A 144,179-nucleotide genomic window follows, 5' to 3' on the forward strand; every position below is an offset into this window, starting at 1 on the left:
ATAGAGGAAAGTTGCTGCTGATGAGCCTGATTTCCTGAAACCTGACCTGATAGAATGGAGGACGCAAGGAATATGGAACATTAATGGTTTTCTGATGATGTTCTGTATTAATCTCGGGAGAAAACCTCCTTTGGAGAATGTTTCCAGCAGATAGCCTGGGACACTCTGGAGTAAGCATTTTAGTAAGAAGCAGCAAGCTTTGTGTTATCAACCCTCCTGAAGCTGCAGCAGCAGTAGTATATTAATATAAATTAGCATGAACTGTCACAAACAGGCTGAAGTGAAGGGCTAAAACTGTCAGCCACCACAGAAGGGCTTTTACATTCCTCCTGGCCTCCTTAACGGGACTGACAGTCTATACTTCAACATACAGTGGAAAATTAGAGAGTAAGCCACAAAGATCCAGGGAAAAAAAAATCTGGAATCACATAAATGTCAGATTGACCAAGGAACTGCTTTTCTTGCATTTATGAGTGAGATTTCACTCCTGCAAATACAGTAAATAATTCTGTCCCAGTTTAAATGAGACACAGGCGTTTTGCTGAGGATGAATTATGAGAAAAAGACCCAAACTCCTCCCTCTAAGCAATTATAAATCTGAAATTAGGAGGCTCCAATTGAGGGAAAAAAATTATGGAAAAGGGAAAAATAACAGCCCTTTATTAAGAGGTATGTTTGTATTGGCAGAAACAAGGAAAGAAAACAAGTAAAACAACCAAACAATGCTCCTATACCCACAAATAATCCCCTTCAAAACACACCAATAAACAAGCAAAGAAAAAAAAGGTAAACAGTTCAGTTTGTACCCTTTGGTGCAATTCTAACCACAGTCAACAGGGGGCACTGTTGGGTCATGGGGATGTAGAGCTTGTAGTGTCCTGTGCCAGTCACCAGGTGGCGCTGTTGGATCACTGGAGATGCAGAGCCTGCAGTTCTTTATGCCGGCCAGCAGGGGGTGCTGTGGAATCACTGGTCATTGCCATATGGGGGTAACACCCTCCAGGGTGTGCTGGAGAAACCAAAAAAAAATGGGTTTCCCTCCTCTCCCCCACACACTGGGAAAGGGGAGAGAGAGAGGGGAGAGAGTAAAGGGGGAGAGAAACAACAAAAAAAGTCCTCCCCAATGGGAAAAAACCCCAAAACCTCACTCTGTTCGGCTGGTCGAATCGTGTGGCACAATCCTCTCTCTCACCCTGATGTACACAAGGACCACCGCCAGGAAAGAAACAAATGGGAATGGGGAAGGGGAAAAAACCCTCCAGAAAACAGCTCCTCTCTGATGAAAAATCCAAGCAGGATCTACAGCAGGCAAGCAGGCTGAGAACAGAAAGAACCACCGAGCTTCCACTCTGACCCCCTTCCAGCCTCCGCAGCAAGCCCAAAACTCCTCCCCTCATTTCCCAGGAGATGAGAGAAAAAAGTAAAGAGGAGCTCATCCTCCCCGTTTCCTAGGAGATGAGATTCTGAGCAATTAGCCAGAAAGCCATTTCTTTTGTGTCCTTTAAGTGCCCACTTATCAACCCTGCACAAAGTGGGCAGAGGGAAGGGAAAAAATTCCTGCCCAGTTTCCAAGAACCAGCAAAACCATGACAAATTCAAAATCCTTCTTGTGCCTGAGAAGGAGGGGAGTCTTTTCCTTTACTGACAGAGGTGTATTTCTGCTGGCCCTTTCTATTAGTGAATATGTTTTCAAGTGGTACCCATGCAGCATAAGTAACTGGGGGAAGTGAGTGACTTCTAGTTTTTACACCAGTTGAATTTTTGAGAGTAATCCAGTAGTATGTTTTCAAAATCATAGGTGAATAAGAGGAAGCTGAGCCTTTGGTTAAATGGAGGGAACAATAGGGCAGCAATTAACTTTGAAAAGTCAACAGTGAGTAAATTAGGCATACAATTCAGAACAAATAAACATGGGAATATTCTGCTATTTCTCTGAAGTGGTTTTCAGGCTACCCTCATGGGGAGTGTTGATCACTGGATCAATTCCACTCAATGGAAAAAGTTTCTATACAGCTTTGACTGTCTTTCCATTTTACCTGATGGTGGTTTTTCATCCAGTGGGTAAAGAAGTGGCACTTGCAATGGCCAGACTTACAATATTCCATCTGATGTTTCTGGTTACACTTTTCCTGAACTTGCTGTTGCTGTTTATATATTATGTCTCTGTGCAGAGCCTGCTTCCTCTGCACCATTCTCACTCAGAAAGAAATAGGAGGTTGTTAGGAATCATATCGCTTTATTCAAGTATCACTGACCATAATCAGTAGGCAAGAAAGAGCACCTTCACTGTCTGCTAAAATGGAGTCAGTGGGGTTTAGCTCAAAGCACAGTGCAGCAGCAAACTTGATAACTATTACTCCTTTTAATTTTATCTCAGCCTATTCTTAAATCTCTAGCAAGTGTACATACATTTTTTGAGGATCTTTACTAAAAATAGACCAAGCGTGCTAATTTGGCTGTAAACATAATACATCTGGCATCTTTGAAGTAAGATGTTTCATGATTTCACTGAAATCAAAACAGCTTACTAAACTGTTAATTAAGCATCCTCATCTGGTGGGCCACAGCCTATAGAAATAAAATTGTGAATAGTAAAATGAAGGAAACATAAAAGGAGTTTCTTTTGATCTGGAGGTTTTCCCCATCAGAATGAGATCACGAATGCTTCATTATGTTTTATAGACTGACGGAAGTTCAAAGCTAACACTAGACAGAAATTGGTTGTCATTACTTAATTAAATATAGATCATTCAATCAGATATGGTTGTTGGTTATGGTAATTCCTGCAAGACTGCATCCATGAATAACAACAGCAACAATGGGAATCATACAGGGTCACAAAAATGTTTAGTCTCTCCTTGGAGCACCATTTCTACTGATGGAAATAAACTTAAGCATTTTACTATGGAATGCCAGAAATAAAATAGGAAATAAGATGATGGGGACATTGAAAAAGATGCAAGTTTCATCTAATATGGAGCTGTCCCCAGCTGATTGCCAAAGGACCAAGGATGTGCCTCTACTGACCGGGGGTAGCAACAAAAGCCCATTATTGACTACCTTCAGTCAAACATCTCTGCAAAATCTGCCTACAGAAAGGAGCTGGGGATTCAGGAGCAAAGCAAAGCACCTCTACAGAGCTTGATAAGAGGAATTCACTCACTCCAAGTGCAAAAACCATCCATGGCCCAGGTCCTGCTGTCACACTGCTCAAACTCTGAGATCTGGGAAAATGAGTAAATAATAAAGAACTGGTCAGGACTACAATTTCCAATGAATTTGGTGTAAAAATACATAATTCATTGCTCACATATATCTTCAAAAACTGGGTGCTGCTGAAAATGCCTGCCAGTTTTGTAGAAAGAAATTGGTTAAAACTCTTGAAAATATAAAATGTATGCAAGCACTTGCTTTGAATACCAATCATAAATGAAGACCCTACTTCTTCAGGAACTCCTTGACATAGTTGTATTCTCTGGACTTCTTGGGAGGATTTTTTCACATCAATACATCCTTTGTTTTATGTCGGGGAAAAAAGTGAAAGAGCTCTGAATATATACATACATATATATATGTATGTAACTGCATATGATGGTTAAAGGAAATTTATAGGAAACTATGTTAAGCAAATAATTTTTTAAAATTAACATCTGGTATAAGTGAATATGACACAAATCACATCTAGCTGGAGTGAGCTTTTACTTACTATAGGAAAGGTATTGATATATAGTGTAATACAGAATGGAGAATAACCAGACTTTTTCCATTTGCCTCAAGACCTTTCCATTGATGTTACAGCTTCCATCTTTCATCTAAGAGTTGTTATGGCCATTTTTGATATCACTGTTATAAAAAATCATTAATAATATGAAACTACAATTATTTAATTGGATGCTGTGATACAGTAGCCTGGAGAGTTTAATTATGATACCCATATGAGAGCAATTGCATTCAGAAATTTGAACAGGATCAATCTGATTTGAGAATTAAATCAGCTAAAAGAAATAATAATGTGCTCTTTCATTTCCTCCCCCATTTCCAGTGCTAGTACTCAAACAATACCTCCAAGAATATTCCTGCATAAGCCTCCCTTTGGAGGTATTTTGCTGTCATACTTCTATGGGAAGTTGGTTGCTTTCATTACTCCTCCTGGGAATACAGGCTATTAGCACCTCTAAAGTAATTCTGCCCCTGCAAATATTTCTGGAGGAGAAATGACTGCGGATGAGGCAGACTGTCGATCTGTGTAGAAAGCAGTAGCTTTAATGAGCAAATCCATGACAAACAAGACATTTGGGGATGAGAGTAACAAACAAGCAGCCACAGTAGGTTCATTCCTAGTCTGCTGTATTTCTGCTTTTGGATGGGTAGAGGTACATTTTGAGAGAACTACTGGCACAAACACACAGCTGAAGAAAGCATAGAAATCATTCCCAAGGTTGTACTGAATGACAATACTTTTTTTTGAAAGAAAAGTTATACCAACGTTTTCCAAGCTATAAACTGGATCTTGTATATGTGCATTAAATGTCCACTGAGCACCTAACACATGGCTGTGATTGAAGAACGTAAAAATTCCTCAAAATTTGGGTTTTCTTGCAGATGGGAAGGAAGAAATCAAGGTTCTAGGTTTAGCCAAGTGCTTGGTATTTATTTTTGAGGTCTGATTCCTGGCCTTACTGACTGCAAGGAACTCCTTGTCAACAAAACAGCACAGAGATACATCTGCTTTACCCGGTTTGGTTCACAAGGTCTCCAGCTCTGAAAGTCTATTTGAAACTGTGAGGAAGGCAAAGAAGCTTTTCAGATTCAAGCAAACTGTCCTTTCTTGAGGAAAACTTCCCAACCACCACTGATGATGCAAGGGACAGAATATCCTGTGCTAAATAAAAGCAAAGGGCTGCTCAGATTGTTCCAGCTCTACTCGATCCTCAGGGCAGGAAGAAAGATTGGGGGTTTTGTCCCTGTGCCTGGGACAGCCAGGCAGGACAGTTTTGTGGGGCAGGACAGTTTCTCAAGGGTGAAACAGAGTTCACCAGGAATATGAGTGTTCATATCTCTCACCAGCACTTTTACTGGACTTACTTCAGTAGTTTGACAAGAGGGCATTTGGTCCTCTGCAGGATTTTCTGTTCTTTTTGCATCATTGCAGTCCCTTTTTTTCCAATTTGATGCTCTGGTAGGAAAAACACAGGAGATGACATGTGCCTGAGCTGCTAACATTGAAATGTGCATTAGGTGAAATTTTACAAAAATTAGGGTCTGTTCACTGCAAGCACAGTTTTACAAGAGTTTCTTTGTCCAACATATGAACCATAAATAGTCTCAAAGCAAATAGAGGCAAATGAGCAGTCTGATGTACAGTGAGTATTTAGGAACAATAAAGTAGAATAAAAAAAGGTAATTTCCTCCAGGGTATTGCCCTTGAATCTGGGATTTTCTGGGTGCCTCACATAAAGTTTTACTGTTTGACACAGGAGTAAAACTTCCATCTAATTTTACTAATTTCAATCATTATCTCCTTTCTTTTATAAGATTAGTATGCTCAATAAGAATGGTTTCAGCTAATGTGGGTAATTTAATTGAAAGGCTATTCAACAACCTATTTCTTGAGCAAATGTTCCAAAGAGTCTTTCCCAACTTATTATTTGGTTTCACAGAGTTTAAGGTTATGTTAAGAACTACAAACCCCCTGATTATTTATTTAAAGGAATCCAAATATAGTTTCTTCTAATGCTTTTGTACCTAGAGAATAAAACAGCTGTCAGCAATCTGTTCTTCTGAGAGGCGTTCATGTGAACACTAAGTCTGTTGTTTCTAATTTCAAAAATACAACCACAGTCAACAGTCAACCGTAGACAGGTGTGCAGTCCAAATATAAATTTTGTATTTGCCAGCACATATGCACATTAAGTATGAAGATGGTAATACTGAATTTTACCCAGTGGAACAGTAAGAGCTCTAAAATTAATATCAAATGCCTTGACACTGTCAGATGGTTACCAGGTGCCTTACACCATGAATTTCACACTGTTAGGGGCATGATTTCTGGTACAATATGTCACTGAAATTGCCAAATTCAGGTGTTGAATTATGTAGGGTAAAATTTCTTATGCTGGACAGATTTAAGTGGTTTCATGCATGGAAGTTATTTTTGTCCCATGGGCTCTGTGAGCACTTAATATAGACATTTTGAAGTGGACAAGCTAAGGATCATTGAACAAGGTCACCTGCTAAAGTGCTGCAATCCCCCTTTTTATGGCCAGGTTGAATAGATCCACAATTTTTCTGAATAAAACAAGGTTTTATTCTATAGTTCTGAATAAAATAAAGTCCCAGCTTCAGACTTTTACTTTTCATACAGTAAGTAGAAAAGTATATGATAAGGGCCTGGCCATGTTGATATCAACGGCAAAATTCGTATGGAATTTTAAACTCTGGCCACTGACTCTAAATGGTACTATTATAATATCAAAAAATGAATTAGATAGAGACTGAGCATAGAAGTAGGAGTTGCTTCATTTAGTATAACACATTGTGTGAATTAAAACTTACTTTTTGTCTTTGTTTCTTCTCAGCTAAGAACAGCAACATGTCTGAGCATGTGTGGAAGAACTTGTGTGGAACCTCAAAGTGCATATTGAAGTTCCCGTGGAGTTTCTTTTTCCATGAAACAATGTGCAAACATTCTTTTTAAAAAAGGGAGGGGAAGTTGAGGAATGAAACCAAGCATTCTAAGGTATTCCTGTATGAGAGTCTTATTTCATTTAGCCAGAAATAGGGGGCATGCTGGACAAAAGGAGCATATTTTGACATGAGGGCACATTCGCTGCAACCATGAACATTCACACTCTCACTTTGCTCACAACTCCCTTTTTTCCCAAGTTTGTGTGCATGCCTGGAATGTGTTACATGTCCACACATTTCTTATACAAGTGTGGGACTGGAAATTGCCACCATGTGTGCCTCCATCTCTAAGCATGGGAACACACTCTCTGCTGCAGTGGCTGGGAGCATTTTCGATGAACAACCAGGACACCATCAAAAGCCATTGAAGCGGCAGAATAAACAGAGCACTTTACTGATAGCATTTTATTGCTTTGAAGGAAATGTCTGAGACTGCTAGTGATCCAGAGAGTCTCTTTAATTGGCCTATGGCTTTTTATTTAATAAAGTTTTGATAAGTCCAAGTTGATCTTGAGTAATGTGTTGGTATGGAAACAATCTAGTTCAAAGGATGATTAATCCGTTCCAGTGTGATAAAGTGTTAAGCAGGGATAATTAATTCCAGATTTTTAGATTCAAGAACTTGAGCTTCTGCATGGTTAATCAAACACATAATATAATGTGTAAGATAATGCAGAAAGTCTGATCACATCTCACATGTCCCGCCAGAAGCCTCATCTATCAAAAAAGAAATAATCTCATTCTTGAAGCAACTTGACAGTGCAATCAGACACTGCACCAGAAACTATTCATTTCACATCTAGCCATCCATCCAAAACATAGTGGTTGAGCATTCATCTTGCAAGGATTTCTGTAACCCACATGCTCTTTCACACGACTTTCCCAGTATATATGAGCCTTCATTTTGATCTCCTGTTGGAAGTCCTCAATTTATATCATTCTAGATCAAAGTGAATGTCAAATCACTAAAATCTGGAATCAAATCTGGCAACCTTGAACATACCTTTAAATAATTTGACCAGATGTAGTGTACAGTTCTCAGATGCATCCCCATATTTTGGGAAGTGAACTCTGACATGCAAAATGAAGTATGAGATTCACTACTAGAAATCGATATTTATCCAGGAGGTAATAGTTACAATAAAACACACTTTCCCCCTATTTAAGTAAAGGATACTGTGAGACAAATAAGGCTTCAAAACATAAGATTTTGTCAAAAAGAAAGGAAAACCCAGTAAATTTAGGATGTTTCTGAATAAGTAAGGATATTGGTAGAGAAGAAATTGTAGGGGACAGTTGCTGTTGTAGTCTTCCTGTAAGATTTGGGCTACTTATGCTAGAGGCAGAGAGGAAAATTGTCACCAGAGAATAATTACAGAGTTCACACTGACATCTTTTTGGCATAATTGCCTTGTTTCCTGTACTTGATTGGCCAAATTACAGCTGTCACTGCAATATGTCATTTTTGAAAAAAATGAAATGGTTATTCAAGACAAGGTCTTCGCTGTTGAGTTGTATAATCCTCATGAAGTACATCATTTGGAGTTTCTGAAAATTCCACAGCTAATGTAAATACTAAGATATAAAGCAAAGACAAAATGGAAAGGAGCAACAAGTCTTGGGGCTAAATTACATCTTCACTTGGACTGTTGCAGCTGCAGTGAATAGAAAAGTCAGGCATTAGACTCTAATGTGTGCAAATGTATCTCCAATGTAATTACGATCTGACTTCCAAAATAGGTTTTAGAAAATTATAAAAAAGCTATGCTTCTTTCTGCCTGGAAAAAAGTTTGAAGGAAAGAAGTCACTTCAGGAGTTTCAATGTTGTTCAAAGAAACGACAACCACATCACCAAGGTGTCCTTTAGAAACTGTGGAGTGTGATTGGACCAAGTAACGTGAGTTCACCAAAAAGCATAATAAGATAGAATGCTTAGAGGGTTTGTGAGAAATCATGCTTGGGCACTTGAAAATTTTCTACTTTTTCTGACTGTTCAAAAGACACCTTCACAGAAAGAGACACAATTTTTCATTATGGGATACTGAAAAGTGCTCCAAAATGGGCAGAATTGGATGGATGGAAAAAAGTTCGTATTTTAACACAGAATTGTAGTTCATTAAAGACAGTGAGGAGGCAGAAGAGAAATTAAAAACTTGACATTCACCATTTAAAGCCAGATATAATGCCAGGAACTGAGAAATTTATTAGATTACTAGAAAGAAACAAGACTAATTGTATAAAATTTTCCCTATTTCAGGACATTAGCTTGCTAACTGAGGCCAGAAGAACTGAAACCTAGCAAGCAGTATTTTATAAAAAATAGGAACTGCAGCTGATACCACTGTTCCCAATACCCCTAGCAGATGTGAGTTCCTTAAACACACTAAGTTTGGGAGTTTGGAACCATGCCAAGAATGCCATCAATAAGCAGCCCCTAGCAGGATTCAAAGGATATCTTCTGCTACATAGCAGCATGGAGGTTTTGTTTCTGTTAGTGTGATTTATTTCATTCTGTAGAGCTTCTTTTTGATTCCGATGTTTGGATGACGGGTCTACTAGAAACATGTCATCAGAAGACAACCACATTTCCCCTCCATTATTATATGTGCAAAAGAGAATCAGCAAGACTGCCACCTCTGAATGCTCCTGGTTGGGGAAATCTCCAGGGAAATACAAGCATAGGAAGAAATATTTAAATGTCTATTTCTGCATCACATGGGCTTCAGAATATGTCAGAGCCTGAGTATAACTGCATTGAGTTACTAAGGGTTGGAATAACACCAGTAAATGTCAAACAATAATTGAACACTCAGAGAACTTGAGCTCCATTTTTGTCTATGGAGACATTATAAGATTATATCTCTTCATAAATATCCATGTGAAATTTCTCCTAAACCACAATCTTAATTAAACAAGACTTAATAAAAGTAGGAAATTTATTTTAAATGGAAAAAACCCTATTTTTTTATTTTTTGCACTCCGGCAAAGGATTTGCACAAATGCTTAGAAGTTCCTAGGTTTGTTTCTTTCTTCATATTTCTCCAGATTTTTTCCTCTAGAAAGAGAATGAAATGTTAATACAAAACAGTTCAGGGTTTGCATCATATTAATATACTGATTTTCTCAAGAGAAGAGGAAATCTTATTGTGGAGGAACAGGCAATGTCCTGAGGACAACCTGAAATGCCAACTTAGCATTTTTGCGCTTCAAAAATATCTTTGACGTTTATAAACATCCATGATGGTAAAATTGAGGCTGTTAAAAATATATGGTTTACTTCAGTAGTTTATAATTCACAGTGGTATTTAGTGGGTGGAGTTGTAAATTAGTAAGTGGACTGCTGCCACAGCAGAGTAGGCTGCTGGTCTGCAAAGGAGAATCGTTGCTAAGAATAGGAATGTGGTCATGATGGTAATGAACAAGGGCTCGGCCTGCCTGAAACGTTGATGGGAGATCAGGAGATGTTTGTTGGATGTGTAACAGCTGCTCTAGAAATTAGATGTTATCAAAGATTTGTTTGAAAGATTGAATTGGATGAAAGGCATGCAAAGCTTAACCAGAAAGACCTGGTTTCAATTTTTAGCAGCACCACCTAAAGGCAGGGCAGCAAATGAAATATTTATGTTGTCGATAAATTGTAAGGTACAATTTTACAGCCAACAAAATCCTATATTTATTCTGCTGCAAGAGGGAGGTAAGATTGCAGCAGTCTCTACACATGAAAGCATCTTTCTTCCTTTTGCTTGTAAATGAAGTAGATTGATCTGCCATGAAAGCATTATAATATGTTAATCAGCTATTTGATCTGGTATGTCAAAGGCTTAAACAAAAAAGTCAGCTACTCCCTGGAAACAATACTAATGTCCTCAATAAATTCAGCATTTTAAAGACACTAGATTTTCTGGAGCAGGGAGGGGGATGAAGACAGGGAATACATACTTATCACTAACCCTTTGGACTATTAGTAGCTGTAAAAAGCCTTATCCCAAGGTTGCAAGCCAACAGCATTATATCAGAAATCCTGAGTGAAGGGTGCAGATAGACAGATGTAGATGGCAAGGTAAAAACCATGCCACCTTCAAACTTTTTGACACTTCATTTACTGAGTGACAGCTGCTATGGGATTGCTGTTCAGCCAGTCATAGTCAAGAAAATATTCTGAACCCAAATGCATAACAGACTGACCTGTGTGACTGCAATAATTTCATGTTTTTGACTGCTTGAATTCCCAATCAGCAGACACCAACACAGTGCTCTCACTTTTCTGGCCTTAAGAACCATACTTGCGCTATGTCAGCCTCAAAGTGATCCACAGGAAACTTTCACTGAAAAGAAAACAAAACAAAAAAAATCTGTATGAAATCATTGTGTCTCCTTCACACCCTGCACAGCCCTTTCCTATGGGGCCCTGCTTTGATCCCTGTTTGTGCTGGCCAGCTCTCAGCCCCCCAGTGCAGTAAGGGTTGCACACAGATGTTACACTGCTTAACAGTTTGTCAGCAGAGTAAAACAGGTCCCTTATTCTATAGAAAAATTAACAACTAAGTGATTTGGTTACAAAAAGTCTAATCTGGCTCTTTTTTGAGTCAGGACATCAGACAGGATTCTAGTAGAAAACATTTTGAGCTGCATGATAACAGTCCCTCCTTAAACTTTTCCCAGATATCCAAGTGTTGATTTCATTCACCATTAAATAGACAACTTCTTGAAAGGCATGGTGTGCTAGTAACCAATCACACTCCACTGAGGACTCATCCATATGGTGCTCAGTGATTGCTGTGTGTCTCCTATAAAGATATCCCTTAAGATGGCACATGTCTAGCCCAAAATTATTGAGTATTTGTGCTCTTACTGGAAAGACTCCTTCTTACAGTAGAATTTATAGCAGTTTTTGTGTCATAGGTAGGAAACAGAAAAAGTTCTTCTATCAACCTTAAGCCACTAATAAGCTTCTTGGCAGACAGGATTAAATAGGGTAGGGTCCCAAGTAGCCCTAACACTTACGCTTCTTGGTTTAAATTCTGTGTTGCCATGCCTTAACACATCTAAAGCATATTGCAGACTGCAGTAGGGAGTGGAGAGCCCAAGTCAGCTCTTTAAGATCTGCCAGTTTCAGGACTCTACGTGCCCACAATTTAACCTAATTAAAGCTCTGAAACTGTAATTTTTTAATAATAAAACATTTATTATTTTAAAAGAAGTTTCATAGAAATAAAATAAAGAACACGGAAATAAACATCATCTTTTTTCTCTAAATGAGTTAGAGATCTTTAAAATGCAAACACCATCATCAGCTAACACCAGTTCAAGAAGAAACTGAGAAAAATCAAGTGATGTTTGTGACTAGCAGCCCTATTTCTACCATGCAACCATCCCCCAAACAAACAAACAAACAAACAAAAGGGTAATGGAGAGCCATAAAAGCCAGACAGAACAAACTAAAAAGGAAAAAACTATCTAATTTCCTGGATAGCAAAAGATAGGCTGAAATCAAGTCACTGTACATCACTGTATCATGTAGCAATGAAAAGTGTTCAGTTTTTCATGACAACCTTTTAAAAACCGTTCATGGACTGAACCACTTATTTCCAAAATCTTTCCTTCATGTATGATGACTTTCAGAAATGTTTTGATATTTCATAAGTAGCACAAGCAGAACTAAATGAATACAAATATTTCTAAGAGTGTGTCTGTAATGCAACCCTCCTCTCCACATTTAACAGAAATATTTGTTACTAGCATGTCATATATAATAAATTATAATTTTATTTTTAAAAAGTGCTCACAAGCAGATCATTAACACATTAGTATTTGCTGGGATAGATAAGCTTTTGCCAAAAAAAAAAAAAAGAAAAGAAAAAACATCAATATTCAACACATTACTAATAACTAAAAATGAAACAGAACAGGTATTGTCCATGCATGAACTAACTTTTGTTTTCTATCAAAAAATACATATTATTAATGACACGTTGTAAATTACATATATTTAACTGAATGCACTACTTTTCCAAAAATATATCACAGCATACATCTATAAAACCAAGTAGAATTTAGAATTAAAACCAAAATCAGAACTGTTTTTTGTATTATACCTGTATCAGTTGAATATTCACATGTGTTTAACCTGAGGCACAAATCAGTCTCACTCAACAGCAGCTCTTGAGCTCCAACACAAACAATTAAATATCTGTCTTACTGGACCTGTGTCACCTTGAAAGGTGGCACATTCAAAGCTTAAATTATATATGCATCTAAAATACTTTCCTACTTATATTTATAAAATATTACTTTAGTATATTCCTGAGCATTATGGAATGTAGGGTAAAAAAGGCTGGATGGGACAGCCTTGTGGTGGCAACCCTCCCATGCAGTGCAGCAGTTCATGATATATTGGTGCTACACTACAAGGCAAAGAAAGGAAGGGAACCTAATGCTCTAAATTTTTGCTTGTCTTAATAGCTTAGATATCATTTTCTCAGGCAACTAGGTTTCTACAGTAACAGAAGTGCAATGACTGATAAACACTATATAATTCTGGATATTTAAAATATGCAAATTACTATTCAACCAGCCCATGGGTGTTTTCTTCCTCCATGTGATTTGAAAGATAGCCTGTGATCACTGCATTTACTGTGGACTAAAAGGACACATGGAAGGTTTTACAGCACAGGACCTAACAAAGGTAGTCAATTCACAGACCAATTTACAACTTTGTGTGCCTACCCCACACTTACACTCCTGCCACTGCTGTCATGCAGTCTGCCTTTTCACTTCTGTGCCATGAATAATATAATTGTTTATATCAGTAATACCAGGTCCTCTTCCTATATGACCAGCCAGTAGGATATAAAGAAATGACTGACCTGCTTCTTCCTGCCCACAACAGATATTTTGCTAGGGAAGAACTAACATTGGAGTACTCAATCCTGAAAAATACTACAAGAACTATAAGAACTCAACAGCTTTTTCTCCAGCTTTTCCTTAGAGCCAAATCTTGAAAAGTTTCTTCACTTTAAAATAGGTTAAAGAGTTCAGCCAAACATTGTTACATATGCAGCTTTCAAAAACTGCACATAATTCTGGATGCTCTGGTTCCTGTTCTCTGATTTCTGCAGGCTGTTCTCCAGCTCTTTCAAACATACTTCATGGTGCTTTTCATTCTGGTAAAAAAAGATAAATGCAAAGCAACTTAAAAATACTGTGTAAATTAATCAACATAATTATCTAAGACAACTGGTACCTAATTTTTATAGCCTTACTTACTTGTAAAATTTTTCAGAGGCTCCACAAAACCAAAGGTGATAAAAAAGGTCTCAAAAATATTGAAACTTTTAGTTATGTTAAGTAAGGATCAAACTGAACATGTTTAAATAGGTTTATAGTCCAAAAAGGCCTTGGAACATAAAAACCAACTTCCTGAATTTTTATCATGAAAGATTCCTGGCATCTCAAAACTATTATGGACAACTGTTAAGTCAATGGGAAATGTCAATGTACAAAGTATGTTTTCAAGTTGAATTAATTTGCTGCTCTGAAAAGAGTGTATCAATTGTATTAGTAGTGTGCTTTCGGTTAAAGGAACTTTTTCTGTAAATGGTGATGTGGTAAGTAATCTCTTAAATCACAAACAGTATTATTTACTCACATGGTGAAATATGCAGAGGAGTTGGTTTTTTTCTTCTTTCCCCTCTCTCACTTCAGATTCAAGAACTAGCAGTTTTATCTGAAAGGCTTGTTCTCTGTATGACATTTTTTCCTGTTCTTCAGCTACCTATAAAAGTAAGGAGAGAGAAATTATGTATGTTTACTCTTTCTTAAAGCCCAAATTAAATTATTTTCTTATATAACATTAATAGCTCTATTTCATACTCTTTCATCTAATACTTTATTTCTTTCCCATGCACAGAAATGAAAAAAACCTGAGAAACATTCTGGATAAATTTGAAAGATATTTCAATTTGAAAAAAAAATGTAATATTATTGGGAGTGGAACCCTTTTTTAACTCATTTTTTAATTAAGCCAAACTTGTAATTTTTTCAAAACCAAATAAATATCCTCAGAGAGTACTGAAAAAAATCAGATAATTTATTTCAACATGATTAATCTGAAATTACAATTTCATACATATTTTCTGACTAAACTAATACAATTACTACAATCTAAATTTCTACACTTCCTCTTGCATTTGATTTACTGTTTGCATCTTTTCTACCAATGACAAAATTGAACTTAATATTGAAAGCATGTAAATTTTTCCTTTAAAAAGAGAAGGATTTCAATATCAAAGTTCTTTGGGGCTTCCTATTCCAAAGAAAATAAAAGGCAAGACTAAGCTTATCTTGTACCATCATTTTTTCTCGAACACATTTGTTTTGAATGCTGTTTTTAACTAGAAAGTGACAAACAAGACTGAGAGATGTATTAAATCACCAATACCATTTTTCTCCCTTTCTCCAAAGCAGATTCAAGTTGTCTGGTTAATACATTATATTCTGCAATTTTCTCTTCAAGCTTCAATTTACTGTACTGAAGACTCTGATCTTGTGTTCTGAGCTGACAAGCAAGTTCTTCATTCTGAAATTCCATCTTTCCTAATTGCCTTTACACAAAAGAGACAATGCATTATAATCCACTATAGCAGAAAAGTGTAGGAATTAATTTCAATCAGATTTTTTAAAGGTTACCTTTTAAGATCTTCATATTTCCTCTGAATGTTGCAGTTCTCTTCTTCTAAGGAAAGACTGCCCATAGAAGTTACACTATTGTCATCCTGTGAAAAGGATAATTTGTTTCTAGTTGAAGAGACCTATATGCAGTATCTTGCTAGACTAAAGTAAGCTTGCCTATTAAAATCCAATCAAACAATTTAACTGTAATTTCAGATAAATGTTATACTATATTCAGATAAATGACATATTTAATTCAAGTAAATGTTATCTTGTATTTAAAACAAATAAAATACAGCCAAAGAAGCAGTCTAAAAGTTTGTGTGAACACTTTAAGATTGAAAATCTGTTATGTAACAAAATGAAGTCCTAAAAAACTTCACATGCTGCTCATGCAGCCTTATGTATTAGAGCTGGTCAGGTCTACCTCCCAGCAAAAATAAGCTCCCTCACACTAGAGTCACAGAAAGCATAAAAATAACACTGCATACATATATGTGGTTATTGCAGATAAACAATGCAGCACAGACAAAGAATTTTGGAAAGAAGTGATTATCAAAAAAGAAAACCGGCTTCATGAAAAGAGGTGTATCAGCAGTGGAAGCTGAAGAAAGCAAGAAGTCAAACTATTTCCTCTTGCCCAGCAGCCAGATGGTTCAACTTTTACGTGTTTTCTTTTAAATCTCAGAACATCTCATCAGTGATGAGATTATTGCGCTTGCTACCCCTCATCAACAGCAGATTAGCAATAAAGAGCCACATCAAGAGCCTTCTGGCACCATTATTTAAAGGGACAGCCACCATCATTCACTGGACTACCTCAAGCAGTCCCATCCAGCAACTTGAGCTAGTCTGCCTGATTTTGGTTGTGTGAATCACAGGCTGCTCAGCTGGCAGACTGGTAGGAGCAGAAACTAGTCCACCTGAAACCCAGAAGAGGATTTCTGTACATGTGCAATTGCTTCGAAAGGAATTTTGCCAAATTCTGGTCACAGGCTCAAGGGTCAGAATCTCTAAAGGACATCACCAAGACCTAATGCTGAAATCTAATTATGGTTCCACAAGACTAGTGATTTTATGCCCAATTACTTCACTATACTTAAGAGGTTCTTTTGCACTTTTTCAGGAAAACGTTGTTAGACTGAAATGACATACATCATTTTACATGATGTACTAACTTTGCACCCCAAAATTACCTGTTGCCTAAGTACTTCACTAAGCAGTGATGGATTTATAAGTTTATGAGCATTCCTGGAAGAATGATTTAAAATGAGGCAAACAAGCACCAAAGTTGATGTTATAAAGATCATCTTGACATGAAATTTAAAACAAAATCAAGAGCTGTGATTTTTATAAACATATAAAGTCTATGGGAGTCCAGAGCCTCGCTGTGCTTCAGCTGAAGCTTTTCCAGGAACACAGGAAAAGGGTTAAGCTCTTTTCCCACCCTACCGATCCAAAAACCTTTGTTATTTGTGTTAGCAGGGTATCCTCGTCTAACTCAAAAGTTCATTTAAAAAAAAAAATCACACAGAAGAGAATAAGAAAAAACCTTAAACTTACCCTGCCATTGAAATTGATGTCACAGAAAAAAAAGGCTGAAGAAAATTCATACTCAGACTTCAGAGAAAATACAAGTACTAGTGTTAAATACAGTCAAAAATCGAAATTATCCTATTAAAATATTTTTTTAAAATATTTAATCAACTAAGATAATGTAATGAATAAAATACTCTACTTCAAGAATGTAATTTATTGGATCAAATATTGTATGGTTTATAAATTAGTCATTAAAAACTAAGGTAGAATTAAATTATTTCACTATAAACAAACAATAATGAGACCTGCACATTTATTTACAAGGAAGAATTCCTCAATGCATCTCAGGACATAAGTACTCAAAAAGATCAAGAATATGCTTACTCTGAAAATAACTACTCTTGTGACATAATGAATTCACATGAATACAGTTGGCAACAGTTTTATTTGCATTGTGCTATTTCTACAGAAGAAGCTTTTGATTTATGAAGCGAATAACAAAGGAAACCGAAAACTGTCACACATGCTAATAGGAAAAAAATGTCCCCGAGACTTTTTTCCACATAATTTTCTCATTTATCTTTAAAAATCAGCATGTTCTAACCACCTGAACCTGCAGCTTCCTAAGGGCTTTGCATTTCTGTGCACGGATCCTTTCCCAGAACATAAGTGTTTGCTTTTCCTCAGCTGCTTTCAGCAAGTCACAAACATGTTCTAACTCCTTTAACTCTGCCTCTGTTCTGTCCCTCACCTGCATGGTAGCATCACAGGAGAAAAATGTAAGTGTAAAACCATAAATTAATTGTTGTAGTACTTTATGGATGTCCATGTGAGTAATAAAGCTGAAATTCTATGCAAGTTGCATAATATTACCTGTTTATAAAATACTGACAGAGATACAAGTTAACCCTTGGAGAAATTCCCATCTCTGACAACATTTCATTAAAGACTCGGTAACACAGTGAACAAAATTATGCAAATCTTAGCAGTTCATCATGCAATACCCAAACTTGGGCGATACATTTTGTGAGAAGGCATACAGACACACTAAGTAGCTTACAGAAAAAATTCTGACCATACAACTATTGTAGTATTTGAAAAGAAAGCAGCACCTCATGCCATCTGAAGCCACATACAATACTGTGTAAATATTATTTGTGAGATGAGAAAATATTTTTCTGCATTCTAAATATCCATCATGGAAAGATAAAGTCAGTATGAAATAAAAAGAACACCTAAGATGCTTCTCTGCGAGGACTAATTTTGTTCTCTGAAATAGAACATTGCAGGCAAAACCTGTCCCTGTCTCAGCTTTATTGTTTAAAAAGTAAGTCTTTTGATGAGTCGTGGAACTGGGGAAAGTGATTTTGATTCTAACCTCATATCTTTTTCGGATGCTTAAGAATGTACCAACTGTGCTCCAGTATTTAGCTCCATCTGCTGAAAAACTTAAAAATCACCTCTGTATGTATTCTCAGTTTTAACTGCCAGCTTAAAAAAAAAAAAAAAAAAAAAAGAACAAAGGAAAAGGCAGCCTTACATTTGCTTCCATACAGAGCTTTCACAGCTGCTCTGTTGAGAAGTCTAGTTTCAAAATCACCAGCAACAAATCACATTTTTGAAAGCGATAAAAGAATCCTGGAATTCTGAAATAGCAGCCCAGCTACTTAGTCACTGCTCTAGGAACCATTTCTCCCCTATTTGCAATTGTGTGGTATCCAAAAAACCACCAGCTCTGGAGAGGAGTCAGTAAAACTCTCATTTAAAAACAAGAGACAGTACCTTGTGACTTCTAATAAGTGCATCCCAATAATGCAGGAAAGATCAGTGTCCTACAGAATTGTTTGGAAACATGCTTTATTACTGCAAAACTTACCTTAGCTTCTTCCAAGCATTTGTTTTCTGTTATTTTTTTGTTTTCATTTAAGACTCTTTCATACCTGGATTTCAATTCTTCTACTTCTATTTGTAGTTTTTGTACCTAGGACAACATATATTTTTCACATATATTTGCAAGGTCCTTCTTTTAAATATAGAAAAGATAGAATCATTAGTATTCAGCATAAAGGAAAACCTTTTATTTCTAAATAGTATCTTAATATTTGTCATTAGTTGAAGTTATTTATTTTCATTATCCTACTCACCACAGTAAGTATAAATGGATAACCAGGTAAAGAGCAGTTGAAAAAAAAAAATTTGATAAAAAGCCCATTTTAAGTTTTGTTTGTTTTGCTGGTATTTTCAATGTGTATTTACCTATTTAAATAAAAAGGCTCACATGAGAATGTATATTTCTTGAATGAACTTGAATTTCTTGAACTTAATTGAATATTTGTATACTGTTCTTAGAAATACAGAAATAAATATATGACCCAGTAGAGGTAAAATAGCATTGGATATGTCCACTGAAGACATCAGATTCAAACTTAGCTTTTTAAATATACAGTTTACTGGGTTGCTAACCTGCTTTTTGGAAGCAGATCTTCTCTAAGCAGTATGCAATCAGCTCTTTTTGCTTAAATGAGCTTTAACTGGGCTTCACACAGTTCAGTAAGGATTATGTATACTAGTGACAGTGTGGAGACTACTCTTTGATGTGGTTTGTAATAGCACTCTCTTCTGTCATGCTCAATATTACAACAATATTAAGATCACCATGACAACAAATCTGATCTATTACAAACAAAACCTTTATAATTTCCTCGAAACTGCTAACAAATTAAAAAAAAACATATTTGAAGATTTAAAACAACTTGAAAGATTTCAGAACACCTCATTTTTATGCTGTTCAACGAGATTTTCCTGCAGCTTTTCCTTTTCCTGCAGATGCAGCAGCTCATGTTCAACAGAAACAGCACTTTTCTCTAATGTAGCAATGGAAGCCTTGATTAAAACATAGAAAATATAAAAATTGCAATAGTGTTATTAAAATAACACATTCTACAATATGATTTTACTAACAAGTGACCTGCAGGCATTAGAAAGAGTGACACTGTTATTTAACCTGTCAAACAAAAATGATAGTCCACAGTTCATTTGTCAGCTAACAAGAACATTTACCTTGGAGAATAAATTCAATGCAAAACCTGTAAATTCTTTAGAAGTTGAAATAAATAATTAAGGTAAACTCAGTTCTTTCAGTTTGAAAGAAATTTTTACAAACATGAAAGTACAATTTCTAATTAAGCAATTGTGTAGCTACTGAAAGTAAAATAAATAGCATCCTGGTTATGCAGATGGATCATCAGACAACCCTGTTCCTAGCTTTGCCATAGATTACCACTGAAATATTTTCAATGTCTCATTTACACTTACAATAAAAAATTAATGGCAAAATTTATTCTACAGGTTTGTGATCTCTAAACAGAAAAATTAACATGGTTCATTATGTATCAGAAATGTAGAGCAATAACAACTATCACTGGGAAGGGAATTAACATGGTTCATTATGAATCAGAAATGTAGAGCAATTCAACAATGATTTATAATGGTCTCACCTTTAATTTTTCATTTTCATAGTAAATCTTTTCATTTTCAGAGTTACCATAATTTAGCTTTGCAAGAATTTCCTCCTCTGAGTTTCTTCTCCATTCCTTCCTTCTTTCCAATTCTTCCAACAGGCTTGTGATCTGACTTGTTAGACAGGTAAGAACTTCTATATAATATACAATGTTTCCAAAGCTCTCACTATGAAAATCAACTGGAACCATAACACATTCTCCTTCATTGCTCTTGTTATATATATTATAAATATATAACATATATATATAACATATCTATTAAAAATAAATATATATACATATGTAAGGTAGAATGCATTTAAGTATCCAAAGAAAGGACTATCTACTGAAATAAGATACTCCCCAAAGGAGGACAGTTTCTACTCCAAGGAAGTCATTCTAGTTCAATTACAAATTAATTCATTACCTCATGGGGAAGCTCCAGAGTGGCTGTCCATCCAAAGAGCAGTCTGGGAGCACACCCACACCATGCCCTCTGGAATCCCTAGCCCAGCCTCTGACTGGCTACACCACCCCTCACTCCAGCCTGGAGCCCCAGAGTGGCCAGTGAGCTGGAAGTCCCACCTGGCAGGGGGGTGGTCACAGAGGCCAGAACACATAAATACAGCAGCACATGATCATTTCTGTTTCCTAGGACTGACTTCCACCATGTGAAGACTTCCATAGGACTCTCTGGCAGTAGCTATTTTTCCTCTTAATCTCTTTTCTCTCTCTGTCTTTCTTTCTTTACTGCTTTCTTAATATTTTGGGTAACTTAAAACCAGTGGGTTGGATTTTGCTAGGTTGTGTGGGGTAGAACATGCTAAGCCATAGCTTTGCTAGAATGCTTTGATTTGGTTGTATGTTACCCCTTTTAAACTTTTGCCAAGATCTGTATTTTCATCCATATTTATCAGTAAAAGTGTCTCCTGAAAAAATGTGTGCAATATTTTCTCTTTGTGCCATTTCAAGGTGTTAAAGAACTGAAGGCTCTGCAAAAGTGCAGTGAGTGTTCTTTGGAGACTTATGAATATTTTAAAAAGTAAAGCTCCTGTTTGAGCTTGTCGTTCCATGGCTGGGGTCTTACAGCCTCACTCTTTGCTTTTCATGTTAATAAAGTTAACAAAATTTGTTTTACTGTCAGTCATACACTGCTTAGTAGAACAGGTCTTGTTCAAATGGTGCATTTCAAGCAAAGACTTATATTTTCAGCTGAAATAAAACCAGCAAAAAACCAGCTGGAAGCAGAATGAGTATTTGAGGGAAGTATCATAAATGCTTCCCTTTTCTTGTTCTTTCCTAGATGCTGTCTTACACACTGAACCAACAGTGGGCTAGACAGATTTCTAGACTGATGTCATGTACCTGCCCTTCTCTTAAATATTTGAGCATGGATCAAGTTCTTTGTAAAATAAACATTGTCTGAGACTTAGAATAAAGGCACCTCCCAGTTCCTTTGGCTGATTTGAATTATAGTCCATATTTCTACCAACAGAAAAGGTAAAAAAAAGAACTCTGAAGAAAATTGTGTATCCTTCATATGAGTACATTAAGATTTGACTGCATAGTTTGAATAAGGTTTAATAACTTTGTGCTGCTTTTCCTTACATGAATAAACTGTTCAAATGGGCACCTGAGAGGAAACCTTCTCTATCCTTTGGTGAGGTGAGACATTAGTGGAATTGAAATAATTTTGCCATCATCAATGTGAAGTAGAAACTAGAACCCCAAGAACATTCTTCTATACTGTAGTATAAGGGGTTAACACTCAAGCTGTTGAATCAGTTATTAAATCAGTGGTTATGCAGAGGCAGTTTAGTAGCTACTAGCAAGTTCAAGCTAATAAGAAGTATGCAGGAATATTCCCCTTTATCAGTAAGTAACATAAAGCTTTAAAAGAAGGGAAATGCTGCAGAGAGAGGTCTAAAAATCTTAAATTTGTTCTTATTTCCAATTTCTAAATCCTACTAAGAATTTTAGAATATTGATAAATTCATTTACATTGTCAACACTGAGTACTGCACTAATAAATATCAACACTGTGTGACCACAGAAACAAAAAGAAAATACATCAACAGTCCAACTTACTTCTTGAGATCTTCTGTCTGAACTTCTAACGTTGTCTTTTCTTCAATCATTCTATCATGCTGGTTTTTCCAGACATCAGCAGTGGACCATATCTCACACAGTTTGGCTTCCTAGAGAATGTAGAAGTTATAAATTATGTAACAAAAGAATGCCACTGAAGAATGCCATTTAATTCTACAAGTTTTTCTGAACACAAGAGCTATTTAATATAAGACGCCTTTATTGGATCTCCCTTGTACGAAGCAAAGTAAATTTTGTCTTGTCTCAAAGTAAAATAAATAAAACTGCTTTATTCTCTGAGTTAGTTGGTGCTTATCCATAAATGACTAACAGGAAGATCAGGAGAGGTTTAACCAAAAGTTGATGAGACTCCTCTTACTACAGTTTGAAGTGTACAACCTCATGACTTAAGACAGTCATAAATTTTAACAAAACAAAGGTAGGGAATAATAACTGTCTGCATTTCACTTATAGCGACCCTTTCCTTAACCAATGAACAACAAAATTAAAGAGATACAAGGACAGCATGACCAAACAACTTCTTCTGTTTTCCACAGGTGAAAGTCTTCCAACTGTTCAATTTAAAACAGTACAGCACAACATTGCTCACAGCAGAGTCACTCACATGTTCTCTTATTTTGGAGGTTAAATTTTTTGCAGCTTCTTCAAAGAATTGAGCTCTTTGTATCTGAGACCTCATTGCTTTTTTCAGAGCAATCTTGTTTTGTTCACTTGTTTCCTTTAAGGTTGACTTCTGGCGTTTGTATTCACCAGCTTGATGTTTCCACTCTGTTATTTTCTTTTCTAGAGTCTGCAACAGAATTAGACATCAACTCTTCAAATTCTAAACCCCACAGACATTTTTGTGATATAACCAAGAATAGCAGTTACATATATAATCTGTTTCCATGATATCTTTGTATCTCAAATGGGGTGGTTGATACGAGTAGCTAGCTGAGATACATACAGCAGTAGACAAGAGAAAATACATATTGGGAAACTCGTTACAAAGGTCTGGAGAAGAGGCTGAGAAGGTGCAGAAGCAGACACGAGTAAGGGGAAAGATGGCAATCTAAACATTGTTGTGTCTCTTGGAAATTAATGCAGAATTTCATTGTAGAAGGCATGACATGGATGTTAAACCCATTTATGAGGGGGAAAGTAGCATGGTTTCATCATCCCTAGAGACTGAGATCTGTAAAGAATATTACCTTAATGATGCTACCAGTGATATGCACTGATGTGTTAGAGCGTGTGCTCTGAGTCTATAGGGACACACACATTACAGGTCTGCAGATAGGCTGTATGACTGTACATGAAATTCTAATATGAAAGCTATTGTCTTGTATTTGCTTTTTTTAAGTCAAGAAGGTAGGATAGGCTGGGGTCTTTTCTAGAATATATTTATTATGATATGTTCGGATTAGATGACAATACCACCTTCTTGCAAGACTGAATTTTTTTCCATGCACAAAATGGCCCCACTCTATCAATAAAACAGATTTGCTTAGTGAAGAAATTATTTCTTAGTGAAGCAGAAAATGCAAAAAGAATAGATTTAGCACTGTCTTGCCTACAGCAGACAGTTGTTTAAAGATAATTAAAAGAGGCTATCATAAAGCTTGACCACAGTGGTAAATTACACATATTAAGGGTAACTTCTAAATATCATTTCCTGAGTGCTTGATTTTGTAGCACTCAGGAAATAAAATACATTCACATTAAATGTATTTTAAAGCCTTTAATTATCAAACATGTACAAAGTAGTCAAGATGAGAGCTGGGTTCTACAACTGCCATCATACTATCTTCTCTATTGCTGTTATTATTTCTGACTAATAAATTTTTATATCACTGATGAAAGCAATATACTGGTCCCATTCATTGCAGGAAGGTGACCTCTAACTTCATGACTTTTGTATTTTTCATCTACATATCACATACATATGAATGGAAAAAACCATTGGACATTAGAACACTACATGATGATGTACAATAAAAGCAACACCAGATGCTGCACCAAGCTACTTTAATAAAGACAAGTGTAAATCCCATTCATATCACTTATTATTCTTCCACCAGTGTAAATAAATTCCTCAAATCAGTGATAAATATCCTAATTGTAAAAATGATTACTGCATTTTTTTCCTTCATTGTAGTCTAGGTCTGACACTAAATTATGTTCTATAAGAATAAAGACCTACTACTTAGATACTGACTATGTTAATGTGCCAGCCTTATTCAAGATACACTTTGCCAGTTGCAGTAAAATATGCATATTATGCACAAGAGGATATCTCTCAGCATAGGTCCTGCTAACGGCCTCGAAACTTTTACACAGTCAATGCAAAATGTATGTGGGTTTCCAAGTAAAAGATGGTCTCAGGTACTGGCATTCACCAAACAGTAGAAGTACTACTTCAAATATAAAATTATAAAACCCCCCTCAAACATGCAGGAATTAGTTTTCCTATATAAATACTTACAGGGCGTTTAATAAACAAAGATGTGGTTTGATGGGGTGCCAGATGAACACCCTCAATAAATGCAGCACATAGAAAATCTGAGTCTATGTATGGATTTCTTTAACTGTTGGTATAAGTAAACAAATGTTATCCCCTGTTATGACCACAGGGGGTCACAATCACCCTAAGAATAAGTGCTTTGGGCATTAGTCAGTGACTGCGGTAAATTTAAATTGAGAACTGATTTCCGAAGGGTAATGCTAAGCTTTTGCAAGCTTTGTCTAGATATTAATAAAATCATCACCAGGATTAAAGCTAGCCACTGACTTCAGCAGTTTCTGAAAGCAAACAAAACCTTTAAATAACGATTGAATGAAAATACAGTTGTATATCCATTAACTTTAATGTAAATATCGTTGGAATTCTATAACTGTATTAGGTGGAACAAGAAAGCAATTTTTTTTTAGAAGAAAATTAGGTATTTATGCAGAAATAGGCATATGTGGCTTGAGTTGATATAGGTTGCTTAACAACTTCAAATGATACAATTCATAGGAGATATATGGTAGTAAAAAGTTTGGAAATTAGAAATACATTATTTTTAGACAGTGTTTTCTCATTCATGCCTATGTTCTTGACAGGTTTCAAATACTGAAATCTGAGGCCACATACAACTCTAGCCTCTCACATATGACCTCTTTCTTGTCTTCTCCTAAAGCTAGCAACTGATTCAAATGCCCAAATTTAACTCTTGTTTTCTAGAATAGAAAATGGAAATTATTTAACCTACTTTAAGCAAAGAGAGATTAGGCACTAGTCTTAAGTGTTTCACTCTTAGTCAATATTAAGAGATTTATTGATTCCTTTATAGACAAGGAGAAACAGGGTGTGTTCATCACCCCTATATTAGAACAGAAACAGAACTTGCCTATCTTTCTCTTGACTATACTGAGACTGTCTCTAGATAGCACAGTTAAGTGAGTGCAAACACTTCTATATTTGTTAAACTTTGCTTCACCAGAGATACTTATGTGCACAAGTTGAGAAAATAATTTAAAAAAACCCCTAAAACAACCTTGCAATTAAGATAGCGTGGTCAGGCAGACCGTGCAAAATACAAATACATATGATTTTTACTGTTTGGGATTTTTCTTTTACCAAGAATTTGATTTCAAATCTGAAATAGTTTTGCTTTTTTTTCCCAGTAAACTGGAACACAAGTAAAAATCTTCTGACCTGTATTTTTACTTTTAATTCATCATTTTTCACTTCTTTTCTTTGAATCTGACACTGCAGGTGAGCTTGTACCTCCTTTACTGATCTTGACAGGTGGTTTCCTTTCTGTGTATTGAGCTAAGAAAGAGAAATAAACACAAATCTATTGGTCTATGGAGATACACTGTATGATGCTCTCTATATTGCTTCTACTTTGCCATATTTTCTAACTGACATTTGAATGTCCTCAAAAGCTGGAAAAGATAAAACATGCTCTACAAGTATATTTACAAGCAGTAGCTTGCTACTAGTAGTATTAATATTAATCAGAAATCAGAAACTTGAAACACTATATGTATAATTGATGCCTCATATTTAATCTGACTATAAGTAGTATGAATATGGCCTGGAAGCATGAACACAGAAATCTAGCTAGCAGGATGACTAAAATTAAACTACACTGATTAACTGTACTCTGATTAATTAGACCTGAACTGATCTTCATTAAATTCCAAAGACCATCATCTGCTATTAAAAGTATTGATCCATTTAATTCAAACTGTAATTTTGGAGAAATACATATACTATAACAGAAGAGGCAATTTATGCCATCAGAACTCGGGTCAGATGATTCTATGAAATTTCTTCCAAATTGATTCCTTTAGCTCATTCTAAACAAGAAGCAATCAGGTAGAAAATCGTCATATTATCAGTATAGACCAGAAAAAAACATTGAATGTACCCTTGCGAGTGTTTATTATAGATACCAGTAAGAAAGGTAGACTCAGACTCAATCAAGTATTGATGAAAATACCATTTATTGAAGATAACATAAGAAGGAGCATAGAAAATAATTTATCCCCTCAGATGCTGGATACCCTAAATTGTTCAACATTAGGTAGATCTGTAGTCAGAGCAGGGCATGCTACACAGATTCCACCAGCACTAAGGTCTGCTAGCATTGTGGTCTTCAGAATCTTTATAGGCTTTTCTGTTCAACATTTCTATTTTAAAACAAAAAGATGTTTCTATGAAAATGTGCTCCTTCACTTCAAGATAAGACAAGGACATGCCTAACTGTGAACAACGTCTGTTTAGTTTACCCCATGATGTTTCCTTATAAGTGCCTTTTTTACAGAATTATTGCAAATCAGTATATGAGAGGTCAAAAGTCACTAGTCTGGATGTGTGCCCTTCCCTGAACCTTGGGACATTAGTGTTAAGGATAACCTGCATCCTTAGTAGGATTGGATTCAGTCTTGATGGTCTTATGATATTTCTGTAGGAAACATTTTTCAGGATTTTACTTTTTTCATAGATCTTTGAAATAATTACTTTTCTCAAAATTTAAATTTTTAATTAAGAATCTAGTACATTGGAAGGAAACACTCATTTCGACAGAACTGGTCACTCACTTTTTCGCACTGAAGCATGGATGAAAGTTCTTTAATCTGTTTCTCCCTTTCAAGTATTTTTTTCCTGAGATTCTTCATGGAAAAAAAAGTAACAAAGAAGGTATTTTAACCTCTGTACACAATAATAATAATAAAATGCAGCAATAAAGCACACTGATGAACATTTCAGTTGTAAAACTAAGATTTCATTTTGTGATGATAAACCACAAATATTCCCTCTTTGCCACTGTTACTGGAAATAGTATGACCCTGTGATGTGGTCAATTTCAGATAGATTAAAAAATAACATTTTAATTTACTTACTGTATTTTGGGTTTCATTTTCACTTAGCTTCTGTATCAAAGTGTCAATGATTTCACTGTTTAACTGCAACACAGGAAACATTAAAAATTACCTCTGATAATTACCTCTGATAATAACTAATTTAACATTTTTTCAATGGTTTCAAATTGGTTACATGTCACTTGCTGCATTTTCAGATCTGGTACATATGAATATAAAAGCTCAAATACTCACAAGCTACTTGGTGGTTTAAACCTTAAAGATTCAATTTAATTTGTGCATAGAACTTTGTAGCTGAAGGAAACAAACTAGGTTTATTCCACACACCTACTTCTTTCTTAATTTTAGCCAAAAGGGCTCTAAATGTCATAAATAAGTGTTATTTAAGCACATAATCAAATGATAAAAGTATGTAGAACTTGCAATGTTTCAAAGACTAATAGTAAGTACTAAAGCCTTTCAGGAACCTCAGTTGGATAGGAGAATTTGAAGATTGAACCAGAAAGCATAGGATGAAAGATCACAAAAATCAATCTACATTAGCTCTTACTAGAAATTCAAAAGATATTGTGATATTGTCAACTAAACTTGTCATTTTAAATTGTCCAACTGTGTGTGTGTGTGCATGTAGTTTCCTATTTAAAAGAAATAGACTTGTGTGACTTTCAGATTGTAAATTCCATTTCAATTTCACTAATGGGAAGATAGCAACTTACTCAAGCTGGAAACATCAGAATCAAAAGTTTTACCACAACTCCTTCATTTTATCCTATCCTGCATGTAATTTCTTATAACTTTCTGTAATCTCAATCCCATGCCTATCTGTAAAGTCAGTCCATGGACCTCAATTCTGCATCCAGATTTCAACCTCTGCATGCACTGCAAAATTATAAATATTGTATTCAGTACCAGTCCTAACCTTTCCTGACTAAAGTGAGTCAGATTTGCTATGAGCAAAAAAAATAATATATAAACAGGAATGGTGTTTTTGACCCCACAGTAATTTATCAGCAAAAATTGAAGTACTTAGAAGACTTCACAGAACTGAGAAGTGACCAGAAACCTAAATTACTCATACCGTCTTTCCATTCTTAGGAGAGTGTCTTCCCCACAGTTTGTTCTTTGTCAACTTTCTTTTTGTTGAATGATCAACAAAAAGCCTCATGCTGTAAGAAAACTAGTACTGTTTATGAAAACCTGAAACCCAAAAATATTATCTTCAAAATTAAAAAATTGTGTTCAGAATAAACATCCATCTTCATTAGCTTCTGAGAGTTAAGAAAGTCAGCAATGACAAATCACATTTAATTTTAAAAGAAATCCACATTCTTCACTCCATTGAGTTCTGTATGACTCCTCTGTTATACAGGAATTCAATATGATCCACCTCCTGTTTTAACATACATAGTTTGCCAAAATCCTTCTAAATATTTAGGAACTTTCTTAGTGCCGAGGACATAACAAAAAAAAAAAAAATCTTCCCAATACATCTATTAAAGAAAATGACAAGACTAAATGCTTTTTTCACACTTGTGTAAGAAACATACATTTGCATTGATTCTATGTTTATGTCTTATATATTTTCCTAGGTGGTGTTCTAGACTGTCAGATTCTTTACTTTAATCAGTAAAGTATTTTTCATCTTGCAAGGCTTTTGTAGTTCTATGATAACCTTTTATATGGCTGAATCAGTGAACAGAGCTTTCCTCTTTCTCCTGGTGGTACATATGGTTTTCCCTGAAATGGCATTCATAATTACATAGCATTTAATTTCATTCACAGTTAGGTCACTGATCTTGCTAATTCAAGCATAGCAACATAAAACAAGTCAGTTCTTCAGGAGATCTTTCAGGAGAAATTTTAAAGTTCAAAGAATCATTTAGGACTTCCAAGAAGGGTAAAGGCCTGTGATATCACAGGATGTACCCTCAAACTTTGCTCACAGAACACACCTCATCTACAAGGCAAAGGCAAACAGTTTACCTCCCGTGAAGGTGAAGGCCGAGACCTGCTCAGACACCAATGTTATTTTTCACAGCAGACTTCTTCCAGTTTGGAGGTGGCAATGGGTTTCCTCTTTTCCCAGTTTGGCCCAGGCAGGGCCACTCAGGAAAATTATGATGCTCATGTCATGGCAAGACCAAAGCCATGTATCAGGCCTACTACCTAAATGCATCCCGTTACCCCCCTTCCTTATCAAGGACTCTCAGTCCTTCTCCAAACACCTCTCTCCCGCCTCCCCCTCACACTCCAGCACAACTGATGCTCTCACCAAGCACAAAGTTATCTGTGTACTCAGTGCTCCACTGACTAATCATTATTTTTTCAGAAGTGGATTACATTGCCTTCTCCACCCATCATTTCTCCTGTGTTCAGCCTGTGCCAGGTGCATCTCCATCAAAAGAATTCGTCAGAGTAAGGGTTTATATTCTTACCTCCATATTCTCCTTCACATAATTGAGAAAATGAATAACAGAATTTGGGGAGTTCCCAACTAAAATGATCACTTCTCACAAAATCAGAATGCAGACCACTCTGCTTCCAACTGTTGTCTTCAGGCAAATAAGTACACTCCAAGCATCTTTTTTATTTTATATAGGTATGTGTGTGTGTGTGTCTTGTTTTATTACAGGCTTACATTTCCCAGCAGACCTCAACTTGTGCAACACAGTGCAACTCTGTAGCTTTTTCTTGGATATATAAACAAAACTAAGTTCTTGAATTTAATTACTTCCTGTGAAAACAGCATCTTGGAGGATTAAACAACATGCTTCATTTATCATAGCCCATCTGTGTAAGCAGAAAAGAACAAATAAGAATTTTATACATAGTTTCAGTATACTGTTGCTGTGTCCAGCACTGCCACCCATTTTTTGAAATATCACCTACTTCCCATCTAAAGCTAGGAAGTATATTTTGAATATTAACAAAGTAAATAGAATTTAAAATATCAAGCCTAACAGGAACAGAATGAACTTGCCTCAGTAGCATGAGGAAGAATAAACTTTTCCTGAGGATCAAAGTCCGCTAAAGGAGCAGTACAGTCATGTACAGGTAAAGACGAGGATGATTGTGATGACGATGACATTTTGTTTTAATGCTGTATAACAAGACAATGTATGTTAACATATATTGGTGTTCTGTGAATCAGTAACTAAAACATGATTTGCATCCCATGTTGTTCCAACTACAGTGGTACCACTGTACCAGACCAAGTAAACCCCATACACATTAGAGATACAACGCAGCTAATGCAACTGAAATCTTGCACACATATTCATACTTTGCAATCGCTTAGACAGTACTGAATTCACAGACTTGGTACACAGAAATCAAATCCCTCCACGGCAGAAAACTGAACAGAGGAAGGAGGTAGTAAAACTGGCAGCTGTGATTTCCCACTTCCACGGATCCCGGCACAGAGGGCGAGGCACAGGGGCACAGGACACCCAACGCCAGCCGGAGCCCAGAGCTCAGCCTGGAGGTCTCTCTCCTCGCCAAACGCCCTGTACCCACCGCCTGCGGCTCCCGCTCCTGGGGTGTCCCAGGGTGACCCCCTTCAGCACCCCTCCTGCGGGACAGCCTTCCCAGCCCCTTCCCAGCCTTCCCGCGGGTTACCCCCGCCTCAGCACCCCTCCCTCTGAGTAGTGCCCCCTCAGCACCTCCCCCGCGGGACAGTGCCCCTCGGCACGACTCCTGTGGGGCAGTGAACCCTCAGTGCCCCTCCTGTGGGGCAGTGAGCCCTCAGCACGACTCCTGTGGGGCAGTGCCCCTCAGTGCCCCTTCTGTGGGGCAGTGAGCCCTCAGCGCCCGTCCCGCGGGTCACTCCGTGTCCCCGGCGTCCCCACCTGCGCCCGCCGCCCCTCACTGCCGCCCCTCACGGCCGCCCCTCACCGCGGCCGCCCGCCGGGAGCCGTTGCCGCAGTAACGCGCCGCGCCGCTGCCGCTGCCGTTGCAGTGCCAGCCCCTCTCGGGCGGGAGGCGCTGGGGCACTCCCCGAGCCGGCCTTGCCCGACGCTCCCCGAGAAGCACCCACTGCTCCCGCTTAGGGACGGCGACCTCCGCGGGCCTGGGGAGGCGGTATCGCCTCTTCCCCGAGAGAAGGCGGTGGTGCGGCTGGCATCCACAGGTGCCTCGGGAAGCGGCTGTGCCGTCATCGGCTGGTGACGGTGTCCCAGTGCACCCAGGAGGTTACTCTAAAACCCAGCTGGGCAAGAAACGTGGAGACCTCTGGGGAGCTTTGGATCCTCTAGTTCACTTCTTTCCGGGTATTTCCACTGTTTGTTGTTGTTTTGTTTTGTTTTATTTTTTTCTGAGGCTAAACACCAATCATTCATGTAACCTCACTGTATGTGAAGCTGTTTTGAGCACACATTGGCAAATATAAAAAAGCCATGTATTTTTAAATAACCACATTCTGCTGAAGAATGAACCAACTACTCTTGCATCACATCACAGGGGAAAGCACTATTGACACTTGAGGTGGCACCAGTGAATATCGGAGACACTGCAATAGATGTATGGAAAGATCACCTTCAGATAATGAAGTGTGCAAAACAGAATGATCATGCAATATAAATATGACCACTTGTACAGATGCATATGTAGATGCATATGTAGATATATATAGACGTACATAGGCACATATGACCAGACGTGATTATAATTTGCAAGTTTTGTTTAGAAAAAATCATACTGAGAGAAATGTTACTTTTTAATGGGCCAAGTAAATATCAGCATTAGCAACATATATTAAGAAAAAGCGTAAGAGAAATAATCAAAATAAAACATATTGTTTGGCATCATTTTTAAATGTGCCAGTGTCTTTGTATTTTCTTCTATTGCTGGCAATGGAATTTCAGAGAGCAGTTATTCACTTTATACAGTCTTTGGAGAACATTATCTAGTCATGTGTGCCCAGTAATAAAAAAATCAAATGCTAAATTTTTTAATACCAGTAGACATAAAATCACTCCATCATCCATTCTAGATTGAGTGTCTGGTTGTACCTGAATTCCAAGGAAGATTTTGTCTTTGCATATGCAAGAGGCCTAATGCTTTGGTTTCTATAGGACCCAGAGCCTTGAACTGAGAATTCACCATCTCCAAAACACCTTTGCTTTGGCACTGCAATATGAGCTGTGGCTTTGGTATCTTATAGTCACCTCAGACAGAACTTGCTATAAGATTGACTTATTTTTAAAAGAAAAGAATAAACTGTTGCAATTTTCTAAAAATTTGGTAATTGCTTATAAAATAAAGCAAGAACTATCCATCACTGAGGGCTAATTAGCATGATAAGTAGCATTGCAGTCTGTATATGGCAAACAAAGAACGAATTACAGGTTTCAGTTCTCAAAACCACATTTTAATGACAGTGGAATAATCCACAGAGTGGAAAATCTTTAGAGTAAATATGACACATACTTCCACAATGACATAATTACAGGCCTTACTGAAAGAGATATGGTGGATAGAAGCTTCTTTAGATACCACAAGAATGCTGCTCAGTGTTTGTCACAGCTCATGATTTCATCTGCTCTAAAGGTATAACTGAACCTTTCATTTCCATGTCAGAAATTCAAGACTCCAATGCCTTTCTTTGTTCCTTGGTTAATTTTGGCAGTAGCCCGCTATTGCAAAAGCTGCAGATTTGCTGTGATCCTGTTAATACACTCCTCCTTTCTCATCCCTGTATGCACTGCTTGGTGCAATACTGACCACAATTTATTTCTCCCAGCAGTTCTTAGACACTTGCTGCCTTACACAGAAATATGTATCCTTCAAAGGCAGTGATGGCAACACTTCTGCAGTAGTCTATTGTGTGGTGGCAGTGACATCTAGTGGGCTCCAACAACACTTCCAGTTTTCCCAGATGTTCCAAAAATCGGTCAAAGCATCTCTTTTCAGGATGCCCTGACCTTGTTATAAAGGCATATTTAAAAGTACAATCAAATATGAATAGTCGGAGGTTGAATTTAGTAATTAAGGCTGACTTTTACTTTCGGAGCATGTAGAAGTTTTATTTTAATTAGGAGCTCAGGTTTATGGAGCTCTCTTGATACTAAACGCTCTGAAGAAGTCAGTTCAAGTAGTGCAGGATTCAGCACTCCCCCAGACCCCTCTGGAAAAGAGAGAAAAACTTTGCTCTGTCGTGCTCCCTGAAAAGCAAGTGCAAAATGACAGGGTAAGACTGTTGGATTTCCATGACTGTTTATATGAACAGTATATCTGTTTAAAGGCTACATAGGCTGTAGTCCCAGTGGTTGACACAAGTGCCACATGCCAGTTCAAACTAGATAGAAAAAACCTGAGAGCTGATGTTAAAACCATATAAGCTATGTTTCTCAATGTCTTCCCAATATTCTTAAAATAATTTCAGCTTCCAGCTTCCTACACAGACTTGATGACGTTCCATGAAGAAGATAAGTTTAATTATTCCTATGCCACACGTGGAGAAATTGTAGTACCTTGTATAAAATTACTTTCTCAAAGTAATTATTAGGGAAGTGGTAAAGCTGCAAATATACCTCCAGTCATTAATCTACTATTGCACAGTAAAAGTTTAAAAGTTTATTTCAGTTTCCACAGAGGCCAGTTTCTCCAAGTATCAGATAGACAGCTGCGATGTGGGACCAAATTATTATCTTCCTGCTCCAGGAAGTATGATATTGAAAGGACAAGGATCATAAAAACAACACATGATTTACCTAGACCAGTTCCCTGAAATTTCAGGACTTTTGCCTACTAAATGTTTTGCCAGTTGTTGTGTGCAGTCCTAGTACAACTCCAGTTTGAGTGTTTAGGGGAAGCACAGCAACAGCTGCCACGAGGACCACTGAAAGAGTGCACTAATGTGAAAAGAAGCATTAATTCTCACTCAGCTGTAGTTTCTGAGCGGAAGTGTGCTGTTGAGAACAGCTGCTTTCTGGTTCTGTCAAACCAGTAACCAGATTTTTCATGAAAGCCTAATTGTACACAGGCCAGGCAGCTGGAACAACTGATTTTATAATCTTTGCCTGGTTATTATCAAGCTAAGCTCACAGTTGTTAATGTTGGCAAAGAATCTGTAGACTCACACACAAATAAATGTCCTTACCTATTCTAGTAAAACAGTTTTTGGTTATTAAAAAGAGGTAAAATTTAATAAGTTTATTTAAAATTGACTGTTCTGCTCCTTTTATTTTTATATATCTTTCCCATACATTAATAAATGTTAAATCAAATTTACACACATTTATCTTGAAAATCTGGCTCCAGGATTCCTATTATTCTTCAAAGTATTAGGTGGAGTTCTGCAGAGTTGTGACTGGTAATACATTGCCAGAATTCTTAACTTCCCACTGTTATACTGTTTAAAAGATTATATAAATACATAAATGTTAATAAAACATTTGTTTTATGAAAATATATGCTGCAGTTACATATTCATGAGTGGGAAGAGAAGTAGTGTATACACACAGAGTGACACGAGACCCATAAACCTCAGTGCATTATAGAACTAAATAAGTATGAATTCCAACATGGGCACTACATTATTGGGATTAGACATGCAACCAAAATGTGTTTGTTTCATTTAAAGTGTTTTCACAGGATATAAACTGGCTTAAGAAGGCATTTCTGGGATTGCCTTTTACAAATCTTTGACTCCAAAGCCTTTGGTTTAAACGCCACCTTCCCATACAGTCAGAAAACAGGACTGGGATTCAACTGAGAATCATTTCAGTTATAAGGTATTATTTTTTATATAAAAATATTTTATTTTAATTATACTATAAACCTTTATATTAATATAATTTTGGTTCGTTGGTTGGTTTGGCTTTTCTATATGAATTCGATTTCTAGTCATAGGAAAGTCATGTTTCAAGGTCTGTTTATATCCAACAGCACAATGCTGTAAAAGGTTATTTCTTCTTTTTGGACATGTTATAAGCAAGGCTGAAGATCACACAGTAAGCAAAATGTGGTGTTCACCACACCTGCTGGTGCATTGGTCTCTTCTTAATTGTCAGAGATCAGGGACATGATATGCTTCAATTTCTTTTTTGGCCTGAGACAATTTTTCAGCCTGACAACCTTATGGCACCTGTACTTTTACAAATGACCATCCCTGCTGTCTACCCTGCACTTCTGAGGGCAGCTACTGTTCGATAGTGTTACTGCAGCACAGCTCCTCAGTCCTTGCAGCTTATCACAGTGAGTTTGGGCATCTCTACACACTGTGCATTCTTTGAATACACCTTCAGCAATCTCCATGTCAGTATCTGCCTTGTAACTAAGCCTGTGTGCTAGGTATGGCTTTCCTTACCTGAGCCAGGTATATCAGTTTATCCTAAGCCAAATCCCCGGCAATCATGCTTTTGGCTCTGAATAGCAGCTGTAGAGAGGGACTGCATTTCCTATTAGAACCAGGTATTGAAGCTTCCAACAGACAGGGCAGACAGCCTGCATTTGGTAATATCCTAAAATGGTGACAGCAATCTGCAAGATTCAGCTGTTAACACCTGAATGCCTGTTCCTTCTAGGACGCCAAAAAGAAATCCCAGAGTTTGTCCTGAACAGTATGTAACAGGCCTCCAGCATGCAGAGAATGTCAAGAAAGGGAGTAATTCAGTAGTTTTTTTAGAGCAGTAGGACACCATGGAATTCAGGAAGCACAGAGTTCTAGACTGTGATCCAATAACTGAATTTATTTTTACATTACAGGATAAAATAGGGAAAAAATTATCCAAACTAGAGTTTTATATGAAATATGAAAACATGCAGATCTTTCTCTTGAATAAGTGCAGCAATCATTAGTCTGAAGAGTAATTTTATCCCTCTCACTCACATTCTGACTGCTTAGCATTCATAAAAACAGGAAGGATGTTAAAAGTGAGAACTGAAAAACCAGATCCAGTGCTGCTCATATGCCAAGCAGCCCATTTGCTAACAGTGGAAGTACTGGCTACCAAGGCATTTTCCTAAGGAGTAGTACCATTTTCTTTGGGGCTTCTCAAGAAAGCAGCAATTAAAAGTAAGTATTGCAAATCCTGCAAGAGCACTCTAACCCATGGGGGCTTAAAGGATGGGAGCCTTCTTCCTCTTCCATCCAGGCTGGGTTAGAAAAAAGAGGTATTTAATAATTTTCTGAAGGAAAAGCAGAGTGTTAAGGATGTCAGTCAACGTAACACAGAAAGCAGCACCTTCCTCCCTGGCAGGTGAGGCTCACAGGATGCAATTTTCAGGGAAAAACTAGCAGTGTTTTGATTTGGGAAAAGCTAGACCATGTTGGTGGCTGACCAGCCTGAATATATCACTCTCCCAAGGGTGCATCTCACCTGAGGTGGTGCTTCTCTCTTATGGTCAGGCACCACTGCTTTCTGTATTTTAGCATCTGTTTTTGTGGAACTCCACCCACTGCTGAAACTTAGTGCCAATGGAAGCTATGAAGTGAAATAATTGCATCTGTACATCCAAATTTAAAATCTTTGATGTTGTTGTCTTTTAACATATGCTTAATTGATACCACAAGGAATCATAATCAGTTCTTATATCACTGTAATCAGCTCTCATCAGACCATATAGTACTGAGCATTGAAAGGGAGATTTGTGTGACTTCTATATACTAGTAACACTAATTTTAAGAAATGGAAACAAACTTGCCATATAGGTTTTATATGCAAACACTTATACCCATGTATAAATAATGGCCAGTCTTCGCGAGCGAAGATCCGGGGAAGGTCTTTCCACCTTCCAGCCTGCGCATTGGATTTTTTAGGTGAGACACAGCGTGCGCGGAACTGAGCCCACCCTTTAATCCTAAGGTTCATCTGCCGGGGCCAAGCGAGCTTGGACGGTGGCAGCGAGGTCCTTAGGACGTAGGTGGGTTGCCTTTAAGGGCTAACGAGCTCCACCTGCCCGGGAGTGGCCCTGACCGGGAATCGAACCCGGGTCTCCGCGGTGATAGCGCGGCGCCTTTACCCCCTAGACCACCAGGGGCTCCTACCCATGTATAAGTGAGACAATAAAAGCTGAAAAAGGTAAAATGATTGAAGAAAAGGAAACACATGCACACAATACCTTTTAAGCCCTGTTCTTACCATAATAAAAGGTACAATGGGAACTTTGTGCAGCCTGGGTTTTGTTTTGGTTTTAATTCCTGGAATTTGACCGGCATGTAAGCAAGATTGCTCTGATTGTTAGTTATTTCCCTTTTCTGGAATTCACTTCTTGTCATAATGCCATAGGATTTCCTCTGACTTTATCAAATTCAGCCAAACATTACTTCTATTGGGATTATGAAGTAAAATACTTTCTTGAATGACCAGGATAATTTTCAAGCTGGGTATATTAAGTTGCTGCCAATGATGTGACAGTGTAAATCTAAGTCCTAGCCCATGTCAAAGGTACTTTCTTTTATTCTTGGACATTCAGAAATCATGATGAGAGATGTTAAAATAATGGAAATTACTAAAACTAGAGATCATATTCTCCTAATTTGCTTGATTACTTTTATTAAGTTATGCTACTCTACTCAAGGTTTTCAAATACTCCCTTTGTGATATTGATCCCCAGCTTTCATTTTCACAGTCTATCCGAAAACTATTTTTCGTGAAGACAAGGTTTCACTTACAAAAGTCAGGACTCAATAAACGGGACCAGGGTCAGGACTCATCCTCCCAGGGCCGGGTCCGGGGGTGCCAGTACCCGGGACAGGCCGGGTCGCAGACCCGGGAGTGGCGGGACTTCCCCGCGTGGGGTGGCGGACAGACGTGCCGGGGGGTCACCTCCGCCTGCATGAGGGGACCCTGCTTGTGCCGCCCGCCCCGCCAGTGAGTCCTTACGGTAAAGGCCGCGACCGGCTTCGAGAGCCTCCCTCCCCCGGGGCTGGCGGGCAGCCGCACTCGCCCCAGAGCAGCCACAGCCTCGGGGCCGACGATACCGCCTGGAACTCCCCAGGCCGAGGACACTGCAGGGGGATCCCCCCGCGGCCGGACACACCACCCGCCCCATCCTGCCCCGCCCACCGTCCCCTCACGACAGCGCGGGACGGAACGGACCGAGGCCGGCGCGGGGTCGCAGTCCCGGCCGGGCCGGGGCGGAGCGGGGCCGGGGCGGGGTCAGGCCTGGGGCGGAGCGGGGCCGGGGCAGGGTCAGGCCCGGGGCGGGGCGGGCACCGCCGCCGCTCCCCGGCCGATCCGGGCCCTGGGCTGACGCCGCGGCCCCGCCAATCCGCTGTGCCCGGGCCGGGCCCGGCACCGCCCCCGGCGGCGCCCACAGGGACGGGCCGGAGCGGCCGGCGCTGCGGGTGCCCGGGCTGAGTCAGCGCCCCCGCCCCCGCCCCCGCCGAAGATGAACATCATGGACTTCAATGTGAAGAAGCTGGCGGCCGACGCGGGCACCTTCCTGAGCCGCGCCGTGCAGGTACGGACCGCCCGGCCCTGCCGGGGCCTCGCCGGGACGGGGCTCCGCTGGGTGGCCCAAGCCGGGGCCGGGGCCGAGGCCGCGGGTGTCTCCGCGGGGCCGCCGCTGCCGCTTGTCCCAGCGCGGGGCGCGGGGCTCCGCCCCGGGGCCGGGAGGGGCCCGGCTGGGTGCGGGGCCCGCCGCGGGCTCCGGCTCGGGGGAGCGCCAGGCCGGGCTGCACCGACGGGGCGAGGCCGGAGCCGTGGCCGGGCCGGCCGGCGATGGGCGGCTCCGAGCGGCCTCCTCAGGCCGGTCCTGCGGGCGGGGCGGGCCCGGTGTTCTCCGGGCGGAGCGCACGACAGCAGCCTCGGGGGGCTGAGACTGTCCAAGGTCAGACAGGCAAGAGGGGAGAAGGCAGCCAGGGCTGGGGAGACGGGGTACGCAGGCATCAGCTGCCGGGAGACACGACCGGACTTTGTGCGTGCAAAGGACAAAGGTGTGTCTCGCCTGAAATAAGCTGCGGGTTTTACTGGCTGGTGGAAATGTATCCATCCCGCTACCTGCTCGGTTAAAGTCGAGCTCTGATGCTGCACATAAAAGCCCAGTATGAGTCTGCTTAGGCGTTTTGTTTGGTTAGAGCTTTAGTATCGTTTTTAGGCTTGTTTGATAGCCTATTGTTTCCGAATCGGTCTTCCCCTTTCTTTTCTATAAGGACACTATAATTGGCTTTTGTTCCTTAGCGCTTGTCTTGAGCCATAATCCCTTTTCTTTATATAATCAAACTTGAACATACAGATTTCCTGTAGGGAGGTGGACATCCAAGCAGTGCATAGTAATCCACTTTGGTGTCTCATGAGTTCTCACTGGGTCACAGTCAGGTTTGGAGCGTGATTAACGTTATCTCGTGTGATCGGTCTAATGTATTGCCCTAAACCTCAATATTCAAGGAGAACCAATGATCAGCACCACAGCAGAGCTCTGAAAAACGTCAAAAAACGTTGTTCAAATTTAAATGAACTTAAAGCAGTCATTGTAGCTTGTCTTTATGATGGAGGTATTTCCCTGCTTCCGCCCCCTACCCCGGCTTCTTCCAGGTTTACCTGTATCCCAGACCTATCCCAGACTGACTCTTCCTTTCCAATCTCCACTTTCCCTTTTCTTGTTGGACAAGGGAAAAAAGGAGATGGAGTTTCACCATTGTAAGATCGTGTGATAGGGCCTTGTGATTTCATCACTTTATCTTGGCTTTTTCCGTTCCAATCAATTGACTGCTTTAAATCTAATGTAGATTTTTGCAGTCTGTCATGGTTTAAAGGTGGTGTGAACTGGGGTTTTCTCCATTATGCCCTGTCAGTATTGTTGGTTTACATCTGAATAGCTACATTAGTTATCTGTTTAATCAAAACAAAAATTCCGTGGTTATGTGGAAGCAATAATTTTACTCTACCAGCTACCACTTCCCCCTAAACCAAGAAATTTAATGAAGCCATTGAAGGGAACAAATCCCTAAGATCCCTGTGGTCTGAGTAACTCATGTTCTGTGCATAACTGTTGCTTCCCCTGTTGTTTTGGGACTTTTTTGAGGTTTTTTGTTTGTTTGTTTGTTTGGGTTTTTGAAGTGCTATGTAAGGCCTACAGATATTATGAACAGGTAAATAACTTCATATATTTTAAAAAATATCATATGGGTCCAGATTTTGAATCCTTGAATAAAAATTACAGTTCTGTATGTTGAGTGTAATTCTTACATTGAGGCATTGCTGGATGATGTTACCTGACACTAGTCACTTTGGGATATTAAAAACAAACTCCGCTCCCGCCCCCACAAGCCCTATGAAACAGTTCAGCAGCATGAAGTGGCATGTAGGAAAATCACTTAAAATTTCCATTTCAACTTAGAAGATGGTGACTGTCTCGTAAGTGTTTCACAGGCATATCAGACTTGTTTACAAGGGGGTTGGGGCTATTTTACCCACAACCAATGATACTTGTTCCAAGAAACCTGTTCCTTCTGTGGATGAGATTATACTGTGTTCAGACTGCCACATTCTAGTTAGTAATCTGCAGAAAAATCAAGCTGAATGGCCATCTTCAATCAAAACCTACCCTTCCTTCTGGCAGACAGATGATGCTTGAAGGAGTCTGTCTTGCAGTAGTTGCAATTTGTGGAATAAAGTAGCAAATGGTTATAGTTAGTGGTATTTGAGGTGAAATAAGTACTGCCATTGAGTGTAGCAATAGGAATGCGAGTCTCTCCTCCTGCCAGGCTGGGTAATTGACAGGATGCCTGTGCAGCAGTTGGGAGCGAGTTGGGCTTTTACTCTTTGGTAGCAGAAGCACTTTTATTGTCCATGACTTCAGGTAAAAGTTAGAGGCTTGTCTTACTGTAATTTCCCCTTCTAGTGATTTTGCAGTAGATTTGCAGTGGTGATGGGGCTGTGATAACCCAGTTGTGTACAATCCAGTACGATTTCCATGTGCGTGAACTGTCAGAGTCAGGCAGCTTGTGTGTATATTTTGAATTTAATACAGACGGATGTATATGGTCTAGGTGGCTTACTGATATGATTTGTTCCAGCAAGTGCTTACATTAGGTATCTCTTTGTGACCTGTCCTAAGCTTTAACAAAAAGAAAATTAAAACTTTTAGAACTCCAATCAAAGTAGAAAATAATTAGTCTTTGTAGTTTTTCTAAGCAGAAATAAAATTGTTGACTCATAGGACCACCTTCCTTATTCTTATCTTCAAGAGATGGAGTAATATCTGAAAAAGGACATAAACCAGAAAGATGAGTTCATATTTAGGTTTTGGAGTAAGTGAGATGGGAAATCAGAGTGGCAGCATTGTTGCTTTACACTGATGCTGGAAACAATACTTCTGTCAAACTACTGTTGAACACATTGCCTGGTATTGCCAGGATTAAGCTTTTCCTTAAAGTGTATATGTGTGAAATCTAACATGGTGGTCTTCACCAAGCAATCTTCACACTGCTGAGAAGATTTATGGAAATGTTAATAGGAAAGCCCATTTTATATACAAATATTCTTCTCTGTAATTAGTAAAAAATAATTCCAAAACCATTTTTACGGTATTATAATGAATCTATATGAAGTTTCTGAGAACAACCTACAGTACCTGACATATTTTTAAAAGCCTTTAAACAATAGTAGTAATACATTAATGAATAAATTCCATTCTTCCCTATACTGCAACTCAGTTTTCTCACAAATGCAATTTTCTTTTATGTGGAACTGCAAATGCCACAGCATTTATCTAGACTTTAGATGTGCATACTGTCAAAGTTGGGTTTATTCTACATGTGATGAAAATTCAGATGAACTTGAACAATGCAATTTACTTGTATTGTATTGTTTCTTACTGCCCACCAAAGAACTTGTTAAGAATGAAGTTTGACAGTCAGAATGCTTCCAGTCCTGTTATGTTCTTAATTGGTAAGCTTGTTAGAGACTTAATCATAAGCCAAATTCTCCTGAAAATGCCTGACTTTGAACAACAGGCTGTCAAGTGATGAGATCATCATCATGAGGAACTGCTGCTCTGAAGGGAGGCAGCTAAACCCTCAGTTCCGGTTTTGCTCGGTGCCCTGATGTGAAACGTGTTGCTTTCCCCTCTCCCAGAGAACACTGATTGAAGTCCAAACTGTTCACAGACTAATAAGACTTGGCGTGAATGTTGTATGAAGTGAAATGAATTGCCTGATGTGTTTATTTAGCTAAATGGAGTTAGATTGTATTTCACTGTCACTGAAATCACAGCTTGGATGAGAACAGCAGAGGTTGTGTTACTGTTTCTGTAAGGCGTAACAGGATCAGTGATATCTAAACAGTTTATCAAACATTTGTTTGTCCTATTCTAAAAAGCAAAACACCTCCCACCCCAGAGATATTTATTTCACAGCTTCCCAAGGAAGTTTTCTTTAGCTTTTAATCCTTGTCTTTAGAAGCTTTCTCTAATGTGTAATTTTAATTTAAATCTTGATGCTGAAATTTAAACTCACTATTTTTATCCTTGTTACTGTAGACAGGACATGTTTTTCAATACATCCAAGGTAACTGCAATGGGAATCTGTTTTGTCTTTAGGTTTTACTATGGAAGAGTTGCCAAACAACTTCAAAATATACAAGACTGAAGTAATCTTTTAATTTTCTTCATTACCTCTGGCCTTTCATTTTGGCCCATGTTTTAAAGTACACTCCAAAACTGGACAAAATGCATCTCATGCTTCACATGAGCAGTACCATGTTGAGCAGAAGATTTCTTCATAATCTTGTAAATTACCTTCCTCATCTTGATCTGATTAACATCCTCACACCCTCTTTTTTTTCTGATAGTGAAGGTGTGTTGTTGAACTTCACAACTTCTAAATTTGTTGTTAGGTTTTTATTGATGACTGGATAATGGTTTTATCTTTTAAAACATGATCTTCAAAGTAATATAAGTGACTGTTTTAAATTTGTCCTGGAAAATTATTTCTGTGAACTAACAGTATTTTCAACCTCACTAACTTGCAGTTCACGGAAGAAAAGCTTGGTCAGGCGGAGAAGACTGAACTGGATGCCCACCTGGAGAACCTTCTCAGCAAAGCAGAATGCACTAAATTGTGGACAGAAAAAATAATGAAACAAACAGAAGTATTATTGCAGCCAAATCCAAGTAAGGAGCCCTTTAGGTTTTTGTTTTCAACTTTTGAAGGAATAGATTTGCCAATGTAAAGGTTTATTGCAATAGCTATTTCTTAAGTTATGACTAATGCAACGACTAATTGTAGCAGTTTTAAATTTTTAAGTGTTATGGTGTTATGGAAAGCATATTTTGAAGAGCTAGTGAGAACTGGAGACACTGTACCAATTGCTGGTGTGTCCTTAACCCTTCACATGGGAAAAACTTTAGACAGCTCTTCAAACTGTAGTATTGGTTCCATACTCTGGTCAGTCTCAGGCTGACAGGTTTTTTAGTTGTTTCCTGTTTAATTGAATTTCCCACTCTGATTCCAGGTATCTTGGGTAGCCATAAGAACTCTGAAGTTCTTCATGGGGTAGATATGATGGCTCAAGAAACTTCATTACTAATTCATTACTTTAAACTCTGCACAGTGCAATTCAGCTTGAAGCAGGCAGGATGAACTGAAATACCTGTCTTTAACAATTCCATTACTAAAGAATGATTACATTGATGCACCCTGCTTAGACAATACAGAAAAGTGTCAAATATGATTTTTTCACTGTTGAATCTCTTACTGTAATAGTAACAGAAAAAAATGTGTAAAGGAAACGCAGTTTTGTGGTGTGTTAATTTTGTTTCTAAACCTGCTGCTGTGTGTGGTAATCTTGATGAGAGCAGTCTCAGACTCATCCTACAGTTGTACCAGAGTTGGGAGCTATAGGAATTTGCTTAATATATAGATCTAGATTTCAAGTCAAGACCTGGTCTCTGGTCACTGGGTGAACTACTTTACTGAAAAATCTAAACCTCCTTTAGGTTTGCTCAAATGATAAAATTATAATAGTGCTACTACCTCTGCACTGAAAACATAAATATTCTTATAGTGACATACTTGGATTTATTTGTAAAGGTAAATCATACACTGCTAGCACTTCTCTAATGCCAGGTAGGTAAATTCTTTATAATGCTGATATTTGAAGTATTACTTTGGAAGTCTACTGCATCTTTTAGTTCCATAAAAACAGTATTTAAAAAACAAACCAACTAACCCTGTGGGAAGAATGCAGGTAGAACTTGCAGAATATTCTAACTCAAATTTCTATGTTTGTCTAGGTCAGAGGAAATAGTTGTCTTTTTCACTGAATTCAGTACTTGCAATATCTATTGGACTTTTTCAGAAAATTGTAAGCTTAGAATATTGAAGCACTAACTGGAAGCTAGTGGAACTGGTGAAGAAGTTTCAGTAGAAGGATAATATATGGTAGTGTCTGAGTTATGCTGACCAGTCCATTTTCTGATGGCTAAAAATACTCAGTGCTGAGCAATAGTCTTCGTCTGTGAGTGTAACTTCAGCTGTTTGGTGGCCTGCTGGGGAGAAGGATCACACACTGCAGAGCTGCTTCTGGTGGTTGTTCAATGGAGTGACCCTGTCTCAGGGAGGAAAAATCACTTTCAATCTAATTTTTAATTGTATTGTTAAGTCAGACCAATGTAATATTCCAATAATTTTAGATCACTTTTCAGTTCTTTTGTGATTTAGCCAAAAATAAATATTCTGGTTTCAGCAAAGAAAACAAGTTTTTATTATTTTTAGTTCACCCTTGGTGCCAGAGAATGCACTGGTACCTGTGTTTGTCTGTGTCAGGTTAATTTTTGTGACCTTCATGAGAGATTAGTTATTTGTTCCAGTGGTGTTGAAAGTTGTCTAACAGGTATTATTTTGGTTGCATCAGAATGGCAGGTTTGTTCATTGGAAAGCTTCTTTGTGGTTGTCTGTACTATGGCAGGCTGAAATTAATTCATACCGACTGTATAAATAAAGCCAGCTAGATGGGAGATCAGAGCAAGTGGTCAGAGAAATCAGGTATTGTATCTGAGGAGTTTGATTTTGTAATTAACAGGATCCCTGTTCATGTGTGTGAGATTTTTTTCACCTAAGAAAGGCACTGTGGCATAATATTATGATAAATGGATATTCATGTTCATACAGTCTCAGCAAGTTTTTCTGATAATTTTACTGTTCAAACTAAGAAAAATGGGAATAAAACACTTTCTTATAGCTTTGATGGTTTCTTTCAGAGTGTTTCAAGGGAGCAGGGTGAGTTGGAAAGAGTCTATAATTTCCAGGGCTATCAAACTTTCATAGCATCTTAATAGGGAACCTACAGTAGTTGTTGAACTTAATTCCTACCCTGTTAATTTTAGTGAACAATTTTGGCAATTTTTTTTTCTGAAGGGGGAACAAAAGCCTTTTTTTTTTTTTTTTTAAAGGCGAAACATTCCATTATGCTCTTGCAATGAAGACTTCTGATCAAAAAAGCTGAAAAGGGAGAGGAAAAGTATAATTTTTCACTTTCACAGGTGGCTCTAAGAAACACCTGAACAGAGCATGGCAAACATGGAACAGGGTTGCTTTCCAAGAAGAGTATCTTCAGCTTAACATTGTTCACTTAATGTTGAGTTCAGTGACTGGATTTTGAAATTAATTTTGTGTGTTTCTTTTTTTTTTGGTTGGTTTGTTTCTCTTTCTAACTTGTGCTTTGAGTGACAGTAATTATTTAAAATACATGTTTTTTTTAGATGCCAGAATAGAAGAATTTGTCTATGAGAAGCTGGATCGCAAAGCACCGAGTCGCATGAATAATCCAGAGTTACTAGGCCAGTATATGATTGATGCTGGGAATGAATTTGGCCCAGGAACAGCCTATGGTAAGAAGAAGCAAAAAAAAGCACAGATAGAGGTGCTTTTATTTTAAACAATATAAATTGATATTTCTTGTCTTCCTCTAGATTAAACAGTTCAATGACATTTTTAACAGTTTGAGATGACTTGCTGTGTAACTTTGAGCATTAGAAGATCAGTGATGATGTTTCTTTCCAAATCTAAAAATAGAACATGCTGTTGGAATGGTATCCATCTTCGTAGATGGATAATTTTACCAGAACAAATGATTCTGGAATTTCATTTCTTTGTTAAAGGAACACATTTGCACATCTGACAATATTTATTCATTTTACTTGTGGTGTGGAGTGAAAATGTTATCTGACATTAACTTCTGGAGTAAGATGCCTCTCTTAAGTGTACAGTATTCCTGCTTTTCTTAATATATAATAGGAGTGTAGAACACAATCTAAATTTTTTCCTTCTCCAGTAAACTTATATATCTATGACAGGAGGGTTAGCGATGTTATATCTAATATTTTTACATTGCCATTAATTATACCGTCTAATTCTAATGTTTTCTACAACTCTTAAAATTCCTGATAACTAGCTGTTAATTTAACTTAAGCAACTGGAAAACATAGGTGTCTATATAATAGTCTGCAAAATTTGATAGTTCACTCTCTTCAGTTACTTTCTTCAAAATTACAGTGGGAGGGAAACCTTTTCTTCTGTGAAGAATGAGTTCTTTATCTGCAAATAATGATCTTCCTTTTGAAATGAAGGAAAGTGCCATTAAAAAAAGTTAAATGTTTTATAGAAGTCTTAAGGATACAAAATCAAGAATGGCAGGCTTTGTTCCTCTTACTTCCACGTGGTTTTATGTGTCTGTGGTTTTCCTTCTGACCATCAGCCTCAAGTCTTGCTTTTTAACATCAAATAGAGTTGTACTTAGAGGCACACTGTCCCTTCAGTTGCAGAATTTTTTGAATTCAGGCAAATAACATGATCTATTAGCATAAAGATAGATACGTTGTTAGGTTTCATGCAGTGTCACAAAGTGTTTTAGTTCTCTGAAAACTTAGTGTCCTTTCTAGCTAAGCCATGTCATCCTGTTGAAATTACTCCTGATACATCAACTTCAGTTTCAATACCTAACTTGCAACCAAACTTCAAAGTATTGTTCAGTTATTATTCAAATGCATATTTAGAAGGTGGAGCAGGTGGGGACAAGAAGTACATTATTTTACAATAGCTAAATAAGCGCTTTCCTTGCTACCAACTACTCTTAACTTAAACAAAAATGTTTGATGGGAGAAGGAAGTTATTGGATTAAAAGAAGTGGGTATGATATTTGGTTCTGAAATAGGTGTATGGAGTTACCACAGTTGGTGTCACTTCTACAATGCTGCATCTGTTCTCACTGAAATATTGCCTTGATCTGTGATTGTCCTTAGTAAAAATGGTTTGGCTTGGTGTTTGGGTGGTTGTTTATTTTGGTGGGGATTTTTTGTTTGTTTGTTTTTATGATTTTTTATGTTGTACCTGATTTAGTTTTCTTTTGAAATCCCTTGTCATGGCATTGGATTATCTTTCGAAGTGCTGGCCTAAACTTTTCTGACTGTATCAACCTGTTGTATTAACCACCTGCCTGAATCACTATGAAATTTAAATATTCTTTTTTCCTTTGCAGGAAATGCACTCATTAAATGTGGAGAAACACAAAAGCGAATTGGGACAGCAGACAGAGAACTAATTCAAACGTCTGCTATAAACTTTCTCACTCCCCTAAGAAACTTTATTGAAGGGGACTACAAAACTATTACTGTAAGTTGAATTGTACATTCTTCAGCATCTCACACCAGTTGTAACCATCAGTCTTCAAAATGTAGTAGTTGATAATGGTGCATTATTGCTTTCCTCAAGCTAATGTAGAAAAACTTGAGTAAAATTTGTGCCTTTTGGTGTATTTTCTTTTCTTTTGCCCAGCTAAAATCAAAATAATTATGAAAGCTTGCATTTGGTAATTGTTGTTCTATTAAAAGTATGTATTTCTAGTATAAAATGTGTGAGAATAGTTAGGATCTAATGCTCTCTCTTCAGCTGAAGAACCTTTTTGTATGTGATACTTCATTAAAAGCATTTCAAAGTAGACAGGCTTTGCTTGTGAGTTTGTTTACCTATTCTCACAAACTAATCTAAATCACTTTCAGAAAGAACGTAAACTGCTACAAAATAAGAGACTGGATTTGGATGCCGCAAAAACCAGACTGAAGAAGGCAAAAGTTGCAGAAGCTCGAGCTGCAGTAAGTAGAGGCTTTTTTAAACTTGTCCATAACTTTGAAACTTACTGATTTATATTTATCAGCTTGACTGCTTGGTTATGTTTCCAGTCACAGCTTCTTACCCTCATTATTTGTCTAGATATTTTTGTAAGAAATGCCTCAGTGAACCACACAAGGAAATAAAAGCAAATTACTGATCAAGGTCTTTAAAAGTCTTCTACTTTTAAATATTCCATCAGGTTGAATTTACTACTTCTACACTAGATGAATCTATACTGCCAAAAATGACTTGCTACAATCTGTCAATATAGGTGTAAATATAAATACTTGAATCTTTGCAAATGTTGGAGCATATGTATAACTACTTTCAACTGATGAACCTATCTATACTGAACTTCTATATCAAAAATATTTGTGGTTTTACTCTTTACATATTGCTTTCACACCACCAAACAGGTGAGACTCTTAAACTCACATCACTTAACCATTCTATTCCCTTAAAAAATGCTCGTTCAAGGAGATTAAATTAAAAAAAAATACTGCTTTTTAAACTCTTTAAATGCCTCTAAGCCTTACTTTCTAAAGCAATAAAAAGACCACAAGGAAATTGTTCCTCTTGAGCTTTGTATTAAAATTGTGTGTGTGTATATATATATTATACTTGAGTTTTAGTTCCATCACCAGTGCAATCATCCAGAACCTAGTGAAAGTTTGCTCCAGTTACTACTTGACCAGTCCAAAGTATCATAGAACAAGTAATTTGCAGTTTTATGCACAAATAATTTAGTGCTGGTAGAGCATGAAACTCTAAGCCTCTTCACTACTTTGCCTACACTTTTAGTTACCTTTTGAGAGCAGTATGCATGTTTAAGAAGTATCAGATTGTAGAATTTCAGGAGAAAAAATTGTACCTCTACTTTATCTGCTGCTATATAGAAATGAGAATTAACTTGGATATGAATGTGATGTAAATGGTTCATATTTTGCTGGCTCATTTATAAAGAAAGACATAATAAGCAGGTCTGGACTGATAGGTTAACTAAGTCTATTGACTTAGGATGAAAACCTACATTTTACTATTTTCTTAGACAGGATAAAATGATAAATTACATTTACATGTTATTATTTTTTCCCTGTTATAAAAATACATAATATTTGAAAATTACCTCTCCCATGCTTACTGCACAACTGAAATAGCTTAGATCAGTATTTAAAATAGACATCTAAACTATTTTATATATCTATATGCAGTTCACAGTCTTGGTTAGCTTAAACTTGCAGTGCTTTGTGCCAATAATCTATTCACCTGCTTATATTCACAGTGTTGTAACTTGCTTTTGTCTTTTATCTATACATTTAAGCAACTAAACACCTCTCAGCCTGAAGAGAATAACATTATGGTAAATGTCTCTTACGTGCTCAACTTGCTGCATGTAAAATGGCTAAAGGTTTGTTGGCCTCCTGTGTTCATTCATTTCCCTGTCAAATGTTTCCTCTTGCTATCCAGCTTGTTTTGGTCTTGTTTCAGATATTCTCCATTCTAAAATGGATTGGTACAGTGCACTACATGCACTTAAGTCAGTACAGCATTGGATGTTGTTTTTATCAGATTATTTCTGATAATTTAAATACAGTTATTCTTATTTCTGTGAATGTAAACTTAAGATACAAAGGTGATTTTTCACTTCTGAAATTATTTTCACCCATTGGAGGGAAAGGAATTATTTAATTTTCCTATCTTTTTAATGTGAGTACAAGTGAATTATGTGAAATAGACGGAAATATGGAGAAATTACTCCTTTCAAGCAACGTGTTAGAAATAACTGCAGCTGAATAATAGTCACAGAAATTAATGGCTTCACTTAGAGTACAATATATCCTAAACTTGTAGCGAGGACTCATTAGTGCAGCTGGTTTTAACACCATAATTGTGAAACCAGAAAAGAAAGGTGTTAATTAGTTATGTACAGCATAGACTGTGCTGTCCAGCCTGTCTTAGATCTGCACAGCATATTGGGTCTCATCTCCATCAGTTGTGATCAGATAAAAGAGCAAATAAACTTGTTTGTTACAATTTGCTTCTGCAACCTCTGTACACATTTCTTCCTAACAAACTCCTGATTGTGTCATCATCTTAAAACCGCAGAAGATGAAGGTTAAAGGAGAACCACATTGCAAGAGGGAATTGGAAGAGCAAGCTGAAGTAATTAACTTCTAGAGTAAATCCCTTGCAGTTCTATGATATTACTGTGCAGCTTGCTACTACTTTATTACTCAGTTTGAGATACCTCTGTAGCATTTTTAATTAAATTTAGGTTTCAATAAAAGTGCTTGTGAAATAGAAAACTGGTAATGAAAATAGCAAGAGAAAGCATTTATCTGTTTCAGTGTAAAAATGAGAATAGCTTTTCCATAGTTTTCCGTTATTATAACACATTAAGGTAACTTAAATTCATCCTTAATTTTTTTTGTCTGATTCATGTCGTTTTCTAAGTAGTTATGTCTTATGTTGTAATAGCTTCTTAAATAGATTCTTGTAATATGTAACTTCTACAAGTCACACTCTGCTCAGTATCTAACTTATTTCACAGATGTAGCGCTATCCATACTCATCATAGCTTCCCTGTGTATGAAGGACTTTGGGTGACTGATTTATAGCATTGCTCAAAACCCTGTCAAGTTCTGAGGAAAGGAAAGTAGTTAAAAGCCAAAGTATGGTTGCATACTGTAATAAAGTACCACCAATATCTAAGTGTGTATGTTTTTATTTCCCCTCCCCCACCCTTAATGCTGACTAGATATGGGCTGAGGAAGTGACAAAAGTAAGTAAACAATTTAAAAATTGCAGAATTCTGAAACCATAACTTGTGCTGGTCTACTGTAATAAAGGATGTTACATGCTGTTGATTTCAGTCTAGTGCTGGCAGCCTGATGCCTTACATCAGAATTCACTGTTCCCTCCAGGGCCTTTCAGGTTTCAGTGGCATAACAATGCCTGGGGCTTGTTTTATAGTAAGCTGTTTCTGGCTGTCACTTAGTGCCAGTACTAAATGATTCTCATGTGACAAGATACAATAGAAAAAGAACTACAGGACTTGTCCCTCAAAATTTACTGGTATAATGCCCTATTAAAAATGACCTGTTAAGAATGAGCTTATTTGAAAATTTTCAAAAGGTTTGGGTCTAGTAATGGAAACTGTCCTGAAGACACTGATCTTCAGCTTTCACCTAGAACATGGAACACTCCACCTTTCTCCCCAGTGTCACTAGATCTTCAGCAACTGAAGTTGGGGGTAGGCACATCTGAAAACTCCACCTGCAGTGAAATCTGGTTCCTAAGCTTAGCATTAGCCTTGGGATGGGGGTTGCAGCCTTCTGTTGTCGTGCCATCCTTTGCACAGGGACAAACTCACGGATCTAATGGAATGTTCAGCAAAGCTGCCCTGGTGTCATGAGAGGGCCTGTTCTTAGGCCACTGGCTCTGCCAAACCAGTATTGGGAGCAGGCTGCAAGAGGGTGTGCTAACAGTGCAGAAGAGATTTCTTAGTGGAGTTTTGTAGAGGAGGGGTAATTAAAATTAAGTCAATAGGAGGATGGTGGGGTACCTGAAGTATGGTTTCTAGAGGGGGACTAGCTAGGTAGCTGTGGGAGGTGTAGGAATTGCCATTAGAAGCTGGGATGTGCAGCTTTGAGTGAAATCTTGAGAGTTGAGAGAGAAAATAAATGAAGACTTTCTATTCCAGCTTTCTGTGAGTTATGGTGCAAACAGGGGAGTGTGAGTTCCAGGGGAAGGAGGCATTTAGAAATTGAACTGTAAAGGATTTAATGGGAAAATTCTAAGCTAAGATTCTTTCCTTAACAAACTTAGAAAACTTGATTAGTTTGTAACTTCATACAAACACTGCTGTCTCAGTTTCAAGTAAGAAGCACACAGTTCTCTCTAGCTGCTTCCTCACTGTTTAATTATTGTGTAAACCTTCCCAGCTTCAGTGACTTCAGATGGAAAAACATTTCTTGGGTAACTGCATCATTCTTCTGTGCTCTTTTCTGAGATTCCATGTGACTTTTCCTTTTCATTAACATTAGCTGAATGCAAGAATGTTTGAAAGGACATAAAATTATTTTGAAACCAGTGTTTTATTGGTATCACCTCATTAAGTTGCATGAAAATATATTTCCTCCTTTTTGTTGTGAATAGCAACTGCTGCACCTTGGACTTAATGCAGATTTTAGCCCTTGAGTTTGTTTTTAGAAGCAAGGCCCTAAATGTGTGTGAACATTGAAGCATGGTAATCCAAATTCCAGGCTGAGGACATTCTGTCTTGGAACAATAAATTTTAGATATCAGAACACATATTATGTATTTGTGTGCTTAGTGTCCTTTTTTCTTTGCCCCCAAAGAAGTACTCTAAAGTAATTTTGGCTTGTGCTAGGTTTGAAGTTGTTTAAAACTACTGTAACATTGATAAGTTATTTAAAAATTGCTGAGAAGGATATGTAACAAGGAATAAATTTGAATTATTGAAATATGAGACTTATATCTAGTAATTTTAATAGAACCTTTACTCTAATTGAAGTTAGAACATTAAGTGTAGTTCAGATTTATTTATTTTCAAAGACTTCAGTTACAAGCTCAGAAATAGTTGTAGTAGTTTGGTGGCCAGAATAAGATATTAAATTATTAGATATCCTGATAAAACTTAATATCAAAGATTTATATACAGCTGATTGCTGTTTAGTTATCTGACAAAAATAATGAGATTTATCTAAGTTATTTCATCAGAGACCTGTTAACATATAGGAAAAAATGACACTATGGCTGCCACTGGTATGCTGACAAAACACAGTCACTGATGCCAGAGCATGTTTGGTCTGTTATAATACTTACTGGGATAATACTGCTGGCAGAAAAATGCCTTTCTTTCGCATATGTAGTAGGTGTCTGATAATAAAGGTTCTTATTGTATGTACAGGGCCTCAACATTTTTGAACCCAAATGCAATTACTCCATTTGTCTAGTAAAGGTCTGCAAAGAAAAAGCACATTTCAAACACCTAAAGTTGTGATGAATGCATTTTTATGAGCAGTTCTGAATAAAATGGGACTGTTGCCATGGGAAGGTGTAGCAGAGCACTGTACAAATACCTAATGTGTGTTCTTACTTTTAGTCTGAACAGGAAGTACGAATTACTCAGAGTGAATTTGACCGACAAGCAGAGATTACCAGACTTCTGCTGGAAGGAATCAGCAGCACACATGTGAGTACCCAAAAGGGGGAAAGTCGATGTCAGGGCACTTTCTAAAAATAGCTACAGTAAACTGCTTGGCAACTTTGGGCTGTGAGGTTTCACTTCAGTGCATTAAACCATGAAACTGTGGGGTTTTTTACTGTTTGAATTCTAATTTAGCATCCACTGAGTTGAACTTTAGTTTCTCATTAACACTCAGAATGCAGGAGCTTTCATTTTCATCCTTTATATTCAGCTTCCCATTCATCAGATCAATTAAGTGTTGAAATGACAAAAACACGTACTCAAATATGTTAATTTTCGTGGCATTTTGTCCTGGTTACCTGGTGAATCCAGGCACTGTGCCTATCTGGTGTTAATCCCTAAGTGCCAGTATTGGCCTTAGCACCTGTCTAGGCGGCTACTCTCTCTAATGCAGCATCGTACTCTTATAGACTAAAACCCTGAATTCTTTGCTGTGTTACAGGCACATCATCTCCGCTGTCTGAATGACTTTGTTGAAGCTCAGATGACCTATTATGCACAATGTTACCAATATATGTTGGATCTCCAGAAACAGCTTGGAAGGTAGTAACACAGTATAAACTTCGGGGAAAAAAAACCACCTTTTTTTTTTTTAGTGCTTATGAATAGGAGAAAAACTTACACTGATATAACAGTGGTGAACACACAGGCATGCTGGACTAAAAGGAAATATATCTGTTCTCAGGTAATGGATATGTAATTACCTAAGTGCAAGTGCTTCCCTAAGCATACACACAGCACTAATGCCCTTTGAGGCTTGATTTACTGAGATTTTGTGTATTTTGTAATTGAGGAAGGTGAGTCCTTGGTAACCTCAATTAATGGCACAAAAAGCAATTTCTAGAGATTTATTTGTAATCATTCAGTTGTCTTATGCTTCACGCTACTGAACTGCTGTGCAATGTGGGAACATTTTATACTGCCTATAAATTCCTCTTGCCTCTTAATTTGCTACAGGGCACTACCTGATTTTCAGTGAAACCCTGTTCTCCACTGTGAGTTGCCAGCATAGATATTGTATCTAATACCGTAATCCAGAGCACTCACAGGGGAATGAGCAAGTTGGTGTAGTTTGACTGTTTCATGAGTTTAGCATTTTTAAAGTAAGAGAAGAAACGGATGTTAGTTAGTGCTCATAATCCTTTCTGTGGGATTGGTGGGGATGTAGAGAGATCTACATACTTGCTTTTCATAAAGTTTCCCTATTCTAATTCTTCACAAATCAGCCTTTCTTTGGGTTATACAGATCATGTTATTTAGGTGAGTGTATGCATTGAAGGATTGTCTGTACTTAGAAGTTTACTGTAGTGTTTGTTCTAAATAACTGTCTCTAAGGTATCTCTGTTTATGTTTTCCATGGCAAGGAAGTAAAAACAAAAATGTTCTTGAGTCTTATCCTTTTCCTGACTTGCAACTTCCTGTGGCATTTGATTTCCTTTCCTCAGTTTGTTTGAACGTGTAGTTTAAAGACGTTTTTAGTCTTGAAAAAGACTTTAATCTACTAAACTGTAGTTTAAAGTCTTGAAAACTTTGATCTTTAAAAAAAGCTACATTTTTAAAGTTACATTCCATGGAAAGAAGTATTGAACTACAAAATGTGGCAACACACAAAAACAAGTTGTAGAATTGAAAGCTTGAAAATAAATATTTACTGTATTAAGGAAAAGCAACTCTTAAATTAGAAATTAAGTGAAATATATTTACGCAACTATTTTGAGAGGATATTTTTAGAATGTGTACTCTTATCCTAGTGTATTTACTAAACAGAAAGCCTTAAACATAATGCCCTTATGCTAAGGAAGAACATATTCCTCTTTAAAATCTGCTTTAGTGTAGCTTGTCCCAGAACAGCTGTCTTTGTTTAAAATTTGTGTAAGCGGCTACCAGGTATAAAAAAGTGTATCTGAAGAAAATACTGCCTTTAGAAAAACAGAAGAATATGTCTTTTTGTGGCTGTGGTCTGATTAGTATTTTTAATAAAATTACTATGACTGCTGGAAAACAAAAGCATGGAAGCTTTGCAAAATTCTAAATGCCTCAAACAGTCAAATGAAATTTCTCTGCCTATGTGGATTGAAATAGTTATGGTATTAAATCTTGGGTGTGTCTTTCCTTCCTGGTGCAAGGGAATGCCACTGAACTGTAACAGAGAGCACTGGGACAGGGGCTCAAGTTGTGCTCCTTGCTTTGGGAGAGCTTCTCCATTTGTAGGTATGTGGTGCATAGTGGTTGCATTCAATAAACAGGTGAACAGGGTTTGTGTGCTGTGCCCCCTCCCTGTGTTATGTGTAGGCAGATGCAGTTCCAAATGAACTTAGGCAGCTCAGCTACATTTTGGTTGTGTTTGCCAGTGGTTACCACACAGTGCTGAGTTACACGTGTTCTTTTCACACATCTAAGAATGATATTGTGCAATATTCTCATATGAAAGCCAAGAACTATGAAGGATTGGCTTCATTTTGAGGTGGTTGATGGACCAAAGGTGTTCAGCCTCTAAGTGACACAGTTCGTTACTTGAGACAGAAACATGGTTTTCAGAGCTGATGCATATTATGTTTTCCCTGGGTCAGAATCTAGGGCTGAGACTATTCAAGATCCAAAGCTGAGCACTGATGGTACTCTCCAGAGGCAGATATAGGGAAGGTGGGGAGAAAACTTGTGCTCAGTTCTCTTTATATAAATAGACATGTTTTTTTGGGTATTTCTCTTCAAGATGGCACCAGCTGCTTACCTCTGTACTGCCTCCTCCTCCTGTGGGACTGTATTGATTCTTTAAATCAAATCTCCCCCCCTTTTTTTTTTTTAAGTTCCTCAGAATGAACTAAACAAATCTTTTTCAAATATTCTGATACTCTGACTGCTTTTTTTCTTCCTAATAACTGCTTTTGCTCTGAAGTTTCTCAGCTTCCCTGACAGACTTCGGCACAATTATTTTTTTCAGATTACCCATGACTAGTCCCTTACTCTACAAGCTGTGAATCTTGTGTTACTCAAGCATTCAAACAAAAAAAAAAATCCAGACTACCTCTGTATAGCTGAAGCTTTCCAGTAACATACCTACATGTGGTTTTGCAAAAAGAGTGAGACTTAATGCTTTACTGATTGACAGAGTGGTTATAAAGTTTTGGTTTTCTCTTCCACTGACTGTACAAACCAGTGACCCTTTGAACTGAGCAGATTGACTTACAAGTAATTACTGTGTTAACAGAGAACAGGTTTAGCAGAATATTAAACAATCATTTAGCTATATTGAGAAACAGCTGATTGTCATTTAAAATTAAATCCCTCTGTTTGAATGCCAGCTAATCAAGTAATAAATACATGATGAAGTACAGCTGAGTTATACTTACAAAAATGTGGGGTCTAGTTTTGCCTCCCTTTGTTCTGCTCATTTGGTTTGTAAGGGAACATGGTGAATTAGTTTGAAAAATTAATGTAGCAAATGAAAAAATATAAATTTGTGGAGTTGGAGTCTCTTCTTGGTGAGTTGAACCAGGTCTTTATGATCAAGTGAAGTCAAGGTAAGCCAGACAGGGAAGTGGTACTTCATCCTCTGCACAGTAGTAAACTGCTAACTAAACTCAGAACGGTCTCCTAAAGTCTTCCCAATTTTTATATGCAATTCAGTCTGACTGTAAAGGGGCTAGTGCTGTCCTTCATGATACACTGCTCTTTCCCTTCCCTTGGATACAATAATTGCATGACTGCAAGGTGAACATGCTTAAAAAGCTGTTCTGATGAAAAGTTAACAATCTTCTTGATTTTTTTGGTTAGATCCAATTGAATCAAAAGCAAGAGATCTGACTCAAATGACAGAGAATGAACATTTGTGCTAAAATGGGGTAGAGGAGTGGGTCCACCCTATTTAGTGGCAGTGTGCATTTACCAGGTTAAGTATAGGGTGAAGCTGTAACCTTGTGTGCAGGACTGCTGCAGCTGTTACAGATTTGAGCTGCCTTGCCAAAGATCAGTTGCTGTATTAATGGGTTTAGTTTTCAGCTGCACGAGTTCCCTAAAACAGCTCCTCTTTTGAGCACCAATAATGCTGCAGACTTGGTTATGGGAATGTCCTGCTCTGGCTTTGTATGGTTACAGTTGCCATTGAACTGCATCTTCAGAAATAATCTAACTGGGGAGCATAGGTGGGATGTGATGAGACTTTCTGGCAGGTTCATATGCACGATATGGGTAGGTCTCTGTTATATCAAAAGTAGGCAAAAAAAAAAAGGGGGGATGTAATATGTCCATATCCCAGCACATATGTAGAAGGACTGATAAGGGAAGTAATGTGGGAATTGACTGGTCAAAAGATAAAAGTGCAGCTACAGTTCCATGTCACCGTGACTCAATCTAACTCCTAGTAGCTGACCTTTTTTCACTGCACTGGCTCTGCCAGCTTCAAAACCTTCATTGACCTACTCTCCAAGTAGAATCAGATGAGTGTTACAACAAAGTAAGATGGCAAAGGGACAAAAAATTGTTGTATCAGCTGCTAAATAAATAAATTTAGTCTGCCGTGGAACTGCATCCCAGGATGTAGGGCAGAGTGACATGAGACAATCTCAGAGCTCTTCATTACCTCCTATGCTGTTCCATTCTTTCTACCCCACTGCCCTGAAATCTCTTGCTGCTTTCCTCTCCTTTCTCCTCCTTCCACTTTTCAGCCATATTATTCTGTCCTATTGCTTGTATCCGCTCTGGCACCCATCACAGTTTTTTGTGATTCAGCTCATTAACTAAGTAGAAGATTATACACTTTTTTCCCCCTTTTTTTTTTCTGTCAGGTTAATGAGTTTAATTGACTTCATGGAAGGGTCTGGCAAGCACTACAGCTGGCACTGAGCAAGTAGCAGCCCGACCTAGAAGGGAGGAGTTTAAGTCAATATAAGTTCATCTTGAGTGTAACAAGTATTTTGTTTTACAGCATGCAGTTAGCTGAATCAGTGAACTGATTTAGATTACAAAAAGTAGTTGTGTGGTTTTTCTGCTTTCAGAGAGAGGCTGTGCTTTTAACTTGCATTATATTTCCCTGATCCCTGGTTCGTCAGCACAATCTTTTGTGTAACCACATAATTGAGGAATGAGCAGGAGTGAGTGGAGGCTACTTTTACTGGCAGAGCTGTCAAAAGAAATGTTTATGAAAATACAGTCTGAATTAAGTTTGACCAACAGTGCTTTCTTGGTTTTGCCTTTTTTTTAAGAGGCAAATATCAAGTTTTTTAAGGTTGCAGAATTTATTTTAAATTATATTGGTTTGATTTATACTGCAGATCAGGAACAAATATCTCTACTTAGTTTATACAAATATCAGTACTATTCTGTTACTGCTGTCTACTTATGTTTATTGCTGATAAAAATAAGAATGCTAATTTAGGCATAGAGGCATGTGTAACACGCTGTGTAAAACAGATTCACTCAGAGGTCTTTTTGCTTTGTTTTCTCCCACAGTTTTCCATCTACTTTCCTCTCTAACAACAATCAGTCCTCCACAACTCCTGTGCAGAGTGTTGCTACTCCCTCAGTCTTGGCCTCAGCCTCTGCTTCGTTGCCTTCAGTAAGCAATTCAGTGGTTACTTCAGGCATCAGTGAACTGAAGTCATCAAGTGGCAGCAGGAAAGCAAGAGTTCTCTATGATTATGATGCTGCAAACAGCAGTGAATTATCGCTACTTGCAGATGAGGTAAGAGTTTTCTATGTACCTTCATAATTTGAAAGTAAAATACTTGTGAGTAGCCAGTTCACATGTGCTACATCAAAAAATTTGTGTAGTTGATTTTTTAAAGTTAAACTTCAGCAATACTCTTGGAACATTGTCCTGTACTTACATATCCTAATATTCCATAGTGAGAGTTAACATTAGTTACACCAGCTTAGCTTGCAAGAACATTTGCTGGACAATCAAGATACTGTTCTGCTGTCTACTTGTCATCACACCTTTAACACTATTATCAATATGATTAGACTTTCAAATGTTAAATATTGTAATTTGGAAAGAATATGAAAATACAACAACTACTTTTTTTAATGGTGGAGGTTGTATTGTGTTTATCTCTGTTCCAATTCAATTGCACTCTTAAGTCAGAGAGTCCACACAAAGCAGGTGGAGGTAGATGGTGAAGCAGAGTGCTGGAACAGAGTTCCACCTGGTAATGTAACTGTAGCTTAACTCTGAAGAAGAGCATCCAAAACCCAGAATTTCAGACTTTTGGGGTTTTTAAATGTGCGTTACTTAAATATCTCCATTTGACCTTTTTCTGTGGCCTGAGATTTTCTGTGAGGAGGTGGCACATCAACACCATCTGTCTTTCTGTCATGCACTTGGAGATCCAATGAACTTTCTTTCAGGTCTTCTGTTAAAGTTGAGGGTGATACACAAGATTTATAGATAAAATGTAATAGAAAAGAAGCAGTAATGAATAGAATTTCATCAGAAAAATGGGACTTTAAAATACGCTACTATGTCCTTTCTTTTCCATGGACCAGTGAAATAATTTTTATGAGTATTAGACTGTGTTCCATGGATGCTTATATTAAATGCTCTGCTTAACTTGGTTAATCTCAGTTCTAAGACACTGGAAATCACGTGAAGATAGACTGTTACTCTTCTCCATGCAAAGAAAGTTTATAAGAATGTGTTTCTGTTTTGTTTCCTTTTTTTTTTTTTTTTTTTAGGTGATAACAGTGTACAGTATCGCTGGCATGGATTCAGACTGGCTGATGGGTGAAAGGGGAAATCAGAAAGGCAAAGTGCCTATTACTTATTTAGAACTGCTAAACTAAATGGTTGGCCTGAATAGAGACTGTCAATAATGGCAACACCATATTTATATACAATTAACATTATGTAAGCAGGTTTATGTGTCTTCCATGTTATTGTCTTGAGGGACAAATACCAGCCATTAAAAACTGGCTTTTCTGCCAGCAGGGTTGCATGGTCAATACTCTATTCAAACTTAATGTGTTTAAAGCTTTTACTTCATGTGCCAAGAACGTTTCCTACAGATTTGTTTCTACTGAAGTTTTCACTAATACAAGCTTCTACTTTTGAGTAATCTAGATTGAAAGCAGGAGGTACTGTTTTCTACTGAAATTTTTCATTAATGGCAAAGCTTTTCTTCACATAAAATAAACTTATTGTGAACTGATGCAGGTGTAATGCACATTATTTGAATAACCAAAACCAAATGTGAAACATAAACAATATGGTTCTCTCTGGAGTTCAGGTGTGCTGAGGCATTCCTGGCTGTCTGCTGAGTGTCTTGTGCATTTAGTCATCTTTGAAAACTTTAGGCGAGTTCCCAGTATGCTGAGATTTTAAATTGCACCTAGGTGGATTGACACAAGCTAGTGACATATATTCTGACTTGTTTTGAACCTTGCCTTGTATTTTTTTTCCCCTTTAACTGCTTTCCAGAAAAGAGCCTAATTCAGTTTGATTAGTAATGATGCAGATTCTTTCAACTGCAAATCAGCCTTTATGTTAAATTAAGCACTGCATTTTGCTGAACAAATATGCACTGTCTCCCTACATTTAAATAGTTCTATAGATGAGAATACGTTTTTTCAGATTATGGGTTGTAATGAAATTCTGCATCCCCAATTCTTATGTAACAGTTTATTGTCATGTTCTAATTGGATTCAATTAGCGTTATGCATTTTGCTTTGCAAGAGGATGTCCTCTCAATATGGGAAGGAAAAAACCATTTTGAATCTAAAAATGGCTTTATTAAAGGTAGTATTATTTGAAAATAACTTTTTCCTAAACACTGTGCCCTTTAGTGCTTCATAAACAGCAGACTTTAAGGTTGTAAAAAGACATCATTAGTGCGAGTAAATGAGTGCCTTTAGAAAACTAAATACTAGTTTTAAATAGTTTCTACCATAACTGCTGGTTTTAATGCTTTCTTAGTCAGGCCAAGCTTGAAAATTAATTTCTACTGATTCTTAACAGAAATCCTGATTTGGGCTTTTTGCCAACCATGAGATTTTTATAATTTTTATGTTACTTCTGTTTCTTTCTAGAGTAGTGTTGCATCTTGGAGGAAAATTCTTTACCATATGGAAATTTTGGCTATAGGTAAACCATCTTAATGTAGTGTCTTAATTCAAACAAATGTGTGTGGGAAGGTGGAGGAAGGGAAGAAATATATCTGTGAAATCCATGACTGTGCAAAGATACTGAACTTAGCATAACCTAGCCCAAACTAATTAGTCTTCTGAAATGGGAGCATAATTAGCCCACAAACAGCAGTGTGTTAGTACAGCTCTGCTGCTGCTGGGATTGGAGTTGACATCTCTGGCTCTCATGTGCAGTACAGGAATTGCTGTGCTGGTGTATCAGTTCTTACAGTGTCGCTGGTGCAGGCACCTCCATAGCTGTGCAATTTATTGAACATTATGGAAGTTGAGAAAAGGGATAGAGTTAAGCTGCTGTATTGTAGTTGTCAGAATATTCCATACCTTTAAGGAACATTGTAAGGAGAGTGCACTTGTTCCAGTGCACATGCTGTAGCAGTAGACTAAAGCAGTAATATGAAGATTGAAAAATATGAAGTTTAATGACTGGGTGCTTTCCTAAAATAGAACTTTAGAGAGTTGCTTTAAGTTTCTTAGGCAATGATCAGCAAGTCCATGTCCAACTGAAGCTTCCAAAAGATGGCTGTGATGTTTTGGGGGAAGAAAAGCAAAATCAGAAGTGCCCAAATATAAAAGCTAAAGATATTTTGATAAAACCATGCAAGTAACTGGAGCTTATGTATATGCTTACAGTAAGTGGCTTGCAGTAAGTAACCACTGAAAATGTGTAGGTGTGTTCTGGGACAAAACACTGGCTGCATAAATGATAAGAGTGATTCAGATTAAATAGTTACATATAGTAGTTGTATCTTGATTTTTCTTTTTCCTTCTGTACAATTGAGCCCTAATTTTGGCCACAGGAAGCAGTTTCGTAATTACATTTTGCTGTATTGTTCTTAGTAGAAGAAACGTACATGGCATTTCCACTTTGAAATCTGTACCAGGGAAAAGGGTAACATTAAAACTTTTTTGGTTCCCCTATCAATGATACATTTAGAGTTTAATCTGGGAACTAATTGTAAATTGTTAGATTAAATGAGAATAAATAGAAATCAATTAATTTGATTATCATCACTGAATAATGCCCTCTTGGATCTCAACTCCGTTCTTTTGGAAATTGTGCAGGAATGACCTGAGGTGTATTCTAGGAGCCTAGGTGTGATAATATATGGAAAATTGGTTAATTTGCCTCTATAGTGCTTCAAAATAACTAGCAACAAAAAAGCTCGATATACTTTAGGCAATTTGAGTGCATCAGTGTAGAATGTGGGTTTTCGTGTATTACATGGAGGCTTTCCAGTCTCCTCTTAAAAGAATGCTTTCTACCAGGCAACTTCATCAAAGTTCGGTTTGGGAGTTTGACAAATGTTTTTTGTCCATCCTTAATTGCACCAGAGCATCCAGAGAGCCACTTTTAATGCCAGATATCATTTTAATATCCCATGAGAATGCTTTTTACTCGTCTCAATTAGTCGTGCCACAGAATAAGCATCAGAAGTACAACATATGTAGCTACTTTTGCCAGGAAATTATGTTCATTATTGCTTGGTTTCAGCAACGAGTTTCTGCTGTCAGCAGTCTGTCCATTTGGGATTTTGACTTGACAACACCACAAAGACTTAAAATGATGTTCCCTTTCAAGCACAGGCATTTGAGAATTCATGCTGACTCCAACAAGTACCAATGATTACCTAGTGCTATTAAATACAAGGTACTGTAAAGGTACCCCAGCAAAATCTGCTGGGGATATGGGTTGCTTCATAATGGTTTTACTTGTTCTTCAGACGTCATTATACCTTCCAAAATTAAGATACCATGCTAACATTTAAGGTTTAATGTGACAAGAACTCTGTATAGAACCTTATAATAGCATAATGCCAGTAATCACTGGAAGATATACTTAAGACATAATATATTGAACAGAACCAAATTAGTAGTGTGCTTTTAGATTAGTGGTGCCCAAGGTCTGGGTTTCTAGGAAGTGGTTTGATCCCACTACCTCACTTGTCTTAGAATAATTCTGATTTTCTGTACATCTGGTGGTACTGAATATAGAGATGCCTTGAATTTGTATTTTGTTTTGTTTGTCTTCCTTTTTTAGCTTACTCCCAAGGCTGACTGTTGCTATGAAACTGGCCATCAAGGCTTTCAGAATACTTCTCCCCACAAACGAACTCAAGTATTTAGGAGGAAATAAGCACCTCAAGAAGGCAGGAATTGCTAATTCCTAAAGACAACTGTATTGGAAGAAAGCCTGAGTACAGCCTGTTGTGGATTTTTTTACAGAGGGCACATGCACCAGTCAGACATGTATGTGAATGATAAATTTCCTCCTCACAGTGTATATAGTACAAGAAGTTCCTCTAGTGCAGGATACAGTCCCTATAGGTCAGATCTGTAGGTCAAACCTATAGGGAAAGTATTTCAGACTGACTTTGCTGTATGTCAAAGGTCTCCTGCCAGCTTTGGTAAGGGCTGAACAGGCCTGGCAGCCTACTGGTAGTCTGACTTTACTCATGCATGTAACATCATAGCCAGGGATTTATACATGATGAATTAGAAAAGGAAATTGGCCAGGATTGGCCTCATCTCTATTTTGTACAGTAAAGATGGAGGTGCTTCAGATTTTACAAGAAGCTGACGTGGGCTTTCTGAATGTTAGAACATACCAAGAATATATTGCAATTCAGAAAACATAAGGACAAATATAAAACTTGTTAGGACTTGTGCTGGTTATGTCTGTACTGTGCACACACCTTGTCTGGGATTTCAAAATCAAAAGTAATCACTGTAAAGTATTTTAGTACTGGTGTCCACATAATACCACCAGTACTGATTGGAATAGCTGAAGGTACTGCAGTCCTGTGAAACTGCAGGGGAACAGCATCAGACTGCTTCTTCCTGTTTGCATTTTAGAAGGCCCAAGAATTCACCATTTCAATGTTGTACACAGAAAGGCACTCATGACAATCCACAAATATGAAAGCCTTATGAAACAAATGTTTCTTATTCAAAAGACATCGTATTACTTCTCTGACTCAAATTTCTGGCAGGAGTCCCAGTAGTAATTTTTATGTTTCCACCTGGAAGGAACAGGCAAAAATATTCCCATTTATATTCAGTACAAAATACTTGATCATAAAAGGAAACAGATTTTCAGTTCCTCAGAACTGGAGACTGAAATTGCCAGTGGAAGGTAGTGAAGATGTGTGAGATTTTGCAGTGTAGTATGGTACCTTTTAATCCCTCTTTCAGAATTTGTGGAGGGTCTGCACCTAGCCATGCAACTCCACATTAAACTTAGAGCAAAAGGATTTAATGTTTAAATGCCTAATCAGTAGTTGTGTTTGTGGTTTCCCCATCCCAGTTTAAAGCTGGTGTTTTAGAGGGTCAGGTAGTCATCTGGTCTGAAATAAATACATGTGGGAAAGGGAATAGGGTTGTCAAGGCCCCATAAGCCATAAATGAACTAAGTCCTGGAATCTTGTGTAACAAGAACTCCTGTGAGAGTTTGTACCCTGTAAGAGGTGATGGGAAGTTTGTCAGTGCCTCTCTGGCGCTATGGCTACAAGTGCTGTCTAATCAAGGACTGCAGAATTAGGCTGTCTTATTTTCCACAGACTGCCAAAGTATATATTTATTTAGGGTTATAGTCTACTGAGTTCTATGAGACTAGAGTCGAATCCCCATCTCTTAGACCTACTTGAAACCAGTTTAGTTTTTTTTCTTCCATTTCATTCACCTTAAAAATTTATGAATTTCTGAAAATCCTTGCTAAACTTGGCCTGCAGCCCAGTCCTGATTAATTTTCTTTAAGCAGAATTCCTAACTGGGTATGTTCTAATATAATGGGCTGTAGCCAATTAATCACACAGCTATTAATGGAAGTACAAGGCAGTACATTGCAAGCTTGTTAGTTTCCCTTAGCCGTGTGAATTGTGTCGGTGGAGATGCAAAGACATCAGTCAAGCTGACAGACACCGCCTCGGTTGTCTTGTGTGCTGCTGCCCTTACCATTGTTCTGTGACAGGGAACATTCAGTGTGGCATCTGGTGGTGAGAAACACCTCCAAGCTGGGTAGCTTGATGAATTCTGTACCTTAGCTGAGGAAGTGGCATGAAAATGTACCATGAATGCAAACACTGAACTAACATGAATGTTAAGCCTTTTGTAAATAGTTTCCTGCCAGAAGTGAACGACAGGAAACACATTAGCATGGGGAGCTTGCATGCAATTAATAATTTGAATTTTTTCCTCCTGACAGCACAGAATTGTTTTATAAATTTTTCAAAAATGTGAAATAGGTGTATGACATGAGTGATTAAGGAAAGCTATTTGGAATTGCAAAATGAATTAAAACTTTAAAATGTCTTTACACAGTTATAGGCAGAAGCAAAAGTACTGGAAAAGGACTAATGAGATAGGAAATTGCTTATTCAAAAGGAGAAACACTTGAAACTAAAAATCTTCCAATTTTACTACTCTGAGTTAAATTGCTTTTAATTCTAGATACTTAACAGTGATGTTGGTATACACTGGAAGTGTCACAAAAACAGGGAGGCTTTGTGTGTTACAATTTTTGAAAATGCTGAAATCCTCTTGGTGGACACTTTAGAGAGTTATGTTTTATGTATCTGTGGAAAATGAAAAAGCAAATGTCACTGAGGCTTAATTTCACATTTCCCACATCAACCTTTACGTGCTGTCCAATGGCAAAAGCATTGGTGTTCCTACACTGAGAATATCAAACATCTAGGAGAATTACTATGTTTCTAATCCTGTTCCCTGTGCAGAGCAACTATTCGTTATTTTCAGCGTAATGCCTCCATATTGCTGATCATAAACTTCCTTTCCAAAGGTGAGTGTCATTGTCTGTTTACCTGGGAGAACCTGCAGTACAGAAGTGGAGGATGATTCATCCACATCATCTTAGTGACATGGTGACTGAGGCTACTGTTTCCTGATGATTTGTGCCTTAGTCACATTGTCCTCTAAAGGCTGGCTCAGAGATGACCTCTCAAGGGCTCTGCTCACACTTCATATTAATAGCAAGAGGAAAAAAATTAGATAGAATTATTTCTCACTTGTCCTGAAAGGAGGCCCTGATATTACTTTATAATTTTCCCAAACTTTCATTTTGCTCTGTTGCCTTTGTTCAGCACCAGTTGTGAGAAGGTCTGGCAGCCCTTCAGGGAATACAGAAGTAGACAGGGTCCAACCTGGATGAGAACAGACGTATTTTTGCCCTGTTCTAATAGAATAACTACTTGTGTCAGCTTAATAAAGATTTTCTTTTTCTTGTCAATTCAGAACTTTCTAGCTTTTTCAAATCTGTGAATTTAAATATTAAGATACTTCTAGAGACAAGAGTATTTCTCCCAGAAGCAGGACACAGGGACTCCACAGTGCATCAGGTGAAGATGTACAAGTTACCATGGCTACCCCAAGGCTTTTGCAGTCGCACTTGGCTGAGCTCACACAGCTGGTGGCTCCAGTTTGTGGCTGTGAAGGATGGGAACCAAAGGGCGTGTCCTGCCCCCACCAGCCCTGCTCCACTGCTCCGTATGTGCTGCAGGAGATGTTTTCTTAGATGAGCAGATTGTTCTTCCCTCCAGCTTCCCAAAGAGGCTCAAACCCTGCCATAACTGGTGAGCAAGAAGGTAAGAGGTTCTAGGGCTATGGATGGTGGGAAATAAATGATTAGAAAACCAAAATCCAAACTCCAGCTGTCAGTGTGCAGTGGAAACCCTGTGGTTGCATTTGCAATCCCAGCTGGGGTTATTAGGTAGTATGTGTTCACTACAATGCTGAGAGATTTGGAGAAATCTGTGATAACAAGGGAGGGACATAAAGCTTTTCAATAATTATGTTAGTCCTGTAAAAAAGTCTGTAGATCACACCATTTTTTTTTTTAATTTAAAGACATGCTTAAGGATAAATTGTTCAGCTAAATTTGGCTTAAACAAGAAACTGTTTAAGCTTAGAGATGAGGGGATTCTGCAAGGATAGGGTGTGGTGGGCAAAACTGGTAGCTTAACGCTTTTAAAGCATTGTAGAGGTTGGCTGGAGAGGTATTTAGGTTTTGGTGCCAGATGGATATTCAGTAGGTGTGCAGGTAGTTCCATTTAATTCTCATGGAGACTTTGAATGCTGTGTGAGACTTGCATAGATGGGAACTCTTCCTACACCACACATTGCCAGACACTTTCTGGCCCAGCAGCCCCTGTAGGCAATTGCTTCTCAGCAATAGTCACAGCGGACTAGAGCAGTGGCATTACTTTCTGTGCTCCACTGAACTGCTCTCAGCTTATGCGAAATCCTTCTATTTCGAATCTAACCTTTATTTGCTGTAGTTTAAACAAGTGCTGTTGTCTCTGTTCTTCACACTTGCAAGGGACAGCATACTTATGAGTCCAAGTGCAGCAGATCTTTTATGTGTGCCTATGTGAGTGAGATGGTTTGTACAGCCAGATTATGTATATTTGTAAGGTGGAATTAAATGTTAGCTGAGTTGCAGTGGTAACCATTTGGGGATAAAAGTGGAGAACATTGTGTTATTTTAGCCTACTCTGGCACTGCTGCCAAATGCTGATTCTGTCTCAATGCCAATTACTGTAGTTGTTTGTAATCCAATCACTTCTGCAGCAAATATCAGTAGCAAATGTGCTAAATACAATTTTTTAAGTTTCACAGTAGGATCCTGAACAATCGTGTCCATCCTTAAATGCGTATCTGCAGGGATCAGGCAAGATTCTTTGTCAAACAGCTGTATTTAGGGAAGGGAGACATGGACTGTGGAGTTGGGAAGGGACAGCTGGATTGCCTTTATTAGTGTTTCGGTACACAATGGGAGTGTGCTTTTGATGTGAACCTCCCAGTTGTCCTTTGATGTGCTCTGGTTCATGTCATTGTAGTCTTAAGAGTATGTGGTCTGGATTCCTTTCTTGTGAAATCAAAGTGGGAGATGTTTCCTGGGAGCACACCTGGAATGCACTATCATGTAATGTTGGATTGTCAGCACCGGCTCTTTTGCTCTGCAGATCTCTCTCTCTGTGCTGTACTAGTGACACCAAAGCAGTGAAAACTCTCCAAAAGTCTTACAGTTTTATGAACTTGGCTGAAGGTTTTTACCTGAGTCTTTAAGTCATTCTTGAAGTGATACTGCTTTAAGCAAAATCACAACCTCTGATTGTCTCACAAGCATTGGCTTTGAACACCTAGGCAAAAAGCCTCCCTTCTCCTCGAAGACAATTACCACAACTAACACATTTTAAAACCCATTTAAATTGCCAGCATCTTCATAGTGTGCTCCATGCCAGCAGAAGAACCTTTGGAAGGCTCTCTGATCCATAGAGGTGAGAATTCTGGGTGTTGCTCAGTGCCTGAACACGAGGAGGTTGGTGATAGGGAATCTGTTGCTCAGACACTTCACTGCATGGCCATTCACATATGTGTCTTTCTACATGGAGAATTTATCAGTTCATGACAGCAATTCTTACCTGGGTGGTGAACTTTGTATCTCGTGAAAACTCTTGACTCTGACACACAATTCCATCCAGAGTTTTTCAGTGGCTGTTTCAGTAGCCTGTTTAGTACCAAGTTTATACATCAATGCTACCATTACAATAACCCATGGGAGATGTCTGTAACGTTATTGCTCCAGTGCAGACATGATGTCTGTCATGCATGCGTGATCATCATGGTCCATATGACCCTTTTCTCTATCCCAGGTTTACACTGTTAACAAGGGGTGAATTGATGGTGAAGTGATGCTGTTCTTCTGATTTTGTAACCAAAGATGTAACCAAAAATTAAACTGGGGTATAATTTCTCACTGAATAGAGATTCACAACATGTAAGTGGTATTCCTTTTGAGTACATTTTAAAGGAATAATAATCTGCTAAAAAGGAGGTGAGATATGACTATGTGTATCTTAACTTAAAACCAAACACAGGCTCATAGAACCTGTGAGGGGCAGTGCCCCAGCAGAGCCCCAGTCTCAGAAAAGGTCAGAAATGGGGGAACAAATACTCCTAGTATTATTAAATATTGTGGCCTTCCAGTGCTTGTACTTGCCTGAATGGTGAATTGCAGCATTGCTCATGTTAGGCCAAGGGCTGTTTCACTTACATGGTAATCTCCAGCTGTTACAATAATAAATGACAAGAAATGAAACAGTTTCACGGTGAAGAATCTGTCAGTAAACTAGGAAAAGGGTGAGCTGGGGAGGCTGCAGCTGGATAGAGCTGGAGCTGTGCACAACTCTGAAGTGACGACAAGCAAACTCAATGTCCCTTTAGACTTACCTTTTTTAATTAAAAAAAAAAAAAAAGCCCACCCTTGTACTCACTTCCTGACATGATTTTGTCTCAGATCCCCTTAGGAAAATGCATCAGTGCCAGCCTGACACTGATCCCTGTCCTCAGCTGCACTGGACACCAGGGTCAGTGCTGAGGCAGAAGCAGGGGCAGCCACGATGTCCTGGGCAGCCTGGGGGGCACATGAGCTGCTACGGGGTTTGGAGAACACTCACCCTCCCCTCACACCCACACACACCTCTTTGGGTGGGTGTCAGATGTCCCCTAATGTTTGTTTCACTGCCTGATGGAAGGAACAGCCTTTTGTTCCAGTGGTGCAGAAATGATCCGTAAGGCTTATTTCTTGGCCTGGCAAATCTGTTTGAGGGCTGGTGACAGCTGCCATGCTTTCCTTCAGGAAACCTGAATCTTTGCTGCCAGGATTAAGTAGTAAAAGCTCTGCTTTGACTTAGTGTCTCTGGATTCGCTGTTCTGATGGGCTGTGGCCTCTCGGGAGCCTGCGCCAGCTACAGAGGGAGCTGCTGCTGTGGCGGGCAGAGGTCCAGGCCAAGCTGAGATGTCACACAGGGGCTGTCCCAGAGCTGGTGACACCTCTGCCTACTCCACACAACCTGGAAAATCACGTTGTGGATCCTTTTTGTCACAGTCCCTTTTGGCAAGGTTGAAGGTGGCACTTGGCTGTTGCCCTCGGGGCCTTGCTGTGTGCGGGGCCCAGCCCATGCCCCTCCACAGCGAGGCCAGGCCTCTGTGTGGGGAAAGCCTGGCCGGGCTCCCAGCCATGTGTGTGGTGTGGGGGGCGGCGGAGTTCGGAAGTGACAGGTCATAAAACCAGATACTCTGTGAATGATGCAGATAATCTAATAAAAGTATTAGCAAGACTCCACTCTGGAGACATGGCTGCTTCGGTCAGGGCATGCCTGACTGACTAACGCTGGAGCATGGATGCGGGTGTTTCCACACCCCTGGGAGTGGAGGGAAGCTGTGGTTTGTCACCTTATTACAGCTCTGCTGTCAGACCCAGGAGGGGAAAAGACAAGCTGGCAGCATTAGGAGTCATAGTCTTGACTGGAAACTCTGAAAGTTGGAGCCTGGCTGCACTGAGTACAGGGACTCTGAGGTGTTTCACCTAAATCTGCTGGTTAAAGATGTGTCTTTTCACAAGACCTCTCCTTATCAAAGATCCAAGCTTTCCAGAAACTGGGTCAGGTGGCCTAAAATGTAGAGTAACATTGAAAAATGAGGTCACTGAATGCAGAGGGAAGGGGCGGAGCAAAAAAAATTGTCTTAACTATTCTATTCTCTGCTTATCCTTCTGCACTATCTGTTTGCCCATGAAATTTCTAGCTTAGGCAGGAACCGTAGCCTAGAGATAGGTTTGATAGATATTTTGCCTTGAAATTACATACATCCCACAACAGAAAACAGTGGAAATTTTACTCTGCCCATATTTAAGGTAAGGAATGCTTTAGTCCATGGTTTGAACACTGTTCCACTGATATAACTACATGAAGATAACACTGGGTTAAAAGAGATTAGTCTATACCAAAACAGGATTATCCTTCTAATCATAGCTTGGCACCAAGCATGCAAGAGCAAATACTAAATGATGTGCTTTTCCTACAAGTCTTGCTTTTATCTTAAGGGCAGAGTCAGAAAGGCTCCCAGATAACCAAATTAAATCCAGCCTCAAAAGATCATTGTCAAGAGAACATCTCCCAGTACCTTTTCCGATTCTCCTCCTCTTTCCACACAGAATGGGGAGTGAGCAGGCAGCCATGTGGTACTTAGCTGGCAGCTGGGGTTAAACCATGACAGCACACAAAATGAACTATGACTCAAAAGAAGTGCTTCCTTGATGCACTCTTTTTATCATGGCTGCCTTAGCAGTGGGAAGTGCTGAGAGCCCTCTTCCATTTCTCAGTGTTTAGACACTTCAGCTTCCACACTGGTGGACACAAGGGCTGCTGTATGTCAGGCTTTCAGTGTACAAGGTGCAGCTGAAACAAGTAGTTAGATACCTTGTTTCTTGGACAGCAACAAAGCTGATGGACTCTTGATGATGAGCAAGGCCTATTTCTAAACAGATAATCAGGTACTCTTTGAGACAGTCTTTGTTCACCTGGTACTATGGTTCCAATTTAAATCAGTAAATGCAAGAATACTCTGGTCAATTCTGTAGTTTGTCTCCTGTCTGAGCTCACTAGTGACTAATTTCATAATGCATTTCCTTCTGCCCATCCTTCATGACAAGTGATAAGGAAAAAAATTATTGATAATATTCTCCAGCGACCTTCTACTTAGACTTTTTATGACAGTGCCTTTGAGAGGGAAGCTGGCATTCTGAACCACAGTGTTCAATAACATATCAGAGGCCTGTCTATTCTGTGTCTCCCTGGGTATTTTCTCCCTCTTGGAGCCTTAGGCTCTTCCACTTAGACATGACAGCAAATCTGTTTCAAAGTAATTGGGCTGGGCCTTAACAGTTAGTTAATAATTAAAGGAAAGCCACAAAAATTCAGAAGTTTTCTTTAGCTGCTTTTGAGATAAATACTCTGCATTTTTGCATTTAATGGTCCCTTTTTAAGGCACACTTGACTAATTTCAAAGTCCATTTACTTTAAGTGGTCAAAGCATCCCTAGCAAAAAAACCTTCCTTACTCTGGCAAGAACCAGCCATGTTGATGGTGTTCCTTTTAAGAAGGCACTCTCGAAATCTATGTTGTTACATTTAAGCCTGTTTGCCTTTATGGGTACAATGTAACAAAGTTCTACTGCAGCTCTTACCATCCACCTTCCATGCTGATAAATTAGAACGACAATAATACATTTTTTTGTCTTTTTTTTTTTTTTTTCCTTTTGTGGCGTGTGATGTCTAATCTCCATGGCTGAACATCAGAAGATCTACTTGGCTTCTGAAAGCTCAGGTTCAATAAAAAGTGACACTCTCAGTAGGTGCTCAGGTTTCTGAAGGATTTGTTCGTATGTGCTCTTCATTAAGTTGGCAATCTGTTCTTGTTCTATCTATGGGCTGAACAGTAAAACAAATACTGAGTTGAATACTTTCTTTCCATTATTCTAATGTCTGCTGGAAGGTTTCCCTTAGCTCTGAAACAGATTTTTGTCTGTTACAATCACAGTATTCAGATTCACATTGCAGGAATCTACAACTGAGCAAGTACCAGGAGACCCTTCAAAGCAGCTTGTACACTATGCTTCAAGTTCCTCCACATCATACCTATGTATAAAATGGAATGTCCAACACATTTTCTTATTAAAAGCACAGATACTCTTTTCTGCAAAAAGATTGCCTTTTTCCTTCTAAAAAGACATGAGTAGTAGATGGGCAGTTCATGTTCCAACTCAGTCATGCATGCTTGCTGCTTTTATTTGTCCTTTCATTAACTCTCTCAAGATTTGGCACAACAAGAGCATTATATAAGATTAAATAATTCTTACATAAGTCTGAGTGAATGCCTTTCATGAAGTACTGGGTGCTTATCGTGGCTATAAGTAAAAATGAATCACTTCCTTTTCAAGCTGGAGCTTTCAACCTTGTATTCTGTGTGGTTAATTGCCACAAGCCAAAATAACCTTTTGAGCTCTATGAATTTTCACAGCTGCAGACTGGAGAAAAAAACCTCACACTGATAAATAGAAACTTAAGAATTTCCAAAAGAAATTATGCCACACTCCAATTGCCTCTTTTTACACAAAGCCCAACTCATTTGTGCCAGAATGTTAAATGTTCCTAGTGCATGTCGCTAGAGCCAAGAACCTGAGTATCATCTAAAGGACAGAATAAGAAAAAATTAAGCCAGGACAGTCTGAATTTGACACTTCAAGAACAGCGTGGAGCACAGCCAACAGGTCAGGAAGTGTAGGTAATTAAGCTTTTGCTAGAAACTACAGATCAAGAAGGATCAGGGCTCAGCATCCCAGGAACAGAATGCAAGGGAAGACTCCAAAGGTGTTCCTATATATAGGGAAATACAGGAATGTACCTTGTGCATGCTTTTAAGCTAAAAGTATCTGTATTACAAGGCCTGATTAGTATGTGGAATAGGAATCAGCAAATCAGGAACCTAGGAGGAAAACTGGGAGAAAAGCTCATTTCCAGTCTCCTTAATGGAGGAAACATGTGAGAACCAGTACTGGGAAAGGTCAGAAGTTGCAGAAATAATACTGTGACTGCAGTCATAAAACTCAGTTATGCTGGAGGAGAAATTCTTTGGCCTGTCATCCTCCTCCACTCTGGGATGGTTATCTCCTAGATACAAGAGTGAATTCCTTGCTTCTGTAACAGACAAGCAAGAGCAGCATTGAAGGACCTGGTGTGGGAAGACAAAGTCTGTGTAGGGAAGTACTGGGCTGGCAGTAGGAAGAAATGGAAAGAAAAAGGAGATTGAAGGTCAGAAACACTGGCTGTCATGTTAAGGAGAAGGAAGGAATCATACAGAAGCAGATAAAAATATTTGATAAATATCAAATCAAGCAAACAATCTCTCTGTTGCATGGTAAAGAAGACCTAAACCTGGAGAGAAGGACAAGGTTAAAATATTCTGCTATAACAGCACGCCTAATCATCCATACAGAAACCGGCAAACATAGGAATGGGAAGTATGGAATACAGTCAGTATATTAAAAGACCAGTGGATGGCAGCATATTTTTACTACCAAAATACTGGTCATCATGCCACATGCTTTGGTTGTAGCTCCTCTGCTGATTAATACTTCATATACCCCAAGAACAAATCCATGTTTGACTCTAATAAGTCAGCACAAGCTGCAAAGATTTGTGCTTTTCATGTACAGATTATGTTTCTCCAAGACAGTGGTGACCACTATTGTAGCTGTCTCACACTGAGTCATCTGGGAAGCCAGGAGCATGGTTCACAAGGACAGCATGACAGTGAGACATCATGTGACCCAGCTGCACACAGCTGCTACAAGTTTATAGGAATATTTCAGGAATAAAAACTCCAAAGGCTATGCCCAAAGAATCACCTTTGAATATTACTCCTGATAGTTTAGAGTGGTCTCAGTTCCAGGTTCTGCTATGAAGCTGATGAGTTCTTCTCCAAAGTTGGGAATAAGATCTGTAAATTACAGAGAAATTGCTTGAGATATAAAATTACATACGAAGACCAAACCTGAGTATCACTTCAAGTCATAGCATAACACCCATCCAACCAAAAACTGGTGAGCATTAAGTAGTTAAAAGGAAAATTTATTTACTAATTAGACTTCAGAAAAAAGATGACATTATTCTTGATTACCGTATTTATTGATAAGTGGAAAAACCTGACAAGTCTTAATGGATTTGACTCATTATCATACGTACTGTCTGTATTCCCTGTTCACATAAATTTCAAGTGAGAAAAAAATATAAATTTTAAAAGAAAAGCTTCTAAATTAATTTGATAAACAGGCTTACAATAAATTTCTGAAAGTTAGAAGGAAAGCTTTTTCAAAACTTATAGCTCATGTTTTCTGAAGCAAAACACTTAATGTAAAGCACACCTGACATCAGACTTCCATATACCTCAAAGGTTTTCTATGTAGTCTTCACTAAAGTGTACTTACTAAATGTTTCACAGCATCAGAGCATGAGTTCCTCCATCAGCTTCAAAACCTGTGAACTAGATACTCACTGTAAACAATGCTTCTATAAAAGGACAGTTCAAATACAAAAAAAAAAGAAGAGGGCATTAGTAGCCAAGTTTCTTTGGGAGATAGAAGATTGCATTTGGTTCTGACTTCCTTAGAAAGAGCAGCAGAAAAAAGCATGGTAATCGTTTCAATTATTTGAAGCTCTTCGATTTTAAGAGCATTTCTAAAAACAGGACCAATTATAAGAAACTGATATTTGCATAATTAACTTTAAAACAAGGCATTTTGTTAGTGATAAATGCATTAAGAGCTGAAATAATAACGTTAAGACAAGCTATTGTTTGTCAACTTGTCAGATATGTGTGCTGAAGCTTCCCTTCTAATTATAAGATGTTTAGTACAGCACAACAGATATTTTAAAACAAATACAGAATCTGGAATGTGTTTTCAATTGCAGTACAATTCATCTGAGAAGATTACCATGACAAAATATGAAAAAAAAACAAAAGAGGATGGAAAGCAATGATTTATAGACGTTCTAATTTTTCACTTAGAAATTCTTCCACGCTATCTGTATTCCACTTGAGGATGCTCAGTTCTTCTGCAATGTTCCCACTGTCGTCCAGCAGCTTTAGTACAGGGTCAGAACCACGCACATACTGTGGGGAAAAAAGAGCCATTTACCTTGAGCAGGAAATGCATTCTCCATACTAACATCTCCCCCACTCTCAAATGATTTAAATCAGTTCAGACTTCTGACTTGCATTTAATGTCAAAGAGAGCAAAGTGGAAGAACAAGTCAAAGGAAGGGGTGTGAGAGTGTGTGTCAGAAACATCTACTTGTTCTCCTTGGTGCACCACAGCAGTTAATGCGTGTGCAGAGAGGCAATGCCATAAGCCTGGCTTTGAAAGATGGTATTTACTTCAACTGTTGCAAGTTACTGAAGTTGGATTTTTAAATCAAGCAGACGAATGATCTTTCTAATATGATCAATAGCCTTTTTACCATTTTAGAAATTTCAGGTCACTTTAATATGTAAAAGTTTTATCAATTTCTAATGCAATCACATCCTTTCCTGCCGTATTGTATCTGTGCCTACTACACTTTGCTGGTAACACAATTCTTTAATGCTTCTGCAAACTCACTAAGTCACAAATAGGTAATGCAAATAAAAGCTTTTAACAGTATTAGAAAGCTCTGACCATTTCAGTTTATGGAAAGATTTTCCCAGGAGCATTTCACTTTGCTCGACTGAGCTAACCTAGTTGGTTTTACTTAATGAAGCTAGCGGCACCTCTAATCAGTTTTCCAAAAGTCTTGTAAAATAAATACAGATTAATTTGCACAACATTTTTTTTCTGGTAGTGCTCTGCACCAATTGTAGTCTAGACTGCTTTGATGTTCAATAAATCTACAAAGTTTAAAAAAAAAAAAAATAGTCAGACATGCAGAAGGAGTGAAAGCTTTTGAAAGAAGCTGGAGGACACAGAGACATGAATGTGTGAGACAGACAGAGGAAATCTGTTTTAGATGGAATCTGCTGCTGAGAAGACAAATCACTTATTGCAGCCATGCATAGCTATGAAGTGATTCCAGATGGTGCCATTTGGGGAATAGAGATGGGAGCACAAGATGTGAGAATCAAGATGTGTATCTGTGAAGTACACTCAGAGTTCACACAGGATTTTAAGAGGAAGGTGAAGTCTTACTCTAGATGTTGAAACCAAAGAATTGTTGGGACTTAAGGCAGTGCAACCTATGCAGATTTGCATATATGCAAGTCATAAGAAACACCATTCAGTACATGCATTTCTATAAAGTTGGATGTTTGAAGACTATAAAATAAAAACAGCACAATATAACACAGTAAGACAATTCTGAGAAGGAGGAGAAAAATATAAGAATCATTGAATGTGTGGAAATGGCAGCTCCATAAAAAAATGAGGGGAGAATAGAATAGGAGAAAAGGAAACTATGGCAGAATAAGCTTGAGTAAATTCAAGATATCCACAAAGTAAGGACAGAATGTAAGCATTCCTCACATTCTTTTCCCATCTGCTATTAGGGTTTACAGTACAATTTTTTTCTTGGCTTAAGACCAAACAACAATACAATAAACCAAAACCCCACCACCAACAAAGAATTGATACCAGTTACTGAGCAACACATAAACTAATATTACTAGCAGAAATTTGTGAAGACATATACTGGCAGTGCAAATATATGTCCTCTACTAAAGGATTACCTGACCAGCAAATAGAGAACAATCTACAAGAGGACTATCTCCACCAAACTTAATTCTTCTTAACATCCTGCAAAAAAAGTTAGGCTACTACTCACCTTGATTTGCAGTCCCCTGAAGAGCTTTGGCTTATCACTCCTGACAAAAGCTATGGTTGGAGAAAAGAAAGAAAAGAAAGAAAAAAAATCAAACTCTTCTCCACTTGCATTAAGTATATTTACATCAAATTAGTATTCCACAAATTATTTCTTTTGGAATGATGCTTTAGAAGATATTTTAATGTTAAAAACCTTAATATCTTAACAAAATTAATAATGCTAAACTTATTATGCCAGAGGAACACCTATTTTTGCTGGTAATCTGAACAAGATTCATATCTGCTTGGATTTTCCTCAAACGTTAGTGCAACTGTGTAAGTCAGTTTATCTGCACATACAACTGACAGCCTTCAGCAGACTGGCCCATATGCTACTGTGATACACAAATGTGAGGAGAAGTGTTAGAGCGATCAAAATCTGGCTGCAGATAAGCTTTGTGAGGGAGGCTGAATATGACACCCATCTCATCAGCACACTCCACGCACTGCAGCAGTGCGGGGGAAAGGGCACAGAGGAAACTGTGGGTAGAGGTGTTATTCTTGCAAACAAGACAGACAATCTTGTCTTGCAGAGATCTCTGAGATTATGTGTTAAAAACCAGCAAGAAAACAAGACCAGAAAACAAGAGGAGGAGTTGGTATCTCCTCCTGACACTCCTAACAGCAATCGGCTTTAAGACAGACTCCATGGCCTGTCAGGCAGTGACAGGAGAAAAGTTCCATCTGAGGTGGGGCTGCTGCTGCACAACTCCTCACTTAAAGCACTAGTCAGCAAACAGTGGGTATTAACAGCAGCACAGCCCTGTATCCCTACAGCACAACCCAGGCTTTGTGTTTACCTTAACTTTGAAAAGACAATATAAATTATTTCAGGATAAATTGTGAGCATAATCCCCTCCTTCCAACACTTTACCCTACTGAATGCCTGAGTTCTAGAAGTATTTAAAATTTATTCAGAAAATACAGTCCTCATTCCCTCCTTTTTAGAGTCAGGCTGTGCTAAAGGCTGAGTTTAGTATCTGTATTGACATTAAGTGGATTCAGGACACTCCTGTAGTACGTCAGTAGCATCTCCCCAAGGGTGAACCCTGTCAGTATGGATTGACTCTTACAAAGGTGCTGGCTGCATGTTCAAGCTGCTTTTTCAAGGTTAGACTACAATGAATCTCTCACAAATGGCACTGCATCCAACTGGTGCAGGGAGATGAGTGCAACCTCAGGACTAATGTTTCATCCTGGCTCACAAAGTGCAGTGCTTTCCTCCGTAATTGCAGACATGTCTCCTGGCATCTTTATATTACTGCAGTTACCTTAACACTTTCTACCGTGGTTATACAGAGTGGCACTTATTTTCTTCCCTCTTCCACTGTGCTCCCGCTACAGATCAAAATCATATCCTCTGCCTGCTGCACCAACCACCACACAGTATAAACAAGGTAGAAAAATACCAATGGCCCAAGGACGTGCCAGGCCCTTGAAGAAAATAAGACTTGTTTTTGTTCTTTCTACAGGACTGTACACTAATGTCATTTGTAACCTGTACAGTATAACAATTTCAAGTGGCACTAAATAACCAGTACTTGCTCACATACTGTCTGATTTAAACTCAAAGACATATTTGCAACTTCAGTGTTCCCCACGTCCTTGTGACCTGACATCCTGGCTGCCATCAACAGTAACATGCAAAAAAGTGGCAATGACATCTCTTATTCTTTGTTATGTCCACAGAACAGTGAACTATTTCCAGAGGAATTTTTCCACATTTTTCTTCAATTTAAATCTAAAGCTGAAATCAGTCTCTAGGGCTTTATATGAATAGGAAGTTGTAAGAAGCAGTCAGCATAGTGAATAACTTTAATTGCAAAACTTAGAAATTGTAAGAGAGCATAGTAAAATGGATAAAGTTTCCAAAGCAACTCTGACACAACTCAAGAACTCAGTTGCATTAAAGAATAGCCTTTGGGAGTTACTTCAGGTTACAGCACTTTAAGCTTGTAACAGGTGTGAGAATTTGTTACTTGAGGGACAGATGAAAGCTCATTTGGACATGAGCGGCTGTTCTCTGGCTTCAGTGTTGGACTGAACAAGCTCACATAAAATGGAAACAGAATTAGGTGGAAGAAGAAAGTATTCTATAGGCAGCATTACATTCTGTCACATTAAAAGTAGCTATTACACACTTGTATCAATGTCAAATGTCTAAATTTCCTGAAAGCTGAAGCACTATAGAACATTTTTCCTGAAATTTTAGACAGCTGGAATGAAATTAGTTTCTGTTATGGCATATTTATTTCTAATGCTGATCATAGTGACTTTCTGCATCAGTCTCTTGAATCTGCAATGCAACAAAGAAAAACACTCACTGTACAAATAATTTGTATATTCTGAATTTTAGAAGCTAAAATGGGAAACTAAAATACTGACATGCATTAAAAATACAGATTATCCCATCAAATACATTTTTTTCTTTTCCACTAAATCAGTCCTTGAGTTGAATTAACAGCCTTTGAAATGAATTGATGGGGTTAGGAAGTCAGATGCAGCTACAGTGCGTACTGTTTGTTTGGGACACACAAGTGCTTGCTCATCATGGGATGTGGTATAATATACTCTACCTTCAGCCCTGCCCCAACAGTTGCTCCTCTGTGCCCTGACATCAACGTTGTTGCTTCCTACATCTAAAGGCTCCTCACACATCATTTTTACACCATTCTTTAGTTCTTTGATGTCTAATACTGAAATCCTAGTTATCTCCCCATTTTCTTCTCTGTAGCAGCTTTAAAAATTACCACAGAGAAACAAGCATTTCTCCAATCCATCCATGGGTGAGCAGGGGACGCATTTTCCACTTTGATTCTGTAAGATAAACTCTGAGCTTGGTGCCATGACACAATGTTCTGGTGAATTAAACACAAGAGCTGTTCTACTGACAGCTTTGCACAAATCACTTTACCTCATGCTCTTATAAAACACGTGCAATACCGAAGCACACGCCTTCTGTTGGAAGGCACTCCTGAGGTGTTCCTACAGAGCAGACACAATCAACTACAACTAAAAGGTCAGAGAAGGTTTGTATGAGCATTTAAAAGCCTGCCCCACACCAAACTGTTTTGCAGTGCTTTTAAAGACCAAAAAGCAGCCTCTACCTATGAACACAGCAGAATGCAGAACTCACTGCTATTGTTACAAGGTCCCTTTCTTTTGATATATAACACCTCTTTGTTTTAAGAAAGTCTGTGAAAACTAGTTCTGTTGGGAATAAAGCCGAGAGTCCTAAAGGGAGATTATTAAAGAAATCAAGCATCACTGTGGCCCAAACAGCAAGTCTATGTATATGCACACAACACCTGCACTATTCTCTTAGGGACAGGAGGATACAGCAGGAGTCTGACCCATTTTGGGGTCATCAGATCGAAGAGTTCTTCTGAGTTAATTTCAATAAACAGAAAGCAAATGTCATATTACTTCAGATAAGATAATGAAACAAAGGGTAGTCTGCTTAATTCTGCACTGAATTATTAACCACAAGCCGTTTGAAAGTAAAAAATTTTACTGCAGACACAAGTTTGTGCATAATGTCACAGAATAGTACATAAAAAAAGGCACAAAGAACTTGACCATTTTGAACCTGAAATGAACTTGAATTAAAACAGGGGTTTATTGAGACATTACCAATTATCAAGTGTTAAACCTAAGAAAAAGAAATGCAAGCAAAACAAAAGGAAGAGCAATAGAGGGATATTTTATGAAGACAGGAAATCCCAAAATTTAATAGTGTCACCAATAGCTAAGCATTGCTAAGACAACTAGCAATATTTGCTCAAAATGTGAATATGTAAATCACTGGGAATACAGGCAGACCAAAAGCATTACTGTCTTTCCCCAGACTCTTTAATAATTTGTTGTGGGGACAAATACATGCTCTGCAGTTTTGAAGATGGCACGAGCCTGCTTCTAAAGACACCATGAGAGCCTTGCAAAAAGACAACTACAGAACACATCAAGCACTCACTTACATTTTAATGACTGTAGTTCTCTACCGTCCAGGGACCTCAGTTTGAGATAAAAATTTAAATTTAAGAATTCATATGGCACATAAATAACTACTATTTGCAGTCTGTTAGTCGAGTTACAATGCAGCTGTTCATGGTTTTATACAAAGCACCACATGCTTTCAGAAACCAATCCAAGACAGAGCTCCAATCAAGCCTGAGGAAAAAAATTCACGAAACCCCAAAGACAGGGCACTTTGTATAAGCAGTTGGGCAAGAGACTTTCCTGAATCTGAAGTTCTGTTTTAATTTGTGTATTGTCTGTTTACAAAAGATTATGATAAATTGATGCATGTCTCCCACTATAATATCCGTATTTCTTAGCAAGAGTTTTACTAATGCTTCTATCAATGCAAGATTTAAGGTTAATATAATTTTCTAACTTTCTTTCATCAGTATTTATGAATTACAGATTAAAATAACTAGGGAATGAGCGATCTTACCTCATACAATACAATCCCAAAAGAAATTACATTTTAGTTATCTAAAAGAATTCCCCTCACACTTGCAGAACTTAGGCAATATAATAGTGCTTACTGACTCTGAAGTTAGAAGGTCTGATATAGCTGGATACTGTATGAGTTCAAGATTAAGGACCTTGTTTCTATAATAGACTTGCTGGGAGCACATCCATTTCTTAACTTAAGAGTCACACAGGGAGAGGTGAAAATTATTTTATTGGTAAAAAAAGAATGCAGAGAAATATGAAAGAAACGTTCAATGTAAAAAAGCCAGCCCAGTTCAGTTTTTGTTAAACAAACTGTAAAGATTGTAGGAGTCTAAACACTGATCTCCTATCTCCCTGTGAACAGAACACAGTTGCTACTGAAATGTCAACTTAAAACAAATATGCTAGATTAATCACTGACCCTGATAATTTACTATTCTATTCCAGCATCTCAGTTTTATGGGTGTCAGCCAAAAACTGTCACATTTTGCATTACCTGGTATAATAAGGTTTTGCTTCATTTATGAATCTTGTCACTTTTAAATGATAAATATTTAAGAATAGTTTTACAGAGAACAACTTCAAAGTATATGTAATATAGGAATTAATTTTATAGTACAGTATTTATAATGGAGCAATTTATTTTTAAGGGAAATTTATAAGGAAAAATAGTTCAATAATGAACTTAAAAGGGATATACAGAAATGTGGTCTGTTACCAGACTTATCACAAGAAGCTGTATTTGAAAACCCTAACAGACATCCTTGGCTATATTCACAAAAGCACTTAGTAGTTTGCTGTGACATTACAAAGAATAACATCCAGTTTAAGACTGAGATAATATTGCTGAAGACTAGACTTTTTCATCCCTTGATGAGGACTAGATTTTTTTCATCACTTCTCACTTCTTTGCTTTCCCAGTATCTACAAATATATTCCATATGTAATGATTCTCACATTTCAGGCACACAGGTGTATTTAAGCAACTGTTCATAGCTAAAAATTATATAACCAGAAATTCTGAAAGAAGCCTTGATACAGAAGGACCATAAATTATTGCATTTAGAAACCACAAGCAACCTACAGCTTTTCCCAACTGTTTAACTTTTACAAACCTTTTATTAATCCGGCTGATTTTAATCTCTAATTATTTTAAAATGTGAATCTTGTAATTAAAAAACCCCAAAACAACACTGTTCAATCTTTGGTCAAATAAAATATAGTCCACAAGTAGTCTGAGACACATCAAGTCTGTGGGACTATACCAAGTGACAAAACAATTTAGATAGGTACTTAAAGCTGAAGACTTCACAGTTACAGGAGTAACGTAGACTAATCCATGTAATTCTAATACAGACACAGCCCTGCAATTAACAGCATAATTTTGTGTATATTCTGGAAAAAAACCCAAACACACCCAAACAAACTTGAAAAAAATCCTCACAGAAGCTATGGAAAAGGAATCAGTTATTTGTGATGAGACATCGTTAATGATGGGCTACACAGTTCAACGAGGCCTACAAAGACAATGCTTCAAAAGCAGCAGCATGACCTTCAGGCAACCTACCCTCCACAGCAAACATCCAAGTGAAAAGTTGAAATAAGAAACACTTTTTGAATGTTAATGTCCTAAGATGGAGACGCTACATACTGTTTCTGGGAGAAGTTAAAATCAAGGAGAAAATTTAAGTAAAAGTATTCTGAGATTAATACTAGTGTGAAGACAAATACCAGCTGGAAGAATATATTCTGCTGCTTTTTAAAATTTTTAAGTATGCTCTTAAAATACATCCCACGTTCTGACATGTTCTAATACCCTAGCAGTAAATTTGGTCGAGAAAAACTTAGACTGAGTAACTGCAGAAATCAGTGATGAAAAGGCAAAAGAGAAATTTAAGTGCACTACTCAGTCCTTTTTTAATTCTTATTGTACCAAAAAAAAGGGGTAGTCAAACCAGAGATCTACTTAAAAATTTATTCAGCTGTGTTAAAGCCACTTACTTTTAAGAACTAAGGTATATGGTAATGGACTGTAAATATCTGAGCAGGTTTAGATAACCAAGGATTCAAAGGGAAAAAAAACCTATTCAAAATTTTCAAGTTTTTCATTTTGCACCATTCCAAGTCTTGGGAACACATTTCATGGTGTGGGGGCCATTCCCTTTAAGGACCTACAGATGAAGATAATGGAGGACATATTGCAGGCTGGGGTCAGGCTAACAGACTGAGCTTTTCCTTCAAACCTATAGCTCAAGGGAGCACTTAACTGTTACAAATTCACAACCGTAAGCAGCTGAGCCAATGGGCAACAACAGTTGGGAATGTTTTTCTGTTTGCTAAATTTGAAGGGTCACGGAGATAATATGGACTCCTGTGCTAACAAAGTTAATCTCCTCACGCCCCGAAGAAGGACAAGTTATTTAAACAATTCTTATTTTGACATTTTAAACAGTGGAAAAGAGAAAATAGCTTTGCTCTGGTTTTGCAGTTATTCAACTGAACTACGTGTGGGTACTTGTGGCAGGCTGCTGCATACCTTATGTAAGTTGTAACCTGTTTTAAACCCTTTTTTTTTTTCACTTGTTTGTCAGCCAACCTTTAAACAGGCAGGTATTAACACTGCCCATGGTAGATGGAGACATACTGTCTGTGCCATTTTTAATTCTAAAACTAGATTAGTCTTTATCTTCCAACTATGTCCAAAGTACAGTATGAGGGTCTTCATTACACAAAGAAACCCCCAAAATAACCAAAGTACTGCTATCATCTAAGCTCTTCCCCAATTTATAAGAAATTTCCAGTTTGAAATTTCTCACAGATTCTTTTCCTGCTGCTTCTTCCCACCACAAAATGATGGTACTGATTTTCCTTTTACACAACTGTATTCCATTCCTTTTAGCTGGCTGTCATTATCCACGGATAAAACAATTATATGGCAGGATCTGGGAAAATAAAGTAGTTCCACAAGTGCACAATATAAATTCATCTATCAATTATTGGAGACCAGTTCGATGAGTCTCAGGTCAATGTAACTTTACTGACATAAATACTAAATTTAAGATCACCTGTAATAGTACTTAAAAGTACATTTTGTCACTCAGCTGTGACAGTATTTCATTTTTGAAAGAAAAGCAGTGGCTTTACTTACCTTGGACTTGAGGGAACCTTCCCAATTTTCATCCACATACCTCTAGGACAGCTCCTGCATAAAGCTGTAATAATAAACAGAAGCTGTTAATGACAAAATTAATCTAAATTACTGGTTTATATATGGTGTGTTATCTGTTGAACTATTTCTCTTTGAGGAGACAATATACTATTGTATTGATGCCAATTACAAATAAGATACTAGACAGAATCATAATTGCAGACCTGTCTCTGATTTATGCAACAACTGTCTATTCGCTCAAGATCCATGATAATTTTCATTCATTACACTAAAAATTTAAAAATCAGGGAAAAAAAAGATAATTTGAGATACACTCTTGCTGTATAATGCTTCATTAAAAAAAAATTGCAATCGGACATGTTACAATGGGAATTATGGGCTAGGAACTGGAAAACCATTTCTTCTTTCTCTAAGATATTTACAAAGTCTCAGAAATGCATCTTCATTTCAGAATAAAAATATTCTGAATTCAGGTCCAACTCAATATTTGCCTAAATACTATGAATTAAACGTAAGAAATACTCTAATCACTTGGAGGGAAATTACAACTTCTCCCTTGGTGTGAACTAATCAATGATCATTACTTAAATGGGAAACTGAACATAAAATGTTACACTGCATTATCTGTTCAGACCAGCAGCTCAGAAATTTGTTCAGCTACAGATACATTTTCAACTAGACATTCGATTTAAGATAAAATCCTAAGATCTGACTGTTAAAACCCAGAAGTACTATGAAATAATACTCAAGAGATCAAAAATACCAGGTTTTTTTAAAAGCCTTTTCACCACTCAAATAAAGGTTTTAATTAAAAAAGGCAGTGATAAACAGCTCTGATACTAGCTGGCATAATTAAAGTTCCTCTGCAATTAAAACACAAAGCAATTGCAAACACGGAGGAAATAGGATAGTGATAAGCTTCACTTACCCTGTCTCTATTTGTTATTCTTTAAAAAACATTCAACAATTCTATCAGCCATCCAAAACTTAGACATTAGCTTGCACCCTCACTAATCCACTGAACATTTAAACTGGTTCTCTAATACTGACAATCTGCATTTTCCATCAAGAAGTCAGCATAAAGAAGTGGACACAGGAATAAACAGCCTTCTATCTAGTTAATTAACTATTTTATGCAAGTGTTTAACTAAGTATACTCAAACTTAGGACAATGGTCAAATGAGCATTTTTGAAATCTCATTACTACAAAGAATTCTTACAGTTATTTTCTTCCTTTCAAACAAGGATTTTTATAGAACAAAATCACTATAAGAATCCAAAATATGTAAGACATTTTGTAATTACTCACTATTCACGGTTTGTAACTCCTGGCCAATATCTGATAGAAGTTTAACAAAGAAAACAGCTCAATTATTGATGTCCAAATTTTGAGCTTGTAACTCTGCCGTAATTGAAACCCAACTGTGCTGGTACAAAAAAGTTTAGATTCATGCTGGGACAAACAGCTGCTCTCTCGATGGCTAGACCAGAATAAAAGAAGAATCAATTGGCTTCATTTATAACTTTAAACAAAGGTGTCTTTTGCAAGAAGCACAGGTTTATTTGCATCACTTAGCCCACCACAAAAGCACACTTGTTAATAGTATCTACTGCTGCTACCATCTCATTGTGTCCAGAGCAGATGTTCTCCGAACTTCCTTGTGAAGGCAGTCACTGTGTTTGAGTATTACTAAGAATGACATGTATCACTCAGCATGGAGGCACAGAAACATCTCGAGTCAGTTCATTACACAATGCTTAACTCATGAGTTAGTTCATTTTAAAGTAATGCTTCACTTGTTTTAGTGCCCATAAAAGTGAGTTTAGTACTACAAGGAATGAAATAAAGACCCTCTAAACTATTACTAGTGTCCATGCTAACATCAAAGCAAATGCTGTTATGATTTCCAGGCCAGTTCATGTCTGTATCTATAAAAAGAACTTAGCTTTCTTTACAACACTCTAATAGCATGCTTTCTAAGTCTTTCTGTTGTGACAATATCTGAACTCTTCCCTCATCTTTTCCAAAGCATCAACTTGAGTTCAATTTCATTCAAAAGCTTTGGTACAGCACCTGAACCTCTTGCTACAGTTCATTCTGCTGTAATCAAGATGGCTCTGCACAATTGAGAAGAGGAAAACCACACTATGGGTCATATTTGCTTTAATGATGAAGGAAAGCGGCAATTACAGCAGAATAGCACTGTTTACATCAGAATTGTGCTAAATAAAAATAGGCATTGTAAAAATAATTGTTCCAGTAAGTAAAACCAAGGAACTTTAATCTGGGTGAAAGGAAACATTTCACCTACTCTTAGGAAGGGAACTGAAGCAATTTCTGCAGGACAATTCCAGTGGTGCCTCATTTACACACAGATATGGTACTGTTATCACAGTTTCTCATGGCAAACACTGTAGAAGGAAAATTGCATTCCTGCTACGTAACCATTACTGTTTACAGGTACTCAGATCAAACTGAACTGCAAAAAGTGGTACTTAACACAGATTGCTCCTTGATCATAATAAAATTACGCTAGATCAAAGGTGACAAAAAAGTTGCGTAAAATACAAAAAGTTATCCCTAATTTTACTTCTGTAACACCCATGTCTTGCAGACCGGTTTTTTCTAACTTATGACTAGGCCTGACCCTGCCTAACACAGGTTACAAAGTGTCACTCAAACTGGATTTCTACAGTTGTTTGCAATCAACTGAAAAAATCCTATAGTATCAGCATGTCTTAAGAAATTAAATGAAAGGGGCTATTAAGATAAGGGGCCACGCAATGGTCAATAACTGCCTTACGGTACCTGGATTCTCCCCGGTAACTGTGCATTGTTCTCTCCTAACATCACACTATTTAAAAAGTACAGTTAACCTCTGACAATAAGCTAATAAGTAAAGCACAACTTATGACTACAGCTAAAACTCTAGAATCTTTGCTTGCCTCAGGTACAAAACAATCTTCCACTAAACAGGGACCAACAATTAATCTCTTTCCAATGCAAACAATTTTTTTATGAAATTCACTGTAATTCTGATTCCATATTATATTATCAGATCTGATGAACAGACTTCCTTATCTCCTATCAACTCAAACTACTGTTTTATTTCAAAAAATGTCAGAAAATATTGATATTATTATTCTTAATGGCCTAAGTTGCTTGGTATGTAAAAACTGGTACTGTTGAAAAATATGGTGAATGATCTCATTTTTTGAAAGGCATGCAAATTAATTTTACTGTGTTCCGTCCACCTACCCAGAAATCAAGCCAACATGTTGATCAATATTTGTTCTTCTGAGAAATTTAGTTACAACAGAGATTTTGTTTCTTCTGCATTTTCCTAAACTCCTCTAACTACCAGTCCATTTATGACTTTTAGTAGAAAACTAAATTACTTTAAAAGAATATACACTGAGATATAAACTATAAAATATTTTCTCTTCTATGGGAGACAATGCACGGTATTTATACGGACAGTTCAAAGTTTTCAAAATCACTCCAGTCTTTCTTTTTGCTGGAGGCAGAACATGAGTAAGAATCTCTTAACAGGGAACAGTCAGAAAGCCTCACTGCCAGGAACATTATGAATTACTGCTCTGTGATACAGAAAGCCAGTAAAGTTATTGCTACACACACATCATTCCAAATTGATGTCATCAGTAAATTTAGCAACAAAGCAACTTCTCCCATTGACAACTCATTATCCTGTGAAGGGAGATGCCTAACTCCAAATAAGAGTCTGGAAACAGAGTCTAACAGACAAAAACCAGTTATGTGAATCAGTGCTATTCCTGTGATCAGTGGTATGCATTACTGGCAAGTTCCTCAGAACAAAGCTGAAGCACAATCTAAGCTCTCATTTATTTGCAGAGAAGGAAATTCCAACTGAATATGGGGGGCAGGGAAGTCACAGTGAGGGTGTTTAAGCACTGAAACAATTTACTAAGAAAGGTTGTAGAATCTGCATTCTTGGAGATCCACAGAACTTTGAGTTCTGCTTTGAGCAGGAAAATCAACTTTTTTATTCTGTATGTACAAAACATAGTTGTGCATTACTGTTACATTTTCCAGCATACAGGAAATGTCTCATCCATTTAAGTGTTTTATTTTTGGTGTTAAACAATATCCTCCTTGCAGGATTATTTAAACGTTTTTTGCTGTTTAAATCCAATAATCAACAAAAAATTCCAAAACAACTTCCACTTCTGGCAGACTATCTTTGTTAACTTTGCTCTATGAAATGGTTTGGTTTAAGGTCATGTGAGCAAGAGGTCTGGCACAAGGGTGAGAGAAAATGCAGAAGCTGAGCAACCATCAGCTTTAGACCTCTGGAACTGTAGCCTGGACTCGGCGGTGTGAGTGCCCAATTTGAGTTGGGGTGGAGGGCAGAGTGGAATAGGAAAGAATGGCAGAAAAAGAGCTCCTGTGTACAGGCTCTCACTTGGACCTAATGTGCAGAATTATGCAAGCAAAAAAGTAGAGATAGAAAGTTAATAGTTCAAGTTTCAATTTTGGAATATACCATCTGATTCTATCTAAGCATCTACTTACCTCTAGAAGTATAATCCCTGAACATCTCTTTTATTCTCCAGAATATATGCTTTTACTAAAAACAAAGGAGAGTTGAAAAGAGGACAGATCTCATGAGTTTTTTATTTGATCTCACACATTTCATTAATTTTGAGACCTTTAATTTTTGACGTTTTTTCAACAAATTTATAGTCAAATGCCAGTACTTTATCTATATGGTCAGCCTTAATTAGCTAAACGTATTCCATTCACCAGCATAGATGCACATCAACAACTTAAATTCACATTCATAGTTTCCCCAGCCTTTTCTTTTTCACTGATAAGACTCGATAGAGGTCTCCCATAGGTAAGGCTTGCCCTGTTACAGACAGATAATGTATTTTATCTCAGTTTATCTGACAGAGATGAACCTTTGGTGAATCTGAGCCAAACAAAAGATGGTAAATTTCTGTCTTAGGCACTGACTAGCTATCTGCACCTTCCTTATCTAGGACTACTGTTTGTCAACATTTATTTTCATTGCTGATAACATCATGTACAGAAGGAAAGGAAAGACTGTACATGGTAAAGTTCTTGAGAAGGACATCCACTGCAGCACATTTTTAGTTGAAGGAATGGTTGTGCATAATATCCTGAAGCAGCAGTAATCTGGTAGAAGACTTTCTCAATTAGAGGGAATGCAGTCAGCTCAATTCCCCTAACTTCCCTATCAGTACTTCCCATCAAATTATTCCTCTATGAACTGTATGGGACACTTCTTAGTTAAAAGCAAATATGACATATTATCTTTAATTACAGAGTTATGATTATTTACTTGAATGTTAAATAAAATACACTGTCATTGAATTACACTATTTTTGAAGCCACACTTGATAAAAAACAATGAACGTGAACCATTTTTATGTACCTTGTTATAAATAAGGAGTACAGTTATGTAAAGGCACAATTTGCTTTTTTACAAAGCAGTCAAAAGACTTTACAGAACACATCAAAAGACAGAAAAAGATGTGGGTTTTGAGAAACAGCTAGAAGTAAACTACAATTCTAATTCATTTCCACAAGCATTGATATGACTTACAGTTACATTACCCCACTGAGATGTCAATGCATTCTAAGGAGTTCTCTGTTTTTAACCATCGAGTTGAAAACTAAGAAATGAGATTGCTTCACTGGAACTATTCATATTAAGAGCCTCTGGCAGAACAAGCAGGCAGCCAACAGTAATTTGAGTGTAGCACTTTAATTAGTGAAATGAAAAGAAAAAAAAAACCCTGAAAAATGAACAAAAATTGGGTTACACAGGACTAGCCTGAAGCATTAAAAGCACTTCAAGTTATTCTACTTCCAGTAATTACTGTGAGTTTTGTAAACTATTTTGAGTTTTAAAAAGTAAGTCTCAACAAGAATGTCACCTCATTCCTGCTTGTAATTCATAACAGCACATTTAAGAAGCCTGTACAAGTTTTAAATTACACCCAAAATACATCATAAGGAGAATATAAGTAATATTCATTATAATGAAAAAGGGGTTCAGAGTTCAGGCTACACTTTCAACAGACCAGAAGTTCTGTGTTTTTGCAGCACTGAAACAGACCAAGTCATTCATGCCTTAAAACGACTTCTCACAAATTCAAGTACCAAGGACTTTCAAGGAAAAGAATGGCTCAATGCAGTGAAAATATGATGCCATCTTCCTGCAGAAATGTCCAAGTACCTGATTAAGTACAGCACTGGTTACAATGTGGCACTGAGGAACAGGTGTGCAAATATGCCTACACCACACCTTCTGATCGATGCAACTGCAGTGCAGATACCTCTACCCAGATGGCAAGCAGAAATCAACACCAAAAATCTAGGAAAAGTTAAACTGTTATGCTTTGACTTTTCCCTCCATTTTCCAGAGTGCTTTACTACACATTCTCAGGATTTTCTCCCCAGGTGGTTCTCCCTTTTCATAATTTTTCAAGATGTTGAAAAAACACAGTATTTGAAGTCTCTAAATACCACTATTTTCTAAGTCTCATCCACTCTGTTTGTCTGCAGGGTTATGTCTATAGCCTTGCATTAAGGTTGAAAGGAAACTTTTATATTTAATGGTGTGGGAAGAACATCAAGGTGCAAACCTCCCCTCTTAGAGCACAACAATCCATTTCAAGTTTCTGAAATATTTTAGTTAACTCATATTGTTACATCTATGACAAAATTGGTGAAAAATAATCCTAAACTTCTCATTACCTTAGCAGTGCAGAGGCTAGATATTTCAATAAATGATTAAACCATGCTTTGACAGTTTAGCATATTTTGATAACCCTGAATACATGCAAGAAAGTTGCTAAAAATCTCAGGATTTTAGACTTTTTGCTTAAATTTGGAATTGGAATGTGGAATGGAGCAGTTATTACCCATCTCCATGGAACTTTTGAATTATGCATATAGATTTCTGTATCACTGTTTGCCTTGTTTCACAGCAGAATCATAAACTATTTCGAAATAGCATACGATAGACATGCGTGAAGTTACCCATGACAACTTGCCATCTGAACCATCCATGTTCATGACTCAACTTTTGCTTACACCTGAGGTTGTGCTTCCTAAGTCACCAAACACTACAACACCGCAACGTGACAAATACTTGACAGTAGAACTTTAAAATGCTGAAGTTCAACACATCTCCGTGAGCAAAAACGCATTTCAAAGCTGCGTTTAGACATACTGATAACTCCTGTGGGTTGTAGCAAACCCAGTGCAACTGGGAAATTTAACATATTGCAAAGTTTATCACTGAGCTGATTTTTAAAATCAATTTGGATTTTGACACGCATATATTGCTGAGATAAGTCTAAGATTATAACACACAATTAACGGAACATGCTTATAGCTATGTCTCAAATGATCACACAGACTAAGTGAAGCTGCAGATGGAGTGCAGCTATTTTCAGCTACTGCAAAATATGGACAATCTCTCCTGCTACTACAATTTCACGCACAGTTAGCTTCACCTCCATTTCATCCTTCTACATTTTACACACCAGCAGTATTCTGCATCTGACAGACTGAGGCTTAAAACTTGCAGCTGTCTAAAGCAATACTGTTTAAGCTAGCTTCTGAATTAGTGTGAAACTGCATACAAAATCTCTAGAGGAGGAGAAAATAACCAAAACATGTTTTTCATTTTACCCACAGTCCAATTCTGAAGTAATTAAAATATTTCACTGGACAGGTGTCAGCAGAAGTTTAGAGCAAGACAAATTCTGGGTAACAAGAGTACCTCACAGCTATTTACCACAATGTCAATTCACAAACTACTGGACCAATAACAAAACCAGGATTAATAAACATCTTTCAAGGCTTTGAAACAGTTCAAATCCGTAAACATCTCATTTGAGGTTGCACTGATACCATGCAGCACAAAGTATTTTTAGCCCTGAGGATATTTCACAGATCATTTGTGAAAAGTAGCAATTACATAAAAATTCTCAGAGAGATGTGCTATCCCCTTAAACTTTAAATTCTCATTTAGAACTCAGGCACAAGTCATGCAATAAATTAACTCCTACTTTCCCTGTTGCTGATATTTGCCACACATTTGCAAAGAGAATTAAATTCAAATCCTGAGGCCTGCCCTGGAATTCTTTAGTTTGCAAATCTGGTTGTAGCACAGACTGTGAACATGCTGTCCCACACCATGGAGCAAATACTTGCTCATATAACCAATAAGCTACGTCATGCACAGGAATCCTGGCTCAGAAAAAAAGATTCCTGTACTCTGAGGATGTTCAAGCACCTGGTCACAGCATCAGCAAAACCCAGAGCACCACTGCTCTGGAACTCAGCAACACACAAGGCTGCAAATCAGCAAGTCAAACATCTTACATCGAGATGCAGGTTTTCAGAGTAAGATTAAAAGTTCTACAAGCAAGAGGGTATGAAAAAAAACCCTTTTAAGACTTCTGACATCCATTTACTCTTCACTATCAAATTTTCATTAGAAAGATGATTTCAATGGTAGCCTGAAAAAAAAAGGAATGGGAAAAACTACAGCTAAAGGCAGCATTCAGTTTTTCTATTCTGCAGGCATATCATATAAATTCTTGTTTAGCAAGAAGCTACTATAAATTACATTGTTAATTTTTATGTAACAGTAAAATCTTGAGCTCAATTACAGAAAACCATTACAAACAGCACTATGTTAAAACAAAAGTAAATCCAAATCGTGATGATTCTGAATACAGTATGTTAAGATAATATTAACAGTAATTTCTCCCTACAGTAATTTTCCACTGGCTAGACTTGAAGTTACTGAGTACAAGCTTAAAAAAAAATTAAAACCACAAAACAATCACCAAATCTAAAAAACACATTTCTAAGAAGTGGTAACAGTATAAAAAATTTCCATTTTCTTAAACAGCATTCATAAGAATATTATAAATGATGCTACAGTCTCAAATTACCACACATGAGAAAACATGTATTCTTTCCAAGAACTCCAAAAATATTCTTCCTTGATGACGTACCTTAAGGAACACAGGTAATTATTTACTACAGATAAAGGAAAGGCTTTGCCTTAATTTAACTGACTGAAGCACAGCATGGGCTCTGAACAAGATCATTCCCAAAATATCCAGCTGTTCCCACTACTGCAGAATGGAGTTGAGCAGTCCTGCTTCTGTCAGGTTTGTGCCACTTCAGGAGCTGACCTGGCAGCTGCACCAGCCTTTTGTTCCTCAGGACTGAGTTAAGCCGTCCTGGCCATTACATTACGGGTCAATGACCAAGCAAGGGCTGTAACACCAGATCAGTAACACCACTCTCCTTATCCTCTTCTTCTGCCCTCTTCAAATCCCATACATCTTCCCCTTCAAGAAACCTGGACATAGTTTCTCAGTATGGACACTTCACACCAGAGAAGAGCTGCCAAAGAACCAAAGATTCCACTGTTCGTACAGGGACGTTATTTTAGAGCACTGTGGCCAGTCTGCAAATCTGCATCCTATTTATATAAATATATAGGGCTATGAATAAATGTTGCATTTTCCTCTTGAAAGTATAATGCAGATTCTCATATATTTTTAAAATGCAAAGTTTCATAAACATTACATGGTCAATTATTCCACAAAGGATTTGGTCCAAAACTCACCTTTCTAGTCTCCAGCTGAGCTTCTTCTTGGCAGCACTCCCTGCAGAATGGATCCAACTGATTCAGATTGAACTGTCCAAGAAGATTGCAAGAACTGCACAGCAAGTTACTGGAGAAGCCCAGCTCTCTGCAAGATTCTGATGACAACTGTGCTCCATATGCACTTACCTGAAAGTCAACACAATGACGCTTTTTAGCATTACTTTTTTTTTTTTTTTTAAAGACAACTTTAAATGCTTTAATGATTAGAAAGAACAACTAAGTCTCTTGTGACTGTTTTACAGTAATGCCTAATGGTCAGCCCACAGGTTCAAAACACCACCTTATTTTAAAGAATGGTCTTAAATTAAGAGTCAATTCCAGACACTCATAGTATGTACATTTCGAGGTATCAGACCTGCCAAAATTAATTTATATACACTTCTGATAACTCTACTGTTTTCCTATTCACAATTTAAGGAAAAAACCCAAACATAAAGAATCAGCTGAAATGCACATGGCTACAGCTTTCCAAAGCCTGTTCTTTCAAAACAATCGCAGTAAATTTCATGTCACTCAAAACACACTTCTAAAGTAAGCAGAACAGCTAACCATGGGAAAAACACAATCAGGGAGTGATGGCACAGACCAAACTGCTCAACAAGGCACAAAGATAGCATTTTAACTTCATGTTTGGATTAATATTAAAGGAAAATCACATATGAAAAGTGGAAGTGGAGGTAAAAACCTGCAATTCTGATTTTTTAGTAATACATTAAAATAGGCAATTCAATTCCATGGCTTCTATGGAAAACACCAGTTCTGCTTTTTATGGGCAGCAAAAACTATGTAATCACCTATCACAGCACTTAAATGACATTTGGGGTTTGTCTTCATAGAATCATTAAGGTTGGGAAAGACCTCTAAGGTCATCATTGAGTCCAACCATTAACCCAGCACCACCGTGTCCACCACTAAACTACACCCCAAGTGCCACATCCACACACCTTTTCAACACTTTCAGGAACGATGATTCTACCATTTCCCTGGACAGCTCATTCCAATGCCTGACCACCCTTCCAGTGAACACATTATTCCTAACATGTAATCTAAACCTCCTCTGGTGCAACTTGACGACAAACCCTGCCAAGGTTACATTTTAATTTTTGTAACTTATTCAATTAATGATGGTAGTACCTAAAACAGTTTTCTTGCACCTTGCTGTTTGCCATTCACCCCTTTCATGCTTTACTGTCCTCTTTTCCTCACTTTGGGGTCTGTTCACCTTGCAGCAAAACTGGTGTTCCTGGCATCGACACTTTGCTTCCACCAGCCACACTCCTCACTTCTTTCCCCAGCAGACCCCCAAAGCACCTGCAAACATAAGGCCAATATTCTGTGTTTTGTGTTTTTTTGGGAGGTGCAGTGGGAACCAACCAAAAAATAAACCAAGTATGAGAATAAGCAAAGACTCCGTTACAAGTGAATCTCTCAGTGAAGAAGTTTTGGTTACACAAGCTCAAAACAGCTTGAGAACAAAACCATAGGGAGGGGAACGAGAAAAGAAATAAATAGAAAGGAGAAATTCTCTCTCCTCATTATTTTTCCTCCATTTTTAGGACCTTAACTACTATATTTTTCTGAAATAGTAAGTGTACTAATCATAATAAAGAACCCTCACACCTCAGAAGCTGAATTCTCAACAGAACAAGATAACAATTCTTAACCAGTGACACGCCTCATTTCAGCAGCATTTTCTCCCTCAAAGCTTTGACTGTAAATACACGTTGAACTGTTGCTTTGCTTTCTCACCAGAGAATTTAATATATTAAAGCGAAAGCAGCACTGATACAAACTGTGAAGTAGAAACCAGCCTCCGACAAGGAGAGCAGAAGAAGCAGTGGCGGAGGCAGGAGAGGGATGGGATGAGCAGGAACAGCCGCACCGGGACACGTCTCACTCCGCCCCCACGCCACCCTCGCACCCGCCCTCTTTCAGGAACCGCAGCCGCGCTCGGCCCCGCGCACACGCCCGCCCCGGCTCTCACCGCCTGCAGCCCGAGGAGCCAGACGGTCCACAGGGGCCAGCAGGGCCAGCGCCGGGCCCACGGCTCGGCCTCCGCCGCCATCGCGGTGCTGGGGCCCTCACAGCGCCCGCGCCGCGCGGAGACCCCGCCCAGCGCGGCTGCCCCGCACAATGCCTGATGCGGGAGAGCACAGACTGGCTCCCAACCCCCGGTACCGCCGAGCAGGAACAGCTAACACAGAACATCACCTGGAATTCTACAGAAAAGACACGTTCGGAGCAGGGCTTCACAGCGAGCTTAGAGGAGTTGCCGTTCTTCAGCCCTGGTCGGGCACTGCGGACTCAGCCTCAAGCGAGGTCCTTTTCCCTTTCTGGGGACTCGCTGCCATCCCGGCACTTCGGCCCCCGGCCCCGGTGATTGACAGCCAATCTGATCAATACCATTGTGCTTTCTCCAAGCGCCGTCGTGCCTGTGCCCAATGAGCGTGGGCAGATGGGCGGGATTTCAAGGCGTGCCCTCCAATCAGAAAGGGACGCATGTAGGCGGGACATCGCCCCGCTCCGGCAGCTCCGCGCCGGGGAGGCGGGGTCAAGGCTCCGGGGGGCGGAGCATCGCCTGCCCGGGGCCAATCGAGTTGCGGGGGAGGCGGGGCGGTGGCAGCGCCAGCCAATGGAGGCGGGGGGCGGGGCCCGGCGGCGGTGGCGGCGCGGGGCGGGGGCGGGCGCGCGGCCGGGCGTTCGGTTGCCGAGCAGCGCGCGCAGGGCGGGCGGGCGGCGGGGCCGGGCCGGGCGGGGCCGCGCGCGGGGGCGCTCTGAGGGCGGGCTGAGCGCGGCGATGTGAGAGCGGCGGCGCCGGGCCCTGTCCGCGCCCCCGACCGCGCTCCCTCCGTCCCTCCTCGCCCGCGCCGTCCCTGCGGCTCCCGCCGGCCCCCGCGGGCCGGGTCCCGCGTTATGTCGTGATCCCGGGCGGGCGGCGCTGCTGCTGCTCATGGGGCTGCTCAGGATTATGCTGCCGCCCAAGTTGCAGCTGCTGGCGGTGCTGGTGTTCGGGGTGGCCGTGCTGTTCCTGGAGAACCAGATCCAGAAGCTGGAGGAGTCCCGCGGCAAGCTGGGTGAGCGGCGGGCGCGGCCGGCGAGGCGCGGGGGGAGCCGGGCCGGGCCCGGGGAGCCCCGGCGGGTCCGTGTGTGCCGAGCCCCGCGGGCGGCCCCGCGCTCCGCACGGCGGGCTGGGTCTGCAGCAGCCTTGGCCTGAGCTCATGTGCGTGTGCTCTGCGAGGTCAGCAGACCTGGCAGGGGTCGGTGCCGGAAAGGTAAATATTTCTGTGGCGTGTGCCGATGGGGTTTGTTGGAAGAGCAGCGGTTCAGAGCCCTTGGGAGCAGCGCCCGGCCTGTGAGTGCCTCCTGACAGGCACCGGGAAGGGAGAGGAGAAGCCGCCGTGGTGCCGAAACAATCTAGATCTCCTGCTGCAGAGAATTATCGTCTTCCTCACATCTATTTTCTACTTCAGATGTTTTACTGACGCTTGACATTGTAATGGAAAGCACAGGGTAAAAAAAAAGAAAGCTAAACACATTGCTCTTAATGACAAATGGGTAATTTGTTTTACTCTCATTGAATGTTGGATGCTGTTTTCTGCATTTACTGAGTGTAGTTAGTGATCTCCTAGACTGAGCTGTAGTTAAACAGAATTGTGATTATCTTGAAACCTCCTGTGTAAGATTACTTTTACTTTTCCTGCCTTAAAGAGATCTTTTTAGAGTAATACCTCCCTGACAGGTAACATCTTATAACTTTGTTGTACACAAGGCTGCAGAACTTGTATGTATTTTACATTACTTAATCACAAGGATGTGAAAAAACACCATTCTGAACCTAGTTTGTGGTGCCTAGGAGTTGTAAAAACAGAGCACTGAGACTTCTGGTGTATACAAGAGCAGGGGCTGGTTTGCAGACGTGGTTGATTTGGTTTCTCATATTATTTGACTGTACTAAGATATTTAGACTATGAACACTTTAAGACTGTAGGAAGAAAAGTGCACATCATGTTCTTTTGGTGTTAAAACTAGAAATGGACTTTGAGTGACGTGGAAAGTTTAACGATGAGCTTTTAACAGAGCCAGAGTCAGCATAACTCAATGTTGAGCTGTAGTAATGCCACTGGGATTTTAACTTCACAGCATTTCTTTTCCACTTTGCTCTCTGATCTGGATGTTAGAGATTAGGGACCCTGGAAACTGCAGTGGTTGACTGCTTGAGTTGAGGGATGCCCTTATTCTGCATATTTTTCAACTGAAAGATTGTACCATTTATAATCAAGGCATAATTTTTGCAGGGTCTTAATAACTGTAAACAAACGTTTGAAAAAGAAAATGAAATGAAATTGAAGATAATTCAAGCAGGTGTTAACATAGTGCTCAAGGTTCAGTGGAATTCTGTATACATCTGCTTTCAGGTGTTTGATACCCATGGCTTCAGTGCCCTGTTGCTGACAGTGTGTGTTACTTTATGGAAATCTACCTCCTGGCATGAAAGAATGAATACAACGCCTGTGAGAATAAAGGATTTTACTGTAAAACTTCCACTTCCTCCTATTAGAGCGTGGGCAGATGGGCGGGATTTCAAGGCGTGCCCTCCAATCAGAAAGGGACGCATGTAGGCGGGACATCAGCCCTGCTCCGGCAGCTCCGCGCCGGGGAGGCGGGTCAAGGCTCCGGGGCGGAGCATCGGCCTGCCCGGGGCCAATCGGAGTTGCGGGGGAGGCGGGCGGTGGCAGCGCCAGCCAATGGAGGCGGGGGGCGGGGCCCGGCGGCGGTGGCGGCGCGGGGCGGGGGCGGGCGCGCGGCCGGGCGTTCGGTTGCCGAGCAGCGCGCGCAGGGCGGGCGGCGGCGGCCGGGCCGGGCCGGGCGGGGCCGCGCGCGGGGGCGCTCTGAGGGCGGGCTGAGCGCGGCGATGTGAGACGGCGGCGCCGGGCCCTGTCCGCGCCCCCGACCGCGCTCCTCCGTCCCTCCTCGCCCGCGCCGTCCCTGCGGCTCCCGCCGGCCCTCGCGGGCCGGGTCCCGCGTTATGTCGTGATCCCGGGCGGCGGCGCTGCTGCTGCTCATGGGGCTGCTCAGGATTATGCTGCCGCCCAAGTTGCAGCTGCTGGCGGTGCTGGTGTTCGGGGTGGCCGTGCTGTTCCTGGAGAACCAGATCCAGAAGCTGGAGGAGTCCCGCGGCAAGCTGGGTGAGCGGCGGGCGCGGCCGGCGAGGCGCGGGGAGCCGGGCCGGGCCCGGGAGCCCTGGCGGGTCCGTGGTGCCGAGCCCCGCGAGGCGGCCCCCGCGCTCCGCACGGCGGGCTGGGTCTGCAGCAGCCTTGGCCTGAGCTCATGCGTGTGCTCTGCGAGGTCAGCAGACCTGGCAGGGGTCGGTGCCGGAAAGGTAAATATTTCTGTGGCGTGTGCCGATGGGGTTTGTTGGAAGAGCAGCGGTTCAGAGCCCTTGGGAGCAGCGCCCGGCCTGTGAGTGCCTCCTGACAGGCACCGGGAAGGGAGAGGAGAAGCCGCCGTGGTGCCGAAACAATCTAGATCTCCTGCTGCAGAGAATTACCGTCTTCCTCACATCTATTTTCTACTTCAGATGTTTTACTGACGCTTGACATTGTAATGGAAAGCACAGGGTAAAAAAAAAGAAAGCTAAACACATTGCTCTTAATGACAAATGGGTAATTTGTTTTACTCTCATTGAATGTTGGATGCTGTTTTCTGCATTTACTGAGTGTAGTTAGTGATCTCCTAGACTGAGCTGTAGTTAAACAGAATTGTGATTAACTTGAAACCTCCTGTGTAAGATTACTTTTACTTTTCCTGCCTTAAAGAGATCTTTTTAGAGTAATATCTCCCTGACAGGTAACATCTTATAACTTTGTTGTACACAAGGCTGCAGAACTTGTATATATTTTACATTACTTAATCTCAAGGATGTGAAAAAACACCATTCTGAACCTAGTTTGTGGTGCCTAGGAGTTGTAAAAACAGAGCACTGAGACTTCTGGTGTATACAAGAGCAGGGGCTGGTTTGCAGACGTGGTTGATTTGGTTTCTCATATTATTTGACTGTACTAAGATATTTAGACTATGAACACTTTTAAGACTGTAGGAAGAAAAGTGCACATCATGTTCTTTTTGGTGTTAAAACTAGAAATGGACTTTGAGTGACGTGGAAAGTTTAACGATGAGCTTTTAACAGAGCCAGAGTCAGCATAACTCAATGTTGAGCTGTAGTGAATGCCACTGGGATTTTAACTTCACAGCATTTCTTTTCCACTTTGCTCTCTCTGATCTGGATGTTAGAGATTAGGACCCTGGAAACTGCAGTGGTTGACTGCTTGAGTTGAGGGATGCCCTTATTCTGCATATTTTTCAACTGAAAGATTGTACCATTTATAATCAAGGCATAATTTTTGCAGGGTCTTAATAACTGTAAACAAACGTTTGAAGAAGAAAATGAATGAAATTGGAAGATAATTCAAGCAGGTGTTAACATAGTGCTCAAGGTTCAGTGGAATTCTGTATACATCTGCTTTCAGGTGTTTGATACCCATGGCTTCAGTGCCCCTGTTGCTGACAGTGTGTGTTACTTTATGGAAATCTACCTCCTGGCATGAAAAGAATAACATAACGCCTGTGAGAATAAAGGATTTTACTGGTAAAACTTCCACTTCCTCCTTAATATATATGCAGTGGGCATGTTTAAGCTACATATTTAGAGGATTAAATTACTCCTGCAGCTCATACTGCTTTGGGACAAGAATCTAATAACTATTTTTTTGCTGATTTTATTTCCTAAGGACAAGGGAAAACTATTATATGGTTTATTAAAAGTAAAATGGAAAGATTTGTTTTGTGAGAAGCTTCCTAGTGATTCTCTAAAACCTGTGGAAGGAGGGAAAAATGGGCTTTCTGCAACACCTTTGAACTTGGGTTCTTTTTTTTTTAGTGTGAGAGTATGCTTTGTTTAAAAGCTTCTAGCTGTCTGAATGTCTCCCATTTTATATGTTTGGCATGTACTTTATGAGTAGTAAATGTTAAGGTTTCATTACGACTGGTTTTTTTACCATTGTGGTTGGTAGTATTTCTACTGAGCTGGAATATGGAGAATGGTTTTCTCCAAATCAAAGTAATTAGTTGACCTAATGCACTTGAATTCCAGTCTTTCTCCCTGCCCCCTGAAAGGCTGAAGGGTGCACATGTGTGTGTGTGTGTCTGTGAGGAGGCAGTGGTGTATGATTTCATGGTAATGACAAAGTAGCTCTTTTGGTCTTTCAGTTGTGTTTCAGTGGGCACTTCATGTTGGAAGTCTTGTTCCATATCATTTGGGTACCGGGTTTTGAGCTGTGTTTGAATCGACTTAGAATAATAGAATCAACCGGGTTGGAAAAGACCTCCAAGATCAAGTCCAACCGTTGATCCAACACCACCACGGTTACTACACCATGGCACTAAGAGCCACATCCAGTCTCATCTTAAAAACCTCCAGGGATGGAGGCAGCCCCTTCCCTGGACAGCCCATTCCAATGTCTAATTACTCCCTCCATAAAAAATTTCTTCCTAATATCCAACCCAAACCTCCCCTGGCAGAGCTTAAGATCGTACCCTCTTGTCCTTACCATATGATAAACTGTCATGTTGGAAAGTACTTGCAAGAGTTAGTCTTGTGGTCTTATCAGCAGTTCTAATAATATTCAGCCATACTTTCTGATAGAAAGGGCTTTACCCAATTTCTTTACAAATGAGCAACTCTGGATTCTGTACTGAACAGCTGAGGAGCTTAATTTCAGTTCAACAACTTGAAATATCTTGCCTACAGTGTGAAATTGGAGTATGTTTCTGTGTGAAAAAAGAATGGGGACCTCTTTTTTTTCTTTATGTAGCTAAAACGTAGTTAAAATTTTGTAGCTAAAACTGGCAAACTTTTCTTTTTTAAGTTGAGAAGTAAAGGAGATAAAAACAAATGACCATCACAGATGCTGCTGCTGCTTTTTGTCTCTGTGATGAGATTGTGATGATCCTAATATAATTTAAAAAGGTATTTGTAAACCTGTGGTTTTTTTCATCATATGAAAGATAACTCTAACTTTAAAAAAATTCAAAATATTCATTGTAACTTCTTTGCAACTCCTTACAAATACTCTGTAGTGGTGCGATCACAGGCAGAGCCCAGTGATAACAGTTTGAAGTACCTTTTTTTTTGGTGCGATTTGTACATACAGCTATTAATTCTTCGTATTATTTACAAGTTTACTTGTAAGGGCAGCTAAATTAGCATTCTCTCCAAAGTAAGCTGTCCCTAATTGCCAGTGAGAGCTTTAATGTCTTGATTCAAGCCTGGTGTGGGTACCTGTGTGTTAGCTCTAGGAATACACAGCTCTAATAGAGAATATTGCCCATGGAAGGCAAATGTTGAGGTTTCACTGTCATTCCTGGAACTGAAATAATGTCTGACTGGCCCTTCTGGGTTTTGGAAGCCCGGTGGGTGCAGCTCTGCCTTTGGTATAAACTGACCTAGCGTTAAATATGTGCATGTAATATTTGTGGTGACTTGGATCAAAAAGATTATCCAGCTGGAAGAAACCCATCCCTGTCTTCTCTTCCCTACCCAAAATTTTGTAATTTATTGGTGGGGAGAAGGAAGAGTGAAGTTTGTATGTGTTCTAGTTCTTTTGCTAAAATAGTTGTATTTACAGTACTAGTAGCACCTCAAGTTTGGCCAGAAAAGTGGGAGAAGGCAGTGCCTCATTCAAGGATTCCAGCCTGTAGGATTGATCATAAAAGGTGAGGACACTAGATGGGGAAGGATTACTCTTTGGTTGGGTGGAAGTGAAGTAATAGTACTACTTTATACCAGTTTAGTGATGCTTACATACTGCATTTTGGAAATAGTCTATATCTGAGAAACATAATGTACTGTAATAGGGAAAGCAAGGATTGAACCTGCTTCAGATCATGTTGAAACACTTCTTAGCTGTAATGTGGGAGTATTTCTCCTGCTAAGTGATAAACAAACTTACAGCTCATATCTGCTTAATTCAGCACCTTGAATTCAGCATATAGAATTGTCATTTGAAAGAAATTCTTAATATTTTACTTTTTCAGGTTTTTTTATTGTTTAAAAATACATAAATAATTTGAAAGGCTGAGGGTCTTTTCCTAAGCCCAGGAAAAAAAATTAGTTGGTGATTGATTGCCATAATTAAAAATAATTTAAGGTAGTTTCTTAGTGCCTGCGGCCCTTGTTGGGGTAGTGTCTTTCGAAGCACTGTGCAAGTCCCTAATAAACCACTGTTGTTTTGAAGTTAAACCTTTAACTTCCCAATGATTAAATCATATGCTTTATAGAAATATAAGATTTTATGCTTTGTGGAATGTTGAAATTGTAGGTATCTCATGTTGCCCTCATTTAGAAATAAAATCTCCCATCAGTAGGCCTGTCAGTCTCATGTGCTGGGAAAAATCCTTCAGAAAACTTCTTTAATTGTCCCTTATAATATAGCATGCATGGTTCCTTAATATCTTGTTATTTATAATTGAACTTCAGTTAAAAGAAGAGTTTGTGATTGTTGGAAGTTCTGGCCACACACAACTATGCAAATAATTTCCAGCATTTCTTTTAAATATCTCCCTGTTCACCAGTAGTTATTATTTGCTGTTAAGTAGCCCAAGGCATTCTTTCAGAAGCTGTTTCATTGTATACTGGGGTTCCTGAAATAAGAGTTGTAATGCTGCTTCCTCAGTATATCTCCAGCCAGGGGAATTTTCTTCCACTTTGTCTTGCTGGTTCTATCATACTTTTTCACTTGGTTCCCCTTTACCATTTCCCTTGACCATACCTCTGAATAAATGTTAAAGAATTTCAGAATAAATTTTAAAGTACTCCCAGACTATTTTAATTTTTAAAGTACTTCCCATTGAAAAGTGTGATATAGAGCAATTGTATAATTTTTTAAAAACTTATTATATTGCTGTTTGTGGTTTTGTATTTATTTATAACTTTTTTGGGAATAAATATTGCAGCTGCTGCATTTGTATTTTCTGTGAAATTAGTAATCTCTGAATTTTGACTAGTACAGAACTGTTCGCGTTCCCAAGCACATACCAAGACATCTCAGACTTGCTGATGGGCTCTGTGACTTGATGTTATCCCTTTTCACTGGCATCCCAACAGCTGGTTCTAACAGTGGAAATAAGAGGCATAACTTTTTAAAGTTTCTATCCTCTTCTGAAAGGCTGCACACAAGAAACTTCAGTTTTTGTACCTAGTTTTCAGGCCTCATTGCTTTTAGTGAAATAGCTTTGAGAATTGGTGATGTGAGAGCTGTGCCTTCACTTCTAATAACAGATGCTGTGCTGAAGAGTCATGTGGCACGGGGGTATTTTTGTTAGATAATATTGAGAGCAGTTCTGAGAGATGAATTGGACTTGAGAAATCAGATAAAGCGTATGCCTCCAGTCCCTCCAGCCCTGGGCAGCGGTGGATGAGGTAACCGCTGTGTAAGGTACTCAATCTTTTAGATTCTCCACTGAAAAAGGAGGTTTGGGCCAGTACATGTCTACGTACGTTACTTTGTAAGGCACAAATTTAAGTTGAAGAGTACACAGAACTACAATATCATCCTCCAGGGAAATCCTGGAAAAAAGCCACATTTACAATCACCTGTTTAGGACAGAAAAGCCTTTTTGGACAGCAAAAGAAATGTGAGTGCTGTGCAATTCATTGTGAATTAAGGCAATATTACAAAATTGGTAGTGATAGCTATGAGGTACGGAATTAGTTCAAGGCTGAGAACCTCAGGAGAAAGTGTTCAAAGGAGTTCTACATCCTGTTCTTCCATATTATTTTTTTTCTACATAGGAAGGGAGATTGGATTATTTCAATAATGAAATACCTAGCAAGTTTTGGCTTAGCAGTCTAAAAGGAGAAGTGGTAGCACTACTGGAAATGAGAAAAAACTACTTTTGATGCCCTTTTTTACTCTGTGATGAAGCAACCAAAACAATATCATTATGGCATAATGCCATGCCAATACTCCCTTTATGTCTTCTGTGTCTACTTTCTGCTTCTGAGCAATGATTAGAAGTTCCTGCCTTTTTTTTTTTTTTTTTTTTTTTTAGCTCTCACTGGAGGTTACTGAAGGTTTAAAAGACTAAAGATTTAAAAGACTAAAAGACAGCAAAACTCTAACAAACCCAGAAACTCTCAAATACTCTGCCAAATTAAAATCGACTGGTCTTGCATTTTATGTATGTATATCTGTGTACTCATGTATGTAAACACATACAATCCATATATATTTAAAAAACCTGTCCAAAACAGACCTTGTTAAACTACCTAAGCTTTGGAGTTAACGTAACAGATTCAATCATTGCTTTGCAGTTTATCCTTCTTTCCCAGAGAAGCTGTGGCTGCCCCATCCCTGGAAGTATTCAAGGCCAAGTTGGATGGGGCTTCAAGCAACCTGGTCTAGTGGAAGGTGCCCCTGCCCATGGCAGGGTGGTTGGAACTAAATTATCTCCAACCCAGCCATTCTATGATTCTGTGTATATGGGAAGTGAAATAAATTGTAGGAATTCTTTTTTCTTCCTTATTTTAGAAAACTGACATATTTGCCACTGAATTCTTTTTTCTTTGCATAGCTTTGTATTGCCCCTGGCTGTTGAAGTTAGGGACATTTTGAGCAGTTCATGAACAAGTAATTTCCATATCTACTGACTGGCAACCATGAGTCACTCACTGCTAGACTTATTCTGGCCAGACTTGTCTTCTGAGTGCCTTCCCTCAAATTCTTGCTCCTCTTTTGGAATTAGATGGCTTTTGCATATGGAATCCTCCATGTATTATCACTTCAGTGGATCAAAAGACAGCCTTTTTGTGTAACTGTGTGCAATCTGTAGTTTTTGTCACTTATCTGAAGTGTATTTAAACCTTGTCAAAGCAGTATTAAAATAGTGGTAAGTGCTTTGCTTGAAATCTGTTTATGTATCTGAAATACTAGCCTGGCAAGCATAATGGAAGTTCTATGCTGTAGAAAAATAGCTGAATTAGTACATGTATTTTCATTATTTTTTCAACCGGAAATAAAAGTTAGAAGACTGAGTGAAAGAACTTCGGTGTACAGAGAGGCATCTGAAATTTGGCCAGCTGGCTGCAGCCTTTCATAAATATGTACAGACTTTTAGCTGCAAGCTGTCTTACTCACTATCTGGATGGGAGACGGGTGGTATCTTTTTCAAACCCTTTGCTTCATGTGGTGCTCAATCCCATCAGTTCTGTTGGGTTTGCCCACTCCCCTAAAAACCTGTGGCCCTGTGAAGCTGTTGTGTTCAAAGCCCAATATCTTGAGAATGGTGGCATTCAGAGAAGTCTCCACTCACTTAGGAGAGAAAAGTAAACCTCTTTCCTTCCTGGAATTGGCTCAGCTGGTTCTTTATTCACTCCCCAGCTCCTCACTACTTGACCTTTTAAGTTTTGGAGAACTCAAGTCCCTCCATTTGGCATTCCTAGCAGTAATTGCCTGTATTCAAATAACTGCTAGTGCTGATTATAATTGGTATGCCCAGGCACTTCACTAAACATATCAAGTCTTGATACTTGTAGAAACATTCATGTTGCACAGATTTGTATGGTTTTGTGTCAGAAATATGCTGACTTTCAGGACATCAGTGTTATTGCAGGATGTGCCCTAAAGTGTCAGAGACTGGCTGATATTGAGTGACAATATGTTACCAAGGAATTAATTCATTGCTATAGTTCAGCTTTTTATTTTAAATTAAGAGTGTATTTTTACCATAGAGGTATTGTTTGCAAATGTGTCTGCAGGAAACCCATCTACATCCACATGTCTTTTTGTTGTTTCTAGTATTGAACATATTGTTGTTGTCCTTTCTTTGCAATATTCTTATGTCATCATGGTTCCAGTAACAGTACTTCTGGAATAATTACTATTATTGAAGCCTTCTGGTAGTGATAAAATTCATCACGAGTTGCTAGGAGTCTAGGGCAGTAAAGAATTAATAAGATAATTAAATTACAGAAAGTATTTGCAAAGAAGCTATCTGTCACTTTGGCCCAGTCTTTGTCTTCCTTCTTCATGTCCATTTTCTATATCTGGTTAGAGTTTAAAATGACAGCTGACATCCTTTTTTTTCATCAACTTGCTGTTTAATTCTGAATACTAATTTGTGTTGAAACATATGTAAAACTTAAGTGCTGTTTTGATAAAACAGCTTTTGATGATTTTGAAGTGTTTATGCAAACCTTGTGCATAATTGCTGTAAAACTGTAAAGAGTGTGGGGATGGGTTCTTAGGTTCCTTCAATTAAAATGCATATATTCTCCATTTACTTCTGTAGTGGCTTTTCTCTCAGAAGATCTTATTTTCTTCTTCTTTTTTTCTTTTTTTAAAATATATATTAAAAATACATAGGAGAAAGTATGGAGTATATAAATTTATGATGCATGTGATCCTATGAAATATAAATAATATATATGTCTATATTCCTCACCCTCGTCTTGGACAACAGATGTAAAGGCAGTGGCATTTCATTTCACTTTGAAAAAGGTGCAAAAAGGCTGTTGAGAACATGAAGGAACTTGGAGGTATGAGAGAAGTGGAGCAGAGATTATGCTTGTGCATCTCACATTCTGCAAAGTGGAGAGGAAAATCCAGTTAATTTAGTTTTTTTTTTCTTCTTGAATCTTCCCCACATATCTTTCCATTTTAAATATCTGTTGTGTCCTGGATAAATTGTTGTTGAACATATTTAGAATGATTGTATAAATAGAATATCTGTATTTGCTTTGAAATAATTGCATTTCTTTGCATTGATTCTGTGGAGGAGTAGAAGTCTCTGCAAAATGTGGCATTTGCAATGGATTTTAATATACAAAACATTAACCAACAACTGACTACATTATATTGGAGTTGATTTTGATCATTCATTCCTAGCAAAGGTTTTCTCTAATTATAATAGGGATTTGCAAATTTAGAGTAGAAGTCAAAAAACAGAATGTGGAAATGATAGAGTCCTCTCCTGACACATTAAGTAGACCAAAAATTGTCTCCATGACAAAACAAAACAGTCTAAGATTTTGGCTCCTTTAGCATTTGAATGACAGATGAAAATTGAGAGATTTTTTTTTTTAAGTTCTTATTTAAAAGTTGTTATTCTTTCAAGAAATGGGGTTTCATTTTTATGAAAGCCTGAGTACAACCATATCCTTCCATTGTCTGTGATAAAAGTAGTCTCTCACAAAGCCATATCCTCATGCTGAAGGACAAAAATACTACACTTTATCTACTGACCAAAGCATTCTTGAGCACAAGTGTATAATCACTTTCTGAAGGTGTGGTTTTGTACCAGGCGCGCAAAAGACCTCGTGTGAGGATCTGTATTTTTTGAAACAAAGTCAGTTTTTTTGTATTCTAGTGTTGAATGAAACATTTCGTAGGTAGAATCCAATTTCAGCTGCACTCCCAGTGACAACTTCGGAGCCAAGATTTTTCAGCGTCTCATTTGTCAGTAAGCCGTCAGCAGTGTGTGTGCTCTTAGAAGTGTGAAAAGATATTTTCCTGGCAAAATACCTATAATTGCATAGCTTTTTTGATACATTATCCTGTGAACTGAGATGACCATAGCACTAAAATCAAATTAATCAAATTAGTGCCTTTGGGAATATTAAATGTCTGGTGGTTTGCCCCTGTTTTTTTTTTATTTCTTTTTTACCAAACAAAAGACCCTTACAAAGCCTTCCTCCTTATCTGTGAATAATTTAGTCTGTTTTAATAGGTTTTTAGGCAGATTAACTATTTTGTCTTAACTTTGGTGATGCTGCCAACAAAGCAAGCTTTTGAAGATAAGTACCTAATAAATAGTTTGCTCTTTTACGATGAAGTGATTAGATCTTGCTGTCCAATTTGATGACTTCAAAGTGTATGAAGTGGGATTGGACTGAGTATGTTTTTGAACTCCATTTCACTTAGAAAGCATTTCAAGAGTAGATGTATATTTGCTTTTTGAAGACTGTTCTTGTCAAAAAACCCAACCTTTTGGATTATGAGCATTTAGATGGAATTGGAATATTTTGCATTTTTACTATCTTTCTACTTTTATCAAAAAAATTTTATTTTTGAATACTTCTGGGCGTCCCCCCCTTTACTCTATGCATTGTTAATTCTAATGTGCTAATTGTGACACTGCTGTTGGTTTGAGTGAAGACAAAATTTTCTCCACTGTTTTTACAGGACCTCTTTTGTTTAATGTTCTCTTCAATAGGAGTGTACTTCATATTTTGATCAATCTGTAAAAACACCCTAGAAAGTTTCTAGCGTGCTGCTTGATTTATAGTTGTCAATGAAGGCTTATAGTCTGTGTGCTAAATGGGCAAGCAGTAGTGTCATGGTTAGGTGTTTTCTGCTATGAGAAGTACCAGAAAGCCTTACTTTCTAGTGGGCTAGTAATATTTATTGTACTCCTTGAACTGCCTCTCAAACATGCATTCTGAGCCAGAAGCAAAGGCTAAATGACCAGAAATACCTGTCTAAGCTTGCACTTAAACATAGGAGTGCTCATAAACTGTCTTATCTGGTACAATCTTGAATTTTATCTTTGAAACTATTCCATAGCCAAAGCAGCTAGGGTTATGTAAAACCTTCTGCACAGAATTCAGTTGGAGCTGCTTTTATATCAACATTTTGCATTTTGAGGAGAGATTTTGGAGTGGTTGATGAAGTGAAATTGCTATCAGTCATAGAGGTGCATAAGAGGGCTGGAGAGTCACAAGACCTGACAGATGAGCTGTTGAAGTTTGCAGAGAGTGCATAAAATGTTGTTCTCCCAGCAGTGTGTCTGGCACTCTGGGGGGAGAGTATCACCCCACTGATGACTGGGGTGACAACCAGAGCTGTGCCTAGCTCCTCTGCCAGCAGATCAGAGCTTGGAGCATGAAGTTAAAACACTCTTGATTTCAGCCGAGTTTAATGCTTTGGGCTTTGAGCTGCAGAGATGGCAAATGTTTGCTTCTGGACAGGAAAGGGCAGCCACCCCTGCATCCAACCCAGAAAAAAAATGTAGAGGATATTTGTCAGGACTCTTAGTTATTCCTGAGGCACGTTAAACAAGCATTTGGCCTAAAGGCAAATTAATTTTGTAAGGACATAGTAGTGAAACTGAGAGGAAAATATTAAAAACAAACTTCTAAAGAGTGTAAATGAGGAGTAGGAAGGATGTGTATGAGAAGATCAGTGCAACTTTTGGATTTGTGAGCTATCCACATGTAGTCTGTCTGATCCCAACAAACAGCCGGTGACTGTTGGGAAATATGCTTATTTTCAAGGCTGGCTTCACTCTAGTTTAACACTCTGAAAATGTACTTGCTTCTGATTCCCACTGCTTTTTTATTTATCCTCTAAAATGCCATTAAACCCTTGTCTCCTTTCTGATGTGAAAACACAGCATAAAACTGAGGTGGTGGTTTAGCACTAAGGAATGATAAATCAAACAGCAAAACATAGAAATGTATCCTCTTCTGGTTTTCCTGTCTATGCTTTCCAAACCATACTCTGAAAATCACGGTCTTGCTGACATGCTTGTGGGGGCATTTTTCTAAATGTTTGTGGTTGCTGGAGCAACCCAAAGCATTGTTTCTACTGATTTTTATGTGCCTTCTTAAGTGTGATTGCATAGTGCAGATGGCAAGGCAGTCTTAATATGAGAATTAGGAAAGAGAAATAGATGATAAATTATTCATATATCAAGTTTAAAGAAAAAAATGTGTGAAGGAGGAATGAAGTTATTGAAAGATGTTTGGGGTGTTTTTTTTTCTTGTTCTAATCCATAATAAAAAGCCTTTAGAAACTGAATGACTAAGGAGCATTAGTGATGATTGTGTGTAAGTTTTAAATATGTGCACACTTTGGGGGGTGAAAGCCTGTGTCACAGTTGCAGTTGAAAGCACATATTGTTTTGAGCTAAGTAATGGGATGTAATAAATTTCTTAAACTGGTGCTATAAAATTTTCATCCAAAGTACTTGTTTTCTGGAAATTATGAGAAAAGATTTTAAATGTTAAGTGAGATTGATATTACAGTTTTCAAGAATGAATGTTGGAAAACGGTAGTTTTTTTATACTTGCTTCCTCTTATTATACCATCTTAAAACAATATGGAAATAAAAATAACACATCATGTGTTTTTTAAGTATGAAAAACCTGCTAAATGTCTGACAACTTGACACTTAACCAACAAATCTGTCAAGTATTCATATAGTAGCAGGAACATGAAATACAGTGATTGTTCCTACATCTCTTTTACTTAATATATATTAAGTATGTGCATGTAAATGTAAACATGAGTTGGTGCTCCAGAGATAACTACTATGCAAGAGAAACCTATATGAAAATTCTCTCAAATATCCATGAATTGACTTAGATGAATTTTCTGGCCTTGATGGAATTGCTTATCTACAAACTCTGCAAATTTTGTTGATCCTTCAACTTTGCTATGTCCAGTACCAAAATTAAATAGCAACCTACATTTACTTCTCTACAGAAGAAAACCTAGTCCTTAACCTAACAGGCAGAACTACCAGGTGGTATAAAGCTTTACCAACTGACCAGAAAATGTCAGTGTAACTTGTACTTGAGAATTTTGTGTGGTAAATACACATATTAACAATTCTGGTGGTAGTCTTGTGACTAGTGGTTTTTATTTTATAGTAGTTGGAATAAAACTGTGCAGTGGCACTGTCTTTCCTGACTGGTTGCTAAAGAGCTAAACTTTGTGTTGGTATAGAAGTGGTTGTTTAGTTTGGAGTTTGGTTGGAGTGGGTTTTTTGGGGAGAGGGGTGAGGGATGTTATCTCCGTTTTATTCAAAATGAACATCCAAGAAGAAAATTTACTAATGCCAGCTGCTGGAGTGGAATTTTCTAATGAAAATTTAAGATCTCTTGCCTTGCGTGGTCTAACAACCACAGGATCAAGAAAGTGCACATGGCATTCCTTGTTTGTGTGTTATGTGGATATTTTCCTTTGTATGCTTTGTGAGCCTTGGCTACGATGCTAGAATGAAGAACACTTTTTATTGAGCTTTTTGCCATTTTACAGGTTAATTTGTGAACCACTGACTGAAAAGAACAACTTTTACAGAGTGTAAAGGGCAGCCTTGTAACATGGAGTAACAATCATATAAAACAGAGTCTGTTGGGCAAAGTAATTTTCCCACGTCTTTTAAAGAGTCTTGTACTTGGAGCAGGAGGGAGGTTGGGACTGTAGGACCTTGTGATGATTCATAGCAATAGAAGAGATGACATGATGACGGGAGGTTGGTACTAATGGTGTGGGTCACTATAGGCCATCAATCATGGAAACTCTTCTGCCCCTGTCACAAGGATGTCGCTGACTGGCGTGTGTGTTTGGGAAGGGGGGAATGACAAAGTCTTTGTATTTCAGATGGACAGGAATTTTTAAAATATCTATAGGGACCACCCTGGTACAGAAACTATACAGTCTGTTTGATTCATGTTTTTCACAGGTATGTTGAAGATATGTGGCATTGCAAACTTGTATGTGTACAAAAAGCCACTCTTTGTATTTATACTGAAGTTTAAACTTGGTATTTCTTCTCCAAAATTTGATAAATACTGCTATGGATAGAAAACTGTATTGGTATCCTTGTGTCACCTGACAGAGAACTGCTTAACCTCGTTACCCTGTTAAAGCTCCATGAATTAGGTTTGAATGAGCCAGCATGCTTACTCTGCTACTGCAGCCTTTCTTGCAGATATGAACTTGGCTTCTCTAAGCCTATTTCTACCCAGGTATTTCTTCCAGAGCTCACTTGCATGTTTCTGAAGTTCTGCATTTATGATGTAGATTTAAGCTTGAGTCTCTTCATGATGTGTGTTGCCCTCAAGTTACTACAAAAAGGGATTTACAGGTCTTCTTTCTATGCCATTTATTCCATTGCACATCACATAGAATATGGAGCAATGTCTTCTCTTGGAGTCCTGCAGCCATCCTAGTGCTGAGAGAATCTTTATCCTTGGGCTTAAAGGATTTAATGAAATATTTTTAGTTATTAGTCCATATGGGTTGTTCATTATTTAATAAACTATGTTCAGTACACATTGGAATAAAACCTTTATAGAGTTAGGTACTTTTTATAATAGTTGGAAGTAAGCTCATTAAACTAACATTTCAGAGGAAAGAGGGTATGTTGAGAAAACTGATGACAGTTTTGGGGAAAGTATATAATTTCTGCACAGTACCTCTTAATAAAATCATGCTATTAAAGACTTTCCAATGTTTAACATGTGTATGGACAAATGTGTTGTGCTTATTATTCTGTTCCTTAGATAGGCAGTAGTCTGTCAGCCTTAGGAGATCTCTGGCTATTTCAAGAATTTAACCTGCTTTGACATTTCCATGGCTTCTTCCTGTGTGCAGCTTGAATACCACTTACTCAGCAATAAGTTAAATAAAATCAGCTAAGGAGAACAGCATATTGTAAATGATGCTGGTTACAGAAAAGGCATGTAAAATTGCTTGTAAGATGATAACGTTTCATAACATTCTTGAAAACAACCTCTCATATATTGATTTTTTTTCCTTATTTTTTTATCCCCCCATGTCTGCAAGTATGAAATGTAGTCTTTCAAGGAGTCTTATTTCTTCCTTGAAGACTTGCTATATTGATCTGAAACCACAGAACTGAAATTGGTCATATTTTAACAGTGTTCCTTCTCTAATGACAATATATGGCCCTGCTGTTTAAGTGGAAAACTTGCTGCAGTGTTTCTGTTACTGGAATTTGTGGAAGAGTCAGTGAGGGACTTTGCTAAAAATTCCTTATGAGATACTGCAGATGGAATACTCCACTGACGGCTGTGTGAATGGATACAAGGCCTTTCTAGACATGATTCATGGAAGCATACAGCCAACTTGCTCCAGAATGAAGTGATGGGTGAGAATAGATATTGAGTAATCCCTGCATGAGTGAATACAAATTTTTGTGGTTTCTTTTTGGCCTGCTGCTTCACTTATCACAGGCCAACTAATGAACACATTTCTTGTTAGTGCAACTCTGGGTTTCCCAGTTAATGATAAATATGAGAACTTATTGTCTCCCTCAGAACAAGAGACCATTTCTCCTTCTCTCCTGCCCCCCTTTGCAAGATGATGAATTTAAAAGCTGCTGCATATTAATTATTTCCCATGATAAATACAGTAGAGTTTTTGCAAAGCCTTACTGTTACTCTAAAAATGTAAGTTTAATAAATCAGGACTTACTACTAGAGAAATTTTTCTTTCTCTGAAAAAGAGGAGGTGAAAAATCTCACACAAAGGCTTGTGGTGATTTTTTCCGAAATCTGGTTCTGAAAATGAAGAGCAGAAGGTCAGAATAACAGTGGACAATTTTTGGTGCTTTGCAACCTCACTTATCCTTTTAGCTTTTACTGTCATAAACCTGTTGCTTTGTAACATGGCAGTGTGTTTGTGATCTCTCAGCGGAAATAAGTTTCAGTAACAATTATCATCTTAAGCTAATTTAGCCTGGCCATTCAAACTTATGGCACTGTATATGCAGTAATACAATTATGGTATTTTTAGATATAACCATCTGCAGGGTGAGGATAACAACTGAAAGATGCCAAGAGTCTATGCAAGCTTGGCTTTAGGGAAGAATAGGAACCCAGTAGGTCTAAGTAACTTAAATGGAGCCTGTTAAATTTACAGTCTCTGAATAGATTGTTCTATTTTGGAAACCACACAATATAAATTTAACATTAAATCAACAAATAATTTAACTGTATACATGTCTGCATTAACCATGTTTTTAAATTCTAATGTAGTGAAATTTATGCCAGGAAAATGGGCCTCCAGTGAAACAAAGAAACAAACAGAAACCCCATTATACCAAAACCCAAACTCAGTTTGAAATTTTGAAAACTTTGAATGTCCAAAGTGGTTGTTCTTATCCAGTGCACAGGAAAAACAGTTGGTTAATAATTTCACAAATGGTTGGGAACAAAATGAGTTCAGGATGATGCACTCTTGTGTATTATAAATTCTTGCAGAAAGTGTTATTATCAAGAGAACATAAAACACGAAGCAGATGTATTGTAGTGTAGAAATTATAAAGGCGAGTTAGCACAGATTTACTGAAATGAGATAGGAACTAGATAGTGGATTGGATATTTCCCCTTTCCCTATTGTCTTCGTGCTGTCCCTGTGTTCATCCTTTGAGAAACTGTTATTGTGTGGTTTCACAGCACCTTGAAGGAGGATAGTGTTACCTCTTTGTTGACAATAACTGTATGCTCTCAACATTGTAACATTACATTGCATATTAAATGGTGAGAGGTTTCAAAGCTGTAGTTTCAACTGTAAGAAACCCCAGTTGCTTGACCAACCTTTAATGAAGTCACACAACAGGCTTGGTTTAAATCTGGGGATTTGGTGTCTTGTGAGGAGTAGACAGTTGTTAACAGTGAAACTGATTATTTGGAGTATTCTTCTGCAACTGGATTTTTAAAGTTTCTAATATAGTCACACTGAATACAGTACTACCTAGGGAATGCTTTTGTGTTTTATTCACATGTATAGGTGTCTTTAAACTTAAATTCTGAAGGAGACTGTTTAAAAAACAAACAAAAAAAATTATAAGAGGGCTGTTGCTTGGAAACTGCTTTAATGTGTTTTGAATAATGGAGTTTAAGTCATTGAGTGGTGGGGCCTGTGTGGGCTTTTAAAAAATAACCACATAGTGTGACCTCTGCAGGTATCTCCTCCTTTACGTCTGGTTCCTTCTCCTTCTAATGCTTAAAGAGAAGGCTGCATGGTAGCTGAATGAGATTTGTAATGTTCTTTAAAAGTCCTTTTATCGTATTAATTAGCTGGGAAAAAATCTGAATCTTTTGAGGACTGTGATTAGAAATGTTACTTGTATATTTTACTGAGCATTAATTCACGGTTTGAACTTGTGATGTGTACTTTCTGTTTAGAGATCATTGTGCATTGTTTGATGATAATAAGCTATTCAGGGGAAGAATCTTTTAATACCAGGTGACTGGGTAATGGCAATTAAAACTCAATTTTGTCATATCTAAATATATTTGGAGTAAAACAATCCCAGGTTTACATGTGTTAAATCTGAATTGGCTGTCGTGACTGAGGCAGGAGTTCTTGCAGTTACAGAAGTCAGCTCCCTGGAAACTTCTCATCAATTCTCCACAATGGTCAAAAATGCATGTAGCATACTGGAAGCCATTAAAAACAAATGATGGACAACATGAGAATATTTTTTTTCTGTTGGATGCAGCAATTCTGCTGTGTTGTTCTTTCTCGCCCTTCATTGTGGAAAAGGTTACAGCAGACTTGAAAAAGATGTACGACTGCTGAGAATAAGCAAAGAAACCAAGCATGTCCCATATGGGGAATGATTAAGTAGATCAAGCCTCACCAGATTTGGGAAAACATATCGGGAAATACAGTAGGAGCCTGCAAAATCATAAGTAGTATGGATAAAGTGAGCAAGGAATGCTTGTTATACAAGTAGTAGGAAACAATCAAAAATAAACTATTGGTAGATAGCCTCAGAAATGCTGAAACAAACTGGGGAACTGGAGAACACAATGCCGCAGCATGAAACAATTATTGAAATGCTTAGACAAACTAGGGGTGGTAAATTCATCATGGCTAGGCTTCGTGAACGAAGATTTGAGAAGGGCTCTACCCACGCTTGCTGCAAGTGCGCTGATGGCTGAAAAGGCCAATGCGAGATAGACAAGTCCGGTTGCAGAAGGCACAGCAGAAAGACTCCCCAGGTGATATCGACGAGACGTGATTCTTTCTGCGTTGTCTTTTCTCCTCGAGAGTGATCCTACGTGTGTTCTCAAAAGTATGATGAAATTCATTGTTCTGAAAATTCATTAATCTACTAAATTGCAAGTAGGTGGATGATGTTAAATACATCAGGAACATATCCGTTTGCTTGACCTGTTTTTATGTCTTCTCCAGACGCGTCTTTTGGCCTTTGTCAGAAACAGGATATTGGAGCTTTAGTCTGAACCAGTAAAGCCCTTAGGTAATGTATGCACCAGGCCCTTTCTCTTTTATACCACGTGTCTCTTACTGCATCCTCATTCATCCTTTTCAGGGGATGCCTGACAGCTCTTCAGAATTGTGTAGATTCATAGCTTTTGCCTCTTCAGAAGGCAATTAAAGACTTTCGTTTGTCATTAGTCACTTATATTTCAATCCCTACCTAGCAAAAGTTTTCTTCCAGGAGGGTAAGCAATCTTGCTTTGAAAATGTCATCAAGAAATGGAGCGTTTCCCTTGTTCGTTTGGAACCTTTCACTGTTTCAAAATAAAGCCACAGCTTCTTAAAATCTGGGTGTGGTTGGTCTCATGCTACAGCTATTGGATCTTATTATGTTCTCTCTGCTCCCTCCTCACCACTCTGCAATATTTTTGCCCTGTGAAGGTACTTATGTCCTGTAGTCATCTCACGTCTTCATTTCTCTGAAAAACTAAACCCGTTGAATTCCCTAAGCCTCTCATTGTAAGGTACCTTTCTGATTCTTGAATCATTTTTATGCCACTTCTGCACCCTCATGGTTTTCTACCAACCACTTTAAAATGGACAAAACCAGCATGGAGTGTTTCAGTAGCAGGCTCCTCCCTGCCATGCACTCCATTGTTTTTCCTCTGTTTTGCCTTTCTGACACATCAGTGGATGCCCTTTTTGGTTGAGAATGTAGCTGCAGATATGGCTGAAGTGTCTGGTTGTGTTAACAAGATGCCATGTTCTCACATTTCCCAATTTTTACTGAAATCAAATAGTAGTTAGAACTCTTGATAACAGCAGCACTATATGAAAGTGAAAGCAGGGAATTTATCATATTATCTCCAAACTAAAAATGCCAGCAAATAATTGCTTTCAATTTATTTGCTAGATAGTAGCAACTTAGTTTGTAAATAAAAATACAGAGCTTTTGTAGTATAGAGATGATAGTATAGCTAAAACTTCCCCAAACTCTTTTGAAGAGTTGATGCTTGCAGTTTTTACTGATTTATTTTGCTATTAGGAAAATCTAGCATCTACTATCTATCAAATACTGTGAATATATGTAACGTGTAGTTTCTAGTTTCAGTCCAAAACCACTGTAGTTTAACTGGCATGGAGCCATATTTCTGTAACTGCATTGCTTTTATTTTTGAGCCTTTTTCCAGTTTGTCCATATGATACTCAGAGATTTAGAAAAATTTCTTTATAGAAGGCAAATCATGATAAACCCCAGACCTTAATTTTAAAGGTCTAAGTGGCATTTGGAGAGTGTTTAAATATGTATGGATTTAGTATGTATTTGAAATACTGCATAATTTTCAGTGTTATAACAGTATGAAATATGAGAGAACACGTTTCAGGATGAGTGACAGTTTACATTCTGAGTGTGCTGGTGGAATAAATAACATGTTAAGATAACATGTTTCTTTATTACTTTTAATATTCCATGTGTAATACACTGGAAGAGAAAGCAGCTCACACTTTATTCTTTCAGAGTTGTTTTTTTCTTCTATATATTTCCTTAGGGAAACTGTTTCCCTGATTTCTTCCTTGAGAAAGTAGTTAGACTTTTTTGATTCTATAATTGACAAGTGATACTTCTGCTGACTACCTTAAATACTTGAAATGTAATTTCTTCTTCTTGAGAGCAACAGTTACCTTCCTGCCTCAGTGTTCTGATTTCTGTTTGTGATGTGCTTAAGCTGGAGATAAAGTGGTTTGTAGCCCGTATTTCTGTTCCATATCGTCTCACACTAGAGATTGGAAACTCTTGTGGTAGTATCTCATTGTTGAAAACAAGTCATTCATTGTAGCAGCTGCTTTACACTGCATTTATATTTATGTAGGAGAAAGTGATCTATTTTGAATTTTAAGAGTTGTTTCCATGGCAGAGTAAGTTGCCGTCTTGTCTTTTTCTTTAGCATTGATTGATCCATTTGCTTACTTATCCCCAGGAGTGGGAGGAAGATATCTAGGGTGAAAATCATTTAATATGCGGAATGCTTCCTAACAGCATTTGAGTTGAAAAGACAAGAGTTCTCTGGGTCTGATTATTTAAATAGTTTAAGTTAGAACTGAGCTTCATTAGTGAATATGTACAAAATAAAACAAGGACATGTCTTTAAAGTTCAAATATATATATATTTATGTTGTGAGGGTGGGATTTGTAATCTAGGAAGCTGTGAGTTTGCTGCAGTACAGTGTTCAAGTCAATTGTCACAAAGGATCTTACCCATACTTACCCATAACTGTTAGTATTCACCTAAATTAATAATGGTTGCTTCAGATGTAAACTTTTAGAATTATTGGTCAGGTATCAATTTTCCTGGCTTTGAAATTAAGAGCTTACATGCAGCTGAGAAAATAATTGCCAACTTGTTATAAAGTGCTCTCCATTTTATGAAGAAATATTGTTAGAGTGCACTTTGCTTGGACTGAAGTTGTGACTCTGTATTGAGCACCCTGAGGGATAGAAGAGTGGGTACTCTTTGTCCCTCTGGTTGCCTCTGCAGACTTGTTGAATTATGGAGGATTAGAGCACCTTATAATAGCACTGTTCATTTTTTTTTAAAGTTGAAAATACGGAAACGCGGGCAATCGTGGTTGTAATGCCAAGTGCGAGAGCAGTTGCACTGCTTTATTTACTTAACTGTTTTGTTAGAGCCAAACAGTATTTTGCAATCTTTGTTTTGTTTTTCTGGAATCCAGACCATAGCTCAGTCCTTTATGTCACTGGATATTGGGGGTGTTTGTAGACGAGCACGTGCATATGATGTTTACTATAGCTACGCCACGCTGTCAGGCCAAGACTGTATTTACTTCTAAGGTGGTGTAAAGGACCATGCTGGTCCCAGTTTGGAGAGAGGCAGGCAAACCAGTTGGGGTATTGGAGAGCTTTGTGTCTGCCCAGCACTACCCTTTGTGTGATCAGTACTGGAACCTCTCTCAGACATCGTTAGTGAAGGAGTAATGCACAGTTTGCTGTGTTAATAAGCAAAATGAAGCCCATCTCCTGGCTTTAGCAGAAAAATAGAGCTGTAATTTTTGAGGTCAAGTCTTGTCACAAATGAAACTGTTTGGGATGGAGAAAAAAACATGGATCGAGTATGCCCATAGTATCTCAAATTTTTGGTTATTCTGGCTTGCAAGCATGTTTCTCCACATTGAGAAGTACATGATGTGCATTTTACTTCATTGTTGAAATTGTTGTTTCTCTTCTTTCAGTTTTAAAGAGGTGGAATACGTTGAGAACTTAAATGCATGCAACATATGGCTGAAATATCACGTATACTAAAGATCTAAAAATCAAAGTTGCTGTTTCCATGACAACTGTAGCTGAGCCAAAGAGTTCTTTTCATAAAGACAGCAGTCATGCACAGCTAAAGTTCAGAGCCTGGGAGCCTGACTCCTAGGATGCTTTGGGGTCCACATATAGATCTACAGGGAGGTGCTATTTATGTTTGTATCCACTTGTAACTTAAGAGTGTCACTTCTTCTCAGCTACTGCCTGCAAAACGCACGGAAGGGAGTAGAGTGTTTTTATGGTATCTAATTGAGATGTCTGACATGTTGCAGATAGGAATAGCAAACTAAGAAGTAATACCATCTTGGCAAAGAGAAGTTTAAAATGGAAAATGGGAGGATTTCTATCTGTTATTTTGGGGCAGGGGATGATGAGTGCTTTGATCTGTACCTTTTGCTTATTTGAATTGTTTACATGAATACCCATAACCAGACTTTTTCTGTGCAAAGACTCTCTGATCTTTGACTACAGGAAAAATTAGGCTATTCAACTATTCTGCTCTATATTTTGTTCATGTCAAGTGGAAATTCAGTTTTTCTTCTCTCTGATGCTAATTGTTCATGTCTTCACAAAATAAGAAAAGTTAACCTTGGCTACAGACTGTCAAGATAGTGAAGTGAATGAACCAATGTTGGAACTTTGGCCAGTTCTGTGTAACCATAACGTTGTATTGGTGTATTTATTGAGCTTAACTCCAGTTTAATTCAGATTTCAGATTGATACCAGAATAGAAATTTTATGAGATTAGTTACTATTTACCCTATTTTGAGTATCCAGACATAGAGATAAATCAAGGTTGGATTAACCAAATCTGTCTGTAAGTCATTTTCCTTCATCCAGGCTACCCAGCAGAGATGGGTATTTTACTCAACTGAAGCAAATATTTCCAGTAATTTTTTTTGGGCTAGATTCCAATTTTATCTAAATATCTTTTGATTACTCCTTTTATAATTTAAACATAGACATTTTAATTTTGGTGAACAAACCCTGTATTACTTAAAAAGGGAGAAAATAGTAATGCTACTACTATACTGTATCACAGCCCCCTTCCCTTCCCCCCATTAAGAAGTAACACTTTTAATTCATGAAAACTCTTAAAAATGTAATTGAACTTTCAATAACCCCATTACTGTAACTGGTTGGCATTACTTTGATTTGAATAGTTCAAACCATTTCTACTGGGACAGCCTGTATAATAATAGAACTGCTCCTTTTTTCTGCTCTTGCTCCTCTATATTAATGTATCTCAGTGGCAGTAATCGAGTTTGATCATCATATTTCAGGAATACTAATTCAAGAAAATTTAATCCCCTGGTGATACGACTTAGCCTTTCCAAATGTGCTGTCATAAATCCATGAGAGTGCTGAGCCTGTGGTGGTTGGCAGTCAATGTTAGCACAGTAGATAGAAGCTAAGTGTTTAGAAATCCGGTGCCCCCTCCTTCATAAAAGAGCTCTGAATCATATTCCCAGATGGATTTTGCTATCTTGGTTGAAGTGATTCCCTGCCTTGTAGACCTGACCTTCCAGTCTACCAAAGGTAGAGCCCTTTGGCAGAGATGGTAGAAGGGGCTTTGCCCCAGCTCATGGACCCACCTGCACTGATATTCCTCAAGATTTGACATGAACTCAAGGCTAGAATAGAAGCAGGCTCTCTTGGCTGAGGAAACAGGACAGTGCACGATCATTGGGCTTTGGATTGGGTGCTCAGATACACTCAGGCAATTTCATCACTGACTGCTTTTTGAGGGGATTATGGGTGGGGGTAGGGAAGGACTCCTCAGTCAGGGCATGGGCTTGTAAAGTGTCTGACTGTTTTCACTGGTCAGGAATTTCCAGACACAATAGGAATTCATAAATAAAGCTCTATTAATAAAAAAACCAGGAAAATCATAAAAAATACTAACAAATGCCTAGCAACAGATTTTCTTCTGCTTTCCACAATTTGGAAAAGGTTTGTGGACGATGCCATTTATTCCTATTCTGCTTAAGTCAGTGCTTTCTGTTAGCAGTGAGTGCACCCCCTTCATTCAATACGTCATATATAAAGATTCAATATGTCATAGATAAAGATTGCAATAGAAGTTTTAAGTTGGCTTTTTAAGTGGCATTGCTTTTGGGGATGTATTTAGAAATGGAGCTGTATTTCCTGAGAAATGGGTTTATGGTTAAATTTTTTGTTATTACTTGAAATAACCAAATATGCTTTAATTTCTGTCATTGAAGTCTTGGCTCATGCATCGTGTTTTGAAATTGAATTTTTAGATGGCACTCTTGGAAACAGTGCCACCCAAATTAAACATTTTTCTTCTGGTTTCTTGAGTGCTACAGATGTATCACAGACTGAACATGAATGTCACTGAAGCAGAATTCTTAAATACTATTTTTAGAATCAGTGCACTTGAAAACATGACCTTTCACTTCAATTTTTCTTTACCTCTAATCCCAGGTGAAATTGCTTAATTTCTGTAAGTATATAAAACCACATCACAGCAAAGTTGTAGATTTTCTGAGCAATGTAGGGTTTTAGGTTGTGCAGGCTCTATCACCTATCACAACTCTGCAGATACTTGTATAGAAGAGCATAATTTTTTCTGTTCTTTGTTTTCATTTTTGCTGGGCTTCAAAATGGACTTTTCATTTCAGACTGGTTTCCTAGGCTCCATTTTATAGATCAAAAGTCTTTTGAGAATAACTTATGGTCTTTTATTTTAGCAAAGTATATATAATTGATAAACATCCATTGAAAGTAATCTTTAAACACAGAATTAAAATGTCTCCGTTAAATGGTTAAACATTGATTAGCCAGAGACAAATCCTATCTTACCCAGCCTAATTCACAAGTGAGGGGGGTTGCTAAGGGAGAAGTTATTGCCATTGACAAAAATGTTAGCATTATATTTAAGTACTGAAAGCATAGATGGGCTTGAGTTATTGTGTTGTGTTGAATGTTCTATACCTGAGGTTCTGTATGTGCAGCGTTTTCCCTTTTCTGAGGTCTTTGTTACTACTCTGGCATAACAGATTTTCTCCCTTGAGAAAAGTTTTCTTTATGTATCCCATGCCCCTTTTTACCTCTAAGACCTCCATATCCTGCTATTGTTTTTTAATTTTTAAATTATGGAATTGCAATTGTTTGACAACTCCAGTGTTCAATTACAATTGCTTCCAGACATTCTTAAAGAGTGATTTTTGTCTGGGGGAGAATGTAAATGAGAGCAGCTCTTAAACCTTGCTCGTCGTCATTCAGGGTGTTACTAAACACATGAGGAACCATTTGACAATTCAAAATCCATATTTTTCTAATCAGTGAAAGTGAAGTCTGGCCAAAATATTTAAAATCAAAGTGTATTTTTGCTCATTAGAGATTTAAAAGTGCATGACAACTGGATTCTAAAGTTGTATTCCACATTATAAACTGAAAGATAAATGAAATACAAAAGCTTTCTCTTTCATAACCTTAAATTGTAGTAGAAACATACTTGTCAGTAAGCTGAGTAGTTGGAACTTAAAATTTTCTTTAGAACTGATATTTACACAGCAAGTTGCTGGTATTGATGTAGTTCTGCCTACCAGAACATTGTACAGTGGGATCACAGTGCTTGATAGTTTACTACTAGGAACAGAAATCTTCTTTGTTATGTGGGACTTTATATTTACAAGAGATCTTCCAGTAAAGTCCACCAAGCTTCAGTCCTGAGCAGAAATCTGATGATAATCTGATTCATTGAAGTAAGTAAAGGTTAGGTGAATCATTGAAAAATAAATTAATAAAACACAGATTTAAACAGTGAATGCTACGTGTTGATGTAAGTTGGCAAAAAAAATAAATGGATATAGTCTTTTTAATGAATAGAATCCTTTATACAGATGTGGGTTAACTGCTTTGTTATTGTCTGGTATAATCAGTATAAGCTTTCCAGTTGTGTTTTGGAATTTGGAAATCTGCAGGGGATAGATACTTTGAAATATCTTAGAATACTTATATGATCTAATGCTAGTTTTAAATAGCAATTTGTTCTTGGCAAGATTAGCCTGGGGCTTCCTCTAGCTAACTTGAATAATGAAACATTTAATGCAGTGACAAGTTGTGAGGTTTCTAACCATGGTCTGGGTCGATCAAGATCAACTTCATGCATTGTTTTTTGAGTGATCACCTTCTACATAATGCACTACTTGGTTATCCTGTCTGAGTTTGTCCTGGTGGAGGACATTTAATGGAACTTTCAGCTTTCTGGGCAAAGACTCAAACTGCTACTGCTTCAAAGCCAGGTTGGATGGAGCTTTGAGCAACGTGATCTAGTGGAAGCTGTCCCTGTCCACGGCCAGGGGTTGTACCCAAATGATTGCTGAGGTCCCTTCCAACCCAAACCATTCTGGGATGCTGTGATATGAGTTCAGCCACTGAAACTGGTGACTCTGTGGGTAATGTTGGGATCACATAAGAGCACATTGCACTGTGGCATAGGAGCCCCTTTATAAAAACAGGCTTTGTAGCTCTGGTATTATGTTATATCAGTTTAAATGAGGATTGTCCAAGGAAGAAACAGGAGAAGGGGGTGAAGGGGATCATCTGAAGAGTGTTTAAGCATTCCTTGACTAATCTAGAAAGTGGTTTTAATTAGCGCAGGAAAGAAATGCTTGTGAGTAAAGAACAAATACTTATTAATGGTATTTGAAAAGGAGGATAATGCAAAATAGTTACCCTGAAAACTCTCTGACAGATTATTTCCTCCTTCCTTTTGAGAGCAGAAATTGAAAATGTGAAGTGTGCTTTTCAGATTTTTGAATGTAATGTATTTCATACTGTTCTGTGATGTCTGACTTGATGTCATATATCTTTTATATTTCTGTGTTAGGACTTTACAAATCTATGATTTTAGAAGCAAAGAGATGAGGAAAGTACACATTTAAGTCTTCCTGTATACCACACAGACTTACTAACAAAACAAATTTTATGTATTTCCTATTACTGAAAAAACCAAACCCCAAACCCAACTCATCCTCTCACTTTGACTTTTGTGATCTTCCTTTGTTGTTACATTTCTGGCTATAAAGTTTACAGCAGACTTGTGAATTTCAGCTTTTTAGAATATGTACCATACACAGAAGTTGAAAGAACCACGAATTTACTATGATGTAATAGTAATGACCTAGACAGTGTCTCCCTTCTCACAGTCATGTATATTTGGAATAATCTTCTATAGTAAAGCATTAAATGTGCACTTATGACTCCTGCTTTTTTGGTGCTACTCCCACTAAAATATAAGAAATGTGTAACTTGCATTACCTGTGGAGTATTGCTTAACATTTGCATAAACATACATTTACCAAATTGTACCAAGAGGGAAGAAGCAACATAATCATATCATAATTGCATAATCAATTCACTGTGATTATATTTTCTCCCTCGATGCAATTTAGTAAATGGGAGTTTGGGTGAATATGAAACAGAATTTCTTGCTTACTGTGATGTGTTCAGTTAGTTTTGGGTGGCTTTTTGACTTTAGAAATAGTAAGAAATATCTTTTTAACTTAATTCACTTCAGAACACATTTCCCTAATGGCCTTTTCAGATTGGGCAGGTATTTTCATAAAGATTAGATCTATTTCTCATGGTTTAAATGTCTAGATTCTCTATTGTCTAGATTTCATAGAATCATAGGATCACAGAAACAGAATGCTTTTGGTTGGAAGGGACTTTGAAGATCATCTAGTTCCAACCCCCTGCCATGGGGGGTTCTGCCATGGGTTCAACTAGACCAGGTTGATCAAAGCTCCATCCAACCTGACCTTGAACACTTCAGGGGATGGGGCATCTCTGGGCAACTGCTTCCAGTGCCTCACCACCCTCTCAGTAAAGAATTTTTTCCTAATGTTTGATCTAAACCTGCCCTATTTCAGTGTGAATCCATTTCCCCTCATTCTGTCACTCCACGCTCTTTTAAGTCCCTTCTCCATCTTTCTTGTAGGCTCCCTTCAGGTGCTGGAAGGCTGCAGTTAAGTCACCCTGGAGCCTTCTCTTTTCCAGGCTGAGCAACCCCAACTCTCTCAACCATTCCTTGTAAGAGAGGTGCTCTATCCCTCTAATCATCTTGGGAATCCTCCTCTGGACTTGTTCCAACAGGTCGATGTCCTCACTCTGCTGGGTTCCTCCAGAGCTGAACACAGTACTCCAGGTGGGGAGTACTGTGGGGGGTAAGAGGTTTCTACAGGTGAGGGTAGGTAGCAGAATATGGAAAACAACTCTTTTTTCCGTTAGTATTACTTTTTTCCGTTAGTATTACTTTGATTATAGAACATTTGTAACATTCCTCTCCAGTAGCAAGGGATGTAGCAAGTCATTGAGCAAAGAAAGGTGACAAAAGAAAAAAACATCTGAAAGTTACTTTTAGTGTGTGGAGGAAAAACTATTTCCTATTCAATTCAAAATAAGTGCAAGAAAATAGCTTAAATAGTGGGAGTGTTAGTATAATAAAAAGGCACTTGTCAGGTAGATTCTGTAAGTCTAGTTTAAATCTTAGTGTAATTTTCTTAGTTGTGCATGATATGACTCAGTGGTAAGAAATATGGAGTATCACTGGCTATAATATTGATTCATACACATTGTACTGTATTTAGGATTTCGTGGTGCGTTTGTATAGGACAGAGCATATATTCTAGTTGCAGTTACTGTAATGTTCTTATCTGGGCAACTAGCCAAAAGAACTAGAACCCTGTCATGAAAGTGGTTTTGCTCTTTCAATGAGGTATAATGTGGAGGCAGAGGAGAGGAAGAAATAGGAAATATGTACATAAGTGGTCCTCAAAAGTGCCTTATAACTTAACCAGATGGTATTTACTTTTGACTGTATTGTTATTTTAAATTTGCACTGTTTTCACACAGGGTAAGAAGATTCCAGGGCTTTGTATATGTCAGTAGGTGTCACTGAGAAGCTTTACAATTAAAAGTAGAATACCAAGTCTGTTGGAATATGGAGTGAATAATAATACAGTCATAGATTTATAGCTCTGATTTAGAAAAAGTGAAATGTAAGCTCTGCCCTTAGGAAGGCTGAATACATAAGATCAATAGCCATGCTCAGAAGGAATGGATGAGTACTGAAAAGATGCAGTCTTCTTAAAGCAGGGACACACATTGCTTCTCTTCATGCCCTTTGACTGTTTTATGTCTGATACTCCCAACCAGTACTTTTTGCACTGTAAAACTAAACAGTCTTGGATGCTGATGTAGCTAATGGAGAAGATGCCCAAGGCCTGGGATGAGGTCCCTTCCTGGATCTGGCTGTGCCTGTAGAAGGTGCTGCTGCTGCTCAGCTAGAGGTTACTGCCCTCACTTTTGCTTTGACAGGAAGGGGTTATGGTACATGCTTCCTCATCTGCTTTAGGCTGGCAGTTTAAACACGTGATAAAGGTTGATAAGAGCTAACTCACCTTGCCTGAGCCTCTTTTAGGAGAGCTCATATAGTCCTTAAATGTGGTTTTTCCAGAGGAAAGGAAGTGAGGAACAGCTGATAGAGGTCAACAGGCAAGAACTCTGAGGTATGGGGGGCTTTAGGTCAATGTGAGTCCAGGACCTGAGGAAAACAGCCTATAAAATTTCTATAGAAATAAGTGGCTGCAACTTAGAATTGGGCAGATACAACTTAATGATTTCCTTCATTAGGAAGGAATTAAGTTACATGATTTCTCAAGTCTAGAAACCTTTTTATCTTCAATGAGTCAGTAGGTGCTGACCGACCTGTTTAACAAAGGCATAGCACTTCTGAGTCTGTGTTTGTGAATTTTGACCTTGCTTTTTGCATAAACAGTATTTATGATAGGATATTGATGGTTTTGTTTGTTTTGAACAAACATGTCAAACATCAGTCTCTGCTTTGCTAGTGATGGACAAAATTATACTGATTTTGCCAGCAAATTGTTTAACTTTTATACAATGTATAGCTAGAGATGTCTTAACACACTTTTTCATGTTAGTATGAACATTATTTGAGGCACAGGATATGTGAATATCTCCATCACACAATAATAATAAAAAAATAAATAATACACCCTAAAAAAAAGAAAAAGAAGGCCCCAGAAATGTAAGATTTCTGATTACAAATAATTTAAAATATGACTAATCCTGTGCAAGTGAGTGGAAATACTCACGTACTTAATTATCTTGTTGAACTGGAAACTGAGCCATTAGCAGTATCTCCAACTAGTACAGGATTAGATCTTTATCTCTCTTAGATACAGAAGTCCAACAATTAAACTCCTAGGGCATATTGTTGGTGAATGTGCTGTCTAACTGGGCTCTCCTCCCTTTCTGGAACATTGAGCAGAGCTTTATTTTCCATTAGGATAAGTAAGAGTAGCTGGCAAAATTTCTTTAGGTATATGTTACTGGTTTAGAGTTTCTGATTTTATGAAGTAATGCTACAAATATCTTGAAGTACAGAAATTAAATTTGCTTATTTTTCCATTAAAATGGTTTTGCTTATGTAATGAAATAGCTGTTAGTTTTTGGAAAGCTGAGTCCTGTACACAGAAATGTACAAGATTTTTTTAGAAAATCATGATTTTTTTTTTTGGAGGGGGAGGAGGTGGGGCAGTTGTGTTTTGTGGGGTTGGGGTTATTTCTTTGGTTGGTTGCTTGGTTGGGTTTTTTTAATTAGCTTTGTTAGGACAACTGTTGTTATATTCTGTTTTCAGGTATCCAGTAAGTTATATTTAATATTACAGTGAGGGAGAAGAGGCTTTGAGAAGAATGTTGCTTTTCTGAAAAGCAGGCTAGGATCCAGACATATTATTTATTCATTCCTCAGTGTTCTAGATGTCTTAGGCATATACTCTGACATGCATTATTTCTGTCAGCAATGCTGACTTAGGCACCCCCCCCACCATTTCTTCGGTGCATGTTCCAAATTCTGTATAATCTTTGAGGGATACAAAGGTAAACTGAATTCAGAGGCTTGTTTAACCATGTAGCAAAAGGATACTTACAGGTATAAGCACCAAAAGAGCAGTGTAGAATGTGGATATTGCTTAAATATCTGTATACTGGTGGTGTTCTTTTCTGTTTCACTCATTTATTTCTCTGAAAATAGATACTTTGTCGTAGAGGGAAGCTGGCTGCTGAAGTATTGCTGCTGGAACAGGAAATTATGAAGTTGATGTCACAGTAGGGGGTTAGCAGGAAAAAGATGAAAAAATATACCTTGAAAGTAATTTAAGTATGTATTCTCTGTAAGATCAGATTCCCCCTCCCCACTGTGTATAATTAAACTATTAATGAAAGCATGGTTGAAGGGGTGTTTTATGCCATTGTATATGAGCTCTGGTGAAGAGTAAAGAATAAAGAATGCTAGGTAAAGGGGACAGGAATGATACTTAATTCTAGTTTTCCTTTGTCTGAGGTTGCCATGTTGTAAGTCACTGGAATGAAGACCTCATAGAAGTTGTAAGATTGCAGAAAAGAGTCTTAATTGATCTACTATGTTTTCACTTCAGTGTTAGATGTTGGTTATTCCATAGCCTGTGTTTCATCATGCATTTCTCTGCATTATCACAGACATCTGCATCTCCCATGGAAACTGTTCTGTGGGAAGTCAGCAGAGATACTCTTCTAATACTTTCTTATTCATCTGTTTGATGAACATTCTTTCTTTTCACAGTATCTAAAAAAGATAGGGAGCCAGAAGGCTAGCTGACATGCACTTCAGCTTCATTAAGAACAGGGATGGTTTTGGGCAGAAGTTGCAGTGGTTTTAGAAACTAGTTGGTTTGGTAAATTGGAGGCATAAGGCCTTCAGTTGTGAAGGTGAACTGCAGTCTGGGTTGTGAGAGATTTCCTACTTGTTCTTTGGATAGCCTGGGTAGCCAGGAAAATGTATTTGTCTCCAGCTGGCCAAGTGATTGCAGCTTTTCTTTGAGGGTTTGAACGAAACTGCAGGCATCCATCTTTGTCATCTTTAGACTTGATTATTATAGCACACTTTTCCTTTACGTGCTTTATGCCTGACGTTTTGCTCTAATCAGCATTTTCTAGTGAAAGTGCTTGTAATTGGGCTTGCTAGACTAACATGCTCTGTATTTTGCATTATTTACAAGCTTACTCTTGGAATTGCTTAGTGTTTGATTATCTGACATTTCGCATACCCAAAGACTGACTTTAGGGGCATATATTGAAATATATCTGGGCACACTAGCAGCCTCCTCAATTAAGACCATTCTGGTTTTCATGAGAGCCTAAATCTTATGAAAAATAAGTCTTGATTGACCTGAGTTATCCCTGTGGATTCATAATTTTTTTAACCTTCTTGCTTATTGACATCTCTTCCATCTTACATTTTTCTAGCTTGAACAGAATTTCCTTAGATCTTGGGTTTTTTGCATCATGCGACTGGTAGTGTCTTTTGCAATTACTTAGGATTAGAATTGTACTATTTTTAAGCCTCTGAAAATATTTGAAGTTCTACAGTTATTAATAAATAAGTCTTCATTTTTACAGCAGTAAAAATAGAAGAGTATGGGGATTGTATCTACTTCTGATTGCATCTGCTTAAAATTATATTCATGGATTCTTTGTGCACACTTGCTTTTACCACCACATGCTTGCCCCTCCTCCCTCTCATAAGACCCTCAAACTAAGTGTCAGTCTTTTTTCAGGCTTTAAAACTTTGTAAGGTCTATGAATATTGTGACTGCCATTAGAAGAAAACAGCCAATTTAACTGCTGATCCTTATACATAACCTGAAATACCTATGCAGCTTTAGCACTTTAAAAGGAAATGCAACAGTATAAACAGTGTCTGAGGAAATAAATAAATAGCTTGCCAAATAGTCTGCTTTATTTATGGCCTGACAGCTTACTTTTGCAGTTGGACATACAGATTTAGACAAGCGTATTTGAGAAGGTACTTTAGAAATATTTCTCTGCACTGGCTCTATAGAAAACCCATTGGCCTGTAAAAGTGTGCTGCTGAGTGCTGTATGTTCATCTGGATAGTAAATGTACTTTGTTATTCATTACTGGCACTAGTGATCCTGAAGATGTTTTAATGGGTGCTTTACTTAAGTCAGGTTTTGCTCTGTGCTTTCAATCAGATGTTACTTGGTTGTCATCTGATTTAGAGTAACGATAGCGAAGAACGGCCCTCAACATTTGGTTACAAGAATGAGGATACAAAAATTCTGGAAATAGCTTGATATATATAGTGTCTGCATTTGCAGGACAATGCATTTAGTTTAATCTTCTTAATATAATGGTAATGGGAATGCCCCTGACCTCAGGATACTTTACCTTCCCTTGGAGGAAGCTTGCTACATTTTTAAGATTATTTCCCTGCATTTCCTTTAGATATCACATTACTGACTGTTGATTTTAAAATCATACAAACTGATTCCCTCAGTCTCTCCAGAGAAAGTATTTTGAAAGAAGTCTCCCATCCCATCCTGTAATAGAAATATCTCTGATGGATCTATTGGTAAGGAACAACATGACACGAGGGAACAGAACAACTGTTGAAAGAAATCACTGAAGTTATTTCTGGAAAAAAACCCCAAAACATAATGGAAAATAAGGAAAACAGAACCAACTCCAATTTATGGCTATAAATACCATTTTATTGCAATGATGAACAGGAAGTCCCTGGTAAGGAACTGCTTGGTCAGTGCCAAGGGATTGGGTTTGGACATATCTGTGAACGAGATACTCTGCATATTTGCTGCCAATAGATGAGTGGTCTGTTACTCTTGATTGCTATTGCAACTTTCTCTCATTGCTTTCTGTGACTAGAATGTTAGCTTTTCCTGCTGCCATATTCACAATTAATTTTCCCATAAAAAGTGGGGAAAAAAGTTAAAAATGTATTCTAGAACATAAATGGAAATATGCTTGTTTCCCTTGACATGAGGGAAGAAGAGATGAATAAGGGCATTCAGATCATATTTTCTATAGAGTAACACTGAAATTCTTAGTAGAGTCTTGGATTATAAGGTTAAAATAGTAGCTATCTTTTTTGCACAAAATGAGATGAGACCTTTTGTTTTACTGTAAACTTTGATGGAATTCCAAAGTACATTGACAGACTCTTTAGTGCATCAATAGGGCTGCACTGAAATGTTTGCTGTTTTCCTTGGGGTATTTTCTGTTACTTTAAAATGTACAGTGAACTAGCCATAACAATATTTTCTCATGAGAATAGCCGTGAATTAAGGCCTGGTTTTTACATTGACATTACCAGCCCAGCTTCTTTTTGCTGCCAGAGAAATTCAGTACAGTTTATAGAGATATTTCCAACTATATTAGTTGTGTTGATTTGTTGATATTGTGCTTTATAAATACCATTAAATCCTTAATAAAAAAATCAATGTACAAAATTTGTCTATAATACCTAGAAGTCAAGTGGGGCTGATTTACATGGGCAGAGCCTGCCTACTCATTGATGACATTCATTCCAATAAGGTTGGATTTGTTTTAAACAACAAATGGGTAATTATGTGCAGACTACCAGGTATGGAAGGTGATTCTCAGGTAGATAAATTATAGTTCTTGATCTCACTGCTTGGGTCTGCTGTGGGACTGTTGATTCCTATCTGTAAATGTTTCCTGTCAGGATTGTAGAAAAACCTGAAAATGGGGAAACGTGTCAGAAACTTCTACGTTCCTCGAAATATTATGATATTGGGAGAAAAGTCCGCTTTTAGGGCATGTAGTTTCAAAACAGTGATTTAGATTATCAGGTAGTTGTTTGAGGGAGCTGTAAGGGTTATACAGCTCCTAAGGCATTATAGGGAATGTGAAAGCTGGGAACAGGAATGGGCTATCTTCCTATCACTGGACATTGGAATATCTTGAATGATAAAATACATAGTTTGAGGGAGAGCATGTATTTCCACAACCTTAAACTTCTATAATTTCGTTTTCTAAAACTCTGATTAGTTAATGTTATATAATTCATTGGATAGATTAGGTTATGGATTGTTGGTTTCTTATTCTAACCAGCAGGCAAAACCTACTGATTGATGATAAACTGTGGTCAGTATTAGACATGTTTTAAAATTTTTACTAAAGCTCTTAATTCAGTTTTTAATTCTGTAAAGGGTGACTGAAAGAAAAAATCACAATGTATATGTGATAGAAAGGAGAGATCATATTATCAGTCATGGAAACTGCAAGATGCAGAGAATTGTTTTCATCTCCCAAAGCACAAAGAAGTCATTGCAGTATTTTTAAGATCAATTTCAACATTGAGTATCAAAATGGAAAAACAAAGCTCATTATTGAGCTTGGTCTAACAAAATGGATGCTTACAAAGGCCAGCAAACCTACCTCTGCAAAACTAGCTGCCATCCACAAGACAAGCTGAGGAATGTAGCCAGGTTCTTATGTAGCACTGCTTCTGTTTTTGAGGCTAACACTGCTGACATTTTCCTTTGCAATTTTGGCATGACTTTAACTTAACAAGTACTTCTTTCAGGGAAATAAAACTTCTTCTTTTAACAAGCTAAATAAATTTACTATCAAAGACAAGATTATTCATCTCTAATAGTCATATACTCCCTAATTAAAATACCTTTTAAAAATCATTATATAATTAATACTTGTATTGGAGGGAGGGGTAGTGCATATCTTGAATGAATCTGCCAGAATTTCTTTTACCTTCTCTACTAAATCATTACTGATGAAGCAAGAAACATCACGTGGTACCAGACCTTGCAGAGCTTGCAAGTCTCAAGGGACACTCAGAAAAATACATCGAAGTACATCACTTGGGTGTGTGTATAGTCCTAACTGTGTATTTGATGTAGTCTGCTCCTCCATTTGTCCACATGGAAACCATGTTGGTGGAATTAAAATATGAGGACAAATTTTTGCATAATTGATGAAAAACACCTAATTGCAGTGTAGTACTGTATCGCTGATGTATTGGGCCTTATTCTCGGGACAAACTACAAGATGTCTAGGTAAGATAAATCTGATAATTACAATTTTAAATTTCACTGAATAAACCTGGTACTTGATAGAGTACCCTTCACGAACAGGTATGCAACAATCTTTCTGTGTCTTTATACAGGTACTGGCACCTTGGTCCCCTGCTAATACACTCCTTGAAAGCCAGCTATCCTTTTTTTCTCAAAGGGCCTAATTACTACAGTTAAGTTTAACTAAGCACAATTCTCTAAAACTGTAATTAGTTTGGAAAGTGTCATTTCTTGTCAGACCTGATACTTGAGGGACTTAACACATGCTCACCTGTTTTTTTCCCCCAAGTATATAATTTCATGTATTTGGAAATGCACCAGAGAAATGAGGAAGGAAAGGTAAACTTTTCATGGCTGATTTTTTTTTCTCCCCTGATAGATGTGTGTCTGTTGTCATCCTCAAAGGACACTGATGACTTAACAGATTTTGATAAGGTATTGCACTTAATGCAATAATATAATTGAATTATCTACACTGAGTATCAGCTTCCTTGCTGTCTTGACTCTGCAGTATGCAAGATTCAAACCTAACACAGTATGTCCTTTTAATCCATCTACCTCAGTGTCGAGTGCTCAAACAGGTAATTTAATGCATATTAGACAACTGCATTAGTAGCAAGGTAGGGCATAAGGTGATACTGCAGCAAAATAAATCCTATCTAGCTATTTGACAAAACATTCTGGTGAAGAAGTGGAAAATAAAATGTGCATTCTGGTGTGCAGCTGAAGTATTTCTTCTAAGAAACATACTTGAATAAGATTTCAGGATACCCTGAAATCATTTACCTTTTGGATCAGTCGGGGCTACAGAGAACTATGACGAGTCCAACTGATACTACGATTAGATCTGAGCCCGGCACTTATGCAGTGTAGCTTTAAATTCTGGGCTGGGGGCTCTGTGTGCGTGCATGCACAAATGGCTTCTTTGTGCTGTGCTTCCTTGTTTATAAAATGGAAAACCACATTAAATCTATGAACTGTGGAGGCACGCAGGTTTCCTGGCAGGCGTGACCATTGTGGTAATTCCAGAAACTCCAAAGATACGAGAAAGCACCACTGTGGACTGAAACGCCCAAGATGGTCACTTTACAATTGTCAGATTGAGGACAACAGTGTACTGGTTAGGAACTTTTTAGAAATTTTTTTTCTCTACTTTTAAAAATTTTTCATGCATAAAATACTTCATTCTAGGAGTGTACCAACTTGGAATCCAATAGCTGCTGGTAAATGCAATGAGATTTTCTTGGTATCAGCAATGTTGCTCTTTCTCATTACTTCTATGAGACAGTCTCTGTTCAACATTATAAAGACTCTGCTTGCTAGGAATTCAAGCTTTGAGGCCAATATTCATTTAGTAAGTAGTTGCACTAATTTCTGCATTCGGTAATTACACTGTGGTGTAGTCCACAGAAGTGAAAGAGAAGAAATAAGACCAGATTCTAGGGAGGAAAGAACAGCTCTCTTGTGACATTCCAGCCTTTTGTGGTGCTCCAAAAGGGGGGGGGAAAAATCATTAGATTTGGAGAGATATTTTTAGTAACACAGTTGTGTACTGGCAATATAAGAAGGATGTTTTTAGAAGGTGTCCATAGCAGGGCTATGAAGATGGTCAAAGGCCTAATCAAGCACTGTGAACCATCAGAAACTCAAATGGGAATTTGTTTTGCAAGGAGTAAATTCTAGCCAGGTACATTCCCTCTGGTACGTTCCTCCCAGTTGTGGAATCTGGACGGGGAGCTGGAGGAAGGAGCAGGGAAGGAATCACCGCTTTGTTGGCCAAACATGAAAACTCAGTGCCATCCTCCTGGAACCACTTTAAAAAGCATATTTGTAGATTCCTTTGATGTGGTAAATGGCTTCTCTGGTCACATCTGTGAAGATTTTTCTAAGAACAAACTTCAAACCGGAACCTGTACTTATTTTTCTGATACTTTGAAATACCTGTTCTGCAACTGGCATTCTCTTAATGTTCATTTAAAGCTATGAAAAAAGCACATTGTCTATTTAATCTTTATAAGCATATTTACTAATTTTGATTTCTATTTTCCAGTACAGAGTAAACATCAGACTAAACTCTAACTCTAGCAGTAGTAGTTTTATTGTTTATTGCATAAAAATGTAATTATACAGGAGGTTTTATCAAAATGTTTTACAGACTTTTGACTAAATTAATGGTGTTCCTGGGGAACAGCCAAAAATTCTATCTATCTAATATGCTGTTTCACAAAATGTAAATCAGGCCATCACTAGTCATGAAACTTTATGTAGCAGTATATTAAAGTTGGTCTCAAAATGTGAGTGTTCCCATCATTTCATCCCACATTAAGCTTCAAATCTATGTGTATTTATTGTCATAGAAAATTGTGCTAATGTAGTGCCTGACTCCTAATGAATAATTTGCAAAAGAGGTGGACTGACACTTTCTCAGCATATTGTGTTTGCATCTTAATGAACATTTTCTGCTTGGTCATGATCAAAATAGGAATACATTTACATAATGTTAATCAAGCACTTGTTCTTAACATTTGGAAAAGGACAGGGCTTTAATTTTTAGTGTGTTTTGTGTCTCTTAACACAAATCTAGCAACTAGTTTAAACTACAAGTTGCTGTTACAGTGAAAAGTGATATTAACTATCCCTACTACAAGCTCTATATTAAATGTTCTTTTAAGGTGTTTTATAGATTGATATTTTATAACTCATTCCATTTGCTAGCTCTCTAAACATAAATCTTATCTGAACTTTACCTAATCTTTCTCACCTTTTTAATTTAGATGATCACTTTCCATTTTTAGCTATTCGTGGAAAGGTAATTCTTTTCTGCTGGTTTGGTACCACTTCTTCTTTGGCATGAGAAAGTAACAAGTTCTTATAAAGATCTTTAAAGACTTTGTCTTGCAGTGTAAAAGAAGTAACCACTTTTTTTTTTTGTTTCCTTTGTCCAATGTTAAAGTGGAAATCTAATCAGCTACAAGTGGAGAGAAACAGAAATTATAGAGAGGTTATTTTAGACAAGATGTGCAAGATCTCATTTGTTGGCTACTTCTGTTCTCTGTAACAGTATTTTTTATTAAAAATAATGATGAAAGAAAGCATAAGAAAATTATTTGTGACACTCTAATTGGAAAAAAAATGGCAGTCACAGACAACCTGTTTTGGCTATGTAATTTTGGTGGGGTTTTTTTGTGGTTTTGTGGGGATTTTTGTTGGGGTTTTTTTCCTTCATATTCCAAAAGTGTCATGTATTTCGTTGTTTTAGTGATTGACAACCGCGAAGTTAGCGTTCATCTGCCTAGAGTCAGGGGGAGATTTTGAGGTAAGAGAAATGCGTATTGGGTCCCACTGTGAGAATGGAATCTTTTGGCCAGAAGATGATGTGGCAGGGAAGTAGAATGGAAAGGTGGAAAATGTAAAGGGTGAGAATATAGGAAAAAGAGGTGAGACTTGAAAAAAAATAAAGGACCACTTTGCTGCTTTGCTTCTTTCTTCTTCAGCACTGTTTGCTTGAGAAAGAGAGAAGCATACCGTGCACCTCCACACATACACGCTCCAGAAACTGCTAAAATGTGATTTTCTCATTTTTCACTGGCCAACAGAGCAAGACTACAGGGAACTTGTGTGCTTTCTGGCATATTGTAAGAATCAGATTATAAGGGCTAGTGTTAGTGATTCTGTGGCAGCGTCTTCCATCCCTTAGCACTAACTGTGCCCATAATGGTACTTCTGAGCCTGCTTTGAATTTTCAGTGCCATTCCTGTGTAACTAGAATGAGGTATCAGCTAATGCATTAGTCTTAGCTGTCTCCCATTGTTTAGTTGTCACAAAAATCATATGCAGACTGTATGAAGCAGTTCTATCCCTGATCTTGGTTCATACAGGTAGAAACCACTGTTTTCTATCAGCTTCTTACTGAGATAAACCATCCATTATTAATGTTAAACCATAAACCATCAGACTGCCCCTTTTGCTTGGCAGTAAATTTGCACAACTTGTTTTCTTTTGGAAAAATAGCATATCTGTGTGTACAGCTGTCAGAACCAGCAGGAAAAAAGAGGAACTAATACTGCTAATAGCAAAACAAAGATGACTTGCTCTCTCTTTATAATATTCATTTGCGTATGGTGACTTTATTCCTGAGAATTGTTTTATTAGAGACCATGAATTTGCTGAGAAAAATACCGTTTTTTCTTTTAATTACCTTTATGCAAAATGAATAGTGGTCTGGCTTTTACCATCCCAACCTTTTTGTCTTAGTTTGAGCGACTACGACATTTCCACAGCACCAGGCAGTTTTGACAAAATGCTCTTCCCCAGAATCCCCTCTTCACCCCTAGCTTTGCTTCCCAGATGAAGCAAAAATCATAAGAGGATCAAACAGAGAATCATTCTTTGGCCCTGGTAGGTAAATTTTGTTGTGTTTTGATACAGCTGTTGAAAATGTCTTGATTTTCTTCAGCTCTTTGCTGTGTCTTCATTGAAAGGTGTGTCACTTGTTTGTAGGTTGCCGTACTGACTTGAGCCACTGCTGGAGATAGGTTTGTGGTAAGAGGCTAAGACAGGAGGTAGGGCTGAGGAGGGCAGACACACAGCCCATTCCTCCTTCCTGTTATGGAATGGTACTTCCCAGCCTCTGCTGTGTCTATCTGAGCTCTTCTGTACAATAATTGGGAGATCAGAGGAGCTGACAAATATTGCACTGGCATCTGGAATTTTAGGAAAGCTAAACAAAAGCAGGAGATGTTATTATGTCCATACAATACTTCGATAGAAGCAGAGACTCTGGTAGTAAAGCATAAGTTTAATGACCAGCCTTGTAAAGACAATTGCTGGGTTTGATTTGACAGAGAGTTTGACTGGCCTGCCAAGGTACAGAGTACCTGAAGTTGTATAATGAGAATATAACAGCCTGTAATGTGGAGATTTTGTTTTGAGGAGGAACTGCAATGTTTTAATTGTCCAGATTCCTTCTAAAAGGATATGAATTAACAGTTCATTATTGTCAACTTTTGCATTCCTTCAATGCTGGGAAGAGCATTGCAAGCTGATGTGTAATAGCAGCTTCCAAAATAGATATTGTCAATGGGCTCTTCTTGTGAGAGACAGAAGAGTGATTGAGTATGTTCACTTTGAAATCAGAATTCTAGTGTCTTTACTCATTCTTTCAAATATACATGGGCACTACCTAATTTTTTTTACTGGCAAAATTTTTTCCCCTCAGAGGAAGTTCTGATTTTGTGCCATTATATATTCCACTGGGCCTCTGCACTTCAAGGATGGAGAAATGGATCCCTTAACATGAGTTTCATTTGCATAAGTATGCTATATCTGTGTTGCATAATTATAGGCCACCAGTACGAGTAGCAGAATATTACATGTCTGCAACATGAAAAAAAATTTTAATTAGACATTTTTGTATTTTTTGTCAGTCAAGAGTTGGTTTCATTTTACATGGTAGTTGAATAGATAAATAATGGTTGAAGTAGAATCAGTTTCAAACATCTAGTCTGTGTATTAGTCATCAGCATGCTTGCTGTATCAATTCTGTATTGCAATTTTTGGGGGTCTTTTATTTAGCAAAATGTAGGCATAAAAATGCATATGGCTGACTTGGATTGGGAGATAAAGCTCTAAAACTATAGCATGGAGCAGAAAACAAACACAACAGTGTAGTGATTATCCAGATCTTGATATATATGAGAGCTTAAGAATAAACATTTCCAAGTGATTTTTGTTTGTCTGTTGCTCATAGCTTCTTCAGAATGAAGGTGAAACTTTTTCAGGAAGCATCCATACATTTCCAAAGAAAAATATCTAGTGAAACATTAATAAATTAAAGTTGAGGTAGCAAATGTTGGCTAAGGTTGATTGAATTTGTGAAATGCAAAGTAGAACAAAACTCTTTTAACTGAAATCCTCCCCTATAACTTTTGTTTATTTTCTGTAGGTATGTTTGACCTGGGGGACTTGTCTTGCTGCTGCCATTGTCTTAATCTAGGGACTGCTTCTGCATCAATAGTTTGTGTGAATTTTCTTAGTTCAGAATAACAGTGTTTCTATCCATATGTGTTTAGTTTCTTTATTCCTGTTGCTTTATTTTTAGTTGTAAATGGAAATTAGGCAACAGCAACTTGTGTGTGGGCATCTTAACATTCAGGTGGGTTTAAGACAGAGGAGCTTCATAGGATTTAAGGAACTACTGGGGAGATTTGACACTGGAAGCTGAACAGCTGAAGACTTGGTGCTTAAAATGACATCAGTGAGAGTTTGTGTGTTTGAGAAGACACTGATAGCTGTGATCAGAACACAGGTAGGGCCATCGTAGTAGAAATTTCACAATTGTGGACTTTATTACATAATTGTAATACTTGGCATAATTGTATACTGATCAGCAGTTCCTGATACTGGTGGCAGGGACATTTTTTCTTGTTTGGGATTTGATTTAGGGTATACTATAATTGAGTACTAGATCTTTTTTCTCCTAAAAGAAGTAAATGCCTCTCAAAGTAAACTAAATTCCCAGTAGCAGAGCTTTGAAAATAAAGAAGTTGGATGATATATTCCTCCCCTTTAGTTTACAGGTCTGCAATCAAAAAACTTGTTTACTGTTATTTGTGTCTGCCAGCACAAATACCAAGTGTATTGAAGATCCTCTGGTTCCTCACTTGGATATTTTGCTGCATGCTAGTATACTTTCTCTGAGTAGATCAGTGCCTCTGTATGCTTGGTTCCTTTTTCAGTCTCTAATAAATGGGCAAAGAAATATCTTGATTATTTTTATAGAAATAGGTATGTTCTGTAGAGCAGAAGTTTGTGGTTGGAGGGAATTTAAGGGGAGCTGAAGTGATATCCCCGGTGTTTGCAGCCTATTCCTGAGCCTTTTGAATGTCATGTTATATTACCCCTGAGTTGGAAGATACTAAACCAAAATCCATTAAGACAAGACCTAATGTTATCTCAACTGCCTTACATACAAAAAGATAGATGAAGAGTGTCATTCTTCTGCACAGAGAAAGTCAAATGTCCATTCCCCTTCAAATTCCTGAGGCTTTATAAATAAGCATTTGCGTTTATTCTTTGATAAAGCAACCACAGAAAAAGCTGAGGGAGTTGATTGCATAAGCCTTAATGGTTGGAAGATGGATTCCTCAGGCCTCTCACTGCTTTCTGGCCTCAGTGTTCTCATTCAAGTCTATTAAAAGCTACCTAAAAGAACTTGAAAAGCTTCTGAAACTTCTGGGGATTTTTTTGTGTGGAACTAGTACTACTTCTTTACCTCCAGTGCACCTGGTTAACCATCAAGAGTGCCTGGTGTTCTTTCATTGTGCTATACAGAGGTACATTTTTCTAGTCCCTAAGATGGTTTCCCTCTTTTTTTAATGGTTTTTTTTTTGGCTGTTTTTATTTTAAGTTCACTTGCTAGAACTATGGCTGTGTTTTAGTAGTGTTTTTCAGTAAAGCCTGAGACTCCTTCTCTCCAGTTTGGGTTAACAGGCAAGTTCTTATTCAGCTGCATAATGTAAAATAAAAGGAGAACATTGTTAGTTCCTAATGACTAGCCTTATTAACTGTGTCCAGACATACATTGCAGAATTCTGATGCCCTTCCCAAGGGTAAGTTTGAGATAGCTGTGAGCTGCCAGGTTTACTTTATGTAGACTATTCCCAGCTCTCACCAAAATAACATAGACTTTTTGACCTTTTTTTGCAACTGTATGTGTCTGTATGTATGAATAAGGAATTCTGGATTCAGTGTTGGCTCTTTAGTAGAGTGTGGAATAATATAACTCTAATTGATAACCAGCTTGTACATTACTTCTTCTTTCCAATTCCTTTCCTTCTTCCCCGTGTTTAATGTACTTTGACCTCCTGAATTCACCCCATGAATTGGGGAATTAAGAATGTTGTCTTGGTTGTATTTGAAGTCCTAACTGTTGTAGCTTGGGGTAATTAATAGTAAGGCCCTTCATT

General features: G+C 38.2%; 4 protein-coding genes and 1 long non-coding RNA gene across 9 annotated transcripts in view; 2 read left to right on the plus strand and 3 right to left on the minus strand.

The window, feature by feature from the left end:
* Window positions 1–1,292: 1,292 nt before the first annotated feature.
* Window positions 1,293–11,000, minus strand: LOC126635574 (uncharacterized). The gene is made up of 3 exons (XR_007627747.1): window positions 10,873–11,000; window positions 3,164–3,224; window positions 1,293–1,317 (listed from the first exon to the last, which is right to left on the minus strand). It is a non-coding gene; the product is annotated as an uncharacterized LOC126635574 (long non-coding RNA).
* A 901-nt stretch (window positions 11,001–11,901) lies between these two features.
* On the minus strand, window positions 11,902–31,226 carry ODF2L (outer dense fiber of sperm tails 2 like). Its single transcript, XM_050306942.1, is given in 17 exon segments — window positions 11,902–13,850; window positions 14,336–14,461; window positions 15,128–15,290; window positions 15,376–15,461; window positions 16,921–16,977; window positions 17,504–17,647; window positions 18,773–18,877; window positions 19,669–19,779; window positions 20,394–20,529; window positions 22,485–22,594; window positions 23,110–23,295; window positions 26,185–26,301; window positions 27,579–27,650; window positions 27,882–27,944; window positions 29,438–29,531; window positions 29,533–29,597; window positions 30,841–31,226. Coding segments are annotated over 17 exon segments (1,872 nt in total). The 5' UTR covers window positions 30,949–31,226; the 3' UTR covers window positions 11,902–13,721.
* Window positions 31,227–39,002: 7,776 nt separating this feature from the next.
* On the plus strand, window positions 39,003–61,293 carry SH3GLB1 (SH3 domain containing GRB2 like, endophilin B1). Of its 3 annotated transcripts, none has more exons than XM_050306487.1 (11): window positions 39,003–39,266; window positions 43,778–43,919; window positions 46,509–46,637; window positions 48,284–48,417; window positions 48,804–48,896; window positions 50,237–50,323; window positions 51,674–51,697; window positions 54,044–54,133; window positions 54,591–54,691; window positions 59,597–59,828; window positions 60,821–61,293. In XM_050306487.1, the coding sequence occupies exons 1-11, from the start codon at window positions 39,195–39,197 to the stop codon at window positions 60,926–60,928; spliced, it is 1,212 nt and encodes a 403-aa protein (XP_050162444.1). In that variant the 5' UTR covers window positions 39,003–39,194; the 3' UTR covers window positions 60,929–61,293. The 3 variants fall into 3 exon arrangements, with proteins under 3 accessions (XP_050162444.1, XP_050162447.1, XP_050162446.1); XM_050306489.1 differs by having other exon boundaries at window positions 39,122–39,266; window positions 50,237–50,275; XM_050306490.1 differs by lacking the exons at window positions 50,237–50,323; window positions 51,674–51,697.
* A 14,461-nt stretch (window positions 61,294–75,754) lies between these two features.
* On the minus strand, window positions 75,755–97,968 carry SELENOF (selenoprotein F). Its single transcript, XM_050306491.1, has 5 exons — window positions 97,860–97,968; window positions 95,834–96,001; window positions 86,142–86,205; window positions 78,495–78,544; window positions 75,755–76,812 (listed from the first exon to the last, which is right to left on the minus strand). The coding sequence occupies exons 1-5, from the start codon at window positions 97,938–97,940 to the stop codon at window positions 76,681–76,683; spliced, it is 495 nt and encodes a 164-aa protein (XP_050162448.1). The 5' UTR covers window positions 97,941–97,968; the 3' UTR covers window positions 75,755–76,680.
* Window positions 97,969–98,676: 708 nt separating this feature from the next.
* Window positions 98,677–144,179, plus strand: part of HS2ST1 (heparan sulfate 2-O-sulfotransferase 1) — an 80,669-nt gene continuing 35,166 nt past the window's right edge. For 2 of the 3 annotated variants that reach the window (XR_007627639.1, XM_050306357.1), the window contains exon 1: window positions 98,677–98,949. Coding sequence is in view for 2 of the 3 variants with exons in the window: in XM_050306357.1 (XP_050162314.1) it covers window positions 98,826–98,949 (124 nt within the window). In the remaining variant the exon portion in view is untranslated. Of the gene's footprint in view, window positions 98,950–100,924; window positions 101,062–144,179 lie in introns of those variants that run through there. The other variant, XM_050306358.1, reaches the window with a different exon arrangement.

This window comes from Myiozetetes cayanensis, unplaced genomic scaffold (assembly GCF_022539395.1).
Source record: "Myiozetetes cayanensis isolate MyiCay16 unplaced genomic scaffold, myiCay2020 scf12, whole genome shotgun sequence".
Lineage (NCBI taxonomy): Eukaryota > Metazoa > Chordata > Aves > Passeriformes > Tyrannidae > Myiozetetes > Myiozetetes cayanensis.

Excerpts from the sequence above, each read along its gene's own strand:
- SH3GLB1 (XM_050306487.1), top strand. The coding sequence starts at position 39,195 with ATGAACATCATGGACTTCAATGTGAAGAAGCTGGCGGCCGACGCGGGC. Across the intron at positions 50,324-51,673 it reads TGCATGTAAAATGGCTAAAG|ATATGGGCTGAGGAAGTGAC; the intron begins GTTTGTTGGCCT and ends AATGCTGACTAG. Across the intron at positions 59,829-60,820 it reads TATCGCTACTTGCAGATGAG|GTGATAACAGTGTACAGTAT; the intron begins GTAAGAGTTTTC and ends TTTTTTTTTTAG.